Source organism: Vespa crabro, chromosome 23 (genome assembly GCF_910589235.1).
Source record: "Vespa crabro chromosome 23, iyVesCrab1.2, whole genome shotgun sequence".
NCBI lineage: Eukaryota > Metazoa > Arthropoda > Insecta > Hymenoptera > Vespidae > Vespa > Vespa crabro.
The window spans coordinates 1695001-1817500 of record NC_060977.1 but is presented as its reverse complement, the minus strand read 5'-3'; the positions used below and the strand labels follow the sequence as shown (position 1 = coordinate 1817500).

The following is a 122500-nucleotide window of genomic DNA, read 5'->3' as shown; positions in this document are numbered from 1 at the left end:
AAAAGATAGTCGATCAAAGCATCGAATAATAAATTATCATTGAACATATTACATACAATACATATGTATGTGTATATATATATATATATATCTCTGTATATGCGATCATATGTTTATAATTATTATTATTATTATTATTGTTATTATTATTATTGTTATTATTATTATTATTATTATTATTATTATTATTATTATTATTATTATTATTATATTATTATTATGATCGCGCGAACTTTGTGACCATAGAACGAAAATGTAGATCGAGTGATAAAATTAAGTATTTAAAATTAAGTTTGATAAGATATATTCGTCTTATTAGATCAAGTAAGTACAATCTCCTTATTTAATGAATCATTTTATTATTTAATATAATATAATACTATATACATATATATATATATATATATATATATATATATATATATATATAGTCTCTTTTATATTTTTTAATAAAAAAGTAAAACATATACTCAAAGCAAGAGAAAAATATTATTAATAAAAAAAAAAGATAGAAGCTCGATCTAATTTTCTTCCATAACCCGAGGCCGCCGTTCAATAAATAGAACGTTATATTATTATACATATCTCGTCGTTCATCTAATCAGGTTAATATTAAACGCTAATTATTTTTCATCTCTCTTTCTAATCAGTACAAATTATTCGACAAAGTCATCGAGACGATTTTTCTTAATATTATTTAATTTAAAATAGACAGAGACAGAGAAATAGAAAAAAAAGAGATATATATATAGACAGATAGATAGACAGGCAAAAAAAAGAAAGAGAGAGAGAGAGAGAGAGAGACAGAGAGAGATAAAGAGAGAGAAAAAAAGATAAAACAAATGTTCACGTCTCGATAAATCATCGTCCAACAGCTGCACATCATTTCGATACTCTATTACATACGACTATAGTTTTGTTGTGTATTCTTTTTTTTTGTTTTTTTTTTTTTTTTTTCATTATTTCTTTTTTGCATTTTTTTTTAGCTTATTTTTTTTGCTTTTTAATTTTTTTTTATTACTTTTTTATATCTTTTATTTCTTCATTCATCACGTAATCATCTTGTTTTTTTCTTCTTCTTCTTCTTTTTTTTTTTTTTTGTTTTTTTCTTTTTCTAATTTTTTTATTTTTCTTTATCCCTAAAGCAGTCTTACATAAAGCGGCAACTTTTGGAAATTATTCGTTTTATGCGACTCTAAAACGACTTCATCTTTTTTCCCCTCTTCCTCCTTCTCTACATACTTTCGTTTTAATTCGTTAAATCATCCTTCTCCTCCTCCTTCTCCTCCTCTTCCTCCTTTTTCTTCCTCCTCCTCCTCCTCCTCCTCCTCCTCCTTTTCTTAATGTCCGATCTTTACATGATACTTTTGAATTATCATCTTTCATTATTCGCATTCTGAGACAAACAACCACATGCAGGACGACGACGACTTGGATCCAAATTTTCAAAATTTTCCGCACAATTACATATACATCTCGATTATCATACGCACATACACATATATATATATATATATATATATATATATATATATATATATATATGGCGACGCTATAACTCTCGTTTAGTTTTTTTTTTTTTATTTATTTATTTATTTATTCATTTATTTCGGCCGAGAGAGAGAGAGAGAGAGAGAGAGAGAGAGAAAGAGAGAGAGAGAGACAGAGAGAGAAAGAGAAAGGAGACAGATAGATATGAAAAACGATTATTTTCTCGTAGTTCTCGATCAATGATCTTTTCCTTTTTTATTTTATTTTTTGATTATTCTTGTTTCCCCTTTTGTTTCGTCCTTTTTTCTTAATTCATATATGAAAATGATTTAAAATACTTTTAAGGTACAGAGAGTTCGGACCAACGATCTTTTTTTTTTTTTATTTTTATTTTATTATCTTTTTATTATTATTATTATTATTATTATTATTATTATTGTTATTATTATTATTTTTGCAAATATCTCGATACATTTTTTCCTGGGAGAAAAGGAAAAGGTGCGAAACATTATGTATCCATTACGTAACTATGAATAAAATTTCGAAGATTTAACGTTCTATTTAAAGATACATATATCAAACAAATCGATTAACATATTTATTACAATTTGAAAACTTGTAAATAGAAAATAAAGAAAGAAAAAATGAAAAAAAAAAAGAAGAATAAGAAAAAGTATTAAGTGTATAGATGATAATAATAGATAATAGCAACAAAGACTGTCTCGTTTTATTTAATCCTTTTGATATCAAAAGATTCATAAATATCGAAAAGCTCTTTGATCTAATATCGATCTTGAAATTTTTTTTCCTTTCTTTCTTTTTTGTTGTTTTCTTTATCGAATCAAAAGGATCGAAAATATCGAAAACTCTTTGATCGATTTGAATCATTTTGAGTTTTGTCGAATCAAAGGATCGAAAATAACGAAACTCTCTATTTAGATCGATTTTGAACTTGTAATTGGAAATAATTAAATAAATAAATAATGTAATAATAGCAACAGAGACTGTATCGCTTTATTTCAACGATGATCCTTTTGATATCAAAGGATATCGAAGCTCTTTGATCGATTTTTCTTTCAAAATTTACTTTCTCGACATTTAATATCAAAGGGAACCACGGAGTGTTCGGAGAAAATATATTGAAACCATTTGATCGACTTGAATAATTTGATTTTTGTTTCATTTTTTCTTTTCTTTTCTTATTTGTTTCTTTTTTTCTGGATCGAATCAAAAGCATCGAATATATCGTAACACTTCTTTTTCTTTTTTTCTTTTTTTTTCTTTTTTTTTTGATCGATTGGATTTTGCCTTTGAAAATTTATTTTCTGGATTATTCCATAACTTCTCTCTCTTCTTATCTCAGTTTATCGTTGCAAAATAATTCTATGCCTTATAGCTTACGGTATCACAGAGTTACACGCGGTATATCATTATATTTGATCGCTCCCAATATCTCTCTTTTTTTTCTTTTTTCTTTTTTTTATTTTTTTTTTATTTTTTTTTAAATTTAATTTAATACCCGCAAAAGATATATATAAAAAAAAAAGAACATGATATCTATTCATTTATTTATTTATACGTATATACATATATACATATTACATACATACATACATATATATATATATTAATATTTATTTATTTATTCATTTATTCATTTATATATATGTGTGTATATGTATGTATATATATATATGTATATATATATATATAGAGAGAGAGAGAGATTTTTTTTTAAACAATTATTTAGTCACTCTCTCGAAGAAAAGCGGATATGGACGCAGAAGACGTCGACCGTTCCCTCGACGGACAGTCCATCTCGTTTCACGTTCAACGACGTAACGTGCGTTTCTTATCGAATGATCTTAATACTGGAAAAAAAGGAAAATAAAAGTAATAATCACACAAGCAACGATATAATAAAACGGATTGACAATGTCAATCAATCGTAAAAGTAATAAATTCAACAATTGGAATACGATCGATAGTCACTTATGTGCGATAACTTTTTTTTTTTTTTTTTTTTTTTTTTAAAGAGAAGAAATTTAGAGAATAAGAAAATAAAAAAGATCATAAAAGATTGACAATGAAATAAGGGAAAAAAAAATAAAATAAAATAAACCATCTTCGTGATTTGATTTTCGAATTTAATTTTCAATTGCGCATATTATTCTTCTGTTTCTTTTTATACCGATCTTTCGAATGATTTGCATAATTTTTTTTTCTATTTTGTTTTGTTTTTCTTTTTTTTCTATCTTTCTTTCTTTTTTTTTCTCTTCTTTTTTTTCTTTTTTTTTTTTTTTTTTTTTAGATGAAAAGAAACATTCCTCCGAGGTCGTCGAAAAACGTCGTTCTGCATCCGAAATTTTTCAAAATTTTTTCTTTATCTTAAAAAATGAAAATATTAGCGTAATTATAATATAAGTAACAATTGTTAAATGATAAAATATTTCTATATATTTTCGCCGATCAATATATATATATATATATATATATATATATATACAGGATTGAGAGCCAAAGTATCTTAAATAATATTATCAAAAATCAATTACCTCTTTTCGAAACTTTCATAGGTTTTTATAATTAGGATTTATAATTTTGCAACTTGAAAATAAGAAAAAAATTAGCCTAAAATATCTTCAAAAAAGAATAATCGAATTTTAATATCATCTAAGAAAACTTTTGGTCTACCCTATATTATATATATACATACATATATACATATATATATATATATATATATATATATATATATATATTGTTTTTTTATAAAAACAAGAGAGAGAAACAAAAAAAGAAAGCGAATAATCTACAAAACGCGACACATTCACTTTTACTTTCTATTTACGAGTCTTTCAAAACTTTGGTGGTCGATGCTGCTATTCGTCTCAATTATTTATATCATTTTATTTTTTTCCCTTGAAAGAAAATCGAAAGCAACGAATTCAAGGGTGGTCCACTCTCGTTAGAGCAAAATGATGACGGGGAGTGGGGGAGGAAGGTGGGGATACGTCGAAGAAAAAACTTTCTTTTTTTTTTCCTTTTCCCTTTTTCTTTTAACACTTTGGATGTGTACGCATATATGAAAAATATCTCTCCGTTAATAAAAGCCATATTTTTCTTTCTTTTTTTTTTTTCTTTTTTCTTTTCTGTTAAAGCGATTATGCTCTGTACCAAAGCAACGCGTCGTTTCGTTGGTAATAATGATCCATTTATTTTCAAAGATATAATAATTATAAAAAAACAAAAGAACCGTGATAATATACACATGGGAACAATAAAAAGTTCTTAAGCGAGTAAAAATTTCCTAGCTTTGTAATTTTATAGTTTGCAAAAAAGAAAATTAACCTGATACAAGTGATTTATCGAGAAAAATAACAATTGACTTTTTTTTTTCGAATCACCTAAGAACTTTTGAAATCCCCATCCTATGTGTAATAATAATAATAATAATAATAATAATAATAATAATAATAATAATAATAATAATAATAATAATAATAATATTAATAATGATAATAATGATGATAATAATAAAATGTAACAATAATTTTAGACAAAAGAATTGTATTTTTTTTTTTATCTTATTCAATCTTCTCTTAAGCAACAAACATTATTGGATCGTTGATTAGAAACGAAAAAAAAACATTCTTAGAGAGAAAAAAATATACATATATAAAAAAAAAAAAAAAGAAAAAAAATAAGAAAGAGATCAACGACTTTAAGTAGATATTAAAAAACACGATCAAAGGTTTCGTAAAAGGAAAGAGAAAAAAAAACAAAAATATTGTGATCGATGATAAACGACATGATAATAAATGGATCATTTACTTAAACCTAATTCTGTGATTTCCATATACGCAGCAGGCACGCTTATGTCATTTTCGTAATTAGGCTCTAAAAATCGTCACAATCCATCTATATCTCTCTAATCCGAACTTATTATTAAGGTACGCAGCATATATATCATATCCTCGAGACGTTCTCCCGCTCCAACTACACTTCGCTATTTTTTTTTTTCTTTTTTTCCTTTTTTTTCCCCCTTCTGAAGTATAACCGTGATTTTCTACGAGACTTTTGTCGAGAAATTCAGAAAAACAGGTGAAAAAAAAATGAATTCGATTTTTTCGTAGCTCACATTTGACGATTCTTAAATCGATTTTCTAACGTTTTAAGTACAATAAGAAGGAACTTTAATAATTAATTGAATGAATTTGAAGGATGGAACGATTCTTTAAAAAAAAAAAAAAAAAGAAAAACCAGAAAAAAACAGAGAAAAAAAAAAACAGAGAAAAAAAAAACAGAAAAAAAATGTAGACATTTTTATCCTTTTCTTTTCCAATGATTTCCATAGAAAAGAAGGATCCTTTACTTTTGGTCTGTCAAGTAGAGAAGGGAGGTGAGGGTGGCGAGTGTAAAAAAATTCAAAGGGAAAGAAAAAAAAACAAACAGACAAACAAACAAACAAACATACAAAAAAAAAAAAAAGAAAAAGAAAAAAAGAAATGTTATATCGGTAAATTGGCGAAACGTCGTTCTGGATTGGCACTGACCTCGATCCTAGTCGTGTCTGGTGCACCAAAGTAGATGCACCGAAAACTGCACGCAACATCATCGGGCAGCTTCCGCATTTTCTCTTCTTCGTTCGTTAAACCTTCAAGAAGAAAGCTGCGACGACCGGCGACGATTCTAAACAGATTCTCTCATCGTTATCAAGCACAATATATACACATATACATATATATATATATATATCGATATCAGAAGCCTTCTTTCTTCGATGATAACGTTCGGGTGATCCTATTGGTTTTCTTCTCTTCGTAGATAAAATACGATTTCGTTGGGGAAAAAAAAAAAAAAAGAGAGAAAAGAAGGAACAAAAAAGAGCCACGAATCTTCCATCTTTTTCCTTTTCTTTGTTCTTTTTTTTCTTCTTCTTCTTCTTCTTCTTTTCTTCATGAATCTTCAAACGTAGCTTATTCCAATTGGAAGGAAAGAAAAATTGTTGGGGGAAGGAAGGGTGGGAACGCGAAAAAGAGAGATAGATAGATAGATAGATAGATAGATAGATAGAGATAGAAAGAGAGAGAAAAAGAGTAGATCGTACTCTATTTTCTATCTTCATTGATGATAGAATGCAAGAAAATGAATCATCATCGTCATCGTCATCGTCATCATCATCATCATCATCGTCATCGTGTTGTTAATATTTCAAGATCGTTCCTTCATCGAATTCTTTCGATTCTTTTTTTTTTTTCATCTTCTTCTTGTTTCTTCATTATCATTCCATCCGGCAGCTGACATAATATATCCCAACATGCCACACATACATATACATTTCTTTCCCCCTAATTTTCCTATTCCCGATCGTTTACTTTTTTACTTTTCCTTCTTCGTTTTATTTTTTACTTTTGTTTTTTCTTTTCTTTTTTCTTCTGTTTTTTTTTTCCTTCCCCTCTCTCCCCCGTCCTCTGATTTACCACGCCGAAGGCTGATCCGGACACGATCGCGCCACCACTTCGCTATTCGGCTCGAATGTCGCGACGGGCGCCGAAGTTCGACGGATCTCGATCGGTTTCGAAACGGACACCCGTGTCCGTCTCGAAACCCCAGGGCTGTTTCATGATAGATTCCTTTGATCTTCCTCATCGTCGTCGCCTTTCTTCAAACTTCTCTTGAGCTTATCGACGAGACAAATGTGAAACTTGTTGAGGGAATTCGAACTACCGGTCTTTGGGGGTGAGGAGCCGGTACTTTTGCTCGGGCTCTGTAGCGAGCTCTGAGACGCTCTCGAGGATGCTCTTGAAAAATGTCGAGAAGTCAAGGGTATTGAACGATGGGCTGGCGAAGTTAAAAAATCCGAACCCGGTGACGTAGACAATGACGGACCCGCAGACTTCGAACATTCCGATACCTGTAACACGTTAACGGTATGACCAAACACCTTTTCCTTTTTCTCATTCATCGCTCGATCCTTTTCATTTTTTTTTCTTTCTTTTTTCATTTTTTTTTCTTTCTTTTTTCTTTTTTTTTCTTTTTTTTTTCTTTTTTTTTCCCCTATTACTACTTCACACAAATTTACCATTCCTATTACATTTTTTTTTTTTTTTATTTTAAATTAACGACCGTTACAACGCATACATACGTATGTTACTCTTACTTTTTTTCTTTTTTTTTTATCAGATCGATAATCATAGATTATATATCGTTACAAAATATCTTTTCGAACGAAATAACTATTATCAATTGTGCAATATCACTTGAAATAAATTGCAATCGAATGGAACTTTTAATATAAATTTTCCGAAACTTTTTTTATAAACTTACTTTCTTACTTAACTGTTGTTTCCAAGATCGTTCCTTTCAATCGTATGTTACAATAAATTATCATTGCAACGATCGTTTAATTAATAATAATTTATTAATTATATAATTTACGAAGAGAAAGAGAGAGAGAGGGAGAGAGAGAGAGAGAGAGAGAGAGAGAGAAAGAAAAATAAAGAAGAAGTAGCGAAGAAAATGAAAATAGACAAAAGAAAAATAATTGATCCTTCAGGATAATCTACTACTATATTATTCGATTGAATTCAATTGTAACATTGCATTTAAAAGATTAAACTCTCGCGAATGAAACGTACCAGACCGGTTAATGATCCAGCTGAGGATACAACTTACTGAACTTGAATTTTCACACGAGTATTTAAATTGAATTTAAATTTAAATTAGAAAATGGGGTGATTAACCGAGCTGGTGTTAATTCAATCATTATGTTCCATTACGAACGAAATAAACGAGCGATAAAATAATGATATATAATAGAAATTATAATATTAAGTAACAATATTATTTTGGAGAGATAACAAAATTTTTAATCGAGCATATGGATAAGAGAGAGAAAGAGAGAGAGAGAGGGGGAGAAAAAGAGAGAGAGAGAGAGAGGGAGAAAGGGAGAAAAAGAGAGAGAAAGAGAGAGAAAGAGAGAGAAAGAGAGAGAGAAAACACATTGACGCCCATGACCACGCACTCGCAAGAGAGTGCAAGGTTACGCGAGACTATTAGGCTCGCCAGCCATGCGCAAGTAACACTTCCCTCCTTTTACCATACATTGCGTCTCGTGCGCAAGGCCATCGCCGGTCTCGATACCCACCACCACCATACCGTTGGTGTAAGTAACCATGTAACCTTTCTATGGGATATCTCGTATAAGAACATCTTCAGTGGTTCTCGATTTTCCATAAGGGATTTTAATTAATTTCGTCCTTTTTTTTTATCTTTATATTTTTTTTTCCTTTTTTTTTTTTTACTTCTATCACTCTATCATATCGTAAAGGATAATAATCGTGATACAATCGACGAGGAAATAGAAAAATATTACGAGATTATTAGACCTGGAATATTGCGTAATATCGCGTGAAAGCGTAGAGACTAATGTCTAGGTATATGTACGTAAGTACGTAAGTACGTAAGTGCGTGAATATGCAAATCCACGTAACTGCATTGTCTCAATATTCTCTCTTTTTCTTCCTGCATTTAAATAAAGAGAGAAAGAGAGATGTAATTAATGAGAAATGAAATTAGAGGAAAACTATCCGTGTTGTTTATTCGCGCCAACGAAATGCGCGCGATTTAAAATAAACTTGTGTCCCTAGGAAATCCGTGTGTGTATCTTATCTCTGTGAGAGATACTTGGTGCACATACACACACACAAACACAACACATATATATATATATATATATATATATATATATATATATATATATGTAATTGTGTCAACTCTCCCTTTCTCTTACTCTCCATTAAGAACGTATATATTACATATTATGATTTTGAAACTACCTGTACCTTTATTATTACATTCTTCTATTCTTTAACTTTATTTTCTTTCATTAATTCGAATTTTCTATTTGGATAAATTTAAATAATTCTTTTTCTATTTTTTTTTTTCTTCTTCTTCTTTTATTCGTTCGCGCTTTTTTTCGCTCTTTCTTTTTTCACTATAAGATATAAAAAAAAAAAAATATATATATATATAATATATATACATATATATATATCTACTCACCTTTCTACTGCGACAGGCACGAGGATTCGAACATTCGGAAGATCTACGGTTTCGATTGGTTTTATAAATGTCCCACTCATTTTTCATCACAGGCATCATAAACGCCATCTCTGTTGTTGTTGTTGTTGTTGTTGTTGTTGCAGTTACGACAATATACGTACAGAGTCCTTTTTAATTCTTCTTTTTTATATTTTATTATATTTTTCTCCCTTCTCTTTCCTTCTCGTTCTCGTTTTCTTCTTTTATCCTTTGCCTTCCTCTCCCTCTCTCTCTCTCTCTCTCTCTCTCTCTCCCTCCCACACTCTCTCTCTCTTTCTCTTTCTCTTTCTTTCCCTCACTCCCTCTCACTCTTTCAAACGAAACTCCACGCGCCTTTCGTCTCTAGAAAGTTCAAAACGACTCTGAGAACTTCGTGTCGGCGTAGCGGCGACGGCGACTTTGACGGTGTTAACGGTGTTGTTGATGGTGTTAACGTCGTCGTCGTCGTCGTTGTCGTCGTTGTTGTTGTTGTTGTTGTTGTTGTCGTTATTGTTGTTGTTGTTGGTGGTGTTGGTGGTGATGGTGTTGGTGGTGGTATTGGTTGCGAGGAGAGAGAAAAAAAATAAAATAAAGAAGAATAAGAGAAAAGAAAATGTTTGTTAAACTACGCTTATAATTATTTCGATTCTCGAAAAACAATTTCTTTAACGTACGAACACGAGGAAATAATATTCGTTTCCCGTATTATAGAACCGTCGGCCGTATTTCAAAAGTAAGTCGTTTTTCTTTTTTCTCGCTTTCCTTTTCGTGCTTCCTTAGAGCGTAAAAATAAAAAAGAAAACGAGGGGGAAAGCTTTTGTCGCGTTCGTTTCAACGTCGACGTCTCCTCTCGGTCGATCGGTATTACTACTCGTCGTCGAATCCAATTATCGTTGTTAACTCGAAAATCGGTGTTACAAATTCAACACCTTTCTACGAGTAGACTTTTTGCAAAGTAAAAAATATTTCTTTTAAAAACTCTTCCACCGTTTCTCTTCTTCTTCCTCTTCCTTTTCTTTGTCTTCCTTTATTCTTCTTTCCCGTCTTCTTTTATTATTTCGTCCTCCGTCTTCGTCTTCGTCCTCTTCTTCTAATCAAAAATTATACCGACTATTCTCGATGTTGACTTCGTTTGATCGACTGGAAAACTGCATGTATGTATATATACATATATATATATATATATATATATATACACATATATATATACGCGTGTGTCGTTATGTATTTCGCGCGTTTAGCCTTTTCAAGATCGTTCGACGTCAACAGTCCAATCGGTTCGACGGTCCGCTACAGAATGAGCACGCTGAGAGGGGGGCGACCGTGTTGGTAGGTGTTTGACGGCGCCTAAGAGTGGGGGGTAAGGTACGGAAGACGATTGGAGGATCGCGAGGCGGGACTGCTACTACGTCATGCCTTACCATTGATTTTCCAATGTTGATACACACTACGGCATGTGACGTCGTGGTGTTTCAGATTGATTTTTTTTTTTTTTGTTATTTTCTTTTTTTTTTCTTCTTTTTGTTCTACGTGAGATTCTTCTGGATCCTCAGGTAAGAATAGTAATTAAGTACTTATAGATATAGAATAAATATATATATATATATATATTTATACACGAAACTAAACGTGTCAAAAAGTGGAATTAGGATTGATCAGGTTAAAATAATCATTAAGTATACCTTAGGATCATTTTTCAATTTTGATACGATACGACACTTCGAAACTTGGACTTACCTTGATCGATGCGACCAGAATAAACGATTTCAAGGTCAAAATTTAATCTCGTCGCGACTTTAATAACTCCTAATAGGACGAAATAGATACAGATTGTATAAACAAACAATATCTATATATATTACAGGATTTATTTTTTTATTACTATATTAGTCGGAAGAAAAACAAAATATGAAGAAATCATTCAATTATCATCGAAACAGATTTCTTTTTAACAATGATCACGATAGATCAAGGTAATCTTACTTACATCTTACGTAATAACGTGAATAATAATTCAATGGCATCACTCTGTTAAAATGACATCCCTTGCAATCAATATTCTTATAGAAATTCGTATCTATTTGCGAGATTCTAACATTCGATAATATAACAATTGTAGGAAAGACGAGACGTTAATCGCGTACGCGAATTGCAGATTTCTACTATTACCTACTGAAATGTTGCGATGGTAAACTTGTCCCGAATCTTTATTGAATTAATATTTTATATTTAAAAAACATCGATAATAGATGTCTAACAATTTATTTTATCCGATCGTGCATTAAAAATCGTAAAATATCATAATTATTTAGTTGTAAATTATTGATAATTTATCGACTCAGTAAAATAATAGACATAATATTTTTTTAACGTGTTACCACCTATCGATAAAGTAGGTATCTCTAGTATATATATAAAATATAATTACAATTTTTTTTTTTTTTTTAACTTTTAACTTTTTCTCCCTTATAAATTATGTGACATAAATGAAGAACTAAAACCAAAAGAATATTGCTATCAGAAATAATAATTTAAATATATGAAATGAAAAAAACAACCCGTAATCATTTTATTATAATTAATTCTTTTTGTAAATATAACAAATATACACACATATCGGAAATTACAATGTCCTATACTCAAAATAGAATAAATATTTTAATCTGAAAATATATCCACTTTCGAACAACGAAAGATTTTTTAGATGTGTATAGCAAATATTTATTAAAAAAATATAACTTGAAATAGACTCCAAATATTACCTTTCGCTTTACTATGTATGTATGTATGTATTACAATGGCAATTGTGTATTTTGTACGCTTAATTGATAATTAAAACATTCAAGTCTTACCATAGTCCTGCTATAGTAAAACACGAGTATTCGGATATTATTCTAAGTAAATCAATTTGTTGCGTACATATAAACGTTAATATAAATACATGTATGTACCGTTTTGTATACACATATATGCCTGCATATAAATAACAATCAATAATATTTACAAGGAATGTATGATTGGAAATACTTTTGCGACATATTTTGTTAACACAAATTTGGACGTACTTAATAACAATTCTTTTTCTGTTTTCAATAGCATAAATAGCCCTAATAAAAATGATACGAATATATTATATAAAGTATTTGTAAAATGATTATATGCATTAATATAATAATCAAGATATAGACATGTAGAGTAAAATTGGCAGCTTATACAAATTAAGGATAAACCTACGCTATTATGTGCGATGTAATGGATGGATAATAGTTCCCAAGTTAATTTAATATCAAAGAAAATAAATATTTCATTAAGATGGTTTCTCAGTTGGTATTGGAATGCCAAAATAGACTCTGAGTTGTTCAAGAAAGAGAAAGGTGAGAACCGTTTGAGGAGCTAGTCGTATAAATGCTGGTATATAGCCCTGTAATAATTTTTAATCAATACATAATAACATTAAATATTAAATAAATATTATTATTACTTTTCTTCCGACATAAGTTTTATATTTGGACTTACCTTAAAGAAAGCCAGTGGTCCAAGCTTGGCAGTATATAAAAAGAGATCTGCAAAATTCTATAAAATAAAGAAAAAAACAACAAAATATAAAAAATATTAATCATTAATATTGATGCTAAAACCATATAAAATATTAATATAAATACCAACCTTGAATTCTCCAACCTTTGCATTCATTGCACGCGTTTTTAAAACATCCAATGGTTGTGTTAGTGTTGTAGCTACAGCACCCTTATATAACAAAAATAACTAATAAGTAAAAGTAGAAATAAATAATATATGGATAATAAAATGAAAGTAAAAATATTAGATCTTACTGCGCATACGCTTGAAATTATGTGGGTAGTAGGATTATCTTTAAAGTAACCACTTGTTAATAAAAGCATTTTAATTTGATCATAAAAGCTCAATTGTCCTATGGTCATTAATATTGCTCTTCCAGTTGCAGTAGAACAACCACTAAATAAACGTTGTACACCTTCTTCTTGAATTACTCGAATTAATCCATTTATAGCATGTTTGTAACTGTATAATAAAACAAGAAAAAAAATTGTTTAATTAAATTCTTATTTCTGCTGTTTGTGCTCCTCATGAATATTATTACTATTAAATAAAAGTTACATTTTTTTCATTACTTACTTTCTCCTAAGATTTGGTGTTAACTTAATGTCATTTTGCATACGCACATTAATCAAATCACCTGGAGTACCCACGATTCCACCAGCAGCACCTGCACATCCAGCCAAAAGCAGTTTTTGATAAAACGGCGTAGGATTCCCAGGTGTTTCTAATGCCTGCTTAGCTACCTATATATCAAAAATAAAATATATACATATATCATCTATAAATAATTATTTTTATATAGTCATGAATTTTTGCAAATAAATAGAAAAAAGAAAAAATAATATGTGTACCTCGTAAGCTCCAAATCTTGTTGTAGAATATGTAAGTTGACGAAGTAAAGATGCAGTAAGACCATTATATAAAGCCAAAATACCCTCCCTTTTTATTATTGCAATAGTAGAACGCATTACAGATATTTTACCTTCTTGTTGAGTTTGCATATGTACCTGCAGTTTTATCACTATTTTATTTTTATTTTCCTTCTTGTTGTATTTAAAATAATTTAAAATAATACCTTGAGCAAATCTAATGGATGTGTAACACAAGCAGCGCCAGCAGAAGCAAATCCTCCAAAATACCAACGAGATAATTTTTGTATCTCTGTCATCTTGTCCTTCTTTTGAATTGTAACTATGAATAAAAAAACAATAATCAATATAAAAATTAATATAAAGATAGGACTGAGCTAAATAATAAATATATAAAAAATTATATAAACAGACTTACGCTTTCTTTTATTATATATAACATTTATACATTTTCCAATAAATTCATGATGTTTAATTTAAATTAAATAATAATTTGAGATTTGCATATATATAAATGATGCTGAAAATATATAATACACGATTAATTAGAATAACAATTTGGTGATAAATATGATAAAAGAAATAAAAATAAATGCACATGATCGTCATGCAATATGGAAAACATGATTTTTGAAAATATTTCATCCTTCAATAATTAAATTATATATATACATATATATACATATATATGTGACACATGTATATATATATATGATAAAAAAATAGATTTTTGAGTAGAATATCACTAATAAATTTGATAAAAATTTACTTCTTTCATGTCACTCTTTCATATCACTCTTTTAAGCATATGTATAATGAGTAAGGTCATAAAAGTTATAGCATGTTTTTATAAAATAGAAAGATAAGAAAGATGATAAAAATAGATTATCACAAAACATGTGATATATACGCGCGCTAGAATAGTCATATACATATATATATATTATTATATATATATATATATGATCTATAGTGAACCAAGTATATAAAAAAAAATATAAATATAAAAAATATAAAATAACAATTTTATAAAATAATATGAACAAACACACACACACACACGTACACACAATAAATGTTTACTTAAGAGTATATATGTATATATATATATATATATATATATATATATATATATATATATATATATATATACATGTGTTTTTTATATGATATAAAATAAAGAGAAAATGAACACTATGCTTACAATTCGTTTTGATGATAAAGAAAATTACATGTCACTACGAGCGGATATCCCTGGAGGGGAAGTGAACTCCAACTGACGTAATCTATTCGCGGTATTCGGTACAGTTCATATGGTCAAACTCCAGAGCTGCGTGGCTTATATATTTATATATATACATATATATATATATAAATATGATATGTGGTATGTCATGATAAGAGAAGCGCACGCATCAGCTGATGGTCAACATGTGCGTAACACATATAATACATATATAGCAAGTGCGCGCGCTGGAACTTTATTTTGGCACATGTTACCCTGATTAAAAAATTATTTTTAAAATGTCTATATATTTGTCTACGCCAATAATAATATAATTTAATAATATTGCAAACTAACTTTATTTATTTTTACTTCGATGACAACGACTTAAATGTGAACCATAAAACGTTATTTATTTCTACGTTGTAATATTTCATTAAAATAAATATACATACGTCTAATGATAATATTTTGATAAGTCACAAATGTAATAACCTAATCGAATTAACGTTCGGTGATTCTTTTTTATTCTGGTGTTTTTTTAATTAATTAAAAAAAAAAAAAAAAAAAAGAAAAAAAAACAATTGATACTATACGTTCAACTGTTTCATATTATTTATTTATTAAAAAAGGATGCAAGGTAAAAAGTAATGGCGCGAAATTATATATTTGATTGCAATACGCTAATGGCGCCATCTGAGAGATGAAACAACTGGCATTGTTAACGTTACCGAGTTTCTTCGACAGAGCTATGGTTTTCAATCATCTGATCCAAGTTTATTTTTTATTAGTATTGTTCTCCGTATAAAAATAATAATTTACATGATAATTCATTGTTTATATTAAATTATGCAATTCAGATAAATTCATTTGCAAAAATGAGTAATGTTTATATTCAAGAACCTCCTACAACAGGAAAGGTTAGTTAATATTCTCTATTGTATGAATAAATTAATTGAATTGATCCTTTTTTATAAATATTTCTTTATTTTATAAGGTTCTAATGAAAACATCCGTTGGAGATATAGAAATAGAATTATGGGCAAAGGAAACTCCAAAAGCTTGTAGAAATTTTATTCAATTATGTATGGAAAATTATTATGACAACACAATATTTCACAGAGTTGTTAAAGGATTTATAGTTCAAGGTGGAGACCCAACAAGTACAGGAGAAGGTGGTGAAAGTATATATGGTTCTCCCTTTAAGGTACAAAATAAAGTTAATCTATGATAAAATGAGAATATCTATTAAACAAGTAAATTTTAGGATGAGTTTCATACAAGATTAAGATTTTGTCGCAGAGGCTTGCTTGCCATGGCTAATGCCGGCAAAGATGACAATGGCTCACAATTCTTTTTCACGCTGGCTGCTACGCCAGAATTACAAAACAAACATACTATTTTTGGCAAAGTTATCGGAGAAACTTTATACAACATGCTTAAACTTGAAGAAGCTCTTGTAGATGAGGTAATGTAATTATATATATTTAATTGAAAAAGTCATATAAAGATATTAAATGATAAATAAATATTTAATTATCATTTTATTTTTTAGAACGATAGACCTCTTTATCCACAAAAAATATTAAAGACAGAAATTCTGAACAATCCATTTGTGGATATTTTACCGCGAATAGAATCTAAAAAGAACAGCGATCTGAAAGAAAGTAAGAAAGAAAAAAAAGCTGGAGTAAAGTAAGCGCCATAAAAATTTTTTAATATTTCGCTTAAAATATATTAACATCGAATATTGTGCTATAAATAAGGTAAAAGCAAATATGCTTTTTTTTTTTTTATAATCAATATAATAATTATTTTCACAGAAATTTTAAGTTATTATCTTTTGGAGAGGAAGCAGAAGAAGATGAAGAAGAATCTGTAATTTTGAATAAGCAATTAAATAATAAATCAAAATCAGCACATGATTGTTTGTCAGATCCTAAATTAAGTTCACAACCTGTAACAGATTCCACTGAACCACCAAATAAAAGATTAAAGGAATGTGATGATGTTGATTCAGAAAGTGACAATGATACATCCCAATCTTCTGAGACAATGGCTGCCATAGCAAAAGAAAAGTCGTGAGTTGAAATAACATATTAAAAAAAAAACAAAAAAAAAAGATACTATTTAATAACATTTAACTTATTTCATTAATCTTATTTAATACTTATAGAGAAGTTACCGAAAGAATCAAAAATAAATTGAAAGGAGGTAAAAAGACAAGTGATTCCAAAGAGATTGAACCTACTAAAGTAACTGATAATGATAATGTAGAAGAAGAGGAGGAATATTATTTTGGAAAAGAACTACATGAAGAACGTAAAAGAAAAATGTACGTACATATAACACAATCGCAAGTATTATTTTATAATATTATATGTAAACTTACTATTCTATTTGTGATAACAGGAATGCAATTAAAAAAGAAATCCGTGATTTGAAGCGCACTGTTCAAAACGAAAAGAAAGAAAAAGAAGCAGATAAAAAACTTGAGGACGATAAAGAGGAACAGAAAAGAAAACAAAGTGAAATATTGAAGGATTATTTACAAACTCAAGAGGAATATAAAAAAGCTAAACAGAAATTACCTGCAAAGGGTAAAACGCGTGAGGATTTTACTTTAAACCTTCTAAATAAATTCAGAAATAAACTTCAGGGCACTAAAGAGTGTACAAAGGGTAACACAAGTACAACAAAGGAAGAAGAATCTAAGGACGATGGGGATGACGAATTGTGGATGGCACATATCTTGCGTTGCGAAGAAAAAGCCCCTGTACTTGCAAAAGATGCTAGTACGAAGAATGATGATTGGTTTGAAATTTATGATCCACGAAATCCACTTAATAAACGTCGAAGAGGAGAATCAACAAATAGCTCGAAGGATAGTAAAAAAGATAAAAGTCATTCACGGCGAAGATAAATATAAATATAAATATATACATATTTTTTTTATTTGTAAAATAACATTAACTATATATGTTATATTGTATATAATTATAGATTATATCTCCTTTTTTTTTATCCTTTTATTTATATTTGTTACAATTGTATTTTCACCAATTTGATCGGACATTAAATCGTCGCATTGCGTCCTTTAGAAAATAGCGCCACGTAGCGCTAAATTCACGAACTTAGAAAAACCCTGAATATTTTCTAATGTAGAGTTTTAATAGATCGACTAATTATTTCATTTTACTATAAAAGGATATCTTTAGTATCTTCTAGTATTTTTTAGTATGAAAGACACTTTCAGGATCTGACAAATTTTAGAAGAAAAAAAAAACTGGACTTACTATTAGGGAGAATTCATTGAACACATCTGACAGCACTGTTTTCTAGTTCTCTTAGTTTAGACGATGACAAGCCATCATGGCACGCGGTCGGAGGTGTGTTTTAAGTCATATAACAAATTTATCGTGATAATACAAACCATGCCTTCTTTATATTAATTCCTTTTTTTTAATTTAGTTTATACGTTTTTCTGCATAATTTTCTGTGTTTCATTGATTAAAACCAAAAAAATAAAAAAAATAAAATAAACTAAAGACAATGGTGAAATTAACAGAAGAAATGATTGTGGCACGTACACGAATGTCCGATTTTTCTGCCGTAAAGAAGCTCAATTGTTGGTATGCATTAAAAACAACATAATTTTTTCCCCCCTTAAATAAATCATCATTATAAATAATTGAATATAAATTAACTAAACAATTTGAAATTTTTTGTATGATTGTGATCACTGTAACGTAGTGATCTTATTTCCAACTGATTATCATATACTATAAATTTGAACTATTAGATATATATTATCGTAAATAATATAATAATATTTAAGAAATATTTAGAAAATCAAATAATTGAAAGTTATTTTATATTTATAATTTATATTAACAATATATATATATATATATTAACGTATATAATATATATATATATATATATATATATATATATATATATATATAAATATATATATATATTAACGTAGAAGTCACAAATTCTTAGACATTATAATAATACATCAATGATATTAATAGCATTCCAGGTCTGCTTCGTAAACTTATTTTGTATCATTTTATTTTAACATACTAACATTTCTATGAGAGAAAGACAGACAAATCAAGAAACTTATTATTTTATATAATTTGTTGATCAAAAATGTTTATTTATTAATAAGGCTATGATATAAATAAAATAATATTAGAGTTAATATTTTTATTGTAGGGGATCAGAATTAACAGATGTAAGCATTTTACGTGAAATGGAAAATGTGGAAGTATTATCATTAAGGTAAATTTTTTTATAAAATAATTTATATATGTGGGTGTGTACATATATATATATATATATATATGTGTACGTATGTATGTATGTATGTATGTATGTATGCATGCATGTATATTGTAACAATGCACATTGAATAATAATTTAAAATAATGAAATTAGAGAGATCACAAAATAACAACAAAATAAAATTTAATAAGAAATATAAAATGGTTGTGTCACATGAAAATATAAAAATTGTAAAATCGAATGTAGTATTTTAATCGTTGAATTTGAAATTTAAAAATTTCGATGCGAAGAGAAATTATTAGATTTATTTATATTTAAATATCTTATTATTTAAAAAATGTTAAATTCGGTATTAAACGGAAGAAACAAAAATAAGGTTAAATCGAAATTTCGAAGGGATATCTATATCGATTCGTAGAATTAGGTTAATTTTTCTAAATACCTACATACAAATTCAAGGAATGCGGTGCAACTATTGACACGCGATCGCGGGACTTCATAAGAAATCGACAAAGTCGAAGAGTGAGATAATCCATTTACCGCAATAAAAGCCAATTTAAAAGAATTCTGATGTGTTATTGCAAATCTTGCCCTTTTCTTTTTTTTTTTCTTTTTCTTTCCTATCAATCTTGAAATTTACAAACAATTAGAATTATTAGAATTCAGATTAGTCTAAGTGAAATGTTACAATATATACATATAACATAGTCTAACTAACCTTTTGTTTATATTATTTAGATTGTATTAATATAACATAAATGTATTAATATAAATAATTATTAATTTATATTTATATAAATTTATTAATATAAATAACTATTTAATTTTATTAATACAAATAACTATTAATACAATCATAAAAAATATTTCTATTTGAAACTAAACTTTTATATTATATGAAGCAACAATGATTGTCGTCCACTGCTACTATGGACATGTTTGGTATACATGTGTACAGTAATATATACCACCTACAACAATAAAACCTGTTCCACCCACATAACTAATTTTACATGTAACGTCATAATGTAAATGTTAATCATACGTATTTGTAGTTTCTTGTTTATTAAAATTAATATGAATGTATAATGCATGCAAATTTTAAGTTTTTTTTCTTTTTTCTTTTTTTTTTTTTTTTTCTTTTACTGATTATTCATATTATTTTGCTATAGAGCTACATATCAAACTTTATGTATTTTTATTTTCAGTGTGAACAATATTGACACGCTTGCTGATTTTCAATATTGCCACAATTTGCGAGATCTATTTATTAGAAAAAATAATATTAAAGATCTGAATGAAGTTTGTTATCTTCAAGAGTTACCCAATTTAAGGAATTTATGGCTTGGCGAAAATCCTTGTGCGGAAAAAGAAGGGTACATGTTTTGTAAAATTATTTATGCATGCACTTTCTTGATCAATCACTATTTTACAAGTATATTGTTATAATAATCTGATATGAATAATTTAATAGATATCGATTGACTGTTCTTCGAGCTTTACCAAATCTGGAAAAGCTAGATGATAAAGTAGTAGCCCCGGAAGAAGTGCAAACTGCATTGTCAAGAGGCCGAGTACTTGTACATCCGCTTGATATGGATGCATCTCCACCACAATCAGAAATGATTAGTCCAGAGGTAAAAATAAAAAAAAAAATCATATATACTTAGCATGATTAATTTTAATTATGAATTTTTTAACTACCTCATAAAAAGTCTTAACATATTAAATAAAGCATAAAAGGTGCACTTGTGTTAAAGCTAATTATGTATTTATTATAAATATAATGTTGAAAAATGTCACTAACAAATTTTATGATGTTTGTTAACTCATTACAAATAAGGAAGTACCTGTTGAGTATATTGAAGAAACACGTGTGGAAAAACATAGGAGATATAGTTCATCTAGCGACCAGGTAAAATTTTCCTAATTCATTAACATAATTTATATTTTTCTCTAAAACCTGCTTTTAACTTGTCAATATCATCTTTCTTAATTATTTTTATCTGAGAATTATAAAAAAATAAAACTAATATTTTTTTAGCTCAGTATTGTTTACCATATACAAATGTGATATAATCTTTTTTCAGAGAAGTTATGATGAAATGCATCACACACAAGAGGAGTATCATGATCCTGACAGAAGAAATGCTAATTGTAAAACATTACCTCATCATTATGCTCAAAGCAATCAGTATACATATGAGGTAAGTTTATAACTTATAAAAAATGTTGTTAATTTATGATTAAATTAGTTAGAAAGAAATTGAAATAACATGTAATTTATGTGTTCTGGCTATATCTTTTATTTTTACTATTTGAATAATGTTATACTAACAGCTCCATAATGGGCAATCAAAAAGTCAGAATAAAGATGAGAACATGTGTACAGAATCACGCAGTTACATTGAGACTGTGGCTACTAACACTATTGATATACCTAAGGTATTGTTATAGCAACTGCACATAATTTGCCGAATGCAATTATTCATCTAGACAAATTTGTAGTAGTACATAACAATGCCATAACAATTTGATTTAACACTATAGTCATGCAGAACATTAAAGTCATAACATAAAAATTAATCATTTTAGATTAATATCTGATTATCTGAGCATATATTGAAAAGGAGAAAAAAAATTGGAAACAATATCCGTTATTTAAGTGTTTATCAAAGCTCAAAATGTAAAATGTCCTGAATGATTTTGTTTCTCATTTAATTCAGATAATCAAATGTATTTACATAAAACATAAGATAAGATAATACATTTCATTAAATATATCATATGCTTTTTAGTCAGGACATTATCCTTAAATTAAAACTCTTAAGTTATATTTGCATGTTCATGATCTATCATGCTACCCTACAAAATTAATTTATTCTCTGTTATAAATTATAAACTAAATATTAATATTGCAGGATACTGATGATCAACCAGCAGTTTCAAGACATAATGGAGATTATGACGAGAGACGAGCTTATTCTGAATATGTTAATAATGATGCATCCCAACGTTCATACACATCGCCTTCACCACGTACTCAATATGGCGTTAAATACGAAACTCAAGATGATAATCGCTTTGACAGGAATAATTATGAGTATGACGATAAGAGGCAGATAGAATGCGATGAACCATTACCTCAACCATCATCTCAACATAGACGAATGCCTACTCATCATAATACTGAAAGGGTCAGAATTAAAAGCCAATATGTATATTAAAAAACAAAATAAAAAAGAAAAAAAAATAATGTTCTTTTAAAAATTTAATTTAATATATTGTAATAAAATCTGATTTAAAACAGGAAGATACAAGTCAAGTGCCTGGTTGGGTAAGACATTCCGATAAAGAGAAATGTAGACCACAGTTTCACTATCATAGGCGGCCAGTTACAAGGGTATGTAATGTGTAAAATTACAAATCTTTTAACTTATAATACTATTATTACAAATACAAACTGTAATTGTTTTCATCTTTTAGAACTCAAATATACTCTCTGCCGTATTATGCCTAGTCAAAGAATTGGACTATCCCAGTTTGGAAGTAGTAGAAATGGCAGTTAGAAATCGAATGGATGAATTAGAAGAATGATGTTTCTGACGCCGTCCCCAAAATCTTCAGGGGACGGTTGCCTTTTCTCGTGTTGGCAGTATTTCCTCTATTCCAAGTCCAGAATTTTCTGACTCACTTGACTCTAATCAGTGCATCGATAATGATATGAATTTTAACATCGAACATCGTATATGCAATCATTATGGGATAGATGAAACTAGTGAAAAATCACAAATGCAGAGAAATGAATCTACCGAAAACTGTAATTTAAATCGAAATCCAAAAACTTTCGTTACCGATTCAAATCTTAGGTATATTAAAAATAATCCACATACATACAAACTTCGGGACTCTGGATCAGATAATTTGACAACAACAATTAACAGTGAACCAAAAAGATCGAATGACGTTAGAAGAGTAGCAAGCAGTGACAGTATCCCCCGTAGTAACAATAGTGGTGTATATTTCAATCAAGGAAGTAAAGATCCAAATCAAGATTGTATAAGACGATCGAAAAGTCCTGACGTTAGAAACACGATAATGCCACTTCGTTACATTCAATCATCAAAAGGAACTTGGACGTACAACTTGTAAGTGAAATAATAGAGTAGATTGTTTCTTTCTGTCTATGATAACATAAAATGTTTTCAGAGACAGGTCATACAATTAATGAAGATAAGAATAAAAGGGTACTTAATTAACTATTACTTCTAAATTACAAAGTAAATCATTGTAATATGTGCATGATGGTGCATTATATGTTCCCTTTATAACTTAAGGAAACATTGTTCCAGAACAACAGTATTTATTGTACTTATCAAATGTTTATTATTAAAAATTATAAAATGGACAAATTCTTTCAATAATATCAATTAATCATATTTTAGATTAGAAGATTTTAGTATACACGTACAAAGTTTTTAAATAATTTTGTTATCATTATAGCAAGATCGATTAAATAGGTTTCATGTTAGTATTATATACTATCAAAAAAGAAAAAAAATGGCAATAGAATAGAATATCTTCATAAAATACAAATATCAATATTGATAGTAGAGTAAAGAAAAATTTTGTTCTGTAAATGATGTTTCCCTAGATCAAAAAGCATAAAAGGTGCAGCTTATATATGTGATAGTTAAAAAGTTAGCAAATGCAACAAATTCAAGACTTTGTATAAAATGTTAAGATTTTCCATGCATGTGTGCAGTATATATATATAATATATATATATATATATATATATAATATATATAAATAAATATATATATATATATATTTATATATATATATTTATATATATATATAAAAATCTGGTAAAGATAATTATTGGCAGAAAAATTAAATGTCTATATTTGCAATGCCTAACTGTAGAAAAGCTTCCATATATATATTCTCTATTTTAATATGTATAAAAATCAGTTAGTATAAAAAACTAATCATAGTAAAGATTATAAATATCAAAAATCGTAATATTATGAGCAGATGAGATTCAATGCTTATTAATAATTCGATAAAAATATAAAAAATAGATTTATGAATCCTGTAAAAAGAACTATTTAAGAATTATAGTAAAGTGATATATAAAATTCCAAGACAAAGAATATATTGGTGTTTAAAAAAAAAAAGACGCATTAGACATAATTAACTATAGACTGATATACAGAGGAGGTATAAATTTTAGGAAAACTAACTTATATTATATATTATTTAATCAAAAAATTAAAAATTAATCTTTCTATATAACCAAAAGAAACTTCAATACGTAACAAGAAATTAATTATTTATGATATACATAAATAGTCCTATAAGAAATTTTTTAAATGTAGTGCAATATTTTTCCTTACTCCCAGCCGTCCAGCTTATATCATTAAATAATTTAAATTCATCATTATTAATATTTACGAAATTACAATTATTATTGTTGTTGTTATCATAATTATAATTATAACAGATAATGTTGTTATTATATTATCATTATCATTTTAACTTCTGTTTCAAAATCTACATAATTGTTTCATAATTTTTGTATAATGTAATAATCAAAATAAGATTGTATTATATTACATAAATATTTCATGTAAATGAATTATTTAATCATGTTGCAAAATATTAATTTTGTTTCTACTTCAAATTGTAAATCCTATGAGACTTCATTTGTGTTACACAATAAGGAAGCTACTAAAAAAGAAAAAAAAAATACATTTTGACGATTAATAATATTTTCTTAATTAAGTTAACATTTTTAAGTATTATAAGATATATATATATATATATATTTAAAATTTCCAATTTTATATTACATCAAAGAAAAAAAATTATTATGACATATTACTGTAATAATTTATAAGATCAAATGTAAAATTATTTCAATTCATACATAAACTTATATTCATGTATGCTTTTAGGCATCTAAATTGCACAAGGGTGCAAATTGATGGCTTGGAGATAAAATGATTCAAGATATATAAATAAAAAGAATAAAAAAAAAAAATGTTTTAGACAAAACTTATATAATTTTTAAATCCATATAAAATTATACAAGTTTTAGTATTAATGTAAAAGTGATATTTACATGAATTACTGTTTTTTTATTAATCATTCAATAGTAAATTGATAATAACAAATACTTAAAAAAACATCAAATTATATAATCATAATATACAATACATTTATTCTTTCACTACTTATAAATTCATTAAGCCTAAAATCATTAGAAGACTAATACTTTTGTACATTATAATTAAGGAAAAGATTTTATATTAAAAGTTTCAGTTGGTTTTAATAAATATTCCGTGCGCAAACTTGCCTAGTTTAACTAACTTAACTATTATCCTTAACCTAAATGAATATGTAAGAACATTTTCAAATTTTATAATATTTATTCTTTATTCATGTACCATTGTTGTGTTGTTTAAAATGAGATAGACAGTTCATAGGATTTAAAAGATTTAATTGCATTTGTATACATAAGAAATAAAAATTATGTGTTTTTGTCTGAAACATTTTTCTGTAAGTGAAAAGTCTGTAAAATAATCCAAAACAAATATATATTCTATGTTTATATGTTTATATAATGTATGATATACTATGTTAATGTTATATAGAAATCACAATATCTTATTTATTCGAGAAGAATTAAACGAATTAATTTGTTGTTATAAAAATGCAAATTATTAACATTGTAAATGAAAAAGTATCATATTTAAGTTAATAAGATTTATATTTGAAATATAAAATAATATATACAAATTTCTTAAATTTTTAAAAAATATACTCTTATTCAAACATTTGCATTCTTTTAAAAAAACGTACTTTATTATCCATTCTTTTCTTTCAGCCCTAATATGTTATTACAAAATTATTTCAATATAACAAAATAAGAACAAAATTATAATTTTATACAAATAAAAACTTATATTAACATTAAATTTACCTGTTTCAAGGTATATATTACATAATTTCTTGTGGACACTCTAATCACAAAAAAGTAATGTAAAATTAACGTATATTAATTAACAACTGCACTTTTTCAAATACGAGTACGCCATTGCTGCGCACAATTCAAACGGTTTTAAAATGGCGTACATCTAATAACGTTTACTTTTTTATCTCTGTCGGGAGAATTGGCCGATCATAATATCTTTATAATGAAAAAAAAGAAATATTAAATTGTGTATAATGCATTTTTATTGTCACATATTTAATATCAAAGATATATAAACGTGTGATTTTTTAAATTTATTATTTATCTTTAACATTGATAATTGCAACGGATTTGATGAATTGGAATCTTATTTTCATAACCTCTTCGAAGAGAAGTTAACATTTATTATCAAATTTTATCAACTGTTTTAAATTGTCACAAATATTGTAAATATATATCAATACTCAAAATGACTACATCTTATACACTGGGAAGTGATATCGTACATTTAAATGTAGGAGGAACTAGGTATATGTTAAAATTACATGTTTTATTATATTAGATATGTATTTCAAATAATCTAATAAAAATGAAATATTACTTATTACAGGTTTTCTACGTCTCAACAAACTTTGACGTGGATACCTGATTCGTTTTTTACAGCTTTACTGAGTAATCGAATTGCCAGTCATCAAGATTTAGATGGTGCATTATTTATTGATAGAGATCCTCGAATGTTTTCTATAATTTTAAATTATTTACGTACAAAGGATATTAATTTAAAAAATATTGATATTCGTTCTTTAAGACACGAAGCAGAATATTATGGTATTACACCATTGGTTAAGCGATTAATGTTATGCGAAGATTTAACTCAGTCTTCTTGTGGTGATGTGCTTTTTTCTGGTTATTTACCACCACCTGGTTAATATTCTTAAACAATTTTGTTCTACAAATTGAACAAATATTATTCATTAGATTTATAATATTTCTTTCTCTAAGGTATTCCATTACAAGAGTCAGCAACAGTTCCTCCAAACGTCAGTGACGTCTCCGTTCATGGTAGAGCTGTAACAACAACTTTAACGCCTAGGACAGATACAGCTACTACTTCACAATCTGTAGTATCTTCTTCGTGTCCTTGTAATCAAAATACAAGTGGTAATTATATATAAATATATATATATACTATTGTTTATTTACTATTGTTTCAATTTAACTAGCATTAAATTAAATTATATATGTTTTAAGGACAACAAAATCATAAGAGACCAATAACTTCTCATGTACGCAATTCATCATTAGACTATAGACTTTCTCAACGTGGATTACCTCATTCACGAACTCCATCTTTAGATTTGAGACATATTCGAAATAATTCGGCAGATTTAAATAAATTGTACAAAAATGATGTTGGTGTAATATTTGGACCTCAACAGGGTAAGGATATGTCAATAAAAAATTATACTACATATATGTAATATTATATTACTGAATATATTAGTTTCAGCTTGGGTAGATCCTTTAAGAGTGCAAATTATAAAAGCACATCATAATTGGATTGTTGTTGCTTATGCACATTTTATAACATGTTATCGATTAAAAGATTCATCTGGATGGCAGCATGCATTTACAAGTCCACACATTGAATCTATAATCGAACGAGTAGCAATAAATGCAAAAATAGGTAGTGGAGTAGATGGTAAAATGGTAGCTATTTCTTATGGGAATCAAGTGAGATTATGGAGCGTTTCCGAATATGGAATTAAAACAAATATTGGTACTTTTAATTTGAATGTCCGTGTGGAATATTTATTTTTTATTGGTAGTCAATTGGTTGCTCTATCACCAACTGGAAAGATTGGTGTGTGGCATGCAATGACACATCATTGGCAAATTCAAGATGTAGAACCTATTTTGTCATTTGACACTGCCGGCACGTTTCTTCTTCTTGGTTGTAACAATGGCTCTATTTATTATATTGGTAAATAAAGAAGAAATATTTTAATCATTTTAATATTATAAATATTTCTTACAATAGTAACATGATCTTGTGTTTATATTACAGACATGCAAAAATTTCCTCTTAGAATGAAAGATAATGATCTTCTAGTAAGTGAATTATATCGCGATCCAAGTTATGATCCTATTACAGCCATATCTGTCTATCTAACACCAAAAACAAGTGAGTTAAAACATCTAAAATTTTTATATGTATTTATTAATAGTGATAGTTTAAGAGTGAATTAATTAGATATTAGATAATCATTAATACTTTGTTTACCACATACATCAAATGAAATTTTATTATATTTTAACATTAGAACTTTGGTGTGGTATTATTCATTATACGTATCTAATACAACATTTTTAATAGTCTTATGCCTTACAATATATATTATCAATCTTATAACTAACAATAAAGTTAATATGCATATATAAAGTTTTTATGTATGTGTATGCTTATGCTTATAATAAGAAAAGCAATAACTTTTCCTTCCACTTTTTACAATATTTATCAAGGCCCTTTTATCGAGCCACACAAACACACAAGTGGCTTTCAAATATTAATATGAGTTTATTATTACATGCTTTGCCTCATGATTTCGTACAACTGGATAATTAGCACAAGGCAAGTATGGGTCATTATAATCTAGTATTTGTTTTCAATTCCACATATAATCCAAATACCATTTTTTAACATTCATTATTTTATCACACATAAAAAATGTTTGTATAAGTGAAAAACATACTCTTCCTCTCCAGATTTAAAAAAAAAAAATTGCAATTACATTAAATAGAGAAATGCATAACTCTGTATTACTATGAAAACTACTACTTTATTACATTACTCTGTGGTTGTAATGAAAATTATTATTTAATAATTCTAATTAATGTTATTAATTGTGGCATAGGATCAATTTTAAATAAATAACTTTATCAAATATGTGTGCATGTTATACACACGTTCATATACATTATATCAATTTATATTTAATGTAGCAGCAGTATTTTTTTTTCTTTTTTTTTTTCTTTTTTTCCATATAAATATTTTATCTTCATATTAATCACCTATAACCCTGCTATCCTTATGCATCCAGTTGTACCAATGTTGTTACCAATTTTTATCTTAATCATTAAATTTTCTTCTTCAATCATTATTTACAAAAAAAATATATTCTATTTCATTTAAGATTCTTTCATTACATGTTTCATATTTGCTATCTGAGAGGAGGAGGGAAAATAATCAAATGCTTACTATCAACTGCATATTAATTTTATTACATATTGTATCTAACTCATTAATATTTAACATATATGTACCACTTTTATACTTATTTATTTGTAATTTTGTGCAGTGAATTTTTATTCTGTTCTAAAAACAAAATCATTTGAAAATTTTGTACTTCAAAATGATTAAACTATAGCATATATCTATATTATATTTTTTATTTGTCATAGGTCTCTGTGGAAATTGGATTGAAATTGCATATGGTACAGAATCTGGTAGTGTCAGAGTCATCGTCCAACATCCTGAAACTGTTGGGCATGGACCACAATTATTTCAAACATTCACTGTTCATCAAAGTAGCGTAACAAAAGTATGAAATTTTTCAAAGTATTAACTAATAGAAAATTTAAGCAAGTAAAAGAGAAGTTTAAAAGTTTAATAAAAAAAATTGTTAATTATTTTAGGTGACATTATCAGAGAAATATTTAGTTTCTGTTTGTTCTGAATACAATCATGTAAGAACTTGGACAGTGACAAGATTCCGTGGTATGATTTCCACACAACCTGGATCGACACCTGAAGCAAGTTTTAAAATAGTATCTCTAGAAGCGGTTGAACCCTGTGTTAGTTATTATGCTGGAAACGATTTTGGTATGTTATATTTATTATATCAAATTTACTTTATATAAAATATTTATTTTATTTCCTATTTATAGGTCCATTTGGTGAACAAGATGATGAACAAGTGTTTGTTCAAAAAGTTGTACCTGAAACCGATCAATTATTTGTACGTTTAGCATCGAATGGGAAAAGAGTTTGTGTAATACAATCAGTTGATTGTAGTATCATTAGTTCCTTCTATGTTCACGAATGCGAAGGATCTAGTCGAATGGGCTCCAGGCCTAGACGTTTTATATTTACTGGACATTCTAATGGCACTATTCAAATGTGGGATTTAACAACAGCTTTGGATCCATCTTTTCATCAAGATAAAGGTATTTATATTTACATATTTCTTCATAACGTATTAACAATATTAAATATTAAAATATGACATTAATGCTTTTATTATATAATAGTATCAGATGTATCTGGTGGACCAACGCCGGAAGAACTTTGGAAATTGTTAGATCAATGTGATTTAAGTAACAGTCATTGCTCTACACCATGTATTAGTCCATGTCCATCACTCGCAGGTGTAGGTGCAAGAATTAAAACAAGTAATGTTTTATTTCTTAATCAATCACATAACTCTGAGGCAGTAGCTGGATCTAGCCAACAACAATAGATTCTATAAAAAGAACATTTTTTATCATTATATTAAGTTACTTAATCTGTATGACTTTTTCTACTTTGCATATTTTAACAAATTAATGCGCATTTATATACACACACATATATATATATATATATATATGTATGTATTTATTATTTATAGTTGTGAAGATTAAGTAATTATAGCTATAGTTCCTATTTCAAAGCCATTGGCTGATAACTCTCTGTTTATTGTACAGTATATTAAAATAATAACGCGCAGAACTGATTATGTTTTAAGAAAAAAAAAATTGTTTTGCATTTTCATGGAATTTCAAAACTTACTCTATGACAAAGATAAGATTGTTGACAAATAACTCTAATACTCAATTATAGAAATAAAATAAGCATTGCCGTCTTTTTATTGTTAGCTCTGATTATAATATAATTCAACAATAAATGTGATAAAAATAAATATTAGAATTATATATTATATAAAAATACAAAGATATTTCGATTTGTAAAGTTTAAATATAAGAAGCTTAAATAAATGAGTTAATGTTTTTCTTTCAATGTAATTTTTATTATTATTATTTCATAAAAACTGATATATATTTATTATGCTTCGTGATTTTTTTATATGTTATAAGAAATAACACAATATTGTTCCAATTCTTATTTATACAAAATTTAACAAATGAAATATATATATATATATATATATATATATATATATATAATATAATATAATATATATATATATTATATATATATATATAAATGTATATAATAATTTTTTAGATATTCTCAAATAAGTAAAATTTCTTTGTATTTGCAATATTTATAAGAAAGACCACAAAGTAATTATGTTAAACTTCATATTTTTTTATTGTTGCAAATTTTACAATATGTATAAACATGATTTTTAAATCAAACATGTTTATTACAAATTAAAATATAATATTAATATAATATAGTTGTGTACCAAGATTGATCGTTTTTTAAATTTGATATAATCATTGTCAATTAAACTTAATACGATACATATTTTTGTAATAATAATTAGTTCTTCGTTAAAACATCAAATATAAAATCCAAATAATAATTAAAGAATAATATTGTTTACTAACGTATTATAAATCTCATTAAATTATATATTACAAGTTATGTTCTTAAAAGAACATTAGGTAAAATTATATTTTTTTTGTCTAATATTATTGGCACGTATAATTTACAGTAAAAGTTTTATTTTTTCAGGCACTACGGTGATATTTTATAGTTATTCTGACTGATATTATATTGAGTATAATCACATTATGCATATTATATGCATCATTAAACTTAATGTTAACACGTTTTATAATGTAATCTACAAGTATATCCTTATACATATGTCTTAAGTGTTAACATATGTCAGTGCCACATAACATGATTAATTATTATTTTGTTACAAATGAGATATCCGAAATAGAAATATTACAGTCTAACACCCGTAACAATTTTGCAAAATATGATTCATATAAATCTTTTGATATCAGAATAAATTATTATGATATATTGCTGGGTCAGTCATTGGTGTTAATAGAAAACACCATGCAAATAGACCAATGACAAATAAAGAAAATAGAGCTGCCCTTTTTAAAGGATCTTTATAAGCCACAACTTCGGATAATTCAGGAAATCCCATATGATTGCAAAATGAATGAGCTATGAAAGGAGCTATAAAATGCCCTAAGAAAAAAGAAAATTCAAAGGTTAGTATATAATATATATATATATATTATTATTATTAAAATAATACCATTTAATAATTAGGAATCAGCATAAGTGAATCTACCTGTTTTAACAAATAGAAAGGCTGCATAAGCTCCAAATAACGTAGTATATGTAAATTGGAAACCTGTGTGCCCCAATTTCTCATTAATTCAAATATTTTTATATATTTATATGATTTTAAATTCTATACATAAGAAATACTTACAAGATATGAATAAAGCAAGTTTTATTTCCATACCCATTTTTATTCTCTCTACTACATGATGAAAATGTGCTACTCCAAAGAATAACGGACATATAAAAATGGCAGTAGTTTGTGTAAAACATTGTAAAAGTAATGGTAACATGCAAGCTCTAAAAGTCCATTCCTCAGAGAGTGGTGCAACAATGTGATTCCTCCACCAAATTAATGTATGTACACTTCCTAACCAATACATAGGCTCTAACAAAATAAGAATAATTTTGTACATTATTAATGTACATTATTTTGTACATTATCGATATTACAAAATATATCATTTTAAATACAAACCAGCATATAATCTCCAAAAACCATTAAGAATTTGTACGCTCAGTGGGCCCAAAAATAATATCATTGTTAAAAGAAATGGTATTACACTTGCTTGGATTAGGCCAGACCATCGTAAACCCAATAATTCCCAAATGGTTGCCTATAATTTTATATATATATATATATATATATATATAAAATATAAAAATTTATTTGATATATAGACCCAAATGGTAGTATTTAAAATAATTACTTTTTGGAAAACTTCCTCATCCAAGCCAACATATAGAAATATTGGTGAAATTAGAGCAACAATAAAAACACTAAAGAATCTTCTTTTTATAGTAGAAGGATGTTCTCTGTAAATAGATATATAATAATGTAATGAATAATAACCGTTATATATATATATATATATATATATATATATATATATATATATATCAAAAGTATCTAAGTCTTTAATAAATAACTACAAAATATAAATCTTTCGAGTACGCCTATTAATATAAATTATATACTGATTAAATATTTATTTTAAAAGGTACTAATCAATTTCAAAATTCACAGTTTATAAAACCTGACTAATATAATACTTTGACTTTATACATGTTTTTACATTGATTTAATTAAACATGCACTATCCAATACATTAGTACACATTCTCGAAAGAAAATTAAAAAAAAGAAAAAAGAGAGCTGCTACATGAGAATTTATATTAAAAATAATGACATTTTAACAGAGATTATATTCATATAAAATAGAGATATATCTGGCCGAGGAATATTTTTAAATAATCCGCCAAAAACAAACAAGGAAAGTTTAAGGAGTCTCCACTGCGAGCGCTGCAAAGTTCATTCTTGTCCAGAAATACGAGCGTCTACGCGAGTGGGAGATCCGAATGAAGGGGGGAATTTGTGTTCTCTTTCTCTCTCACTCTCATTTTCTCTTTTTCGTTCGTAGTTGTCTGCCTGCTTGCCTGCGAGATACACTGTTAAAGAGCAAAGCGTGTTCGGAGCCACAAGAGAAATGGCAGTACGATTTGACGTTTGAAAGATCAAGGAAATTTTACATACCTATTGTGAGGAGAATTCCATACGTACAAGCTCGCGATATAAACGACCGATAATACAAAGCATGAAAAAATTCCGGAGATACAGGATAAATCGGTATTTCGACCCGTGGTCTCCATAACTCCATACTAATGTTGGTTGCTTGTGTGGTGGCGATTCACAGTATAGGAAGGGGGGATCGGTAAGGGGTTGAAGGAGTGTAGGGTGGCGACGGAAGAAGTGTGGGGGAAGGGAGAAAGAGAGGAAGAAAGAAGGACAGACAGACAGAGGGAGGGAGGGAGATAGATAGATAGATAGATAGATAGATAGAGAGAGAGAGAGAGAGAGAGAGAGAGAGAGAGAGTGCGCGAGTAGAACCAAGAGAGAAGAGGAGAGAAAGAGTGAGTGAGTAAGAGAGAGAGAGAGAGAGAGAAAGAGAGAGAGAGAGAGAGAGAAAGAACAGAAATTCATCCGATTGGCGCTCCAATACTACAGTCGACAGTCCTACCGTCGATGAGAAGATGGCCGCTGGGCTCGGTAGAAGTGTCGCCATTGTTTAGTGTTTAGTTATTTTAACAATTCTCGCATTATTTTCTTTCGGTCAGCACGGAAAAAATGCCAAGCGCATCGTTTACGTCATCGCGCAACTACGTGCGAAGATCAAGAAGAAAAGGAGCTAACAGAATCCCCCTACCTTCAAGAACCACCTCGGGTAAGGCATCCGAAGTTCGGTTCGCTGCTTACCTGTCTCAGCTCTTCTTCCTTTTACCTTCACCCCATTTTTTCTATGTTTTTCTATTTCTATTTCAATATACTATCAACGAACAAATGTACCCTATATCCTTTCATTTTGATATCTCTCTCAGTTTAACAACATAAGCTTAAAAAATGCCGACCGTAGTAAACGACAATCACCCTCCTGCTTATACACACGTCCATTGCAGACACCGATTTTATAGGTTGAAAGGTCCTATCGAATGCACCGATCGGAGTACTGGATGACGTTTTCAAGTATTAACGCGGCGTATACTTTCATCGTTCATCGATCGTCTCTCCTTTTCTCTTAATCATCGATTTCCTCTCCTGTCTTTTTTACCATCGTTGATTTTTATTCCGGTACGTCCGTCCTGTCTACCACCTCGCCTCACCCCACCCCCTCTTTTCTTTTCTCTTCTCTCCGTTTCTTTCTTTTTTTTACTCTTTCTTTCTCTCCCTCTCTCTCTCTCTCTCTCTCTCTCTTTCTCTTCTTTCTGTCTCTCTCTGTCTGTCTCTGTCTGTCTCTTTCTCTCTTTCTCTCTCTCTTTCTCTCTCTCTCTCTCTCGCTGTCTGTCTCTACCTTTTTTATCCTTTTTCTTTTCGTAATGTCGATTTACTACCCGCACAGCTGTATGAAACTGAACGCCTTCCTCATGCACAATCTAGAAAAATTCAATAATCACGAGTAAAAATATGCTTCAAGATAAAGGACACAGCTGTTTCAATGAACCACTATTGTCATACATATTTTACATTAAATCATTATGTCGCTCTACTTTCCCAAATGACTATTATGATTTTAATGTAATTGGTAACATTCATTAAACAGCAATCAAAAATGGATCTCCTTATTGGTTTCTATATTTTCATTTTTTGTAAATTCTCTGTGGATTATATGTGTGTTTTGAAATAAAATCTTTAAGTTTGATACCACCGTTTACGTTTTGTTTTTTTTTTTCTTTTTTTGAGTTGATTAGTGTTGAATTTTTTTTTTCTTTTTCTTTATATATATATTTCCATACTTCTCTCTCACTTCAAAAAACATGCTTTAACTTGTCAAATAATGCTTATTATTAATATATATAACTAACATAATATTTAGATCTATTGCATTATATTTTCCATATTTTCTTTTTTATTATACATATGTATATATACATATATATATATATGTATATATATATATTTAGATCAATATAAAATATAATAAAAAATTTAAGTTTTTTTCTTTAATGAGAACTAGACAATGAAATGAAATATTAAGAAAAAATTTCAAATTTTAACCTATATGATAAAACGTCATCAATTTCGAAATAGCTGTCAATTTTGACAGTTATTTCGAAACATAACCTTTTTAGTCTAGGCGCATTTTATATACAAGTAGCTTGTTACTATATATATATATATGTATGTAATAGTAATATACTGTTAGGGAAATCCCTAGTAGATCGATCATATTTACTAAATGTTTCTAAATTTTTTTTTCTTTTTTCTTTTTTTTTTTTTTTGAACAGTACAGTTTTAATTATAATATATTAATAAATTTTAAATATTACTTTTAAAGAAAACTACATTGACATATAAGATGAAGAAATGTATGTCATTCGTAATTATTAAATATACATAAAATATAATTAAAAAAAAAAGAAAAAGTTCTTTAATATATTTATTGTAAATATATTATAGTTGTAATATGAATTTGATTATATTATAGCCGAGCCATGCGAATTGCCATGTCCAGCGTCAAATCAGATTCCTCCTGGAGGTGGTGTTGGTGGAGGAGGAGGAGGAGGAGCAGGAGGTGGTGGTGGTAATGGTGGAAGAGGCTCGTCACCTAGTGTGTCAGGTGTAGCTGCACCTTCACCTTCTCCATCACATTCACATTCTTCGCCATATGATTTGAGGCGTAAAAGTCCACCTCATCCGGATCCAGCACCTGGCACAAGTTCTGCATTACCCCCCTCGGGCGGCAGTAGTATTGCTGCTACCCTTGGCAGTTTTACTCTTCCAGCAAGGAAACGACCACGGCGAACGTGTTCACTTTCTGCAGATGGTAAATTTCCAAATTTCTATTAATAGATATACATATTGTAAATAAATGTATATTCATTGTTATATTGTCAACTATTACATGTGATATAATTATGATGATAAATTTATTTTTTGTAATAGGTACAAATACAAATACAGCAGCACATTATCTACAATATGAATTACCAGACGAAGTGTTGCTTACTATATTCAATTATTTAATGGAACAAGATCTGTGCAGAGTTTCACAAGTTTGTAAACGTTTTCAAGCTATCGCAAATGACACAGAACTATGGAAATCCCTCTATCAACAAGTATATGAATATGATTTACCTTTGTTTAATCCAGCACCTTGTAAATTTGAATTTGTTTCTCCGGATGAGTCTGATTATCCAAATCCATGGAAAGAAAGCTTTAGACAATTATATAGGGGGGTACATGTCAGACCTGGCTTCCAGGATTTAAAATTCAAAGGACGAAATTTGCCGTATTTCAACACGGTTCAAGGGGCATTGGATTATGTAGACGAATACAGAAGCAGCAACAGTAATTCTTCAAGTAATGCAAATACAAGTGCTCAAGGAAATTGCTGCGGGAGTAATTCTCAAACAATAGAAGAAGCACCTCAACATTTAGTATTCTTACATGCTGGAACATATAGAGGTGAATTTCTTGTAATCGATAGTGATGTTGCACTAATTGGAGCAGCTCCTGGCAATGTGGCAGAATCGGTCATATTGGAACGAGAAAGTGAATCTACTGTAATGTTTGTAGAAGGTGCTAAGCGTGCATATGCTGGGCACCTTACTTTAAAGTTTACTCCAGATGTTACTAGTACAGTTCCACATCATAAACATTATTGTTTGGAAGTGGGTGAAAATTGTAGTCCTACAGTTGATCACTGCATTATTAGAAGCTCGAGTGTGGGTAAGTATATTTTCTACACATAATCTATATAATACGAAAAAAGAAACAAAAGATCCAATAAGAATTAATGATTTTGTTTATTATAGTGGGAGCAGCTGTTTGTGTATCTGGTGTTGGCGCTAATCCTGTAGTAAAGAACTGTGACATATCAGATTGTGAAAATGTTGGGCTTTATGTTACTGATTATGCACAAGGAACATATGAAGACAATGAAATCTCACGGAATGCATTAGCTGGTATTTGGGTTAAAAATTATGCAAATCCAATTATGAGAAGGAACCATATTCATCATGGTAGAGATGTTGGAATATTTACATTTGATAACGGTCTTGGATATTTTGAAGCCAATGATATTCATAATAACAGAATAGCAGGTTTTGAAGTAAAAGCTGGTGCAAATCCAACAGTTGTACATTGTGAAATACATCATGGTCAAACAGGAGGAATTTATGTTCACGAAAACGGTTTAGGACAATTTATTGATAACAAAATTCACTCCAATAATTTTGCTGGAGTATGGATTACTTCAAATTCAAATCCAACGATTCGAAGAAATGAAATTTATAATGGTCATCAAGGAGGAGTGTATATATTTGGAGAAGGAAGGGGTTTAATAGAACATAATAATATTTATGGTAATGCTTTGGCTGGAATACAAATCAGAACAAATTCAGATCCAATAGTTAGGCATAATAAAATACATCATGGTCAGCATGGAGGCATATATGTACATGAAAAAGGGCAAGGTTTAATAGAGGAAAACGAAGTCTATGCCAATACTTTAGCAGGAGTTTGGATCACTACAGGATCAACTCCAGTTTTAAGAAGAAATCGAATTCATAGTGGCAAACAAGTTGGAGTTTATTTCTATGATAATGGACACGGAAAGTTAGAGGATAATGATATTTTCAATCATTTGTATTCAGGAGTACAAATAAGGTATTAAAAAAAAACAAAGAAATTATTGTATAAAAAATTATTATAAATCTTAAACAATATTAAATCTACGATAAATAAATTATAATTCCATTTTTTGAAACAGAACTGGAAGTAATCCAGTGATACGTGGAAATAAAATATGGGGCGGACAAAACGGTGGCGTTCTTGTGTACAATAGTGGTTTAGGCTTACTTGAACAAAATGAAATTTTTGATAATGCCATGGCAGGTGTATGGATTAAAACTGATAGTAATCCTACATTAAAAAGGAACAAGATATTTGATGGGAGAGATGGAGGAATTTGTATATTTAATGGTGGTAAAGGTAAATGTCATATAATAATTATGATAATTTATTAATTTGTTATATTAAATGTTGCATGTAATATAGGTGTCTTAGAAGAAAATGATATATTTCGCAATGCGCAAGCTGGGGTGCTTATATCTACACAATCCCATCCAGTATTAAGGAGAAATCGAATTTTTGATGGATTAGCAGCAGGCGTTGAAATAACTAATAATGCTACTGCAACATTAGAATTTAATCAGATCTTTAATAATCGATTTGGTGGTTTATGCTTAGCAAGTGGTGTACAACCAACAACTAGAGGTAAGGATATGAGATATAGTAAAAATATGAATACCAACATATAATAACACTTTTTCTATTATTAACCGAATATCTTTTTTTTTTTCTTTCTTTTTTCTTTCTTTTTTCTTTCTTTTTTTTTCTTTTTTTTTTCTTTTTTCTTTTTTTTTTCTTTTTTTTTTTTAGGCAATAAAATATTCAACAACCAAGATGCTGTCGAAAAGGCAGTTGGAAATGGCCAATGTTTGTACAAAATATCATCATATACATCTTTTCCAATGCATGACTTTTATCGCTGTCAAACATGCAACACTACAGATCGCAATGCAATATGTGTAAACTGTATAAAAACTTGCCATGCAGGACACGACGTAGAATTTATCAGACATGATCGGTAAGATATAATTTTATATCTAATACTATAGATTATTTAAAAATAAAGAATTCTATAAGCAATACTTATATCAAGTATTTTTACATTTTTAAATTTCAGCAATTACATTATAGTAATTATAGTTATTATTTATAAGTAGGTTTCTTTACACGAGAAGGTTATAAGTAATCAGAAAGTGAAATTATTTTTATAGAATAGAAATGTAAAAAAATGAATTAATAATTACAGGTTCTTTTGTGACTGTGGTGCTGGTACATTAAGTAACCAGTGTCAACTTCAGGGTGAGCCTACACAAGACACTGATACATTGTACGATAGTGCTGCACCAATGGAGTCACATACACTTATGGTTAACTAGGAATTAACCTGAACTAATTTAAATAATCAAACAACATTGAACATGTAAGTTGAATTTATTGCACATATGCAGCGTGTTACGCTGCTGAGTTCTTTATTATGGTCTTAATTTTTTTTTTCCATGTTCCCATCATTTAATGACTGTTATTTCTAAAATTGTTAATATTATATCCAGTTTTATCATTCTCATTTTTCATTGTTATTATCATGTAAAATTTTTTCATATTATCAACAAATCATATAGTTTAAATTATTCGAGAAAGTAATATTTTCTATCAATATCTAATTTCAAATTTAATATTTAACATGTTAATAATATTTTTATTTGTTCTCTTTCTTTTCTTTTTTTTTTTCTTTTTTTCTTTTTTTGGAGAATAAAAGTCTAAACTTGTTTTATATATCGCGACTTGTGTAACAATGCAAAAATTTATATTATATATATATATATATATATATATATATATATATATATATATATGTATGTATATATGTATATGTATATATATATATGTATATGTATATGTATATGTATATGTATATCCCAGTTTTATTTTATTTATGGGAACACTGTTTCTTTCTTACATCGAAAGATAGTAGAGAACTCTGCAATAAAAAAGAACATAAATAGAAATACATCAAAGTGATAAGTGGAATAATGAAATTTAAAGTCGATGAACAGAATAATTGAGGACGCAAAATTCGCCAAAATAATTGCATTGTGTAATGATATAAAATTAATATTAATTTATAGTTAAATGGAAAAAGTACCGAACTTTCCATGTGTCCTTCGTTACGAGAGAAAGAGAAAGAGAGAGAGAGAGAGAGAGAGAGAGAGAGAGAGAGAGAGAGAGAGCGAGAGAGAGAAAGAGAGAGAGGTGTCTACTATCTAAATTTTATGTGAAAAGAGTGCAGTGATAACTGTGTAAAAGATAATTTGTGTGTATATGCCCTAATGAAGAAGACATTGAATAAAATTGTTACTGGGACGTTTTAATGAACTATGTTAAAAAATCCAGTACAGTGCAAAGGCATATTATGGTAAAATCTCTACGGTATATATATATTATAGTGCCGAATAAAATGTAAATTATGTACATCATAAGGAACTCGGTAGAATAGCGATATTGACTGGTCCTCTTGCTATTAAAAAACAGAAAGCATGAACATTATAACACGTGAAGTATATTAACAAAATTTGCACAACAGTTGACAAAATAATAGTAGTGTATACAGGAACGTATAAAAAAAAAAAAAAAAAAAAGAAAAAAAAAGAAAAAAAAAAGAAAAGAAAGAAAGAAAGAAGTGCACATATTATACTTAAAATTTGCGAAACTAAAAAAAAAAAAAGAGAAAAAAAATAAAAAAAACCATAGACTGTTCAAAGAAATCTCGATAAATACATTTACGAAGAAAATCAACTGTCAATATAATATGTGAAATGCGACTTTAGTTATGAATTTATTAAATAAGCAAGATATCACAATTTCACAAGGAAGAGAAAAAGACACAAGAAAAAAAAAAACAAAGAAAAGAAAATGAAGAATACCAAAATAGATATATCTAAAAATACAATATACAACTGGAATATAATCAAAATGGAGATAAACACCTATCTATACATTTTAATAATTTTTGAATGTAAAAAAATGTATTTCGTGATATATCGGCGCGTATGACATCCCTTTAATTCCACCACTTGCATCGTAAATTGTGATGGTCCTAAGTTGCCTAAGAGCAAAGTGCATAATAAGATAAAGAAAAAATATTTAAACTATAATTAATTAAAACACAGTGTATAATGGTGTTTGCCAGTTAACAAAAACGACAAGAAAAAATGAACTGTCTGAGAGGTGCAATTTTCAATCTACATATAATATCGTATCTTATACGAATAATCTGTTTTTTCTTTCTTTTTTTTTCTCTCTTCTTTTTTTTTTAAAAAAGAAAAAAAAGAAAACCTTATGTTAGTGACAACGTCTAATCGTATTATTGTAATTGCAAGTCAAGAGCCAACCTCTGCTTTGTATGAAACGAGCGCCTATTAGCAATAATTTTAGATGCAACCCTTCTCCGTTTATGCGAATTAATATTAATATAAGTAGAAGAAAACAAAAATATTATATATATTAAAATCATTAATGTAGAATATATATTGTGTTTGGCCAACCAAATTGTACAACATATATATTCATTATTGTATTTAGTGATTTTGTATATTGTTTAAGAAAAGCAAAAAAAAAAACAACACAAGTGGATAATGTCACGTCGAAATTGCCTTTGAATTTACTGACCTTTAAAGGGGTCTGTAGTATTACTGTACTAAGGTGTCATATTATGCATAGTATAACTATATGATATCGAACAAGTATATGCACTGAAAAAAAAAAAAAAAAAAATATAAGATAAAACAAAATATCAAAGGCATTTTTCGCTCGTGTATTAATAGGCCTTAAAAAGCTTCAAATTGAATGTTCTTGAGTGAGATATATTGTATGGTATGTTACATTTTGTTGGATAGCGTTCAATTGTGAATTTTTTCTTGAAACTTGAAGTGAAGAAACTACAGAGAAAAGGAAACAGAAACGAAAAAGAACACATGCATATTCTACGTGATAAAAAATCAAACAAATTAATATAATATATAAAAATATACTTGTCGTATTTAAGAACAATTTTTTTTATTATTATTACTTTTTTTAGTTGGATAAAATTCGTAATTTCATTAATATTATTTAGTTAATTTTTGTGTCAATATTTTGACAAAAAAAAAAAGAAATATATTATTATTATTATTATTATTATTATTATTATTATTATTATTAGATTTGTTATTTCTAATTTAATTAATATACAACATTTGCTCTTGAGTGTATGAAAAAGCAAAGCTAAAAAATAGAAACAAGATAATACATAAAAATTATTTTCATGGAAGATTTTTATTGTTTCTTTTTAATCTTTAGCACAAAAAAAAGTGATCGTGAATGAAAATTAATATAAATATATAAAAGAAAGTAAATTTAATTTTATTGTATTGACAATAGATACGTATACTTTTCTGTGATTTCTATTCTCTCACAGTTTCAATGATGTTAAGTAATTTTTACTCTAAATATTGTTTTTTTTTTACGCAGCAGCCGCGTATAGAGAAAACTCGAGAAGTAAAACGAATTCTAATTTTATATCTTCCAGTGGCTTCCACTCTGCATATTTACTGCGGTGTCCACATATGTGCGACTGTAAACACACACATACACACACACAACGTGCTTTAAAAGAGAGAAATGCATAGTTACGATTTATGATTAGTAGATTTGTACAAATAACAATTCCTTCACAGTAGAAGAAGAAAAAAGAAAAAGAAAAAATATTCGGCTGCAGCACAATTATAATGTTTCTGTTTTAGTTGTTGGATGTGTTTTAGAAGATAAGATTTAAATCAGCTATAGAATCTGTTGTGTTTTTATTTTTACACTTCGTATGGACTCTCAGCTGATATTAGATAAAGTTTTCATTCCTATCAAAATGTCAATTGGATATTTTGAAAATGTAAAGATCATCATCCCGAAATCGATCAATCATATGCGTACATATATCTATATATATAATCATCCAGAAGAGAAATTTTATTGTTACAAACCTCTTTCCCGTGTCATTTTTACTAGAATAATATAAATAATTTTCGTCTTTTTTCTTTCTGTTAAAAGTAAATCAAAACAAAATTTTAAAAAATAAATAAAAAATTAAAAAAAAAAAAAATTAAAAAAAAAAAAGAAAAAAAAATACAAACATACATGGAATTTCACTTCTGGAACGCATAATATATTATGATCGTCATATTATAAGACACGATTTCATTTCTTACTCCCCTTTTTTTCCTCTAACCATAACACACTCCTAGAATTTCAAAGTGTCTTCGAATTAATTGTGTATGCGAATCGCGTATAATAATGTTTTATTTTTAATAAGGATGTAAGTGCGTAAAGTGTTAAGTGTCTTGTATCAGCTGCATTTTACTTATCGATTTTAATTATTATTATTATTATTATTATTATTATTATTATTATTATTATTATTATTATTATTATTATTATTATTATATTATTATTATTATTATTATTATTATTATTATTATTATTATTTCTTTTTTTCTTTTGGTTTTATTTTTTTTTTTTTTTTTACTACTACTTTTTGTTAAAAACTTTGTATCATTTCATTTTAACATGTATAGTCCATCGAAATCGCATAGATATACTCTACGTTAGGACTCAACGTTTGCTGCTTTGTTTGGCTGTTACTTATTAAGCAGCAGAAGCAGGATCAAAAGATCCTTGAGAAGATTAAAAGGGGGATGAGATATTCAGCGTATTAAGGATATATATTTCTTCGATTCCCTTTTTTTGCTTTTCTCAACCCCATTCCCCCCGCCCCCTCATTCCGAGCCAGCGGCAGCGTGTAACATTAATAACACAAAAGCCAAGCGAAGAACCGAAAGTAGCAAACGCAGAGAAACGATATTCGCATCGCGAATTTCTTTTTTTTTTTCTTCTTTTTTTTTTGTTCTTTCTCTCAATAAATACTTGCCATTAATAACGTTAGTTGCCATAGTTTGCTGCTATTTGTTTTTGTTTTGCGGTAGAGGCCAGATAGACATAAGCGTACACGGCATTTTATGCAAAACACGAATCCGCGAATGCTGATACCACTACGTATTCTGTAAATATTAGTCTGTCCATTATATACATATATCTACATATATATAATATATGTGTATATATGTATATATATATATATATACATATATATATATACATATATGATTATATACATAATGCATTGATTATATGCTATTATACAAAAATATATGATCATGAATTATCATTTCTTTTTATTGTATATTCTTATTTTTTTGTGTACTTCAATTTTTCATAATATTCGTAGTAATATAGCTGTAATTATATATACAATAATTATATTGTAAGAAGAGAAGAAAAATATTTCTAAGGAAAGTTATATATATATATTTTACTCTTATTTTTTCTTGTTTTTTTTTGTTATTATTATTAATTTTTTTTTTTTTTTTTTTTTTTTTTAAGATGCTTTCGATGTAAATTACGTATTCTTTGATTATATACGATCGCTCGAGAACGAATAAATTATTATCAAAGTCATTTTTTCTTTTCTTGCGATCTCTCTCTCTTTTTAGAGATAAACGTCTATTTAAAGACTAATTTTTACTAAAAGTCTGATATATTATATATGCTTTCGAAATTATAGATCATATAATATATAATCGCTTACTTCTCATACTTGTAAACACTATCTCTTTCTCTTTTCATATATTAAAATTTACTCTTCCATTATATTTAAAAGTGTTTTTAATTTTTTTCCTATATATATCGTCAGTTATAATATATAATTCTAATTCTAATAATAATAATAATAATAATAATAATAATAATAATAATAATAATAATAATAATAATAATAATAATAATAATAATAATATTAATAATAATAATAATAATAATAATAATAATAATAATAATAATAATGATAATAATAATAATCAGTTAAAAAATATGTAATTCTTCTCTTGTTACATATATTTCGATTTTATTTTTGTAATCTAACTTTTATGCCCACGTCCTCACCCCCGTCCCAACCTGCATTTTGATCCATATTAATATATTAAATTGTTTAATTGGAAAACTACGCGTTGAAATATAATCCATGTATATGATTATACGATTAGAATTACTTTTGTGAAAATGAGTACAAAACGTACGATTTTTATATGTTATGAATGAATTCTTTATTTATCCGAGAGATTATGTCAAATGAAATTTGCGCTGTTATATTATTATTTTTGTATTATTATAAATTACAACATATAAATATGAAAATTTGTAATTCTCTTACTCTACACAAGATTCTTAAACGAACGAAACATTTAACAATGTATTCTAAATTCTCGTAATTTTATCTCGAAACAGTATTATGAGCAAGGTAATGACTTCGCATTAAGATTAAAAAAAAAAAAAAATAATAATAATAATACTATTAATACTACTACACTACTACTACTACTACTACTAATAATAATAATAATAATAAAGACAAACCATAGTAAACTCATTAATAATATACGAAACTTTATACTTCGATTATAGCTGTTTTTACTCTCAACCATATCTATCTGTGAATATTTAATTAGTAGAGAGATAATGCTGATTTTTTTGGTGAATGAATTTATTCCAAAAACCTCGCTAATGTTGCATATTGTCTAATTATACAAATTTAGTGAAAAGAAATCTTTGCTTTCTGACACAAATACACATAAATACACACACGCACACACACACACACACACACACACACACACATACATACACACATATATATATATATATATATTTCATGTGAAATTAAATTTAAATCGTTTTCATTAAATTAGCGATTACCAAAAAAAAAAAAAGAAAAAAATCAACTGGTATTAAAGGTAATTTCATTAAATATCTTCTAGGACTTATTTGTTATAAATAAGGAAGGATATTACGTTAAACGACAATACCATGTGGTACCATGCCTTAACACACACATGTACGATGTTAAATATATCTCTATATATAAGATATATACAATCTCTTTGCAAATATAATTGATGTTTTTTCAATCTGTGAACACATTATATATATATATATACACACATATATTACTAAAAAAATATATATATATATAATATTAAAACATACTTAATTTTTACAAAGAAAGTTATATGTGATGTCACAGTGTCACAAAGTCTCACTTATGGTGTGAAAATGATGATTAGCGTGTCAACGATTTTTTACAAGTGTGCATAAATAGAGAGAAAGAGAGAGAGAGAGAGAGAGAGAGAGAGAGAGAGAGAAAGAGAGAGACGAAAAGAAAGAGAAAACAGATTAATAGTTTTCAATTTACTCCTAATAATAATTAAAAAATACTCGATATATCTTTACATTAAATATATCTCATATGAATAAAGAATTTTAACGCTTTTGGATATTAATAACACACGTACTGGTTATTATATTATGTATAGAATCCATTTTTGGTGTATCGAGTTAAAAAAATATATATATATATATATATATATATATATATATATACTCTCTGCTAAGTTAGATTAATCGTGAGCAATGTGTACAGTAACTGTAAATATATGAAATAACATTGTTTAACAAGTGTATGGATATAATAATATACAGGGTGTTTCGAAACGAGATAGCTACTTCTCTCTGATTCTCAACATTGGAAATATTTATCGCAAAAGATTAAAATTAACAGAGACATGTTTTTTTTTATTTTATTTTATTTTATTTTTTTTTTTTATTTTTTTTTTTTACGTTAATTAGAGACTACAATTTTTGTATATACATCAATTTTACGATACTATCTGAAAATATAAAGATGACGAAGGATATTTTTAAGATTTATTCTTTTTCATGTAGATATTTAAATTATGCGATTAAAATAGACAGAATCATTTACAAAATGACTAGACTTACGTCGATTTCTTTGTTTTATTATTATTATTATTATTATTATTATTATTATTATTATTATTTTTCTATTTTAATTTTTTTTATTACTTACGAAAATTTTGCGACGAAGAAAAGAGAGTTGTAACGAAGCTAACGCAATGAAAATATTTTATTGGAGAATCGGAGAAAAAGTGGACGAAAAAAAAAGAGAAAGTGGAGATATTCGTTGCCTATATAAGAGAATGAATTGTAAAACATGAAATACTGATTAGAAATAAATAATGGACAACTTCAAAGAAATGGCCTATAGACAAGAAACATTAGAATTAAAAATGTTTTTGATATGATCGCATGAAAAAAAAAAAACAAAAACATAAAAAAAAACAAAAAAAAAACAAAAAAGAAAAAGAAACGAAAAAAAGAAAAAATGAAAAAAGAAACGAATAACAATCGAAAAAAACACGATACATTTTATGATTAACGTAATTAGATAAGCGATAGAAATGTATCTTGCATCAACGAGATATAATTTTAAATATTGCTCATTACAATCTCGAACGATCGATGATCTTTTAAAAGATTTCTAAAAAAAAGAAAAAGAAAAAGAGGGAAAGGGATGGAAGAAGAAAAGAAAAAAGGAACAAAACACACTTTGTCACCAAATATGTTTCTCGTAAGAAGTTAGATGTATTATTAAGATGTATAATAAATCGTTTAGATTGTATAAGTTAGACGTTAAGACAACTTATTATTATATGAAACGTTTCATTGGAGAATAGGCGATACAAGTAATATTATTTTTTACAGAGAATTTACAGCGGACGATAATCGAGTTATGCTCGACTAGAACAAAACCAAAAGAAAGAAAAAAGAAAGAAAGAACATACGAAAAAGCATTATTATCAATGAATAGAGACGACGAATAATATCGGGAGTCATACAATCTGCTCAATCGTGAACATTGATCAATGAGAAAAATAATGATCTAGAAGTTTAGACGACATCTTTCGATATTGACGAAAAAAAAAAAAGAAAGAAAAAAGAAAAGAAAAGAATGAAAAAGAAAAAAAAACAATGACGTAAGAACTTTATTGAAAACGAAATAATTCAAAAAGTCGTATTTCATAAAAAGATATCCATTCTTTACGCGAATCTTTTCTCGTGATAAGAAAAGAAACTGAGATAAGACTCGATATATAATATTACACCGCTACATAAACTATTTTATATTATTACTTTCGGCAACGTCATATAGAGTTCAGGGAAAGTATAGTTAATCGATTATAAACGAATTTTAAGGAATGTGAGATCGCGGTATTATAAAAAGAAGTTGCAATATATTATTATAATTACGTCGATAAAACATATTAAATTTCCTGTTGTTAAATTTATCCATGATATTTGTGGAATTCGTAATATTTGTTCGAATCGTATACAAAAATTCCGCTTCGACGAATAGCAACGCAGAGAATATTATTACATCCGTACAGGGCAAATGGCGTCCGAAGAAAATAAATCGATTGTATTATAGCGATATGCACGGACTAGAGCACATCTCCGTGTGCTATATATATATATATATATATATATATATATATATATATATATATATATATATATGGTACGTTTATATATATATATAAATGCAGTCACGTAACATTAATAACGACGATTGATACACTTTAATAAATAAGTACCTTAAATGTTTAAGTCTAATACACGATCGTAAACTTTTAGCTGCACCAAGTGCCATAGTCCAATAGGTATAATAATAATATAATTATAACAGTCTCCATATAAATAATAAATTGTGCCGAGGACGAAAGGACAAAAATCGTGTTTTTTTCGAATTTTTGCCTGATCGCAATCTGATATTACACCGATATTCGTGTCGTAAAAAAAAAAAAAAGTGAAAAAAGAAATGCAACACATGATAACAGACATCTTTAAAAAAAAAAAAGAAAAAGAAGAGAGAGAGAGAAAGAAAAAAAAGAAGATCGAATCGTTATCGAAAAGCCAGATATGACAATATAAAAAACAATACAATTCATTTTCATTCCTGATAATTCTTAATACAATATTTCTTCTTTTTTATATTTGAAAGATCAGTATATTTTATGTTAACACTGGAAACATAACAAAAGTCTCCTCGTTCGATCATTTTTTTTTTTGCGAGATATTAATGAAACCAAAAAAAAATAAAAAAGAAAGAAAGGAACACCTGTTCTAAATCATAATACAACAACAACAACAACAATAACAAAAAGTAAATAAAACAAAAAAAAACGTGTCACGCAATTGTATATTATAAATGCTACTGTTTAAAAATATATTGCTATTGTCAACGTAAGATAAAGCGTTGAGTTTCTCTATGCAATACCTTTACATAATTTACACAATGATTTTAATCTCAGATTAAATATGCGTAACATTTTGAATGGGGGGTAGTGTTAAGGTGGGGATAGGGATGAAGATGGGGCAAGGGGGAATCGATTATAAAGTGGAGAGTAGTAGTCTAGCATTACCATTAGTCGGACCGTCCTTACCTAATGTTGCTCGACTACTACGAGCAGCAACAAGCTGTTGCTCGAAAAAAAAAAAAATTCACCAAGTTCACGGTATGCAATAATTCTTTCCTTATCACATAACAGAGATATTATGCTCGAAAATATTGGACGATTGAAATTTGATTGAAAAAAAAAGTACAATATTTTCTACAACAGATGTCGTATAATATTCGTACACCCACTATATCAAAGAGCGACAACAGAGGGACCAGAAGTCGGCACTTTTATTCAGTCGACTAGGACTTCGCATAGCGAAACGAAGACGATTCTTCGAGTTAAATTTCCCAGGTGATACGAGACGTGATAGTATCTATTTTATTTTCTGCTAAATATATATATATATATATATATATATATATATATATATATATATATACGCATACACACATATATATATATATGTATTGTGTGTGTGTATATATGTATATATATATACCTGTGTATATATATATATATGCATATGTAATATAACAGGTAGTAATTATTTATTTATAATTATCGTCGTAATTCGTTCTAATTGTCAGACGATATAGAGTTAAGATAGAAGAGATAGAAAAGGATAAAGGTCGAGTGAGAGAGGATACGAGAGCTCCTTTGGCTAGCCGAAAATCGATCGGTGGCGGCGGCGGTGGTGCTGGTAGTAGTGGTGGTGGCGGCTCATCGATGTGTCGGGGTTAGCGACACCTGGAAAACGCGTGCATCGTGCGATTTCCTCGAAAGAAATCTTAGATTCTTTAGAATTCTTAAAGTGATCGTTGATTCCTCGGTGATATTTAAAGTGTGTGTTACGATATATTTATAAGTAACGTTGTTGAATAAGTATAAGGGTATAATAAGGAAGGGTGGTTCTCTTTATCATCGTTGCCCTGTCATCGTCCTGTCACCCGACGAACACTTTTTCACGATCGAACTTTAAAAGTGGGGTATTTTTATCGTGGCATTCAACGTGGCGTGTTTCTTCGTGACATTACTACCATTACAATTGGCGAACAAGGGTGGCTGGCGAGCGGGCGGGGAGAGTATAAGAGAGGAAGGGGTGCAGTTCCAAATAAGTAAACTCGAAACTCGAGCCTCAAGAAGGGTCAAGGAAATTTTGGGTGAAGGCAAATTTTTGCCGACCTTAAATAAATTCGGAATGCGTCGAAAAATGGCAGAAAGAAACAGGCCTCGTCTGGTTTCAACGTGAGAAGGGACGTGGATCCTCCTAGGATCCTTGAAAAGAAAAAAGAAAAAAGGAAAAAAGAAATTAAAAGAAGCGGAAGATACTGAAAAAAATAACGAAGGTCCTTAGACCTGATTAGAGAGGAGGAGGAGGAGGAGGAGGAGGAGGACGAGAAGCAGAAAGAGGAGGAAGGAGAAAAGGAGGAGGAGGTTCCTCTCAACGTGGAATGACAATAAAGGGGTGCCGTACCAACGTCCGGCGTGTCCTCCTATTATGCACGCGCTGGATTTGAGTCTACGAAACACCTCGAAACTTTTATTCCCCATTGGGATGGCAGTTGGCATACTGACGGATATCGCTACGAGATTGGTGATCGCCGGTTATATACTTGCGGTCGTCCTCGTGTGCGTTCACGCCAGTAACAACTGGGACAAGGACGACGATTTAGGTAAATAAGACAAATTTTTTTTTATTACGGTTAAACGTAACCCTTTTTAACTCTATACCGAGAAATACCTTTCATGTTACATGAATTCTATGTATAGAATATAATAATCCATGTATAATAACTTCTGCTATATATGCCATACGACTTTTATATCAATGTACATATTTCCTCACTTCGAACAATGCAACTTCATTATGTGATATATTTTTATGTCATCAATAACAATGAAGATCTTTCATCGAGTTAAATGGGACACCTGTATATCTTCTTATTGTACGAAGTCCTTTTTTTTAAAATCATATTATAAGAACATAAGTCACCATTTTTGCATCGGTGTTAACTTGATGCATTAAAATTTGATGAATCTGTTTTATAAAAAAACAGATGATGATTATTTATGTGTCTTATTATATGATATATATATATATATATATATATATATAATCTTATTATATATATACACGGAACAAAATGATATATCTATTATATTATATTCTAATTTTATTTCGAACAATCGTTCGCCATTTAAAATTTGGAGAAATATCTACAGAACAGTAAAATACACACGAATTACGTATAACCATAGTAGCATTTTTTCACTTAACTATCTCATATTGCTCTACTTTTTCTACTTCAAAATTATCTTTTGAAACAAAAAAACGTTTAAATATTTCTGCCTAAATTTTTAAATATTCGTTGTTTATATTTTTTATTTAATTTTTGTAATTGCATTTTTCAAGAAAAACGAAATATTCAAAGCTTATGGCCGATCATAAAAGTAGTTTCCACTAGACCTGGTCTTACATTGTTACTTCAACTTAATTGTCTTCCATTGCTCTTTTCTTTCTACTTCAGAATTACATTTCAAATTAAAAACATTTAAATTTAATTCCACATAAATTATTTAATTTTTTTAATTATAATTTTCAACATGATATTCACAAATTATGGCCGATCATAAAAATGTTCCTCCACTTAAGTGGCAGAAATTGCTCTCTTTTTGTACTTTAGGATTACATTTCAACTAAAAAATAATTTAAATTTTGTCCGCATAAACTACTCAATATTTGTTATTTACATTTTTTCTTTTTTTTTTTTTTTATACTTGCAGCTTTCAAGAAAAACAAGATATATTTACAAATTTATGCCCGACCATAAAAGTGTTGCTTCCACTTGAACATCTTGTGAATTGCTCTTTTTTTTTTCTACTTGAAAATTATATTTTATATCTGAAAACGTATAAAAATTTCTCTACGTAAATTATACGATAAATTGTTAATTATTGTTTTATTTAAATTTTCTAGTTGCAACCTTCGAAGTGAGCGCCGTTCTTGGGCGTACCGCCAGCTTGCCTTGTGACATTGAACCGTCCACGCGAGAAGATCGCGTTTATATGGTGCTATGGTTCCGAGATTATGCAGTGAAGCCGATATACAGGTAACTATATCTAAACTTGTAAAAATCGATAAATTCATATTTAAAAAATTATTCACTCTTGTAGCTTTGACGTACGAGGAAGAGCTTTCAACAAAGCTCTAAATTGGTCAGATAGCAATGCAGTAGGACCCAGAGCTTATTTTGTGACAGTCACAAAACCAGCTGCTCTATCTTTAGAAGCTGTTCAATTGGACGACGAAGGAATATATAGGTGTCGAGTCGATTTCAAAAAATCACCGACGAGAAACTTTCAAGTGAATCTAACAGTTATTGGTAAGACATACATAATTAAAAAAAAAAAAATACATATATATATATATTAAAAAATTCATATAAACAGAAGATATGTGAAATAAACTCGTGTTAATATTTTCTTTTTAACATTATTTTGGAAGATATTCATTAACAAAAGATATGTAATATTTTCTTGTGCAAAGAAGAAGATCATTGAAATATTTTTTTCTGGCACAATTTTAAAAGATATTCATAAAAAGAAGATATGAAATAATATTTTATGTAAAGAAAATCACGAAGAATATTTTTTTTCCTTTTTTTTTTTTTTTTTTTTTTTTTTACAGTTCCACCACATCAACTTCTTATTTACGACAGTTCTGGAGTGGAAGTAGATAAGACTGCTGGTCCTTTTCAAGTTGGTATGGAATTTGGTCTCTCCTGTGAAGTAAGAGGAGGTACTCCATTGTTATTTTTTATATTATTAAACGATAACAATATATCTTTACAAGGAACCCTAGATCGACCATAATCCCTCTTTTAAAGGAAAACCAACTCCAATCGTAAGCTGGTTAGTAAACGAGAAGGAAGTAGATGGAAAATTAGAAGAAATAGGACAAAATATTGTTGTTAGCAAATTGACTGTACCTCAATTACGAAGGGAACATCGTAACACCATGTACAAATGTCGAGCTGCCAACACAAATCTGATACCTCCTTTGGAAAAGAGCGTCCTTTTAGATATTTACTGTAAGTCTTTCAATATCCACAAATAATACTGAGTTGACCGAAAAATTCATGACGGAATTGTTTTCTATCTTCGATAAGAGACATAAAATTAAAATGAATGACTAATTTAAAAAAAAAAAAATATCTCCTTTTTAATAAATACACTAATTCCAATAATTTCTAATATCGTTATATATGTATATACTAATACATATGTAAGAAACAACACTGGAATTTTTTGAACAACTCAATAAATATAATTCATACGAAAATAATAAACGATAATTATATTTATTTTTTTTTTTTTTTTCCAGTAAAGCCTCTGTCTGTAAAAATATTGTCAAAACTATCAGTCCTAGAAACAGACAAGAATTACTCTATAGGCTGTGAAACTGCGGGATCACATCCTCGAGCAAGAGTTACATGGTTGAAAGGAAACATTCCCTTTCGGAAAGCCAAGGTCAATAATTCTTTTTTATTTATTTTTTTTTTTTTTTTATTATATATAATACTTCTTATTACATTTATCCAATATTATAAATAATATCTATTAATTTATTAAAATGTAAATTGAATAGATATTGGACGATGGTAACTCTTCGGTAGTGTTAAGTACGTTAATATTCAGTCCCATACCAGATGACAATTCTCAAATTCTCAAATGTCGAGGTGAAAATCCTGAATTACCTAGTGCATATTTAGAAGATTTTTTCCAATTAAATGTTGTTTGTAAGTATATTTAAACAAGCCTCATTATATGGATTTCCCTTTATATAATTAATATCAATAACAATTATTTACAGTTCCACCAAAAGTTCAGTTACATCTGGGAAGTACATTGAAAGCAGAAAATATAAAAGAAGGTGATGACGTTTACTTTGAATGCAAAGTTCGAGCCAATCCAGAACATCATAAAATAACATGGAGACATAATGTAAAAAAATAATGGAATATTTATAAATGCTAAAATGATTTGGAAAAAAAAAATCTAAATTTTGTTTGCCAATTAATGTTTTTGAGAATACTTATTTTGATTATAATTCTTATTAGGGTGCAGTATTAACTCAAAATTATTCGGCTGGAATAATAATGAGTACACAGAGTCTAGTACTTCAAAGTATAGGACGTGATAATGCAGGGAATTATACGTGCCTTGCCAGTAATGATCGTGGAGAAACTACAAGCCCTGTTGTTCCTTTACGAATACAATGTAAGTAAACAAATATCAAAGTTTCAATCTAAAAACTTTTGCATTTAATTCATATACATGTATAATTTTTTTTTGGGGGGGTTGGATTTTACAGTCGCACCTGTTTGTAAAACAAATCCTACAGTTATTGGAGCATCATTGGAAGAATCAGTAAAGGTTCGATGCGAAGTAGATGCGGATCCTAACGAAGTAGATTTTGTTTGGGAATTTAATAATAGCGGTGAAAATTTTGAAGTAGCCCCTGCAAAATTAGATAGCAACAATGGTACCATGAGCGAACTGATTTATACACCAGTTTCTGAAAGAGATTATGGAGCTTTAACATGTTGGGGTAGGAATGCGATTGGTAAACAAGAAACACCATGCACGTATCATGTCATTCCTGCAGGTAATACGGATAATGTGATATTCTAAAAGATTGATTTTTATGAATATCGTTGATCGTTATGTTATAGCGAAGCCAAGTCCTTTAAACAATTGTACTATAAAAGCATCGTTAAATCAAAGTTCAGAGATATTAGAAGTCGAATGTGTACCAGGATATAATGGTGGACTTCCTCAAGAATTTCGTTTGGAGGCTTACGAAGTACCATCTGGTTACTTACGCCTCAATGTGTCTAGCATATCTATCGACCTTCCAATATTTCGAATAGCAGTTGCAGATCTATTACCTGCGACACACTTTTATTTAGTTGCATATGCTGTAAATGCTAAAGGTCGAAGTGAAGTGTTTTTATTGGAAGATATTATGTTAAGAGATTCGGAAAAACATACAGGTATATTTAATATAGAAAATAAAATAAAAAAATTTGTATAATTCGAATCTTTCATCGAAATGAATTTATTCATTTTTGGGTAACGAATTCTTTTTTAGATAGTGGAGTTAGTATGATTCCATTAATTTTAGTACTTATCGGATGTCTAATGGCTTGTCTAATAGCAGTACTTTTTGTAATGGTGATGGTATACCGACGTCGAGGTAGCACATCACCAGCACACATTGAGCCATACATGAAACAACCGATTATAACTCCCCCAGATTCGAGAAATAACTCAATGCTTGATGTTACTCATGGGGACCATACCTATTTTGTTGAATACACTTTAAAACAGGTTACTGATTATGCACTTAATAAACAACCTGATATTATACAATCACCACAAGGTAAAATCATTGTAAATTGACATTTTCTTGTCAAAGATAATATTCTATTTGTATTGTTCATAATTAAGACAAATTTTTTATATAGATCAAGAAAAAATGAAACGTGAACCACAATTATTTTTACCAGTAAGACCAGACACATTGTTTGCGCCATACGATATTCACAAACAAGGCCTTCAAACAAACAGATGTAACGTAAGTATTAGTAGACGAATATTTGTTTGAATTGTGTATAACTTATACTTAAACAAAAATTGAAACTTTAGATATATTGTTTTATAAAGATTTTTATATACTTCATTTTATTATTGTTGTCGATCATGTCAAAGCTTTTCAATTTTTTTATTACAGTTAAATCCATTTTCCACAAGACCCTGGGAACCGATCAGTTTTAAAGCAGATCGTAACTTGATGAAAGAAATTATTATTGCAAATTCTATACCTGGTCCAGAAAGTTGTGTGTAAAATCTTTCAGATAGATGGGACAAACATATCAAGATGGCCAATTTCATAGCCTAAAGAATCATTCAAACATATTGACGAGGAATCACATGTCATCGAATCGCGAAAAAGATATCTTCTAATGAAATGAATTACAAAGCGATTTGTGGATATTGAAATAATTAATGAAGAACATCAAAATGACTAATCGCATAATTTAACTAAACGCTACACGTGATGTATTATTCCAAGTCTAATATATTTTGTGTCAAGTCTTGCAAGTCTTTTATTATTTTAGTATTCAATGATTATTTGAATTTTTTATATTATTTGGAATGCACAACGAATATTTAAAACGAACTTTAAGTTACAACGAAAATCTTCTTGACTCTTATTTCATTGTTAAAATTGATAATAATAATATCTTTTGTACATATTGTGATAATACGATTTATACGATATGATACCTATTATAATACGAAGACAAAGTGACGTAATAATATTGGATAAAAAAGATGTAAAAGATTGGTATTGTCATTAGAATACTATAATCTTTATATCCAGATCAAAAAAAAAAATAAAAAAAAATAAAAAAAATAAAAAAAAAATAAAAAAAAATTAAAAAAAGAATTTTTAAAAAATTCAAAAAAAAAAATAAAAAAGAAATAATAAAAAATTACAAAGAAACATACATATACAAAGAAAAAGATAATAGATCTGAGATTTTTTGGATGTTTTATAAAACACATATGTGATAATATAAATTAGTCTTGTCTTTAAAGATCTGCTGCGATGTTAACTCTGAATTGGCAAAAACATTCAATACGTTCAAAATACTGTACGTTTAGTATAAAAATATCTACATAATGTTAAATAGAATCGATTGTTGCCGCAAAGAAATGCTTTAAGAAAACTGCTGCAGATTATAAGCAACAACAAGGTACCAATAAACAATGTTGCTAAAATAAATCTGCTAGATAAACGAGAACAAATGTATTCCATCCAGGTTTGAGATGAAATCAATGTTTGGGAAATCGTATGACATAAGGACACAGGCATTTTTTCCGTTCGATTGAATTCTTCGCTAAATGATTGATCTTCCATTCTACACCGAATCATTTTTTCTTGCGTGATATTTACAATCGGTAAAATCTGTTGAATATACAATATATGGCACTTGATTCGTAAGTAATATTAACATATTACTTATATATAATAGTATTATATTATTTATCATTAGTACGAAAAAATGTAATTATCTTATAGCATTTATATTTGTATTAGCTCAAAGCATCAATCGAATATCTTTTTTTTTTCTTTTCTTTTTTTTTATATCGAAATTAATTTCGTCAAAGGTTATGAGAGAATATAATTTTGAAATTATTTCAAATATTTACCCTTCCTTATTTTTTGTTAATTAATCGATGTATATAGATAGTATAGATACAAAAAAAAAAACAAATCATACTTGCGTATCCTCGAACTTATGCATTTGTCTTCGTACAAGTTGTATCACTTTACACTTTTTATGTTGCAAATCCGTGATAAATTCAGTTTCTAAACAATCATCGCACACGTTATCGTCGCACATCCTTCGCTCTATTATACCAAAAACTATTTCTAATAATTTAAAATAATATATTGGACTAATACATTTCTATGTGAGATCTATCAAAAACGTAAATACATTTTTTATATTATAAATTAATTCCTACGCATGCGCGCAATTATCTAATGACGAAATAATATTAACACAGTGCCGTATGAAATTAAATGTAAAATGAGCCATTGCGTAAGGGCCCCTATGGTATTTATTTCTCGTATTTTTTTTTTTTTTTTTTTTTTTTTTTTTAATACCATGACAAAACGCGACAATTTAAATAAAGACTGAAAATATTAACAAAAACTTTTTTTACACAGTTCCATTAAAATTATATAATGGCACATTTTTAATATCAATTACAAAAATACATTAAATTATTTTACCCTACATTTAAATATGTATTTATACAATTAAATGTAAATCTCTTTTTATTCTTATTCTGTCATACATTTATACATATTTGTATGACAATTATTCCTTATAAAATTATTTTCTTTCACTTATGAGTATAAATTATCATTATATATATTCATATTTAAAAAAAAAAAAACTACTTACATAATTTTTACATATCACATAATGGTATAAATATCTTTTAGATTTACAAAAAAATATTCTCTTTAATTTACTCTTGGTTTCTTTTCTGGTGGTGGTTTCATATCTTTTTTTTCAACCTTCACTTCTTGTTTAATATCGGTAGCTACAAAATGGTAAATAATAAGGAATTATAAAATTGTAAATTGTTTTTTTACAGATCATTATCTGAATAATGCTTCGATTAATTAATCCTTACTAGTTTCTGTTGCCTGATGTGCTGGTTTTGGTACAGGTAAAGGAAATTTACGTGTAAGTTCTCCAAGTAACATATCTACTCTTTGACGTTGAAATAAGGAACTTGGTTCTTCACGTACCGGTGTTTCTTTCTTAGCAGTAATAGATTTTCCGTTTTTAAAATCCCAATAATATCCTTTACTAGGATGATAACGGGAACATGAACTAGCTTCCTCAAATGCAGATTGTAAATGATGAACTGTGGAAAGCTGTATCGAAGCAACCGCAATATATTAAAGAAAAGAATATTATATAGAAAAAATATTTTCTATTTTTTTCCTACCAATGCCTACCAATTTAGAACTAACGATTGATGCTAAATCTGGAGCTTGATAAACAACACCTGCAATGATATAATAATCTGCAAGTGGTGCAGCCAAAGTAGGAGAATGACGATGCTGTTTTCTAATTACATACAAAATAGGTTCTTGAACGTGTAGAAGAATATATTCCAAGCCTGTCATATTCCTGAAAAAATTATTAATAATTTCTTTCATATAGTTAATTTATTAACCTTATATATATATATATATATATTATGCTATATATATTATGCTATAAATGAAATCTAATTTAAATTACATTCTTACGTTAATTGATCAGGACTTAGACGTTGCATTTTTACAATTTCGTTATTACATGTCCTATCATAAAATGGATTACTTCGTTCAGAAAAATAATCCATTATATTACTTGGATTAAGTACAGGGATCCAGGCACTATCATGCCAAGAAAATCCCAAAGGATTTTCTATAAAAGAAATTTTTATTGAAACATTATAAATACTTTGTAATAATTTACGAATTCGTATGTACATTTGATTTATTTAAATAAATAAAAAGAATCACATATATTCAACATCTATATAGGTTTATAGGTTATAACCAATAAGTTTAATACAAATTAAAGGAAATGATATATTAGAAAGAAATATTAATATATTTATATAAATAAATAAATACCTGTGACCGCAGATCTTCCAGATATCATATTTAACTTATAAAATACTCTTAAAATGTTTCACAATTTCATCCAATTTCGTTGTTACGATTAAGACCATAACCTTAGTTAACTAAAAACTAAATAAACCTTTCATATGCCACATCAGCGACAGATACGGACAAAATATGAACTGCAAATGTCTTGCAGTGATCGAAAGATTACGTTATTGTTGCGTAAAAATCGATTATGAATCGAACCATTCGACGATACATTGGATTATTCCGAACGCAGATGAATCTATTCCTCGAATCAAACTGGAGAAGAAGAAGAGGAGAAAATAAAAAAAAGAGAAGATAGATGAAACGTGCGCGCACGAAAGAATTCGAAACGATTCAAGGTGGACATATTGAATATCGCTCGATGATCCCTTGATGATCCCCGAAAAAGAAGAGAGAAAAAGGAGAAATATGAGAAATATGAAAACTAACTTGGCAATCGATAATGTTAAGAAAAAGGGCCTTTATATAGCGTATTTATATTTCATAAGGCCAACAATCCTGAGATAAAAATTTTATAAGTATTTCAATTTTAAATCAAGATTATTATAAGTTTCTCACGTGTGATCTTCTTTTCTTTTTTGCCACAAATTTTAAGGGGCGCCACAGTACAAAACTTTTTTTTCGCATAAAATGTTGAAAACAACATTTACGCCAACAATGAGAATAGGCGTAATTCTTAACCAATTTTTATAAACAAGGTTTCAATTTAAAGACTAAGGTTTAATCTAAAATTTTGCTTTTTCGAATTTTTAAAAAAGCTTTTTATTTGTGCATTTTCGAAAAGTACAATTTTTTATTACGATTTTTTTCAAAGAAAATAAAGCTTTTTCTAAAATTAAAAAAAGCAGAGTTTTAGATTAAACCATTGTCTTTAAAATGTGATCTTGTTCATCAAAATCGGTCAAGAATTACGCTTGTTCTCATTCTTCGCGTAAACCATTATAGAAGAAGGGATGAATAAACCGCTTTAAGTACTTTCCTTCCAGTTGCTTCAGATCTGTGATGCGTAGAGGTTAAATGTCACATTTGTCATTCTTTATCTTTAATCATTCCTAGATATTAAATATATAAAGGAAACTATTAAAAGAAAATATTTTATTTGAACGTATCAATTGAAAAGGTACATACATATAGACAATTAAATACGTTTGTTAATTATATGAAGAAAAGTGAAAAATTAATGATAGAAACATTTTTCATTTGAGAAGAAATAAAAGAAAACGATTATAATAATTTTAAATATGAATTACTCTTTTTACATCATCCGATAATCACTACAAATTTTTATAGTGATGTATACATAATTATAACCGCAGTATCAATTGTTTATTAAGACATAATTCAATATAAATTAATAAGATTTAAAAGGGTTAATAAGGGTTAACTTTTTCATAGATGGATTTGCCTACACTAATTGCATTTGATTTCGATCATACAATTGTTGATGATAATACTGATTTTGTGGTTCGTGACTTATTACCAAAAGATCAATTAACTGATGAGGTACAAAATTTATATCGTACAGATGGATGGACTTTATATATGAACAAAATATTTGAATTACTTCATCAGAATTCAATTGGATTACAAGAAATAGAAGCATCTATTATCAATATATCACCAAGTCCAGGATTCGATGTTCTTTTAAAATTATTACATTCTCTTGGATATGAAATAATTATTATCAGTGATTCCAATTCATTATTAATAGATATGTGGTTGAAGAGTAGAAAATTGGATAATTTAATTACTAAAGTATTTACAAATCCTGCGCACATTTCTGACGATGGTATGATAAAGATAAAGATGTATCATGTTCAAGATTTTTGTAAACTAAGCATGATCAATTTATGTAAAGGTCATATATTAGAAAATTACATTAAGGAAAGATTAGAGGCAGGAATTCATTTTAAGAGAATTGCATATGTCGGAGATGGAAAGAATGATCTCTGTCCGGTATTGCGTTTATCAGAAAATGATTTAGCATTTCCCAGAATGAATTATCCGCTTTTAAAAAAATTAAATGAATATAAAAATAATGAGAGCTGTAAAGTAAAAGCAACAATTATTCCTTGGTCCAAAGGATCTGACATTTTAAATAATTTACAAGAATAAATTAAAATATAGTATAATAAAATCTACGTAAACTGAACATTTATTATTACTTTTTATGCCCTATTCTCTTATAATCCTCTTATAATAAAAATCATCAACTCCCAAAACGTTTTTTATCTTAATTTAATTTCTAACTATATTTTATTATTTAATTTTATCATTTAATGTTAATTACGAATTATGGATTAAATTTTAGATGATTAAAAAATTATTATAAATTAATATTAATATTTACAACGAAAAAGAAAAAAAAATGTTTGAACTGTCTAATCTGCAGCGTTTTGATAGGCTATTAGTATCCACCAATAGGATAACGAAAATTATTGGACTGAAGTTATACTTCTAGAGATCATATATTCCATGAAAATAAGTAATATGCTGGTTACTTAGTAGTTGCATTAGGAGGAATTGAATCTTCAATCGAAATATTCTTTCAACGATTCATCATGGGTTTTGGAGATTATCCCGCTGAATATGATCGAGCAAAACATGGTCCCTATGATCCAGCACGTTACTATGGGAAACGTATATATCATTTTTATATATTAAGTCTAATATACCCTTCATGTATATTCTATTTTATTATATATTTCACACACATACATACACACACACACACACACATATATATATATCTTATTACATTTTTCCAGCTGATACTCCTTTGGGTGACGTTAAAATAGGTGAATTTGGAGCTTGGATTCGTAGAAGAAATTTCCATCCTCAAGCTATAGTATCAGCGTGCTCTCGAGGTAAATCTTTTTTTCTTTTATTAGATAATCCTGATTTTAATTCTTATTATATAACTTTCTGTGTAAGATTTTATGTACTAAAAGTAAAATATGCTAATTATCAATGAATGTTCCTCCTTTTACAGCATTTTGGCGTTGGCAACATAAATATGTATTTCCTGAACGTGCTGGTGGAGCTCATTTTTTCCAAATGGCAGTAGGATTATCAATACTTTTCTATATAATAAATTATCAGAGAATTAGTAAGTTGATGATTAATGATATTTATTTGAATCTTTGAAAAAAAAAATTAGATAATATGTGGGATTTAATTTCTTTTTTTTTTTCAGAGACACACAAGAATTACAAGTACCACTAAATCAATAATTATCATATGAAGTTCAGCCAAAATAGTCAATTTGGCATAAAACAATTACATATATATTTATCTGTCTGTATGAAAAAGTCCAAATCTAGAATGTATATTAAATAAAAATAAAAATTCTTTAAATATATTTCATATAATTTTCAATAATAATTTCTTATCGGATAATAAAAATCTGATATGAAATTATGTAAGATTTTTTCGTGTGTGTGATCTTGTCAGAAATAAATTAAGGTTATACGATATACAATTGGTAAGATATAATCACGTGACGACATTGTGCGATTTTATTGGTAATGAACTTTCGCCGTTTTCGATTGGTTCATGAACCTAGAAGGCCAATACGCATATACCCAATGTTCGCTATTTTGATCTCCCTCTACTGGCGTTATGTGGTAATCAAAATAAAAAACGATATGAGTATATACATAGAATGATCTATATCATTTATAACTTTGTTCTAGTTAAATAACGTGTAAATGACGTGTCTCGTTGTCTGTGACTTTATAAAATTCTTGACATCTGTAAAATTATTGTAATTATATTATAATTAACAAAATGTTAACCAAATTTGAAACAAAATCAGCTCGAGTAAAGGGCTTATCTTTCCATCCAAAACGTCCGTGGGTTCTTGCCAGGTAATAATTTATTTTGTCAATTATTTATCTAGAAATTTTTTGATGGTGGGTATATATATATATATATATATATATATATATATATATATATATATATATAAATAAAAAAACTTACATGCCTATAATAATTCAGTTTACACAATGGTGTTATACAATTGTGGGATTATCGGATGTGTACTCTCTTGGACAAATTTGATGAACACGATGGTCCTGTAAGAGGAATATGTTTCCATAGTCAACAACCTCTGTTTGTATCTGGTGGCGATGATTATAAAATCAAAGTATGGAATTATAAGCAACGTAGATGTATTTTTACATTATTAGGCCATTTGGATTATATCAGAACTACAATGTTTCATCAAGAATATCCATGGATTCTCAGTGCTTCTGATGACCAAACTATACGTATCTGGAATTGGCAGAGTCGTACTTGTATCTGTGTTTTAACCGGTCATAATCACTATGTAATGTGTGCTCAATTTCATCCAACCGAAGATGTTATCGTATCAACTTCATTGGATCAATCTGTTAGAGTTTGGGATATATCTGGATTACGTAAAAAAAATGTAGCACCTGGACCAGGTGGTTTAGAAGATCATTTAAAAAATCCTGGAGCTACGGATCTATTTGGACAAGCTGATGCTGTAGTTAAACATGTTTTGGAAGGTCATGATAGAGGCGTTAATTGGGCTTCTTTCCATCCAACATTACCATTAATTGTCTCTGGAGCAGATGATCGTCAAATTAAGATGTGGCGCATGAATGATACTAAAGCTTGGGAAGTAGATATTTGCAGGGGTCATTATGACAATGTTTCATGTGTTCTATTTCATCCAAGACAGGATTTAATTCTATCTAATTCTGAAGATAAAAGCATAAGAGTATGGGATATGACGAAGCGTACATGTTTACATACATTTAGAAGAGAACATGAAAGATTTTGGGTACTTGCTGCACATCCTACTTTAAATTTGTTTGCAGCAGGTCATGACTCTGGTATGATAATCTTTAAATTAGAAAGAGAACGACCAGCTTATGCAATCCATGGAAATCTTCTTTATTACGTGAAGGAACGTTTCCTACGTAAATTAGATTTTACTACTTCAAAAGATACTTCTGTTATGCAAATTCGTGGTGGAGGAAAAACACCTGCATATAGTATGTCATATAATCAAGCTGAAAATGCTGTTCTCATATGTACAAGATCGGCGTCAAATATAGAGAATAGTACTTATGATCTTTATGTGATACCACGTGAAGGTGATACAAGTACAGATGCCGATACGAAACGTGCTTCTGGTGTTACAGCCATTTGGGTTGCTAGGAATCGTTTTGCAGTTTTGGATAGAGCATATTCTGTATGACAATTTTTTATTTATAATTTATAGATCGTTTGTAAATTAAGCGATAATAACAATCATTTCTTTTTTAGTTGGTCATAAAAAATCTAAAAAATGAAGTAACAAAGAAAGTACAAATTCCAAATTGCGATGAAATATTTTATGCTGGTACAGGTATGCTACTTTTACGAGATGCAGATCAAGTTACGCTGTTTGATGTCCAACAAAAAAGAACTTTAGCTGAAGTAAAGATTTCAAAATGTAGATATGTTGTTTGGTCTAATGACATGTCTCATGTTGCTCTATTGGCTAAACACACTGTTAATATTTGCAATCGCAGATTAGAATCTCTATGCTCCATTCATGAAAATACAAGAGTAAAATCAGGAGCTTGGGATGATTCTGGAGTATTTATATATACTACTAGCAATCATATCAAATATGCTATTAATAATGGTGATCATGGTATTATTCGTACATTGGATTTACCAATTTATGTGACGAGAGTGAAAGGAAATCAAGTATATTGTCTTGACAGAGAATGTAGACCAAGAATATTGCGTATAGATCCAACAGAATATAAATTCAAATTAGCTCTTATTAATAGAAAATATGAAGAAGTATTACATATGGTTCGTACAGCAAATCTCGTTGGTCAATCCATAATAGCATATTTACAACAAAAAGGATATCCAGAAGTTGCATTACATTTCGTTAAAGATGAAAAAACAAGATTTGGGCTTGCACTTGAATGTGGTAATATTGAAGTAGCTTTGGAGGCAGCAAGATCTTTAGATCAAAAAACGTGTTGGGAAAGTTTAGCACAAGCTGCTTTAATGCAAGGCAATCATCAAGTTGTTGAAATGTGTTATCAAAGAACTAAGAACTTTGAGAAATTGTCATTTCTTTATCTGATTACTGGCAATTTGGAAAAATTGCGTAAAATGATAAAGATCGCCGAAATTCGAAAAGATGTATCTGGACAATATCAAGGAAGTTTATTACTTGGTGATATTTATGAACGAGCAAAGATCTTAAAGGTATAATTATAAACTAATCCCTTTCTATCATATATCTGTAAAATATTGCGATTTGTTTGTGGTTTTTCTTTCTTTTCTTTTTTTTTCTTTTTTTTTTTTTTTTTTTTCTTTTTTTTCTTTCTTTTTTGTAGAACTCGGGGCAAGCATCGTTGGCTTATGTCACAGAGAAAATTCATGGAATTTCAAACGAGGATGATGACATTCAATATAGTTCCATGCAAGATGAACTTTCAGCTCTTGAAAAAGGAGCTGTATATCTCCATCCGCCAGTACCTATTCAACAAGCTGAAAATAATTGGCCACTCTTGACTGTTTCAAAAGGATTCTTCGAGGGTGCCATGATGTCTCGTGGCAAGAGTCAAGTGGCTGCAGCTTTGGCTCCAGAAGATGATACTGTCGTAGTTGCGGACGGTTGGGGCAATGACGAGGAGTTAGGAATTGACGATGAAGAAGGTGTTGAAGGTGTTGAGCCTATTGTAGAAGGTGAAGAAACTGCAGGCTGGGATGTTGAAGATGTAGATCTTCCTCCTGAAATTGAAAATGCAATGCCAATATCTGAGGATGGTTATTATTCTATTCCAACAAAAGGAGTCCCAACAACACAACACTGGATCAATAATTCACAATTGACTGTAGATCATATATTGGCTGGATCTTTTGAAACAGCTTTCAGATTATTGAACAATCAAGTCGGTGTAGTTGAATTTGCCCCATATCAATCCCTCTTCTTAAATACATATGCTCGTGCTAAAACATCATTTGCATCTTTACCAAATATATTATCTTTATATGGATATCCTCAAAGAAATTGGAAAGATGCTACAACAAAAAATAATTTACCTGCTGTTGGATTACATCTTACAAATTTGGTTCAACGGCTTCAAATTTGTTATCAGTTGACAACAGGAGGGAAGTTTGCAGAAGCTATAGAAAAACTCCAAGCAATATTACTTAGCATTCCATTATTAGTTGTAGATACTAGACAAGATATTGCTGAAGCTCAACAATTAATTCAAATATGTCGAGAATATATTTTAGGTTTAAAAATGGAAACCGAAAGGAAAAATTTGCCGAAAAATACATTAGCAGAGCAAAAACGAATTTGTGAAATGGCAGCATATTTTACTCATTGTAATCTACAACCAGTTCATCAAATTTTAACATTAAGAATAGCGGCTAATATGTTTTTCAAGTTAAAGAATTATAAAACTGCTGGTTCTTTTGCTAGAAGATTGCTTGAACTTGGTCCAAAACCTGAATTAGCACAGCAAGTTCGGAAACTTTTACAGGTAAACTTTTTATTTATTATTGCATGTATACACGTATAAAATTTGGAAGAAATTTAATTGTTATATTATTTTCTCTCAGGCATGTGATAAAAATCCGACAGATGAGCATCAATTAGCATATGATGAACATAATCCATTCTCTTTATGTGCAAGTACATTCACACCAATTTACAGAGGAAAACAAGAAGTGAAATGTCCACTTTGTGGAGCAAGTTATCAACCTCAGTATAAAGATTCATTATGCAGAATTTGTGAAGTTGCAGCAATTGGCAAAGAATGCATTGGATTAAAAATACATATGTAATATATTATATTACTTGAAGAACTATAAGATAACATTTTTTATATTATTCAGATATCTCAATCTTTACAATTTGTGTAATTTACTTCAATTTAATATGTTATGGAAGATATTTCCTACAAGCATTTCTTCCTAAAGCTAAATTTTTTCCAATTTTTGAAAATATATAAATGGTCAGTATATACTTGTTGAAATAATTCATATCAACCATTATACATATATTGACAAATGAAGAAATATATTTTAGCTACATTACATTGCATATAAGTTTTTCTTGGACTGTAAATTAATAATAAAAATATTTAAGCAATCACGTTGTAAGGAAGAAAGTTATACAAATATATTATTAATATTAAATTTGGATTATGGATATATTTCATATAACTTGAGAGAATACTTCGTTAAATAACTATATTAATTTGATATATTCAAATTTGCTTTGAAATACCGCGTTTTAAGCCTGATTTTCAATTTAGTAATTTTTTACTAGTTTTTTAGAGTTTAGATATAACATAGAATAGATCAGAAAGATCAGTGGAAAGTGCTCGTCGGTAAAGATAAACAAATAGAATTGTCGAAGATAAAGAGATTAATAGAATATATTCTATGAATTCAATTCTGATAATATTCAAATTACAACGGCATAAAAGTTTGCTACAAGTACAATCAATTGTAAAATTAATTCTGACATCTAAAAAATTACGATGTAAAACAGTATAGGATTTATATTTATTAATCCTATCTCTGTAGGATTTATATTTCATAAGTTTACTATGGAAAAATTATTATATGTAAAAAAATATTATGGAGATAAAAAAAATAGCTTAATTAAATATTCATTGAGGTATATCTTCGTCGGATGATTTTATGATATTTTTTTTTTTTTTTCTTTTTCAAAAGGTAATACTCACTTAGCATACTATAAATTGTTCATAATCGTTTTATGTACGAAGAAATCTAAAGTCCCTATGCATTTATTTCAGTTGGTAGGACAAATAGTAATTTTATCAATGCAAGTCCTGTGCAATGATGGACGAAGAACACGGAGGCCGCTTGTGCATGCCGTCAGATCGTTGATTAGAATAAATTTATTCGATCATATCTATTAACGGTGAACCCCTCCGTGTTTTGATTGTTGTCTTATTGGTATTCGCGGGTGGTTTTAGTGACAATTCTCTTATAGTGAAAATTTTGGCGCGCCGCTTTTCGTCAATTTGACGGGAGTTTCCGAAGAAATCTTAATGGTATAAGTCGACAATATGAAGGTTCATTGAATCAAGAAATCATTGTAGAATAAGGATCTATCAATTGTTATTACTGTTAGCTCGTAGTAAGATGATTGTGCAACGTGAAAAGTATATACACGCCCGAGCCATTGGCGTTCGCTAAGCGGGCACACTAGAATACGCGAGACCAGTGCCGTAAACATCGTGCGAGTAAATACGCGCTCTGCGTCCTCCGTGTATACGTGTTAACGTTACGCACAATTTCTCGGTCTTCCGAGTTTTCATTCGACGTAACGTTATTCTTATAAGACGTTCAAACTATTCATTTCGTTAACAATAATTAAGTGAAGTAATATAAATATAAAATACATCTGAAATCACGAAGTAAGGGAGGTTAGAGTCTCGAAGAGATACGGTATCGAGACGGTGTTGGGAATATCGAAAGCGGCAAGTTTTTTTTTTTTCTTTTCGTGGGTGCGAAGAAATTTTCGAATTTTTCGTCGGCAGATAAGAAACTGATAAGAAGTCTAGGGGAGAAAACAAAAAAATAACAAAAAAAGAAAAGAAAAAGAAGTTTTTTTTTTTCTATCTATCTCTCTTTCTCTCTTTTCTCTCTCTCTCTCTCTCTCTCACTCTTTTACTCTTACTCTATCTATCTATCTATCTATCTCTCTCTTTCTCTCTCTTTAACATAAAAGAAAGATAAAACGATTTTGGTGCCATCGGGGGACGTTCGGTTGGCTCTGGGGGAAACAGTGTGTATAGTCGCGCGGCATGAGAAAATGATGTGATCGACGGTCATCATGGCGGCACCCATGTTAAAGTGGAAGCGGATCACAAATCCGACCGGGCCTCAGCCAAGACCCAGACATGGGCATAGGGCGGTAGCCATTAAGGATCTTATGGTCGTTTTTGGCGGTGGAAACGAGGGTATAGTAGACGAACTTCATGTCTATAACACAGGTGAGTCAATTTCGCGCTGCTATGCGTCCTTGCGCGCCTGATCCTAACGATTCCCGCGATCCAAGATGGCGGCATTCGTTGACAAGACGGTCACCGGCCGGAACCGATCGGAATCAAGAAAATCTCTGGCTTAGCAACCCTTAATGCGTTGCTCGTTAATGAATCTGAAAATTTTTTCCAAACGGATCCTCTTTCTTTTTTTTTTCATCGAAGTACGTGATAGTATCAACGTTAGCTTAGAATCCTACTGTCATTTTTCGTGTTTATACGCGCGGGAGCAGCCATTGCTGTCTCGCCCGCCCCACCACGCGCAACGCAACGCAACGCTGCGCTGCGCTATGCTGCGTTTCGTTGCGTTGCGTTGTGCTGCGCTGTTTCCCATCATTCCACGTTCATGCTTCGTCTTTCCTTCTCTTTTCCTTTTCTACATATGTATGCACTCGCACTGCTACATATCCCCTCTCTTCTTCTTCTAGTTTTCATTTTTATATTACTACTCCTATTTCGAACATAAACGATATCACTGTTGCCGCCTGGTTGCCGCGCTTATTGTACTGGCGCGCAATTTTTTCTTTCTTTTTTTTTTTCTGTTTCGTTTACTACTTCTCTTTTTTCCTCTTGTTTTTTCTTTTTTTTTTTTTCTTAATTCCTTTCGAAGAATATATTATAAATATTTTCTCCCATCGATATATTTTATATTAAATAATTTTTTTCTTAGATTAAATAAATAATACTCCTCCGAAAGATGTAGTTAAATTGAATAAAAATGTTTTTTTTTTTTTTTTATTTTTTTTTTTTATTTTTTTTTTTTTTTACAGCAACTAATCAATGGTTCGTACCATTAACCAAAGGCGATATTCCACCTGGCTGTGCGGCCTATGGATTTGTTGTCGATGGTACACGCATATTGGTTTTTGGTGGAATGGTAGAATATGGCAAGTACTCTAATGAACTCTATGAGCTTCAAGCGAGTAGGTGGGAATGGAAAAGATTAAAACCAAAACCACCAAAACATGATCCTCCACCTTGTCCACGATTAGGCCATAGTTTTACTCTTATTGGAAATAGAGTCTTTTTATTCGGAGGTTTGGCCAATGATAGCGAAGATCCAAAAAATAATATACCGAGATATTTAAATGATCTCTATACATTGGAACTTCTTCCAAATGGAGCAACAGCATGGGATGTTCCACAAACCCACGGTCATGCACCTCCACCTCGAGAGTCGCACACAGGTGTTGCTTATACAGATCGTACAACAGGTAAATCTTGCTTGGTGATCTATGGTGGTATGAGTGGTTGTCGTTTGGGTGACCTATGGTTTCTCGATGTCGATTCAATGACATGGAACAAGCCAGTAGTACATGGACCTACGCCGCTACCACGTTCTCTCCATACTGCTACTTTAATCGGTCACAGAATGTACGTTTTCGGGGGATGGGTGCCCCTTGTGGTGGATGATGTAAAAGTAGCAACACACGAAAAAGAATGGAAATGTACAAGTACATTAGCATGTTTAAATTTAGGTGAGTTAACATTTATATGTCATTCAAGTTAAGCTTTCTTTTTTACTTATTTATTTTTATGTATATATATATATTTCTTTTTTTCAGTAAACTCATACGCAATAATATTTTCTTTATTTTAGAAACATTAACGTGGGAGCAACTGACGGTAGATTCTCTTGAGGAAAATGTACCGCGTGCACGTGCCGGACATTGCGCTGTTGGTGTGCACAGTAGATTATATGTTTGGTCTGGGCGCGATGGTTATCGTAAAGCTTGGAACAACCAGGTTAGGGTTAGTTGTTCTTTTGCGAATATTATCAGAAGAAATGGTATTTTATTGACAATTTTGAAACCCATTCGCAGGTTTGTTGTAAAGATCTTTGGTATCTTGAAGTGAACAAACCACCTGCACCTTCTCGCGTTCAACTGGTCAGGGCTTCCACTCAAACGTTGGAAGTTAGTTGGGCTGCTACTCCATCTGCACAATATTATATTCTACAAATTCAGAAATATGATATGCCACCTGCTTCAACTGGAACATTTCCAACAGTTAGCGCTCCTACTAGTGTACCAATTACTACATCTGCAGTTGCAACACCTGCAACTATACCTGTAACAACTCCTCCCATTACGACCGTTGCATCTCTTCCATCGACTCCAACTTCTGCTAGATCGTCATTACCTCAAGCTCCAGTAAGAGTGCAGTCGACTGTACAAAGCCCTGCCCAAAAAGTACCGCAAGTTACGCCAAAGGTAACGAATCCTATGACTCCAAGAGTAGCTGGAAATCTCATCAGAATTCGATCACCTATGGCAACTTCGGTAGCTAGTACAACTACCGAACAAACAACTCCTATCACAACTGTAACTGGTCAAACACCAACTGCTATGTCAGGAATTGCAGCATTAGCAGCTGCTGCTGCTGCAACTCCAAAAATAAGTATGAATAATGTACCCGTAATACCGCAAACTACCGCTAATACTATTAGGATGAAGAATGTTCAACCGGGTCAGCAAATACGTTTTGCTGCGCCTGGAGCAACGGTACTACGTACTGCGTCGCCACAACAGAGTAAACAAATAATACTTCAGAAACCAGGTCAAAATATATCTGGTCAACCCCAAATTGTACATCTTCTTAAAACTGGCCAAGGTATGGTAGCCACAGTGCCTAAAGTAAGTCTCATCCCTGGGAAAACAGTTCAAGCGACTGGAGCAAAACCACTTAATCAAGGTCCTACAATATTGAGATTAGTTAATCCTAATACCGTGGCAGGATCGAAAATATTAACGACTATGAAAACATCCAGTATAGTAGCAATGAGTAAAGGACAAAATATAAGCGGGAAACAAACAATAATGATTACGAAACCTGGTGGTAACGGTGGTTTAGTTGGAAGGACAAACCAAATTATTGTTGTTACGACAGGATCTAGTTTAAGAGCTGTACAAGCTGTGACTACTTCACAGGCTGGTGCTGGTCAGACTGGTAGTTTATCGACTCCTGTGAATGTATTACCTTTATCAGCTACAAATCATGTAACAAATCAACAAGGAGTCAAAATGATTGTTGTGTCTTCTGGAGCAATGGGCGGGGCTACAGCCGGAAAACCAATAACAATAACAGTACCGGGACAGGGTGGTGTACCAAAGACCGTAACTATTGCTACTAAAGGAAATCCTCAAGCAATATTCAATCCTGGAAAAAGTCAGATAGTTACAGTGCCACAAATTCAAAAGGCGTCTGTAAGTATATCTCAAAATTTATATATTAATAATATTTAATAAATGTATATTTTATCATTTTGCGTTGCTAATTGTTTGATATATTTCAGGAGACTGTTGCAGTATCTGGAAAGCCTGTAACACTACAGATGTCAGGGGGTATAGGTGCAAAAACTGTTACTTTAATGCCCACAAGTAGTTCAATAGTTACTACGTCTAGTGCATCCGAAACAATAGACGCTAGTAAAATGCTTTTCGTTCCATCGCAAAAGCAACCATCGGCTTCATTAGGTAAGTATCATATGGAAAAAAAAAATATATAAATATAACAATTGGATCAATTTATGAAACAATTCTATGGTATTTAATTGAAAATTTTGTAGCATCTACTTCCGATGGCCCAGCCACCACTGATGCAGCTTTAGCTGCTCTTGCAGCAGAAGCAGGTTTAATAGATCCTGTTCAGGAACCGTCTGGTGGTTTATCTTTCATGGTAACCACGGATGATGTTACAGAAAGTGATGGAAAAACAGAAGATAGTTGTAATGGTAACGAAGCAACAACAGCAGCAGCTTTAGTTTCTCAAATGACTGGTGGGGAATCTATGCAAGTTGACGGTGAAGGAAATTTCGTTATTCCGCAAGTCGATGGTCCGTCAGATATTGTTTTATCCGAGGACGAAAATAATAAAGCCGATTTAGAGGAAGAACCTACGCCTGAAAGTCAGGACGAACAACCTGCTGCAGATCCTCAAGAAATGGAGCAAGATGTTGGTTCTGCTGTTACAGAAAATATTTCAATGGAAATGTCTCCTGTTAAAGAAACAGAACCTTCCGCAGAAACAGCATGTGAAACATCTACTTCTGCTATGGTTGACGAAGAATTACCGATAGATTCGAAAGAAAAAATAACTGAGGTACAAATGGAATCTACGGAAAGTACTAATGAAACGGATATACCTAATGAAAGTGATATACAAATTAATGCACCATCCGAAGAAATGCAAATAAAGCACGATATCGCTGCGGAACAACAACCTGTTAGAGAAATTACACCAGAAGAAAGTGTAACTGCGACATTAGTAGAACCAGTGGATAACAATAAAAGTGAACAAGATACAAACAATGAATTAAAAAGTATGACTTTCGATTCGTATTCATCTGAGGAAAAGCCTTTATCGTCTGAGCACATATCAGCTGAAGATAATATTTTACATCAATCACATATCTCTCCAGACGAAAATCAAGAAATAGAAAATGTTAAAAGTGATATAAATGAATCAGAAGGTGGAGAAATTTTAAAAAAGACTTCTCCAATAGAGAATACGCCCGACGAAGATGAACCTATGCTTACAGATAATTCTTTACAAGAGACACATGTAAATGTTCATGTTGTAACACCTGTTATTCCAACAGAATTACAAGTGAAATTAGAGGAGTCTGATGAATCTATGGAACGTGATAAGACTCCTGATGTATCTGTATCGAATATCAATGGTATAACTACCGTATTGAAAGAATCAGACGTTTCTCAGAAGCCAATGACGCCAGTAAAAGTGGAAGTTAAAGATGAGCATATTACAAAAAGGGATAATATAAAACAAGAAAAAGTACATAGTAACAGATCAGAGAGTGGAGATGATTCAACAGCATTGACTACTCTAGCTACTGCTGCTTTGGGATCGGCAGAACCACCTGTGAAAATGAAAAACGAACAAGTGAGAGCTTGTTTTTCCATTTTTTCTTGTGTATATATATATATATATATATATATATATATATATATATATATATTTTGTTTCTTTTTTTTTTCTATATTAAATATATTAAGTATATTCTTACCTTTGATATTAATACTTATGTACATGCTATTTACAGAACGAAGAAGAAAAGAAAGAGGTAGAATGGTATGACGTAGGAGTGATAAAGGGAACAAGTTTTACAGTACAGCATTATTATCTTCCTGGAGATGAGCCACTAGATATAACACAACCATTAACAATGGACGTTTTTAAAGGAAGAACGAAAATACCTCTTGAACCTGGAACTGCTTACAAGTTTAGAGTTGCTGCTGTGAATAGCTGTGGACAAAGTGCCTGGAGCGAGGTAATTTATATACTTTTTTTTTATTTTTTTTTTATTAGCTATTATATTATATAATAGGTTAATTATTATATATATATATATATATATACTCTTTCATTATTAAAGGTGTCTGCATTCAAAACGTGTCTTCCGGGATTTCCTGGTGCTCCAAGCGCCATCAAAATTTCAAAATCTGCAGAGGGTGCTCAAATATCTTGGGAGCCACCACCTAGCAATGTGGGACCCATTTTAGAATATTCTGTTTATCTGGCAGTTAGAAGTGCTAGTACAGCATTAAATAATGAAGGAGAACCAAGAACGATCGTGTCAACACCAAATCAATTAGCTTTCATTAGAGTATATTGTGGTTCAAACAATTCCTGTTCTGTGAATAATAGTTCTCTAAGTGCTGCTCATGTGGATACTACTACAAAACCGGCCATAATATTTAGAATAGCGGCAAGAAATGACAAAGGATATGGACCAGCGACACAAGTTAGGTGGTTGCAAGGTTAGTAAAGAAAATCTTTTTTTTTTCTTTTCTTTTTTTTTTTTTTTTTTTTTTCAAACTGATTTAGATAATAGCTAATGATTTCTTTTTTTCTTTTCTTCTTTTATTTTTTTTAATGAAAAATTATCTTGATTACTAATCACAAAAATAAATTTATATTATTTTATTAGCAGATCCAACTACCGCCGTGAAAAGTAATCCGCAGGTAAAACGACCTGGTCCTGATATACGTTCACAAGCAAGTTCACCACAAAAGAAAGTGAAATCAGACACAGCAGGCGATAATTTTTCGTGAGCCTGTCGTATTTGACTTTTTATAACTCAAACGAGATGCTATTCATTATTTCAATTTCCGCTGATACACACACGCCTAACAACGATAATGAAACGGTGTATTGTTTGAGCGAACAACGTGATATATGCGAATAAATACAAGAATTGAATCTACGATAAGGGGCAATGAAAAAAAAGAAGAATAATAAAAAGAAAAAGAAGAAGAAGAAGAAGAAGAAGAAAAAGATGAAGAAGAAGAAGAAGAAGAAGGTGTCCATAAGTAGAATGATTGAGGTATAACATAAGAATTCAAAAAGTATTTTAAATGTTCTATATAAATACAAGGTCTTTCTGTACCACGATTTTCACTCACCGTTTTCCTCCTATTATTTCGCAAATAAGCGAAAATATTCTGTAAAGACAGTATGAGTACCATTAATAAATGACAAGAGGTAATTATTTTGAAGTTAAGCAAGTTTTTCCATGTTTATAGTATTTCTATAAATGGTAAGACATATAGAGGATATTCACACTTGCATCAAAAAACAACACATTTTTCAACGATTATAAACTACTTTTATCTAAACATCATTATATCATTTTAATTCATTCTTAAACTATATAATCTTTCATTTTAAATCAAATATTTACTAATCATTTAACGCGAGTCATTTTAAAGTTTTAACAAACAAACAAACAAACAAACAAGAAATGATAATAAAAAAAACAATATCGTAGGAATTACAAAAAAGGCTGATGCAAGTGTTAAAAAAAAAAGAAGAAAAAAAAAAGAAAAAAGAAAAAGAAAAAAGAATACAAAAGTTTTGAGATTATAACAAAAATACAATTTCACGTAAGATATCGGTGCTATGCATTGTCTTGGATACTTTTGTTACTGCCAAATAATGAGAAAAGAATAGATTATTCAGAATGAAAATGCAACACGTACTGAATTATCTCTCTCTCTAAAAAGTGTCTAATTGTACATTACTTATATGATTTATTAGTCTCCAGAACATTTGAGAGACAAATATATTTTGTAAAAATAGAAAGTAAAGAAAAAAATGTGTGTAATATCCACGTATGTCTTAAGAATTCGATTTAAAGATATTAATATTTTAGTAAAACAGACAGTGTAGTCGCGGTAAAAACAAAAAAAAAAGTTACGGATATTCTCCATAAATAAAAAAGAATATTTGTTTTTATAAAATAATATGTTATAATATTAGTATTATTAATATATAGGGACAATCTGTTACAGACGAAATTGGATATAATTATGGAAGCACATGATAAATAATTAAAAATAAACAAATTAAAAATGTAATATCCCTAACTTTTCTCTTGTGCATAATATAATATATTTTAATCAAAATATTCAATATAAGCTTTTAAAAAAACAGAAAATTTGAAAGAATTAATTATATAAAAAATATATTATCCTCCGTCTAGTTTTTTCTGGGTGGCTTTTTTCTTGGGGCTATGTTAAAACTCTACAATAATAATTTAAATGCGCACATTTTATGTTGAATTGCGAATATATGTTTTTTGTTATCCATCTTTAAGTAAAAAAGAAAAAAAAAAGAAAAAAGAGAAAATACTTTTCCACTAATAAAGCATTGTAAATGCTCAGACATACTTGTATTACATACATATGTCATTTTAGTGGACTTATTATAGATGGATTATTTAAAATATATATGTTACAAATGATATAAAATGAGTGTTTTAGTATAATTTTGCATTATCTGAGCGTACAGATTTCAATTATAGTTTTGTATTTCAAACGAATATCTATCGAATAATCTATTTTTGCACATAGTCATTATTCTCGTTATTTCAATATATTTTATTTTATGCTGTACCCAATAATGTACAAATTAATTGTTTCTTTTTAAATAAATTTTTGCATAAATTTCAATTTATATATTAAAAATATTATTTGATATAGCATAAAGTAAAAAGTGAAAATGTTTTTTTTTATTTCTTTTTTTTTTTTTTTTTTTTTTTTTTTTTGGACAAACAAAATTGATGATAAAATCTTGTGCATTGTGTAATTGATATTAATCTTATACATAAAAAAGAAATATATATATATATATATAAAAAGATTAAATAATCTTGATTTTAAATTATCAGACATGTATTTCAATTTTGTGTTCTGAATTAATTCGCTTAAATGATAAACATTTGTGTGCAACTTATTAATAGGTTATTAATAAATTTCCCCATCGTTTTGTTTTATAAATTCTATATGCAGAAGATGATGCTAGTTTTTAGAAACTATTTGCAGATATAAAATATTTTCATAAATATATGTATCATAGAGCATTTTGTTTTCTCTCTGTAAATCATCTCACTGCATTTATATTAATAACAGTACGCTCTCCAATATGTTGTAAGATCTGTTAATAAATGTAGATCAATTTCATAAAAAGAAACTAGACTTCATTTGATCATAGTATTGTAATATAATTACAGAATGTACTTATACTATTGTATATACTATAGCATATTAGAAGAATCATTGTAATGAACATTATGGTATTTTATTTTATGTATTTAAGTGAACATGTACCAACAGAAAAATCATAATAAGGTACAAGGCACTTAAAAATTTTATATGACATACAATGCATTGTGTTCTTTGATGGACATCATTCAAGGACATATGTATATGATTTATTTTCAATCATTGTTTATTCTTAATTCTATAATATCTACTATATAATTCTTTTCTTTTCAAGGACAATATGTTGATTTAATCTAACATAAATAAGCTTGAAATAACGAAGAAAATGTTGTAAATTAGTATTAACATTGTAGATAAGAGTGGATGAATAGTGGAGTAAACAAATTCATCCATTTTTACAATACATCAGAATTCTTTAGTGTTGCCTTTCCACTGATATCTAGCCCTTTCTTGGCAGTAACGAAAGCAAGTATATTGATGTATCCTACAAGTTTGATTGACATTTTTAATGCACTAGATTCTGTTATAAAATGAAAAATGGTGATAGGAAAACAGCTCTACTTTTTTCTAATAGTTTTATCCACAACGCGAATGTAACATGTTGGTAGAGAAGTATAGAATAATAACGGGACAACGATTTTACTTAAAAAAAAAAAAAAAAAAAAAAGAAAAAAAAGAAAAAAAAAGGAAAAAAAATTCTTTTCTACATAATCGTACAGTGAGTGTATAGCAAGAGACTATAATTTTTGGTAAGATAATTAAATTGAAAGTAATTCTACATTACTGAATATTTACTTATGAGATATAACCAAGTCAACTATATTATTGGACAGACTTTTGATTGGCTGTAAATAATAAAATGCTAATATGAGTTGTAATGATAATTTAGAAGAAAAGGTAAAGAATTTAGTGAAGAAATATTTACACAATAATACATAACGTGTTATCGCTAAGTGGATGGATATTGCTAGATATTGCACTGCATACAACTTGCAATTAAATAGCATACATTTATACATATTTTTCCATATGAAACTTCAAATAGATTTTTCGACGTGTTTCATATTTCAAATTTCTGAGAACAACTAGAAAATTATAGATAATGTAGAATGTATTTAATAAGATCACAGGATGCTAAGACTTCTTATAGGCGTATTTGGAACATCTGGAAAAGGTTCGTGCTATTGAAATACTTATTATTTATGATACTGTTTTATAATAAGATAAATAGCTTGTAAACCGAGATAGCAGTTGCGGGAAGTATGATTAAGGAAAAAGGATGGCGTTTCAAAATTCTAAAAATTTCTTATAATAAATGAAAAATCTATAAAAAAAGAATATACTTTCCCATAGACAGCTATCTTCCCTGGCTATATATTAATGAAGAGTGAATAAAAAATCTGGACATTCAAAAGAAAAAAAAAATTATGCAATTTTATGGATATATAAAAATGTCTTAATTAAAATTCAATTTTAAAAGGTCAGCAAAGTGAAAATTGTTTCAATTAGAGGAGAATTTTCTAAAAAAAATATTCATGAAGTTTCATAATTTTTTGTATCACTAAATTTGCAATAATTTCTTGCAAGCTATTGTAAATATACCTTGTGAACTGTGTTAGATTTTACAAATTTTTAACAGCATTTTAAAAATCCGTGTGCCTAATTGCAGACCCGATTACGATAAAAAAGAAAAAAAAAACATTAAATCCTTGATCGCTTAATTGTTCTCAATATTTGCGTTAATAAAAGAAAGTTGTATATAAAATGAATCTTATACGAAAAATAATTTTAATCACATATAATTTTTAATTTTCTCTATGATATAATTTCAAATAATTATTTTCATAGATTTCCGTTGAAAATATACGTTGCTATTGAATTTGTGTATACGACTATAAATTAAAAAAAGAAAAAAGAAAAAAAGTGGTAAAATTCTAAAAATAATTTAAATAAGATGTACTAACCTTACAAAATTAATTTTTATAAGAAAAGAAGTTTCGGGCCAATGGCAATACTATCGAAACTGCGCAATATATTAAAATTTAAAAATGATCAAAATATGTGTATAAATCATTCACACACACACACACACACACATACATACATGCACGCTACACACGTATACATATATATAAGGAAATTACAATTAGATCGAACACAACAAGCCTCCTTTGACATTCTATTCAATAATGAATAATCTATGATGGTAGAATGTTAAGTCAAAACATATTATGTATAATGAAGAAAAAATAAAGTAAATGTGACTTTCGTATATATATATGTAAATAAATACATACATACATATAAATAACTTTCTTTTCATTTATATAAAATAATTATGTTCTAAACTTTAAACTAAACTTTTTTATATAATCAAATAATAATAATAATAATAATAATAATAATAATAATAATAATAATAATAATAATAAAAAAATCAATAATTTATAAAGCCAATATTAATCTTTTTCTCACAAAATATCGGTTACGTACATATGTACGATCTACTTCTACAAATGTTAATGATATGTAATAATCTCTAACCAAATATTCAAATTTTTTTGTAATTAATTCATTGGCATAGAAAGATGTCACGTAAAAAAAATAAGCACAAATTATAATTTATTTTAAAGTAATATTCACGATCATTCACAATTATCAGCTGGTTAATTGGAATAAATATTAATGAACGATACGTGTAACGATTTTTGTATGCACATTGATAAGAAGTAGCACAAATGGTAACCATATGTACTATAGTATATATACTAAACGTCCATGTCATAAGATAACAGAGAGTGAAGCAGTTGTTATATTATATTTCCCATTTAAATCGTAGATATGTATACGTGTCGGTGACAATACTAATAATTAATATTACAAAAAATAACAACGAAACACGTACGAATTAATTCTAAGATGTTTCGATCGCAAATGTCATTATAAAAATTTCGTACTTGGTTTAAAGGTTAGAGTGTATGAGCACTTAATGTATACGTATGCCGGGAAGTATAAAATAAATTGAAATTTAATTTTATCAAAAGTTTCTTTACAAAGTATTTGCAAAGACTTAATCTATCTAAAAGTATTTAGAGATATTGACTTTATTTCTTTGTTTTATAAGCTTATTATTAATATCAAAGCTTGTGCATATTAGGTGGGAAGCTAAGAATAAAAGTATAATGGGAATCGACAGCATGAGAGTTGGAACAGGCAGATGTTCACCTCTTTTAGTTGGAGGACTCTTTATTGCATGTTTAATGCTTATTTGCAACTGGTGGACTTTATCTTCTGAAAATTTAGATTTAGTGCACCAAATAGATGAACTTAATGAGCAGCTTAAAATAAGGTAAAGATACTTTATTATATGGCATATTGTATATATTAGAAAATATATTTTTTAGAAATAATTAGTATTATGCTACTGATATTGTATCAAATTATAATCCTTTCCTTCAAAAGAGTTAATTAACAACTAATCAAATATATGCACAAAATCTTACATGTTAATTTCGATTATTATAAAGTGTTTTAATATTTAGTTATTAAATATGTTATAAAAAAAAACAAAATTATATCTTTTATAGCGCAGAAGATAGAGATCAGTGTGTAACATTACGCAGTAAATTAGAGCAAAGATATAAACAAATGGAAGATGACATAGCTTATTTACATGTAAGATTAGAAAAGCAAAATGATTTAGAGAAAAAAAATGATGAACTTAAAGATTCTATAGTAATCTGTAAAAGTGAATTAGACTCATTGAATAAATTAGATGCTAAACGAAAAGAAAATAAAAAACTTCAAGAAGAATTGGACAGAGTATGTTACTTTGTTTTTTTTTTTTATATATAAAATATATCATATATAGCTATTAAGTTATTAATAAAATAATTTCCATAGGTCAAAGATGAAATGGAAAAATTAAAACTTGCTTATAATGCACCAGCTAATAATATTAAATCTGATCTTACATTAACACGTAAGTTGTTATTTACATATTATTATTATTATTACAGTATTACTTGAATAGCATAGCATTTTATTTTATATTTCAATTTTTAATAATATATTTACACATTTTAAACTGTCCATATATTTTAATTATATGAACGTTTTCCATTATTTTTTTCTTTATTATGCTTTAATTCTATTAACATTTTTTTTATTAAATATACTTTATACTGAATTATTATCGCAAGGTTCTCTATATATTGGGCAATTTAAATGTTACTTCAAATAGAAATTCTTATTTATTCAAACCGAATCAAGTTAAGTCATTTATAAAAAAAAAAAAAAAAAAGTAAACAAAAAAGTATCGCCTTTTAATTTCTGACTTAGTATCATAAGATATTCTCGGACTCTGCTGATTTAGCTACAAGAAAGGTCATTGATGCTAGTCAGTTACATCTTGTTCGGGACTCCGCTATAAGAATATCTGTAGCTGGTCAGCGTGGTTTGAAGTACCATCAAATCCCAATTCTACCAACAGATCCACCTGGTGCTGTGCGCCTAGCTCCTCGTCTTTCAGTAACAATGTTAAAAGGTAGTGATACTTTCCTCAAAATTCAGGGAAAGAAAAGAACTGCCATGAAAATCTATTAGCTCTATTTTTTCAATTTTTCCATTTCCAAAAAACAAGAAACATTACATTCCAATAAATAATCTTTTTTTATCGATATAATTTTCCATGTTGAAATTATTTTTTAAAATTGATTGGATATATTAAAAATAATATATAATTAAATCCTAGGAGATTTTTGATCAAAGAAATACATAGAACATATATACATTTATTTGTTGTTAAAATATATATATATATATATATATATATGATGAATTTAAAATCGTAATAAATATTCATATATCAGTTGAAATTTTATTATTATTTTATATATATATATAATAATAATAATATTTTATATATATATATATATATATATATATATATATATATATATATATATATATATAATAAACATACATGTAGGGATTTGACAAAATAATGGAAATGATTCTTCGGACGATGAAATAATTCTTTTTGAGTTGATATCAGGGAACCATCATTTATTACAACAGTTTGTGGATAATTGAAAGTATGGAATATAATTATCAAGGTATTGCAATCTTAATAACGAATATATTTTATATTAAGAGATATAATGAAGAATCGCGTAATACATTCAACCTTTATGATGATTCAAGAAAAACAAAAATAATCGCTATTGTCACCATAATCAATAACCTTCTCCGTCGTTTGTAACGTTTGTTTGTTTTTATCAGACTATTGTCTTTTCATTCTTGGAATCGTTTAGAACATATTTGTTTATTCTATGTAATAATTTCTACGTAATAGGTCAGTGTATCATTTATTCTCGTGCGCGATGGATTTAAAAATATGTAAGTGCTTTAACATGGGAAAATTATCGGATTTTTAAAAAGAATTGGATTTTTGATTTTTGTACATTTACATAATTAAAAACATCAGCAACATAAACTGCTATTTTATTTCATTTTGATTTATCGAGAGTAAGAATTTTTAAGGTTATGTCGGTATAGACAATAAATAATCATCGAAGGACGTTATCAGTTAAGAGAACGGAATAGTGGACGGAAATTAATCTCAAAGAACTTTAAAACTATTGCACGAAAGGTGACAAAAGAATTGAATGAACATTTGAAAGATCCTGTCTCAATTAAAACAGTTTAATGAATGTTTTATGAACATCAACATCAATGGATAGGATTACAATTTCTAAATCTTTGATTATTGAAGCCAATGTTGTAGAAAAGAGATAGTGTAATTATCATAAAATAGGAATCTCTGTAGAAAAAAAAAAATAATATGATCTGATTAACCATCTTTTTCATTGTTTCCAACAACATAATGCCTTTATGTACAGAAAATACTCAAAGAGGTTTATTTTCCTAAATGTATATCTTCTTCAAATGTTTCCATTATTTTGTTTTTAATCCCAGTAAATATATTTCTTGTTAAAATATGACAACTTAAGAATTATTGTAATGTATTATGATTTTATTTTTATTTTATATATCTTTATATATACTTGTATTATATATATATATATATATATATATATATAAAAATGCTATGTCATTTTTTTACAGGAAAATTAATACATACATATATATATATATACATAATTTTTCAGCTAAAAGAAATGTAGAAATAGAAAATGGCACGACTCAAGGAATAGAAAATGACGAAGTAGAAAAAAATGGTAATAGAAAATTTTATATATATATATATATATATATATATTATATTGTTAAATAAATATATATTTAAGCAAATGTTTATTTTCAATCAGATGTAAATAATCAAGGAAATGAGGCAGTAGAAACTGTTTCATATGTAGAAAAGAGAAACCATCAATTATCTAATCAATCGATGCATTAAATATCTCTGTGATATAAATACTTATTTACTGGATGCCTTGTCAATTAAAGTAAATTAAATAATTTGTATAGTATTTCTAAGATAATGACAGATTAGTTTTGGAAATAATGTTCGAAAGCTTTTAATGTTTGGTTACAGTTATGCAATATAAGAATATTAAGTATTATTACACTTATTTTTTTTTTTTTCAAGAAAATATATTCATATCTTATTTCATGTAAAATTATGTAATAAAAAGATTAAGTACAACGTTATAATTATACAATGTATTTTCTCTTAGTTTTCATTTTTCTATACACTTCTGAAGAAATATAATTATCTACAAATAACAAAGGATTTATTAATATGACAAATCAATAAATCAATTATGTTTAAGTATGGTGATACATAGCATGATATAAGCTATAATGTACAAGTGTCATGTTATAAATTATATATTTGCAAAACGATACATAGTGATAGTAATTGTTAATGCTGCCAATCTATTTGCAGAGTTTTTTGTTAAAAATAATATATTATCTTTTTCTTTATTATATAACTAATTAATAAATTACTTAAATTTCAATTCACATTTAATAAAGGGACATTATGATTTACATATAATTATATTGCTTATGAGTACATTGTGCGTATTATAAAACGCATTATAAGGCCGATTTTATTTTAATATACACATTGTACATAAATAATATTCAAGCTGCTTGATTTAACACTATATTGATATCCATATAACAAAATGTAGAATTTTTTTTTTTTGACTAGGACATTATTAAGTAACGACTAGATATTTATTCTGTAAATTCATGTTCTTTTTTTCTTTTTCTTATGTGGTAACTTAAAATAAAAATGTCTTTAACATTAAAGACATCTCTTTTACAATCGTATATACCACAAGCCAGCTAGTAAATTAAGGGATAGCCTACAACTGTTACATATTTACATATTATGGTCTTTGGATTACTAAATGTTATATACTAATGTAAATATGTGTCATGATTGAAGACTGCCCCTTCCAAAAGTTCGTACTTTTTTTGTGCGACTTTTAAGTCTAAATTATAATTTTTTTAAAATATAAATTTTATACACAATTCTGATCGTTATATAATACCTAGTATAATTTGTATTAAATTTAGTATAAAAAATTATTCTCAATATTTATGTTGCCTTCTCATATAGGCCTTTTCATTTAAAGGAAGATGAATAGAATTTTTACACTTTTCATAAAAGTCAAACAATATATATTAAATATTTATTTTATAAAATTTTCATTTAACGTCTTATATTCATTTATTTATATGCTATAAAAATTTAGATTTCCCATTTATGCATTCTGCAAATATACCAATAATATTCATTTCTTTGGTTAGATAAAAATGTTAAATGAAATTATTATATCTTTTTCATCTGCAGTATTTTTTCATCAAAGGAAAAAAAAAATAAATAAATAAATAAATAAGAAAAAAAAAAAAACAAAGATAAAATAAAATAAAACAAAAAAAAAATGATCTCCTTCTGGAAATGTATATTAGGTATTTACTTCCTTTTTCATATAATCAGCTCTTATAAATAATAAGAGCTTATATATTTATCAACAGCCTTCGAGATGAGTAATATTTAAGAACAATGTGCTACATGTACGAAATAATGTCATGTAGAATGTATTGCTGTAATACCTGAAACTTTTAATTTATAGTGAAAGTGAATCTTTTATTACATTCTAAGTTCAACATTGTTCTATTGGGCATGTCAGTTTGGACTGATGTAACACAAATCTAATATACAAACATGCCATCTCAATATACGATTCACTTTCTCATTTCAAAATTACCTATGATTTAGGTTTGATGATAAGGCAGTGTGATGTTAGTAAATTATTAATTCCTAGGAAAGTACTCTAAAAATATAAAAGTCATTCAAATCTTTTTCTTCGTTGTAATTTAGCCCAAAAGTTAGTTACTTTTTTTTTCTTTCTATATCTCTCACTAATGTAAAATATCTAATAAATTCCTTTAAAATTGGTTATTATTATGGAGAGTAATGATGGTGGTGATGATGTCTTCGTTTTCTTCTGTATATAAAAGCAAAAATTGAACGAAGACGCCACCAACGACTATGTTTTCGAACTGAATTACGTGATCTTTCCTTTGCACGTATCTGTCGAACTAATGAATAAAAAGCATCATCTATGAATTGTCGAAGCGCAGCAGATGTTTCATAAAATGGACACCCTAATTGTTCTGCAAGCGCTTTACCTTCTTCTGTTGATACCTAGTAAATGTCGCATTGAAAATATTATGTTTTTATTGTATATCATATATATTATACTTTACCTCTCGCTGATGCTGTAAATCAAATTTATTACCAACCAATACAAGTGGAATATGCTCGTTAGGCCGTACACGTGATATTGATTTACGATATTCTAAAGCTTCTTGGAAACTATGTTTATCTGTTACAGAATAACATATCATGAATCCTTCGCCACACCTCATATACTGATCACGCATTGCAGTAAATTCTACCTGGATTCAAAAACATATTATACATATATATATATATATATACATATATATTATATAAAATTATTAAGGAAATTAAATTTATTCAGTTTAATGATAAAATATATCAGACCTGTCCAGCAGTATCTAAAATATCTAAAAGTGCTGCTTCTCCATCTATTACAGTCTGTTGTTGATACGAATCCTCTGTTAAAAGCAACAATATATTAAATAGAAAATAAAACGAAATATAATTAAGTTAAAGTTAAAACAAGTTAAATAAGAATATATCTCACCTATTGTTGGATCATGACATTCGAGGAAACTATGACTTACGAATTGCAAAGTTACAGCTGAAAAAAAAATCTATATTAATGTACATTATAAGATATATTAGATTCTTCTATTTCATTTTATTATATGTATGTATATGTTATATATATATATATATATATATATATATATATTTTAAGTTGATACTTGAATCAATACCTGATTTTCCAACACCACCATCACCCAAGACAACTATCTTGTAAACTCTAAGCCCACCTCTTGTAGTAGGCTGTGATACTACCGACATATTGCCCTTGCCGTTTATTGTTGCATTTTTTTCTTGTAGAATGTCAAGTGACATTGTAAAAAATTTGTACGTATCGAAAATGTTACCTTTTTGCCACATCTATTCACCATTGAATTTTTTTAATACGACCGACATATTTGATCGAATAATAATTTACTTTTCAATAAACACCCCAACTCCATTTTATTAAAGCAAATGAGATTCATGTTTAATCTCGTCTGCGAGATGTTACATTGCAACGTTTCTTTCTAGGCTTTTTCAAGGGCTAATATTTAAATGAATCATTTAAGCGTATCCTCTTTTACAGTTAAGCAAGGCATGGCTGAAAAGCACGGCCCTGACAGAACGTTCACGATGATCCACGATACGACTCCGACAAAAATATATATTGACACATATTAATATATATAAATAGTAGCGACATCTTAAGATATTTTGATGAACTTATCTACCAATCAGTTTGATTATTATTAAGGTTGTTCACCATCTATCGCTTATCCGACTTTAGCGACAGCTATTGGACAAAATATGAACTACAAGTGCAATAGGTAAACACTGTCTTCACTATGAGTTTATTATTTTTAATTTAATACGTATTACGAGTCGTGCAATGTTTAAACGAATGCACATTATTTTAAAAAGATAATAGTTTATTGTATTCCGTATACACCGTTCAAATAATTATGAAATTTATTCTTAAGATCCCTATTAACAACAACGAAATATCCATTCCAAAATGTTTATTGACAATGCTAAAGCATATATATTAAGGATACAGTAAGACTCATATTATGTTTTTATACTTACTGAGTATAACATTTAATTAACAACTAATCTTTTACCTTACATCTTTTTTAATGAGGATCTTTTTTTTCTAGCTTTTTTTCTGGATATTGCTTGAAATACCATTCTATGTATTCTTTCTTACGTTGCTCGCGCCGTGCAAAATATTTAGGATACATTGCTTTTTCAATTGGATCCCAAGAATCTAATACGCTATCTGGTATTAGGGGGTCTCTTTTATAGGCAACACCTCCTGGTGATTCTGGGAATGCATACGGTTGAAAATGTTGTTTTTTAAATAATTCTTCTTCGCCCTCTTGTAAGAGATGTTTTGCTAATCTTAAATCTGTTATATTCGCATTTTGTTCAAAGCGTTGACGAAGTTTTACAGCCTCGTATCTAAACAAGAATAAAAAAGAAATTGAAAACATACAATAATCTTATGATTAATTTAATATTTTTCTTTTTATGATTATTATATTTTTTACAATACTGTCATTATACATATATATATATATATATATTACGTTCATATTATACATTACTAATTACCTGTATGCTAATCGATCGAAATACCAATATTTAAGACATAGCAAAGCTCGTTTGTATAAACTGCAAACTTTTTGAGAATGAGTTACAATTCCAGATGGTAATTGTGCCATCTTTTAATTTTTCAATAAAACTTTTTCGTAAATTATAAGATTACATGATCAGAATGATCTATATCTATATAGTCTTTAACGTAAAAATCTAAGAATATTTCTTATGTTCATATTTAGATAATCAATGCGACGACATCTGCTAGATTTCTCTCGAAGTTTTACTTAATGGCGGTATATTTAAATTTTCCTTTCGAGTACTTTTATTTCTAAATACATATAATTACTTTTTTGCAAATTCATAAACATTTTTCACAATAGAATAACTTCAAATATAAAACTGTTTATTTTTATATTATAATATGTATGTATGTATATATATATATATATATATATATATATATATATATATATATATATATATATATGTATATATCAAGTAAAATTAATGCAACATATAAAATTTATCGATTGTATTTTGTTATGAAATTATTGAAAAATACTAAGGAAATAAAATTTTTAAGAAATGGGGATTAATCAAATTCAATATTATCGTCGAATATATGACGGAAATTACGTTGGTAAATAAAGTAATACGATTGGTCAATCGATTGTAATTTTTCCAAATATATAACAGGATATAATTTGTATAAGAACTTGCACGTGATTGGTCGATGACAAACGAGAGGCATTTGTTCTCTTCCTATAAGACTTTGTAATAACTTTTATTAGTTAATTATTAATTATAAACAAAATATTTAAACGATTGATAAAAAATAGAATACTTAGTTGTTTTTAAGGAATAAAATTTTTTTAATTTTACATCTTTTTAATCGAAGCAACGAATTTAGTATAAAACATATTTAAAATTGGAATCTTATTTGTCGTATTTCCGGTTAGAAACTGCGACGGAACTACAGTAAGCGTTAAGCGATGGCGTTACCCAAATGATATTGTCGTGTGCAGTTGTCGTTTCATTAACGGACCCTTTACATTTCTAGCGGCAGAGCAATTTCTGTGGATTTGAGGTACTTGACAAACTGTTCACGACCGATTCTTACCGAGCGACTGTATGCTCAAGCGCACGATACGTTATTCGAATATAGAATCCCATTAAAATCATATACGGTAGAAATGATGCGATGTAGAAAAGTCGATCAGAATTATCATTTTTGTCGCGTTATGTGGATAAGAATGAAAGATTGTTTGGAAAATCTATCTAAAATTTGTACATCGTGTACATCAAACGTGAAATGATATGGACCGGTTATTTCATATATACATTATATATGTCTATATAGATTTTTAATAAATTTTATATATTTATTTATTTTTTCTTCCTTTCTTTTTTTTCCTTCTTCTTTTCATGTTTTTTTTCTTCTTTTTTTTTCTTTTCTTTTTTTTTTTTTTTTTTCCCCAGATAATAACAAACCGCGTGTGAAAGGTCCACTTAAAGTCAGGATACAAGATGATGCCAACAATGCCACCAGATTCTCATAAAATTTCTTTAAAAATAATTGAAGCAATCAAGCAACATCCTGTTCTCTATAGTTCTGAAGTTAAGGGATCTTCCATTAAGCTTCAAGAATTTAAACAGAAAGTTTGGAAACGTATTTCGGATGAGCTTGGTCTTGATCGTAAGATTTCATTATATAGAAATTCTTTTTCATTGAACAACATCATTATATATGTGATATAATAAAACTTATATTATATTCTAGCAACTTGGGTTAGATTAAGGTGGAAAAATCTACGGGATACCTATTGCCGCATCTTAAAGTACAAAAATAAGACTGAGAAAGGTGTTAGAAGAAAGAAATGGATTTTTGAAGATCATTTGAGTTTCTTAAAATTTCCGTAAGTTTTTAAACGATATAACAATAACATTGACATATATATATATATATACCATATGTAAATAATCAAATATATTTGGTTAGGTACGAATCAGATTATCAACCACAAAGTATAGAATTGTCAGAAGAATACATACAAGATATAAATGCAGGTGGAATAAGTTCGGAAGGTCTTCTTGAACAATTGGAAGATCGCAATGATGAAGATTATAGCGAATACTTAGAGGTACTAGAAGAGACAACGGCTGATCCAGTTTTAGTGGATACTGAACCTTTGGAAATGTTAAATACCAGTGATCAACATTTAGCTGAGAATATACAAATAGAAAATGACCAAATACAACAACATCATCAAGATGTGGATACTTATGTTCAACAAATACAATCAAAATATAGAAAGATAAGACCGAAGAGGTTAAAGGTGGAACATCCGTCTAGTACAGAGGTGCCTAACACGTATAGTATTTTAAAGACTCCTTCGAAAACTAAAAACATGGTCTCTATTGATAACAATCCTATAACTACACCTATTTTCATAACCAGTTCATCTACTACAACTACACCTACGACGCCTATAAAAGGATTAAATAATGTACAAGAAGATGGAGAAAGGAATCTAGAACAAGTTTATCTAGCGCCGGAAGGCAAAAGCAGTATAGAACTGTTTTTTGACAGTATGGCACAAACAGTCAAGAGATTACCACCAAAAGCACAAGCTGACATAAAAATGAATATTTGTAAAATTGTTACAGAGGCAGAGGTACGATTTTCGGGACAAAATACGGCACAAAGTACGCAACAATTTATAACACCGCCAGGCATGATTCCAAAACTGGTATTGATTCCTTGTAATATGATAGACCAGCAGAATAATAAAGGTTGACAGTTTCTAAATTGTAGATACTATCACTGGGAGAACTTATTCTTCAAAATGTTTCTTCATTTTTATGCAATATTAATATAAAATTTTTTTTGTCGTTCGAAGATTTTTATATTTTAACAAAGCATTTTGTGTCGAGGCTGTGTAGAATATAAAGAATCTTCTTATTAATATTTGTATGCTTTTTGTACAAATCTATAATCTCGCTCTATCGGAATTGTTATTTTTTCTTTTTTTCTGTGCTATTTTTAGTAGAAGTATTAAAAATATTTTATATTTTTAATCATATATATTTATGGTGCTGTGTCTTTCCTCGGCTATTTTAATTTGTTAATCAGGAAAAATTTCAATCATGACTATAGAAACTTATTTCAATGAAAAATAAAATATTGAGGGATGCAGTGAGAGAGAGAGAGAGAGGGGGGGGGGTGAGAAAGCTTTGGATAAATTAATGAATTTGTAAATCGGAAAATTGGAAATGTAATGAATTAACTCATTTTCGCTGTTAACAGATTAATACGACTTAGTAAGGGAAACAATTTAAATTGTATATATATATATAACAAATCTGTTGTAAATATCGAAAAACACATTCATCTATTGTGTATTAAACAATTTTTAATAAAATGAAAGAATTAAATTTATATATATATAATAATAATAATAATAATAATAATAATAATGTTTAAATAATCGATAATTGGTTTAAATAATAGAACATGTTCATTATACACAATGACAGACATTTATCATAATTCATAATGAAAAATATTAACAATAATGGAGAGAAATTTATTACAAAAAGTAATATAAATATATATGGAAAATAATGATAGATATTTATTAAAAATAATATATATTATTTACTTCTTCCATTATTTATTTAATTTGGCAAATTATTAGAAAGATAATGGAGAAGAAAAAGGAAAATAATTCAAATTTTTAAATAATAATAAAAAAAAAAAAGAAACGATATATTATACATATTAAAAGTATATTATTTATCAAGTTAGAAAATTATTTGCAATATCTCTTTTCTTTTTTTAATTTTTCGTTCCAACACATATATATATATATATATATATATATATATATATATATATATATATATATATATATATATTTATAAATCTTTACTGTACTATGACAAGATTTCCGCTTTGTTGGAAATAGGAGAGTATATGGACGATAGGAAAACTGATCGTGTGTCCCACTTTAGTCCTTGCGAGAAAAGCTTGGATTACACATCATGGGGGCGAAGTAGTTCTTAATGGAAGCTCGACCTCCAACCCGGTGGTATCGCATAGTCCGTGCAAAACCTAATTGGATAGAAATGCAGCGAAACCGTTTTGCGTACTTTGCGGGATACCGGGACTAATTCGATTACTTTCGTGTCAGTCCTTCGCACCCACTTGTCATTTTCATAAATATTCATTACCATCCCTTCATAAAATGCAATTCAAACAAAATCGATCATTTCTTTCACGCACATCTACATTATTAATTAATAAGAACTATAACAGAAAAATGTTATTCTTTATATACATATATACATATATACATGTATATATATATATATATATATATATATATATATATATATATATATACATATATATATATATATATAGCCTTGGGATCAAGTACACATGCTTTCTATCAGCACGAAAGTTTAAAAGTAAAAGGCCACTGTTATCGATAAAAATACATTCTCAATGTTAACTGTTATATCGGTGATAGTATCATTCAGAAATTACCATGTTTTATTCAAACTCTTGAATTGTTCAAAAGTACTATTTTAGTTAGGTCATTTCCGTTAAAGAATATTTTTTTTTCTCTATCCTATCACTAATGCGATGACCTTTTCTTTCTTCTTTTTTTTTTTTTGGTTTTTTGTTCGTTTGATAATCAAAGAATAATTAATTTGCTAGGATAATTCATTAAATATTAGTAAAAAGACGTAAATTTTCTTTCTTTTAAACACGAGTCTTATTAATAAATCGAGTAATTATATTTAAATAATTTTTTTTCTTTTTTCTTTTTTACACCATACAATAATATCTTTCGAATTATTATAGGTTTTATTCGAAACGTTGAATTGTTCGAATATGATTATTTTAATTAGGTCGTTTCGTTAGGACGTATCTTTCTTTTTTATTTTTTATTTATTCTTTTTTTTCTATATATATATATATATATATATATATAGAAATATATATATATAATACGAGCATTTACTTTTTCCTTCTTTGTTTCATTTTTTTTTTGTTCACCATAAAAAATTATCCGATTAAATAATCGTCAATCCCTTCGTGATAATAAACATTATTAAATATTAATATAAAGATATTATTAATTATATATCTTTCATAAAGACAATCTTTTTCATTAGACCATACTATTCTTTGCCATGATATTAATCACTCAAAGTAATTATATTAAAACGTTTTGTTATTGCATTGATCGATGTTATGTACATATACATATATATATATGTATATATATATATATACATATATGTATATATATATATATATATATATATATATATATATATATATATTGCATCGAATGTATATACATATATAAGTAAAAGCTATCGCTGTCTTCTACTTTGCCGAGTTATCGATTGCGATAGACTCTAGAGTCGGTCTGACTAGATGCAGAGTCGACTACTAGAGAGGAGAGCAGAATAATCAGATTGCTAAATACATACTTACCATACATATATATTATACATACATATAATTTTCTATAGATTCCTACACGATCTCATTATGTTATATACATAAAATCGATCTTATTATATTATATGATCGTTGAAATTTTATAATTGTTATCATTGTTATGATTGTTACTATGTTATATATACATAAATAGAATACATACGTAAATACATATGATTTTATCGTATATATATATATATATATATATATATTTATAATCTCATCATTTTATATATTAGATCGATCTTATTATATTATTATTGTAAACGTTTTTATCATTTTTATACTTGTCATTATATTGTACTAACATAAATTACATAGATACATATATCCATATTTTATTATTTGATAATTTTTATGATTTTTATGATTATATATCGTACATATGTAAATCATACATATGATTTTTCTATAGATTAAGTGGCGTTAAAAGTACAAAGTAAAGTATATTATATATCGTTACAATCAAAATTTACATACAACATCGTACATACATAAATACATAGAATCAAATACTTTTGTTCAAGATAAAGAAATAAATAAGCGAATAAATACGATAATCTATGTATTTAAAGAGGAAGGACACAGTCTATAAATTTGTAATAATAATAATCTATAATAATTTTAATTTATTTATAATAATAGCAAGCAAAGAGAAAGGAAAAAAGAAAGAAAGAAAGAAAGAAAGAAAGAAAGAAAAAAAGAGCACAGAGGAAAGAAGCTTACAAAGGGTGTTCTCTTAAAGGGTGTACTCTCGAAGGGTATACTCTCGAAGGGTGTACTCTCGAATATTAACGAATTAATGAATTTCTGAATTAATGATATACGAAATGTGAAGTGTTAGATCATTTAGTAAGTCGTTTTAAGTTTTCGTCTGGTTTGTCGTCAAGAAGAAAAAGAAGAAGAAGAAAAAGAAGAAGAAGTAGAAGAAGAAGAAGAAGAAGAAGAAGAAGGAGGACAAGAATAAGAAGAATAAGAATAAGAATAAGAAGAAGAAGAAGAAGAAGAAGAAGGAGAAGGAAGAGGAGGAGACGATATCGGCGTCGTCACGGCGAAGTGCTTAGCATCACGAGGAAACACTCGAAATAGAGGTGGTTAAGTAGAAGATCGAGGAAAAGCTCACACTGCGGATTACACACAGTTACGATATATGTATGTACATATAGTTCTTTCGTATATAAGGCGGGACCTCCGCATTCGAATTCGCCAGGGTAAACAGGTTTCTAGGTCATCTTCGAACAGATTTTTGGCATGTGAACGTTAACGGAGATCTCTCTCTCTCCTTCTCTCTCTCTTTTTTTCTCTCTCTCTCTTTTTCTTTCTCTCTCTCTCTCTCTCTCTCTCTCTCTCCTTGGATTGGTTAGTTTGTGAAATTTCGAGAAGCCAACGGCCCAGCTCTGCGTATAACGCGAATATTCTTGATTATCGAGAGTCAGCTAAGTTCTTTTAGGGTTTCATTTTCTATAATGGGTCACACGCTACCCTGATCGCTCTTTACTCTCTTTCTTTTAATTTCTTTATTTGTTTATTTTTTTTCTTTCTTTTTTCCCTCCCCCTTCCCCTCCACCCCCCACCCCCGACCACCTTTTTCTTTTGGCCTTTGTTTTCTCTTTTTCTTTAAGTACATCCTCGTCACGCACGGATATATTTTACTAGCTTGGCCCTTTTATTAGGTTTCGTTCCATTGTGATTTCGGCCAACAGTGCAATGGCCTCTTATTTGTAACGTGTATGTATGTATATATATATATATTTCTCTCTCTCTCTCTCTCTCTCTCTCTCTCTTTCTCTATCAAATCTTCATCAAAAGTTATACTGGGTGGGCCAAAAGATGTTAAGATGGGTTAGCTCAAAGGATCTTAGGTCGGTCAAAAGATTCGAATAGGGTCAAAAGTTTTTAGACCATCTTGGAGATCAATCTGTTATTTAGGCTAATTTCTTTTTTTTTTTTTTTTTTTCTTTTTCTCTTTGCTCTCGTTTGTCCTTTCTTCGCTTATTTTTTATTCTTTTCTTTTTTCCTACTTTTTTCTTTTTTTTTTTTTGGTCAGATCGTAAAACTACAAAACCAACTTGCAAAATTCTTATAAGATCGAGACTCTAAAGAGAGCCCGTAGAAAATGTGTTAATTGATATTGAAAAATGACCTTAGGGAAACGCTTTTGGCCCACCCAGTATATACATATAGCGAACTAATTTAGCCGGCCAAATTTATCGGCTTTTCTTAAACATTCTTGCTGGTTCTCTTGCTCATTCTTGCTCTCATCAACAGTTTCTTCTTCGTCATTTATAGACTACCAAGGTTTAGTAGAGTTTGCTCGTAAAGCTTTCTCACAGGTCTTTGACAAAAGGTTTAACGTTGTCTTGGAGTAATTTATCTCGTAGAGACTGAGATACCCGTGGCGAAAGGTCACACTGATGATTGTGTTAGATGATAATGATCGAAAACCGAACAAGTTTTAAACCTCTTTATATATCTATTTAACTGTCTATTTATATATATATATATATATATATATATATATATATATATATATATATATGTATGTACGTAGGTACGTATATATGTATGCATTTATGCGCGTGTGGTGTGCCGTGCCGTGCAGTGTTAACGTTATCGACGACGAGGGCAAAAGAGCAAGCTTATCGGGAAAAGTCTACTGACCCATATTATCGAACTACCAGCTTTAAAATCAATGTTGGATTCGTTAGGAATGCGAATGACGTTCAAAACATATTCTCTACTCCGTTAAACGTATTCTCGTAAAATGTCAAACTAACGACAATGAGGTAATTCCCGTAAAACGTTCAGAATTGTGCTTGCTTAGAGAATTTAAAAAGAAAAAAAAAAGAAAAAAAGAATTTTATTTCTTCCTTCCTTCCTTTCTCTCTCTCTCTCTCTCTCTCTCTCTCTCTCTCTCAATTTTTTTTCTTTTCAACATTTTTTTAGGATTATATTTACGAACCGATATTACAGTCGAGATTATTACGGAAAGGATGTTTTTTTTTTACCAGTACTAGAAAATATTCTTTTCATGAAAAAATGCTAAATATGGATAACAAGTACATGGGAGAATTATTCCATGGGGGAAATAATTGAATCCTTTGAATTCCTATGTCGAGCTTCATTCGACGTTATTCGGGTCATCTAAATATAATTTTATCGTCAATTTTGTATTATAATAAATTATGTGGAATAATATAAATGTGGAAGTAGTAAAAAAAAAAAAAAAAATACTAAAAAACAAAAAAAAAGAAGGAAAGAAAGAAAAAATCATAAGAGAATTTTGAAATGAACGTTAATTCGTCAGAAGGATCAGATACGGGACGTAATTGGATTCTTTTGGATTATCCCGTTGACATTTTTTAGGACGACGTGTTCTAATAAAATATACTTTTTTTTTCCTTTTTTTTTTTTTTTTCTTTTCTTTCCAATTGAAAAACAGTTTTAGCAGACGTATAATAGCCATGTGAAATAAAGCGAAATATTTTTTTCTAGTAAAAAAAGGGGGGAAAACAAAAAGAAAGAAGAAAAAAAATATAACGCAAAAGAGAATTAAATCCTCAGAAAAATTTAAACCTTTTGCATCATAATTATTTTTCTGAGCTTTTTCTCGCTAAACTCCAAGTCAGATTTAATTTAATTCTTTTTGCTTTTGATATATCTTATATATATATATATATATCTCTCTCTATATCTTTTCTTTTTCATTCATATATAACATTTAGAAAGAAATATTTGTAATAAAACTATTCTTTACTGATTTGTTAATCATATTATTCTATTAACTAAATAGAGTGTCATACGTCAGAGATGACTCAAGAGTTCTACAGAAAAATACTGTTGTCACGTCAGCGGTGACCTCATAGTGCTAAAGGTTAAGATTCCATTCATTTTTTTTTTTTTTTTCTTTTTTCTTCTTCTACTTCTTCTTTCATTTTTTTTTCTTTTTATTCTTCTTTCACAAATGATCAACATTAAAAATTATCTCTCATTATTTCATTATCAAGTCTATCAAATATTTCAATATCAGCGTAGATACTGCATCATAAACATCATCACGAGCGTAATAAACCATCGTTGAATTAGATTAAAACTTTGTCATTAGATTATCAATGACATTACTTGACAGACTCGTTGTTTCGAACCAAAGGATTATGATTTAATAAATCAACAAAAAATCGATCCCATATTCGACGACCGCACGTTTGCCGAATGATTTCATTCAGTGATTATATCCCGTATGAATACGATTACTGTACTACAAATCTCATGACGCGATTATATCTCGTCATTCTATAAGATTAGACTTTGACGTTAGATTACCGCGATTTAGAGTCAGACCTTTTCATTTCATTTCATTTCATTTCATTTCATTTCATTTCTAGGCCAAGGGGTTAAGATTAAAAAAAAAAAAAATGAAGGTAGGAAAAGAAAAAGAATATCAAATAAAATAATAATAATAATAATAATAATAATAATAAAAAGAACAAAAAACAAGAAAAGAAAAGAAAACGAAAAAAAAGGAGGAACAAGGAGACCATAAAAAAAAAGGATTCTAACGTTACGTCCATAATTACTCGACGTATAATCAAAAATATTCTTATTTTCTAAAGAAATAGTAGAAGAAGAAGAAGAAGAAGAAGAAAAAATGAAAAAGAAAGAAAGACAGTGAGAGAGAGAGAGAGAGAGAGAGAGAGAGAGAGAGAGAGAGAGAGAGAGAGAGAGAGAGAGAGAGAGAAAGGTCGACATGCGAGGCATCAATTAGTTGGTATATCGATTAACGAGTTTCCTTTAGCATCGAAAATCGAAGATTGAGGAATAAAGAAGGTAAAGGGAAAGATAGACAGAGCTGACATACAAGGTGAAGGGAATCTATCGGATCAAGGATCATCTATAAGATAAATCTTTGAAGGATGATGGGAGAGGGAATGAAGGAAGGCAGGCAGGAAGGAAGGAAGGAAGGAAGGAAGGAAGGAAGAAGGAAGGAAGGAAGGAAGGAAGGAAAGAGGAACGAGGCCGAGGGTCTGACGCGCACGTGGCAAATCTTTCTCTCTCTTTCTCTCTAACACGCTCACTCGCTCAATCTTACCTACTCACTCACACTCACAGAATGATTCCTCAAAAGCAGATATATATATATAGAAAGAGAGAGAGAGAGAGAGAGAGAGAGAGAGAGAGACGCAGAGAGATGCGAAGCGCGAGTGTCCTTCGACGAGAGTACGATCGATGCTGCTTTTATCGCGAGACCCGTCGCGCTCCAAAGCTAACGAGCGAGCGAGCTAGCAAGCTAGATGCCTAACTTCTCTCTCTCTCTCTCTCTCTCTCTTGTACACATATAGACACGCGCGCGCAAGCTAAATGCTTTTATTTTCCTCTTAAAGATATTCCACCCTTGAATATCGAGACGTTCTCCTGGCGTCGAAGGTAAACTTCGATGGAGATGCCAAAAAGACACGCACGCTAGGATTCGTGGGCGGCAGGTGAGCTACGATAAAGTAAGAGTAAAAAAAGAAAAAAGGAAGAGAAAGAGAGATAGATAGATAAATAGATAGATAGATAGATAGATAGATAGATAGATAGAGAGGGACAGAGGGAGGGAGGGAGGAAAGAAGAGGGGGATGATGACGAAGAGAAAGAGATAGAGAGAGAGGATTGACGCGCGTGGGCGGCTGGCCATGGAACGATACGTCGAGCATAGTTTGCTTCTAGTAGGAAAAGTGGGAAAAGCTACCAAGAGAGAAAGAGATAGAGATAGAGAGGAAGAGAAAGAGAGAAAAAGACAGAGATAGAGATATATGAGGATGATAAAGGGGTAGGTGGGTGTCGGGAAGGAAAAGCCGAAGGTGGGATAACGAGTCGAGCCGAACCGGCGCGGTTCTGGCACATGCGCGTCTTTTCCGGATTACCCGTACGGCTTTTAGACACGGCAGTCCAATTGAGACCGCTCTAACGTACGCACCGTTCACTGATTCGCACCTAATTCGGACACACGCATACATACACATATACACACACACACATAACACACAGATCAAGGTTCCCAGCGGTCCCTCTCCTTTTCGTAGATTAGTTTATCTCAGTGTCTGTCTCTTTCTTTTTCTACTTCTATCTTTCCACTCTTTATCTTTCTCTATCACTATCTTTCTATCACTCTTTATCTCTCTCTCTCTCTCTCTCTCTCTCTCTCTCTTTCTCTCTCTCTTTCTCACTCTCTCTGTTTATTCATTCTTTTCTATTCATTCATTCTCTCTTTCTTATCCGTTCATTATCTATCTTACATTCAACTTATTCGTTCATCCCTCTACTACATATTATTATTATTATTATTATTATTATTATTATTATTATTATTATTATTATTATTATTATTATTATTATTATTATTATTGTTATTATTATAGTTATTATTTGACTGGTTCGTTCGTCTCTCATCATCATAGACGATGAAAAGTCTAGGAGGAGGAGGAGGAGTTGTTTCAGAGTGCACTCGCACGATAACTCGAATCTATGCTTTCGGTGCTAATTGCTGTTGCTCGAATTATTATTGTTGTTGCTGCTGTTGCTTTTACCTCTGCTGATATTGCCGTTCCTTTTATTCAGGCGTAGGGGGGAGGAGGGAAGAGGGGAGAGGAGGAGGATGGGTTATCGATGAGTATTATTATACGTCGTTGTTGTTAGTCGTTCAACAACAATCGTCGTCGTCGTCGTCGTCGTCGTCGTCGTCGATGTTAACAATGACGATGTATTTGGGGGTGCGCCTGTTATGATTCTTGGTTTATATTAAAAAAAAAAGAGAGATCAGGGAGAAAACGGCGTGTCGTGTTAAAAAAAAAAAAGAAAAAAAGGAAAAAAAGAGAAAAAAAAGAGAACGCAAGAAGTAGAAAAATAAGAAATAAGCGCAGATTATTCTTATCGTTTTTATTATTATTAACATTATTATTATTATTAGTAGATATTATTATTAGCGATAATCGGTATAATAATATTAAAAAAATGTTAAAGAAATTATCTGTTTATCGCGAACGTCTCGTTGCGTTTGACGTCTCATGTGCGTTTCTCTTCGATCGTCTCGTTCGAGAGACGCAGGAAGACAGGGAGCTGTCGCGACAGCGGCGGCTCGAGTAGAAGGAGAAGGGGGTAGAAGGAGGAGATAGAAGGGGAAGGCAAAACGATAAGAGGAGGAGGAGGAGGTGGTGGTAGTAGTGGTGGTGGTAATGGTGGTGGTGGTAGTGGTGGTAATGGTGGGGTGGTGGTGGTGGTGATGTTGGTGGTGGTAGTGTTGGTGGTAGCGGAGGTGGTGGAAGAGTGGACGTAGTAGGTGTAACGTCGCCGTCGTCGTCGTAACGCGACGAGCGAGTAGTAGTAGTGACACGACGAAACTAAGTGGCCACGAACGTGAGTCGGGTTCGATACGTAACCGCGAATCTCGTGAACGAGGAAGTGCGTGCGTGCGAGTAGTAATTACTTTAAGGGAGGAAGAGGAAGAGGAAGAAGAAGAAGAAGAAGAGGAAGAGGAAGTAAAATTAAAAGAAAAAGAAGGATAGGAGAAAGAAGATAAAGAATAAAAAGAAAAGAAAAAAGATAAAGTAAAAGAAGAGAAGAGAAAGAAAAAGAGGAGGAGAAGAAGTGGAAGTAGAAAGAAGGGGGAAAAGGAGGAAGCGGAAGAAGAAGTTAGTAGTAGAAGAAGAAGAAGAAGATAAGATAAAGAGGAGGAGGAAGAAGAAAGAAGGAGGGGAAGGAGGAGGTGAAAGGAGAATAGAAAAGGATTCCTGCTGCTCCTCCGTCGTCTGCCCTCCCCTATTTTCTTCCTATCTCCCTCCCCGACGCGTCGCGGTCGCCGTCGCCGTCGCCGTCGTCGCCGTCGCCGTCGCCGTCGTCGCCGTCGCCGTCGCCGTCGCCGTCGCCGTCCTCGTCATCCTCGTCGATTTCGTCTCGTCGCAGCTCTTCATCCGGTTGGCTGTCGTGCGACGACGCGTCGTACGCGCACGGTCTTTCTCTACTTTCTAGCTCGGCTAGTCGAGCTCGAGTCGAGTCGAGTCGAGTCGAATCCGAGTCGAGTCGAGTCGAGTCGAGTCGAGTCGAGTGGAGCGAAGAGTTCGGTCTACGACGTCGTCGTCGTCGTCGTCGTCGTCGTCGTCTGGGTTGGTGGTAGTCCAGTCCAGTTCTCTTCGTCCGTCGTCGTCGTCGTCGTCGTCGTCTTCGTCTTCGTCGTCGTCGTCGTCGTCGTCGTTGTCGTCGTCGTAGTCGTCGTCGGGGCAGCAGCGGCGACAAGCGGCGGCGGCCGACAACATCACGCGTCGTCGTCGTCGTCGTCGTCGTCGTCGTCGTTCTCCTCGTCGTCGTCGTCGTCGTCGTCGTCGTCATCGTCGTCGTCGTCGTCGTTCTCCCTGTCCTCGCGTCCACGTCGTCTTTAACGTGACGGTGAGGTGCGCGCGCGATCCCGTTTTTTTTTTTCTCGTCTAGGGAATCGAACGTGCCGATTCGTTGGCGGCAAGCACGACGGCGGTGTGCTTCGAAATCGCGAATAAATGTGTCGGTCACGGTACAAGACGTGAGAAGAAGCGGGGGCCACCGGCAAGCCGAGGTTTATTTTTAGTGGCAAGCGCCAAGCAGTAAGGCGGAGTGGTATAAACGGCGCGCACAGTGGCCCGATGAAGCGGCGTATGTGACATCAAATTTCTCCTCTCTTGCCACCTCGAGAACGGACACCCCGAGACATCTCGCCGTCGGACCATCCACGGTGAGTATTCGATTGATTCGCTATTCCGACTCGCGAGTAGCCGCCCCCTTCCGAACGTCCAGGGTAACCTCCACCCATCCCTCGCTCTCTCTCCTCTCTCTTGAGAGAGCACACCTACGCTCTCTTTCTCTATATCTCTCTTTCTCTCTCTCTCTCTTTCTATCTCTATCTCTATCTCTATCTTTCTTTCTCTCTCTCTCTCTCTCTCTCTCTCTCTCTTTTGCCCCTTTCTCTCTCTCCTCGTCATTTCGACGTTCGCTCGACCAACCAACCATCCACCACCACCCCCACCAGGGTTGCTCTGACTCGGCCAAGGAGAAGCGGAACAAGAAGAAGAAGTAGATGAGGATGAAGAAGAAGAGGAAGAAGAGAGAGAGAGAGAGAGAGAGAGAGAGAGAGTGTGTGTTCCACGATCGCAGGTGGAATCGTGAAAATTATGTAACGACCGCCGGCTCCGGGTCCGGCCAGGGCCACCGAAAGACGCTTCTCCTCTTTCCTCTTGCGCATTTCTCTCTCTCTCTCTCTCTCTCTCTCTTTCTCTCTCACTCGCTCGCACGCACACTTCCTCCTCCTCCTCCTGCTCTACCTCCTTCATCTTTCCTCCTCTTAACCTTCTCTCTCGCTGCCTCTCTCTCTCTCTCTCTTTCTCTCTCTCTCTCTCTCTCTCTCTCTCTCTTTCTCCCTCTCGGCCGCCACCCCTTCTCGACGAACATTATTTCGGGAGTGCCAGGCCAGGCAGAGCTCGAGGTTGCTCGTATGCTTTCTGCTTCTAACTGCTATTGCTGATGTTGCTGCTGCTGGTGCTGCTGTTACTTCTACTCCTCTAGAACACGTACGAGAGAGCGTTCTAGTCCCCGTGTGTCCCGGGATCGAGCAAGCGCATTATTCCCCAGAACCCTGAGCGCGGTTTTGCTCGACGAATGTTCCTGAACCCGCCGCCTCGTGGCTCCGTTATCGAAATATTCTATTCCAAGGGAAATATACGTTAGACCTTATTACAAATACTTCATTTCGTCTTTCTCCTCCTCCTCCTCCTCCTCCTCCTCCTCCTCCTCCTTTCTTTTCTTTTCTTTCTTTCTTCATTTACATATCTCTTTTTCTTTTTCTCGCTATCTATCCATTTCTCTTCCTCTCTCCTTATCGTAAGAAACGACCCGTCCCGTTGTAAGAGTGAAAGAATAAGCACGATAAGCCGAGGGGGTTATACTCCCGAGGCCTCACTCCACCCTTTCCCCACCCAAGCCTTCCTCTTCCCCCCACCCACCCACACCCACACCCCCGACCCCACCCCCTTTTGTTCTTTTTCCGTTCGATGCGTTCCTCGATGGCAAGATACGAGCGAGACCCGCCTTTGTCCTGCTTTCATGGTATCGACCCTACACGGCTGACCTAGACTCACTTACATTTTCCAAGCTGTGGGGCCTACTCACCGATCTAATCCTCCTCCTCCTCCCCTCTCTCTCTCTCTCTCTCTCTCTCCTTTTCTCCAACATGTTCCTCTTTACATCTCTCTCTCTCTCTCTCTCTCGCACTCTCTCTATTGCTAAATTTCTAATGAAATTCCAAACTTTTCGTTGAAATACAAACGACGACGACGACGACGACGACGATGACGAAGACGACGACGACGATGAAAACGATAAAGACGACGAAGTATAAAGTAGGAGTGTGCGCGCAAGAATGTGGGATACAGAGTAGGTACAAACTGTGTCGATATTTATGACGCGGTTCTCTCTTGCACTTCTAACACATTCGCGGACTCGGGAAGAAATTGATAAAATCTCGGCAATATCGGGCGGGGATTCTTGGAAACGCGTTAACGCGTCTTGGCACGTTTTCTTGGTACCGAACGAAGATGAGAGACGGAGACAGATACAGAGAAAGATATATATATATATATATATATATAAGATATATATATATATATATATATATATATATATAGAGAGAGAGAGAGAGAGAGAGAGAGAGATGCCATAAGGCATCTCTCTAACACTTGAGTTTCTTCACCCGGATTATATATCTTCTTTTCTATTTTTCATTCTATTCGAATTCTTTCCTAGATACATACATACATACATACATACATACATACATACATACATACATACATATATACATACATATATACATATATACATACATATATACATATATACATATATACATACATATATACATATATACATATATATATATACATAGATATACATAGATATAGATATATATCTCAATGATGTCTTATACGTATATACCTATATATACTTACATATCTATGGATCGTAGAAAAATTATGTAGACATACCGGTAGTATCGGCTGAAAAGGAGTTGGAGGAGAATTGTAGGTGGAAAGAATCTTTACGGTGGATGCACAGTTTCAAGGATTCTATCGGAAATTCTTTACAGCTTCTCTATTTCTCTCCCTCTCTCTCTCTTTCTCTCTCTCTCTCTCTATATATATATATATCTCTCTATATATCTCTTTCTCTTTTTTCATCATCTTTTCTCTTCCTTTTTCTCATATAAACTGTGAACATTTGGTTTACATATGAACAAAAATTCCTCTATTATAATTCATTTTGCCTTTGCAATTAAAAAAAAAAAAAAAAAAGAACAGTGATGACGACGACGATTATGATGATGGTGATGATACGATCTATATATATAGAAATTCTACGAGTAAATTGTGGAATTCTAGTTTCTAAGAGACAGAGAGAGAGATAGAGAGAGAGAGAGAAAGAGAGAGAGAGATAGAGAGATAGAATCATTCCTTCCTAATATCCTGCCAACGTAAATTGGTATCCTCGCTCAGAGGAAATTGAAAGTTGCTACCTTGAACGATACTACAGCTTCGGCCAAAAAAAATTTTTCACTCTAGTCTTCTAGTTTAAAAATTTTGCAAAATACATAAATTGAATTAATAAAAAGGTCACGGATAAGAGTTAAGCGATTTTCTCTCTCTCTCTCTCTCTCTCTCTCCCTTTTTTTTTAATCTAGAAGCTCGTTGGTTTTTTACGATCTGCAGAAAGATAACGAAAGGAAAAAAGAAAGAAAAAAAAAAAGAAAAAAACGAAGAAGAAGAAGAAGAAGAAGAAGAAGAAGGAAAAAGCTAAGAAAAGAAAAAAGAAATAAGCCTAGAAAAAGTAAGTCTTGGATAAGAGCGATCGATTTTTTTTTTTTTTTTTTAAATCATCCAAGAGAGATCATCCCCAGTACTATCCACAGATCCTTCTACGAGATCAAAAATCCCTCTTATTATTTTTTTTTTTTCTATTTCTATTTCTCTCACTCACTTTTTTTTTTTTATCTAAACAATTATTTCAACCTCTCCTTAAGAAGAGAATATTTTGCAAATATATTTACTATCTCTCTCTCTCTCTCTCTCTCTTACGTATTATAACATTTTGTTTGTTTTTATATTTTCTATTTTGTTTTCTTTATCGTATTATAAACGAACGATTTAACTGTTGAAAACAAAGTCGGTCAATCGGTAAGGCTTACTACATCAAACAGTTTCATTCCGTTTCCGGTAAGAACGATACTAAGAGCCCAGAGCTCTTTCTCATCGTGTGATCGTTCTTTATCTCTTTTCATCTTCCATACTTGGGCGTACCTGTATATATACATATACATATTACATGTATGTATGTATATATGTATCTGTATATGTATGTATGCATGTATGTATGTATGTAGGTCGATCGACCCACGTACCGGTTCGAGACTTATCCAAACGTGTCGTTTCGATGTCTTATACTAAGAGCAGCTCACATATCGTTTTGCATTCGTTTGCAATTTAAAGATTTTCTGTATCTTCCTTTTGATCCCTCTTCTTATTTTTCCCCCCTTTTTTTTTCTTGTTTTTCTTTTCTTTTCTTTTCTTTTCTTTTCTTTTCTTTTCTTCTTCTTCTTCTCGTCATTCTTTTCTATACGATTAAATACGTACAAGATATTTTCCCATTAGTTTTGCCGTCTGATGGGATTGAAAAGATTAGAAATTAGAATTTTTATAGATACTCTTAAAACGTGGATAAATGTTTCTTTTCAAAAATTTAATTTTTTTCATATTCATGTAAATGTATAACTACATAACAGGTACAAAATATATAGAGAATAAAAATGACATAAACATATATATGTATATATAAATAATTAATGTATACATACGTAGTAGATTTTTTGAAACGTAAACGAAAAAAAGAAAAGGAAAAAAGGAAAAAAGACAAGCGAAAGAAAGAAAAAGAAAAGAAATTCCGTAAAACTTCTATAGATAGATCAGTGTTTCTATCCATTATCTTTTTTTCTTTCTCTTTTTTATCATTTCGTAATCTTCAATGATAATACGTTTATTTTTTTTTTTTCCCCCGATGTAGATACCGTCAAACTCTTGATATTTATTGAAAGTAAGCTGCCACTGGTGGAAGTTCAGAAGGGTCACGGGTGTTCGAGGGGGTTGCGTGGGGTGGTTGAGGCCATGTCTTGTTCGAGTACTTTGGCACACCGTTATAATTCAACGTTTTATCACGCGACCTACTACTTTGAGATATTACCACTGTCTTATTGATCCGTCCGACCGTGCGCTTGGCCTTTAAAATTGTCCAACTATCAATATTATAGACATATCGATGCGTCCGAACTTGATATCTTTTCTGTGCCTTAGAGGTTTTATCCTTTACTTTGCCATGTCTTTTTATACCTACTTTTTTTTTATGTTACCAACGTATAAGGGTTTGATAAAAGTTCTTAAAAGGCCAATCGAAACGTTTACGAAACGTTTGTAGTTTTACGATTTTATTAGAATAAAATAAATAATAATAGAAGAAAAAAATATATATATATAATAATATATAAATAATATATATAATAATAATAAAGATATATATATATATATATATATATATTATATACATATGTGTATTAAAAGTCTCGGGAAAGAAAGAAAAAAGAAAGGAAAAAAATTTTTGTTTCCTAGGAACATTTTTTGAATCAGCTAGTAACATTTAGAGCAGACCAGGCTGTATTTGTATACATACATATACATACATATACTGTATCTGTATATATACATATATATATACATATATATACATATATATATACATATATATATATATATATATATATATATATATATATATATATATATATATAAATATATGTAAGGTAAGAAAATACAAATGAGTTAACCAGTTAACGTTAAAACGACTAAGATTTATACGATCGTAACCAGGGCTATTGTAATCGATGACTTTGTTCTTGGAAAAGCATTGGAGCCTAGGAGGTGTTTATAGGTCGAGCTAAATGTTTTTCGTTCCTGCGTGTTCACGGTTTACTTCTTTTACTTCCTTCATTGTAGTTCCAACTAGAAGACCCTGGTCTGTCTACTTACGTCTTTATCTACTTTCTTTTTTCTTCTTTTTCTTCTTTCTTCTCTTTCTCTCTCTCTCTCTCTCTCTCTCTCTTTTTCTTTCACCTCGGTCAAGTTGTACTTTATTTTTATTTTTATTTTTATTTTTATTTTTGTTTTTATTTTCTTTCTTCTTCTTGTTTTTTTTTCTTTTTTTTTTTACAAACTTTTTTGTACACAATTTTCAAATACAATTATAAATTTTTGAAATGTTTCGTTTTGAAAAAGTTTGTTAAAGGAAGGACTAATCAATCGCGAACGCGTACTTGAAGTTTGAATGTCAGGGTAATCAGAAAATAAGTCTTGTTAACATTAGGAATTTATATGGTTGAGAAGAAAAAAGAAAAAAATGTTGAGACCTCTTCTACTAGCTTTATTTCATTCCATATCGTAGTTTCAATCGAAAAATAATCCTGATCTGCGTCTACATATACTGCAGTTCTAATCTACTTTTTTTTTCTCTCTCTCTCTCTCTCTCTCTCTCTCTCCTTTCACCCTCGCTCGAGGTTGTATCCCATTTTCTTTTCTTTTCTCCCTTTTTTACTAACTTTTTTTCGTACACGTTTCAAATAAATACAATTATAAATTTTTGAAGCGTTCGTTTGTAAAGTTCGCTCTAAGAAAAAAAAAGAAAAAAAAAAAAGAAAAAAAAAGAAAAAGAAAAAGAAAAAAGAAAAGATTAATCAAACGTGTACGCGTACTTGATGGTTGTTGAACATTAAATTAACCAAAAAAGTTTTGTTAAATCAGGAAGGCTAACTAATAACTGTTAAACTCTTAGATAACGGTAATTCTTTCTTTTCTTCTTCTTTTTTTTTAATCTTTTTTTTTTTTTTATTTTTTTTTTTCCCTCTTCTCCGGTGTCTTCGGTTAAATACTTGTTACAACGAATTATCGCTTCTTCGTAATTTTTTTTTTCCCCTCCTTTTTCTTTTCCTTTACTTTCTTACCTAAAGTTTCACAGAGAAATTTCAACAGACCAGTTCTTAAATAGAGCAACTTCTTTTTTTATTTACTTTTTTCTTTCTTCAAAATTATCTGTAAAATTCTGAACATTTAACCGAACATATCCTCGTAAATTCCGCCATACCGGTCCTAGTGATAAAATTTTCTAACCGTAATGTGGATACGGTGATTGGATAAAAAAAAGAAAAAAAAAAAAGAAAAAAGAAGATAAAAGAAAAAAAAAAAACAAATGGAAGCTAAATCATATATCGAAAACAAATCTACATTCGTATTACGTCTTACGCTAATGAAAACAAAATTAATACCCACTTAATTGTGCTTATTTCAATTTCCAGATGTACATATGTAGATTAAAAGTAGTCGAACGGTGAGATGGGATGGAGTGGGGTGGCGATTGAGGAGTGGGAAGGATAAGTTCACGCGTTTTTTCAATCTTTTTTCTTTCTTCTTTTTTGTTTTTTTTTTTTTTTTTTTATGGATGATTCGAAAAGTAGGACGAGGTGAAATGTTACCTTGTTATTATCAATCAACGGAGGAACTTCGTTTATATCGATGATACATCTTTGACGTAATAAATCGATTACATCGGAAGGTGCGTTGTCGGATTAAGGAATTTAACGATCGATGAAAGTAAGATAGAGAAAGATAGAAAAAGATAGAAAGATAGATAGAAATAAAGAGGGAGAGATAGAGAGAGAGAGAGAGAGAGAGAGAGAGAGAGAGAGAGAGAGAAAGATGAAAAAGAAAAACGAAATGTCTCGCGCGAGTTTGAATGATCGATCTACGATCGATCGACTGACGTATTTCGATTTATTTACTCGATAAGATCGGTGTAAAGTAAGTGGTTTTTAATTAAAAACCCACTTTCGTTCGATAAATTTGAAAAGTTATTTTTCCTGTTTGAAGGGGGCAAAAAAGAAAAAAGAATGAAGGAGAAAAAGAGAGAGAGTGAGAGAGAGAGAAAGAGAGAGAAGAGAAAGAACGAAAGAAAGAAAGAGAGAAAGAAATAACAAGCTATCGATTTTCATTCTCTCTCTCTCTCTCTCTCTCTCTCTCTTATTCATTCTTTAGATATCGCAGGATCCTATGAATGCAAAAATATGTTGTCTGTTGGTGGGTACAAACTCCATTGTTGATAATCACGAAGCGTGGCACGATAGATAATTGCAATTGGTCACGCGATACTCTTTCTACGCATAATACCGCGCCGACATTTGCACCCTCGAATTATAATAACAATACCGTCGAGAGAGGTAGGTAGAAAAAGAAAAGGAAAGGAAGGAAAAAAAAAAGTGGCAAAAAGAGAGGAAAAAAAAAATGTTTTTCCTATACTACCGTTCTCCTACTTCCTCGACGGCTCACTCAACGCCGAAATTTTCGTTTTCGGGCTCGTGACTCTTCGCGGATCCTCTTGACGTTAAGCATTACGTTTTTATTTTTAAATCGGGCATGTCGAACTCGTGACCCACGACAGAATTCCTTCTGCTCCAATAAAATGCGAACCCTCTCCTCCTCCTCCTCCTCCTCCTCCACCTCTTCTTCCTCCACTTCCTCCTCCTCCTCCTCCCTCTTTCCCTCCTCGTCCCCCTTTCCCCTTCTACTCTTGCCACCTCTCACCACCTTTACTCCTCTTCCTCTCATCCTCCTTCTCCTTCTATTTCTCCTTCTTCTCCTACTCTTAACTCCTACTTTTACTTCTACTCCTACTACTTCTTCAACGTCTCTACTTCTTCTACTTTTTCTTCTTTTTCTACTGGGTGGGCCAAAAATTTTCTAGCCGATTTTAAACAATTATTTTATTCTTTTTTCTTTCTTTTTCTTTTTCCGAGACTTTTATTACATTATTTTTCTTTCTTTTTTTTTTTTTTTTTTTTTTAACGCTATCCAATAAAATATAATTTTCATGTCGAACAAACGTTTCGGTTGGTACTTCGATGTCGTTGCGGAAACATTTGTTTTGGTCATATTGAGTGATATATATATATATATATATATATATATATATATATATATATTAATTTTGTTTAATCTCGTTTTTTTTTTTTTGAGGGAAAGGATTTTCGACCGAAGAGAATCGATTAGTTTCGATTGGCACTTTGATTGTCAGATTAGAGATCGATATTATTTAATTTAATTTGATTGGTATTCGATTGTTACCATCATTTTAAAATAAAATCACTAGGATTTTTAACGTTTCATGGGGATTAATTTAATATTATCTAATTAAAATACAATTTCGTTTGATATTATTTAAAGAAAGAAAGAAAGAAAGAAAGAAAGAAAGAAAGAAAAAGAATTGTTTCTTTTCTCTTTTTTTTTTTTTCGTTTTATTTTGTTCTTGTCATACCTAAGTAGAGAGAATCGATTCATTTCGGTTGGTACTTCATTATAAGAATAAAATCAGTAGCGTTTTCAGCGCTATACTTACGACCGAGACCTATAATTTTATTAATAGAATTTACGTTCGTCTTACGAGCCAGTTCTAACTTGTTCTATACTCTTTTCATTTCTTTTTTATTTTTTTTTTGTTTTTTCTTCTTTTACTTTTCTTCCTTTCTTCGAAATTCTTTTTTCTTCTTCTTCTTCTTCTTCTTCTTCTTCTAAAGAAAACATTTCAGTTATGTTTCTAGAAGTAAATATTCTACTATTTGATAAAGAACCGTAAAGGAGATAAGTTATCAACTATATATACATATATAAATACATACATATATATATATATATATATATATATACATTCTTAAATACAGATTTATATATATATATATATATATATGAATGTACTAAATATATGTTCTTAAATACAAGTTTAACACTTGCAAAGTTAAATAGCTGTGATTCAAAATTGGATTTTATAGCGAGGTTAAGAGGATAGAATTTATATACGTCTTCTCTCTCTCTCTCTCTCTCTCTCTTTCTTTCTCTATCTATCTATCTATCTATCTATCTCTTTCTCGAGAAAGAGAGAACCTCACAACCGAAAACTAGATTATCCGTTTCTCACAAACCTATGTACGATTCTATGAGTCTTGGGCTAGGCTGGTCGTTAAATAATGTGTTACGTCGGCAAATTGCCAAATTATGTCCCGTCAATGAAACACGTCCGTTCTCCTCGACATTCGATTAATCCTCGTGATATTAAAAATTTATCAACAACAAAAAAAAAAAAAAAAAAAAGAGAAAAAAAAAGAGAAGAAAAATCAGGAAAAAGGAAAGAAAAAAAAAGGGGGATAAATCTTTGTAGCATTACTTAATTCCTTTTTCTCTTTTTTTTTTTCTATTTGTTCTTTTTTTTTTTTTTTTTTTGTTACACGAATGCAAAAAATTATTATGTTGTGCCAAGTCATTTTATTAATTTTATTAATCGAACTTACACTTCGAGAGGAAAAAAAAAAAAAAGAAAAATGAAAAAAGAAATAAACGATTATCCCTATGACTGATGATTGTTCACGTCGCAAGTAATTGTATATTTTACAGATAAAGAAGAAAAAGGAGAAAGGAGAGAGAGAGAGAGAGAGAGAGAGACGAGGAAAAAAAAAGATAGAAAGAAAGAACGAAGGAAAGGGAGAAAAAAACAAGAATCATACACATAATTATCTTATATTCTTTAAACGCGAACATAAATTATTTTCAAGTCCATTCTATTAATTCTATATCGGACCATAAACTTTGAGGAATATTAGTAATAATATTAATAATAATAAAACAAAAACAAAAAAAAAAAAAAAAAAGAAGAAAAAAAAGAAAAAGAAAAAAAAAAGAACAAACAAATAAAGCAAACGAAACAATCATTCTGCCAATTGCTTACGTCATAGATAATATTTATTTTTTTTTTTCTCTTTCTTTCTTCTTCTTTTTTTTTTTTTTTTCTTTTTTTTTTTGTATTCCGGTCAGAGCTTCGATCGAAACAGTCCGTAACTTTATTTCGCTGACCTTTACTATTATACGCCGTCACTTCCGATGTCCAATGTTGTTCGAAGAAACTCAGTCATTTATTACACCTTTCTCTCTCTCTCTTTATCTCTATCTCTCTCTCTCTTTTACTCTCTCTCTCTCTTACTCTCTCTGATAAGTTTGTATATCTAAGAGAGAAAGAGAGAGTGTGTATAGTCCACGTGATCATTTATATGTATGTATTATGCTCGTTTATTGTCGACATCATGGACGATGAGATACACTTTTAAAGTTTCACGAGCTTTAAAAGAAGCCTCGACTGTGCGACATAAAAAAATTGTTCTCCGGTTAAACGCATAAAAACTGTTAAAACCTTCGATCGATTTTTTTTCTTTTTCTTTTCTTTTATTTTCCCTCTCTTTTTCTCTCTCTCTCTCTCTCTCTCTCTCTCTCTCTCGAAGGAGTGTGCGTGACCTTGTGATTTCTTCACGATGAGGGGAGGGTATGATTTAATGGCGTGAATACGGTGTTCCAAGTTTCATTTAAAATTCACCGTGTTTACGTGGTGTCCTCCTACCGAAGTAGAATAGGAGAAGGAAGACAAAAGAAGGAGAAAAAAAAAGGAAAAAGAAAAAAGAAAAAAAGAAAGAAAAAGAAAAGAAAAAGAGATATCTCCGTTAATTGAGTGATAATCAAGATGGCGTGACATTACGGAGTCTACGATTATCATGTTACTCGTCTTGTTATTCTTTTTTTTTTTTTTTGTTTTTTTTTTTCCCCCGAGCAAAATATTAACATCGACGTATTGTGTCAGACTAATTAAGAGGTTTCATTGGATATATTTATATATATTTATATATATATACACACATAAGTAGTACGCGCATGAAGTCATAAAACGGATGTATGACTTCAGAGAGCATTAATTAATGACGCACCATGTTTTATATGTTTCCATTTTTTTTGATCTCTCCTTTTTTCTTCTTCTTCTTCTTCTTCTTCTTCTTCTTCTTCTTTCTCTTCTTTTTTTTCTTTCTTATTTTTTTTTTTTTTTTTTATTTTTTTATTTTTATACAAGTCAGACACGACAAATAGATAGTCTAAATAACGTGGGCGTTCGATGTGATCAAGCTTGGCCAACATTCACGTGTGGATAATTCTTTTGCCAGTGTCTGTTAGATTGTTTATTATTTAATCAAAATGATATCGATGATAATCGAATAATACGGATTATCGACGATTCGATAATTTTCATTAATTATTTCGGATTTAAATTCGTAATAAAATTTTTTTCCACGGTAATCCGTTTATAAGTTTTGACAATTAATGCGAGCCAAATAATTATTCAAATTCACGATCCAATAATTTTATTATTCGTTTCGAATAATATTTACAATAATTCCTTTTTCGTTTTTTTTTTTTTTTGTTGTTTTTTTCTTTTTTTTTTCTTTTTTCATTCAATTCGTTTAATTCTGACGATTAATATACGTCAAATATTATTTAATATTCGACGATGCAATAATTTCGCAATGGTAATTTGTTTAGTTTTAACGATTAGTAATTAATCGAATATATTAAAATGGACCGACGTTATGGTACGATGATAATAATTCATAAATGATATCATTGGTGAAACTCGACGAAACTTTCTCTTCTTTTAATTATTAACTTTTTAATCGTTTTTAGATATATTTATATATAAATACAAATGATAAAGATTTTGTAATTTATAAATGATTACGATCGAACATTTACAAATTATCTATTTCTAAATGATTTACATTTATAATTTTGATATTAAAATTTTGATATTATCATTATAAATAACGATAAATGATTATTATATAAATCATTGTTGGTAAATAATAACAATGGGAATAGGAGATATACATGAAAATTTTATTATTACATTTATTATTATTTATTAAACGATATAACTCACCGTGTGTAAATTAGTACAAGTCGATTATTTAAAATGGCAAACGATGTAACAATTCATAAAAGATCTCTAAGCCAAGAAAATTCTTAAAGTGGGTCATGAGCCTAGGCAACTAGATACACTCTTGGAAATCTCTATACGTATGTCTGCCAAATTTTACGAAGAAAACAGGACATCTTTAGTTATCTCGATGCGATCAGACGAAAAACTGGACCATCTTCTATCTCTATATAATATAGAACTAGGACGAGATATCTCTCTCTTTCTCTCTCTCTTTTTTTTCTTAATCAAAACTAAAGAAATTTTATCATTATCTTAACAACTTCAGACATACTTCGATGGACATTTGCACACGCGTCTCGTTCCAAGTTATTTATCTCAATCATTTTATATTAAAAATATCAAAGTATGCGTGATATCAATAAAAAAAAAAAAGAAAAAAAAGAAAAAAAAGAAAGAAAGAGATAAAAAAAAAAAATTAAAGCGATTTGAAATGTTCTTTCACTCCCTCTTTTTCTCTCTCTTTCTATCCTTCTCTTAATGTAACAATAAGAGTATCGAAGTGTTGTGCGTGCGTAATCGATAAAAAGAAAACAAAGAAAAAAAGAAGAAGAAGAAGAAAAAAGAAAAAAAGACAAGAAAAAAACAGGACAAAAAAAAAGAAGAAATGAAAGTGATCTAAATTAAGTTCTTTTACTCTCTTTCTCTCACCACCCACTCGCCCCCTCCCTCTCCACCCTCTCTCTCTCTCTCTCTCTCTCTCTCTATTTTCTTTCTTTTTCTTTTTTTTTCTCAGATGCGTAGAACAAACAGAGATAAGTGTGAAACGCGATAAGCCATCCCTGGCTGGTTTTTAAGAATCGATCGCGTAAAAGGGTACGAGCCGGAGAAAAGTATGCGCATGCGCACTTCTTCTCTTACCTCTTTTCTCTCCCTCTCTCTCTCTCTCTCTCTCTCTCCCTCTCTTTTGCTCTCTTTTTTACATTCTCTCCCCTCCCTTCTTTTCTCTTTTTTTTTCCTTTCCTCTCTCTTTATTCACTCCTTTACTCTCTTTAGCTGTCGTGTAACTTCGATAAGTGGACTTGTTAACTCGCAGAAAATTAACTAGCATAATATTGTCACACTCGAAATATATAATATAATCGGTATTGATAATAATAATAATAATAATAATATATATATATATATATATATATATATATATATAGATGGAGACACCTACTCTACGACAACTATCGATATTCTAAATCCATTTAATTTCTATTCTGTCTATGATAATCAGTTCCCAGTTATCGAAAATGATAGTTCCAATCAATAGACAAATAACATAAATCAATAGGATTAATAGAAAATTATCATTTCTCTCTCTTTCTCTCTCTCTCTCTCTCTCTCTCTCTCTCTCTCTCTCTCTCTCTTTCTACGTGTATATTTATATAAAAAAAAATATATATATATATATTTATACGATAATTATAATTGTTATAACTGTTGAAACGAAAGGGATTTTGTAATTAGAAGAATATTAATTAGTCCGATCTTTTTTTCTTACGTTTCTATGAGACCTGTATTAACACAATAAAATAAAAGAGAGAGAGAGAGAGAGAGGGTAAGGAGAGAAAAGGATCGTGTTTTCGTGTTTATTGAGTATCCAAGATCGTTATTAACTTTTCTCGTGGCCGATTCAATGGCAGTCACAGCAGTACAACGTGTAAGGGTAACTGTGCCGTTATTGATATCCGATGACACTCGCCTATATCGGTTATTCCTGTACGGATTTTGTGGCACGTTCTCTACGTTCGAGAGATATCGTTATTCCGTACAACACCAGCTCTATGACCTGTTTAGGTTACGTTCCAGTAACTTACTTTTGTATAAGAACTGGGATCGATTGTCCCAGCTACATTAATTCCTATTACAATGAATCATATTTTATATATATATATATATATATATATATATATTTATTTATTTATTATATTTATAGGCTAGTACTCTTAATGTAAGACATTCATTTTGCAAAGTAAAAGAAATTTTATATATATATATATATATGTGTGTGTGTGTGATCATATCATTAGATGATATTATTATTGGATTGTCTTTGAAGATGGTAGAAAATTCTATGAAATTTTTTTAATGATTTCCAATCCTTTATTATTAATTAATATGAAATATTTACATGAAATATTTCAGAGAGAGAGAGAGAGAGAGAGAGAGAGAGAGAGAGGGAGGGAGGGAGGAGAAGCGTGTTCTCATTTAAAATAAAAAAAATAAAAAAATAAATGAAAAATTAAAAGATATTCAGTGACAATTAGGAATGACCTGATTCGTCAGGTTATTATTAAAATTTATTCATTGAAAATTATTCATCCTAAAATTTGGATAAAATATTTTTTGGGAAGAAAGAGAGTGAGAGAGAGAGAAGGAGAGAGAGAGAGAGAGAGAGAGAGAGAGAAGGGGCTGAGAAAGGATTAGAAATGTTTTCTTGTGGAATGAATTTCTAAGAAACTAAAAAACTCGGTGACAATTTTTAATGACCCATTTTTCAAGCCCCGGATCTTTCTAAAGTTTTTATAACGAGAAAGAGAGGAAGAGGAAAAGAGAAAGGGAGAGGGAGAGAGAGAGAGAGAGAGATGAAAATTTTATTCGTCCTTCAACATGAAGTACTTCGGCCCTGGACTTTATATAATCCAGCTCAAATATGGTATAATAAAAAGAAAACTACAACAAAAAAAAAAGAAAAAAAAAAAAGAAACGAAAAAAGAAAAAAAAAAATATATATATATAAAAATCTGTATGAAACATTTCAAATCATAATTTTCGCTTAAGCTTTTCCTCGTGAATATAGCAAATTCCTCATTTCCCAATCCTTGTCTTTCTTGTCGTTCCTACCTAATAATATAATCCATTCAAAAATGTTAAAACAAAAAGAAAAAAAAAAAAAAAGAGAAAAAAAAGAAGAAAGAAGGGAAAAGAAACGAGAGGAAAAATTGGAATAAAAATAAAAATCTGTAGGTAATTTGACATCGTAATTTTCGTGAAAGCTTGTGCCCTTGTAAGGGTATTAATTTCTCCTTCTCCTTCTTTCTCTCGAATGCGTAATAAAAAAGATTAAAAAAGAAAAAAAAAGAAAACAAAAAAGAAAAAAAGAGAAAAAAAAGTTAAATACAAATTATATAAAAGTGAAAAAAGAAATTAAAAAAGAGAAAGAAAAAAAGAAAAGAGAAAAAGAAAAAAGAAAATAAGAGGAAAAATCTGTACATGAAACAGTTGATATCATAATTTTCACAAGGAAGCTTGTCCTCGTATAAGCATATTAATTTCTCCTTTCCTTTTTATCTTTTTTATCTTTCGAATATGTAATAAAAAAGAAAAAGAAAAAAGAAAAAAAGAAAAAAAGAAAGAGAGAAAAGAGAAAAAAAATAGATAAACAAATAAAAGATAAAAAATAAAATAGAGAAAAAAATAAAAAAAAAAAAAAAAAACCAAACGAAACAAGAATAAAAATAAAAATTTTTTTTTTTTCGAACGAAACATTTGATATTATATATTACATAATAATCGCTAAAAAATCTCGTCGTAAGTCTTTTCAATAGTATAATAACATTTAATTCGTCGTTTTCGTCTTATTTTTTTAACTTTGTCTTTCTTCCCTTTTTCCGTTCAACGACACGACAAAAAAAGTTTCTTAATCGATCAAATTGTTTCTCGTGGAAACGTGAAAGGAGAATATATAGAGTATATACGAAACGTGCGAATGGATGTCATTAACGTGTCGAAGACTGGCTAGTTATGTTCTTGCCGTAGAAACTTCCGCTTTGAAACATCAGTAAGCAAACTTAGAAACTTATGTTATCTTTTGCAACGCCATAGAGTTTTCTCTCTCTCTCTCTCTCTCTTTTTTATTATTATTATTTCTTTTTTTTTTTTATACAAATTTAAGAGACATGGAATGACGTCGTGCATTATCGATCGAGAAACTTTTATCAACGAACTTATTTAATTTATATATATGCATGCGTATGTATGTATATATGTATATATAAATTATATATAAATACTTTTGTAAGTATATATATATATATATATATATATATATATATATATGTTGAAAGAATGTTTTCACTTAGGCAATGATAATTCAATTGAAGTTAACTATGTTTTATATTTGATATTTTTATTAGCAAAGGAAAGGATTTTTTTTTCATTTTTGATTATGATATATATATGTGTGTGTGTGTGTGTGTGTGTGTGTGTGGATGCAACAACAAAATATTAAGATTGATTAATAAATAACATTTAATTTAAATATAAACAGTATTGGTATTTTAACTAGTATAGTATAGTAGTATAACAGTTTATTCTATAGTTAAGTAGTTCATTAGTATGAGTTTACTATAGCTTACTAAATATACCCTAGTTTACTAGTTTACTACGATAACATTATTATACTCGGAGTATGAGTTTACTATTGTACTATATTATTTTTTGTTTTTTCTTTCTTTAGCTTTTTACTTTTTTTGTTTTTTTTTTTCTTGTTTTTTTTTTTTTTTCAAACGGAAAAAAATATTATATCACATATCGTTTATTGTTTTCGGATAATACATAAAATATTAAATAAATAAATATTTATTTGCTTGGATATATGAAGGAGAAAAACATTTTTTCAACGCGTTATATACTTTTTAGCCAATTTAATATTTGTACATAAGTTGTACTATATACATACATACATACATACATATATATGTAAATATATAATAATAATCTTATTTCAACTACTCATACGTATGTATTGAAACAACACATTGGCTAACCTTACGGATAATCCAATTTTTAGTTATAGTGGAATTTAACTCTACGGGTCGATTTTATTTGTAAAAAAAAAAAAAAAAAAAAAAAAAAAATAGAAAAAAAGAATAAAGACAAGGAAAAATAAAGAAAGAAAAATTTTTTTTTCAATTTTAACGATTAGAAAATTGCAACGTAATCGTAGTTGTAATTGAAAAAATTATTATGGTAAATTACAGTATTCCTATCAGTTAGAAGAGATCGAATAGGTCCACTATATGTCGCGAAAAGAATTTCTAATTGGTATATTTAAAAACCATGACGAGGAATATCTTGTCGTATGCTTTTTCCATGTCGATTATTTCATTTTTATCTTTTTCCTTCCTTTTATCGAATTCTTTCTCTCTCTCTCTCTCTCTCTCTCTCTCTCTCTCTCTCTCTTTTTTATTTTTTTCTTACGTCGGATAAAAATCGCGTAAACGAGATGTTTATTTTCTTCCTTCTTCAACTCTTGTCACGAAAAAAAAAGAAAAGAAAAAAGAAGAAAAGAAAAGAAAAGAAAAGAAAAGAAAAGAAAAGAAAAGAAAATACTATGAAAAAAGGGGTAGTATTATAAAGTTATAAAGAAATATTTATTCCGTATAGATAGGTGTATAAAAAAGAGAAAAAAAAAAAAAAAAGAAAGAAAAAAGTAGAAATAAAAATAACATAAGGAGATATATAAAATTCTATGGAAATCAAAATAAATTTTTTTTACTCCTAGATTAATTTTTTACTTCTACTTTTATTTATTCGAATGTTATTTATAATCCTTTCCGTATTCTTTTTTCATATTACGATCTTCTTCGAAGCGATCAACCCTTCTTCTTTTTTTTCCTCTTTTTTCTTTTTGTACTTTCTTTCTTTTTAATTCGTTCCAAATTCACATGTTCGTATTTGAAATTACGTAAGAAATCGAAGTCACTTAATTAAACTTTTGGCATCAATACTACGATAATTAATAATTATTTAATAACAAGACTGCAATGATCATTAATAAAATAAAGATACTACGATAAATAGTAAATAATCGATGGATTTTCCATTTTATAAGAATATGTATGCATCCTGTATTATTTGTTTATCGCGT

At 29.6% G+C, this 122500-nt stretch overlaps 18 protein-coding genes across 57 annotated transcripts in view; 12 read left to right on the top strand and 6 right to left on the bottom strand.

Moving 5' to 3' along the window:
* Window positions 1-6736: 6736 nt before the first annotated feature.
* Window positions 6737-10863, bottom strand: LOC124432081. The gene is made up of 2 exons (XM_046980632.1): window positions 9559-10863; window positions 6737-7408 (listed from the first exon to the last, which is right to left on the bottom strand). Exons 1-2 carry the CDS (start codon window positions 9664-9666, stop codon window positions 7115-7117), a joined length of 402 nt encoding a protein of 133 aa, XP_046836588.1. The 5' UTR covers window positions 9667-10863; the 3' UTR covers window positions 6737-7114.
* A 1409-nt stretch (window positions 10864-12272) lies between these two features.
* Window positions 12273-15520, bottom strand: LOC124432079 (mitochondrial dicarboxylate carrier). Of its 2 annotated transcripts, none has more exons than XM_046980628.1 (8): window positions 15229-15520; window positions 14231-14346; window positions 14007-14162; window positions 13732-13898; window positions 13410-13617; window positions 13243-13323; window positions 13093-13149; window positions 12273-12997 (listed from the first exon to the last, which is right to left on the bottom strand). In XM_046980628.1, the coding sequence occupies exons 2-8, from the start codon at window positions 14321-14323 to the stop codon at window positions 12884-12886; spliced, it is 876 nt and encodes a 291-aa protein (XP_046836584.1). In that variant the 5' UTR covers window positions 14324-14346; window positions 15229-15520; the 3' UTR covers window positions 12273-12883. The 2 variants fall into 2 exon arrangements, with proteins under 2 accessions (XP_046836584.1, XP_046836585.1); XM_046980629.1 differs by lacking the exon at window positions 15229-15520 and adding an exon at window positions 14443-14496.
* Window positions 15521-15839: 319 nt separating this feature from the next.
* Window positions 15840-18348, top strand: LOC124432077 (spliceosome-associated protein CWC27 homolog). Its single transcript, XM_046980622.1, has 7 exons — window positions 15840-16169; window positions 16247-16456; window positions 16517-16717; window positions 16805-16944; window positions 17073-17330; window positions 17426-17584; window positions 17662-18348. The coding sequence occupies exons 1-7, from the start codon at window positions 16128-16130 to the stop codon at window positions 18170-18172; spliced, it is 1521 nt and encodes a 506-aa protein (XP_046836578.1). The 5' UTR covers window positions 15840-16127; the 3' UTR covers window positions 18173-18348.
* Window positions 18349-18498: 150 nt separating this feature from the next.
* Window positions 18499-26103, top strand: LOC124432078 (dynein axonemal assembly factor 11). 6 transcript variants are annotated; one of them, XR_006944174.1, is made up of 11 exons: window positions 18499-18881; window positions 19477-19542; window positions 20754-20921; window positions 21020-21182; window positions 21389-21460; window positions 21636-21752; window positions 21886-21990; window positions 22467-22742; window positions 22856-22948; window positions 23032-23693; window positions 25509-26103. XR_006944174.1 is itself a non-coding variant. In XM_046980623.1 (11 exons), exons 2-11 carry the CDS (start codon window positions 18802-18804, stop codon window positions 23140-23142), a joined length of 1251 nt encoding a protein of 416 aa, XP_046836579.1. In that variant the 5' UTR covers window positions 18499-18638; window positions 18721-18801; the 3' UTR covers window positions 23143-26103. The 6 variants fall into 6 exon arrangements, 4 of the variants coding, with proteins under 4 accessions (XP_046836579.1, XP_046836581.1, XP_046836582.1 ...); XR_006944173.1 differs by having other exon boundaries at window positions 23755-26103; XM_046980623.1 differs by having other exon boundaries at window positions 18499-18638; window positions 18721-18881; window positions 23032-26103.
* Window positions 26104-26662: 559 nt separating this feature from the next.
* LOC124432062 (BTB/POZ domain-containing protein KCTD3) lies at window positions 26663-31586 on the top strand. Of its 4 annotated transcripts, none has more exons than XM_046980583.1 (11): window positions 26663-27055; window positions 27138-27451; window positions 27530-27688; window positions 27779-27967; window positions 28038-28511; window positions 28596-28712; window positions 29154-29159; window positions 29990-30129; window positions 30224-30410; window positions 30476-30754; window positions 30839-31586. In XM_046980583.1, the coding sequence occupies exons 1-11, from the start codon at window positions 26997-26999 to the stop codon at window positions 31045-31047; spliced, it is 2133 nt and encodes a 710-aa protein (XP_046836539.1). In that variant the 5' UTR covers window positions 26663-26996; the 3' UTR covers window positions 31048-31586. The 4 variants fall into 4 exon arrangements, with proteins under 4 accessions (XP_046836539.1, XP_046836537.1, XP_046836538.1 ...); XM_046980581.1 differs by having other exon boundaries at window positions 28032-28511; XM_046980584.1 differs by having other exon boundaries at window positions 26664-27055; window positions 27191-27451; window positions 28032-28511.
* Window positions 31587-31986: 400 nt separating this feature from the next.
* Window positions 31987-34630, bottom strand: LOC124432132 (CAAX prenyl protease 2). Its single transcript, XM_046980751.1, has 6 exons — window positions 34377-34630; window positions 33554-33659; window positions 33322-33460; window positions 32995-33231; window positions 32851-32913; window positions 31987-32744 (listed from the first exon to the last, which is right to left on the bottom strand). The coding sequence occupies exons 1-6, from the start codon at window positions 34490-34492 to the stop codon at window positions 32548-32550; spliced, it is 858 nt and encodes a 285-aa protein (XP_046836707.1). The 5' UTR covers window positions 34493-34630; the 3' UTR covers window positions 31987-32547.
* A 69-nt stretch (window positions 34631-34699) lies between these two features.
* Window positions 34700-51706, top strand: LOC124432129 (F-box only protein 11). 7 transcript variants are annotated; one of them, XR_006944191.1, is made up of 11 exons: window positions 34700-35064; window positions 36823-37161; window positions 37281-38066; window positions 38153-39005; window positions 39109-39329; window positions 39396-39614; window positions 39780-39987; window positions 40216-40389; window positions 48672-50482; window positions 50588-50719; window positions 50956-51706. XR_006944191.1 is itself a non-coding variant. In XM_046980749.1 (9 exons), the coding sequence occupies exons 1-8, from the start codon at window positions 34968-34970 to the stop codon at window positions 40343-40345; spliced, it is 2853 nt and encodes a 950-aa protein (XP_046836705.1). In that variant the 5' UTR covers window positions 34700-34967; the 3' UTR covers window positions 40346-40389; window positions 41096-43789. The 7 variants fall into 7 exon arrangements, 2 of the variants coding, with proteins under 2 accessions (XP_046836705.1, XP_046836704.1); XR_006944192.1 differs by having other exon boundaries at window positions 48672-50719; window positions 50965-51706; XR_006944190.1 differs by having other exon boundaries at window positions 48672-50719.
* A 41-nt stretch (window positions 51707-51747) lies between these two features.
* Window positions 51748-57535, top strand: LOC124432131 (hemicentin-2-like). The gene is made up of 14 exons (XM_046980750.1): window positions 51748-52041; window positions 53346-53478; window positions 53543-53751; window positions 54057-54167; window positions 54256-54459; window positions 54753-54898; window positions 55017-55167; window positions 55242-55372; window positions 55489-55648; window positions 55743-56036; window positions 56104-56424; window positions 56523-56813; window positions 56899-57008; window positions 57165-57535. Exons 1-14 carry the CDS (start codon window positions 51867-51869, stop codon window positions 57276-57278), a joined length of 2550 nt encoding a protein of 849 aa, XP_046836706.1. The 5' UTR covers window positions 51748-51866; the 3' UTR covers window positions 57279-57535.
* Window positions 57536-59355: 1820 nt separating this feature from the next.
* Window positions 59356-61318, bottom strand: LOC124432134 (mediator of RNA polymerase II transcription subunit 6). Its single transcript, XM_046980754.1, has 6 exons — window positions 61119-61318; window positions 60651-60944; window positions 60279-60438; window positions 59982-60156; window positions 59651-59897; window positions 59356-59557 (listed from the first exon to the last, which is right to left on the bottom strand). The coding sequence occupies exons 2-6, from the start codon at window positions 60676-60678 to the stop codon at window positions 59478-59480; spliced, it is 690 nt and encodes a 229-aa protein (XP_046836710.1). The 5' UTR covers window positions 60679-60944; window positions 61119-61318; the 3' UTR covers window positions 59356-59477.
* A 169-nt stretch (window positions 61319-61487) lies between these two features.
* On the top strand, window positions 61488-62841 carry LOC124432133 (probable phosphatase phospho2). The gene is made up of 2 exons (XM_046980752.1): window positions 61488-61809; window positions 62085-62841. Exon 2 carries the CDS (start codon window positions 62085-62087, stop codon window positions 62802-62804), a length of 720 nt encoding a protein of 239 aa, XP_046836708.1. The 5' UTR covers window positions 61488-61809; the 3' UTR covers window positions 62805-62841.
* A 327-nt stretch (window positions 62842-63168) lies between these two features.
* Window positions 63169-64050, top strand: LOC124432004 (putative ATP synthase subunit f, mitochondrial). Its single transcript, XM_046980473.1, has 4 exons — window positions 63169-63329; window positions 63458-63556; window positions 63682-63798; window positions 63886-64050. Exons 1-4 carry the CDS (start codon window positions 63251-63253, stop codon window positions 63912-63914), a joined length of 324 nt encoding a protein of 107 aa, XP_046836429.1. The 5' UTR covers window positions 63169-63250; the 3' UTR covers window positions 63915-64050.
* A 318-nt stretch (window positions 64051-64368) lies between these two features.
* Window positions 64369-68885, top strand: LOC124432036 (coatomer subunit alpha). The gene is made up of 5 exons (XM_046980534.1): window positions 64369-64558; window positions 64692-65916; window positions 65991-66938; window positions 67070-68227; window positions 68307-68885. The coding sequence occupies exons 1-5, from the start codon at window positions 64479-64481 to the stop codon at window positions 68529-68531; spliced, it is 3636 nt and encodes a 1211-aa protein (XP_046836490.1). The 5' UTR covers window positions 64369-64478; the 3' UTR covers window positions 68532-68885.
* A 667-nt stretch (window positions 68886-69552) lies between these two features.
* Window positions 69553-77289, top strand: LOC124432020 (host cell factor). 5 transcript variants are annotated; one of them, XM_046980504.1, is made up of 10 exons: window positions 69553-69772; window positions 70453-70717; window positions 71536-72243; window positions 72366-72517; window positions 72589-73971; window positions 74061-74241; window positions 74334-75667; window positions 75828-76055; window positions 76161-76545; window positions 76716-77289. In XM_046980504.1, the coding sequence occupies exons 2-10, from the start codon at window positions 70558-70560 to the stop codon at window positions 76838-76840; spliced, it is 4656 nt and encodes a 1551-aa protein (XP_046836460.1). In that variant the 5' UTR covers window positions 69553-69772; window positions 70453-70557; the 3' UTR covers window positions 76841-77289. The 5 variants fall into 5 exon arrangements, with proteins under 5 accessions (XP_046836460.1, XP_046836463.1, XP_046836462.1 ...); XM_046980507.1 differs by having other exon boundaries at window positions 69553-70717; window positions 72366-72511; window positions 76719-77289; XM_046980506.1 differs by having other exon boundaries at window positions 69553-70717; window positions 72366-72511.
* Window positions 77290-81763: 4474 nt separating this feature from the next.
* On the top strand, window positions 81764-85972 carry LOC124432022. Of its 5 annotated transcripts, none has more exons than XM_046980513.1 (7): window positions 81764-82032; window positions 82449-82640; window positions 82879-83113; window positions 83195-83273; window positions 83667-83837; window positions 85465-85533; window positions 85624-85972. In XM_046980513.1, exons 2-7 carry the CDS (start codon window positions 82474-82476, stop codon window positions 85710-85712), a joined length of 810 nt encoding a protein of 269 aa, XP_046836469.1. In that variant the 5' UTR covers window positions 81764-82032; window positions 82449-82473; the 3' UTR covers window positions 85713-85972. The 5 variants fall into 5 exon arrangements, with proteins under 5 accessions (XP_046836469.1, XP_046836468.1, XP_046836466.1 ...); XM_046980512.1 differs by lacking the exon at window positions 81764-82032 and adding an exon at window positions 82042-82296; XM_046980510.1 differs by lacking the exon at window positions 81764-82032 and adding an exon at window positions 82042-82376.
* Window positions 85973-86130: 158 nt separating this feature from the next.
* LOC124432023 (GTP-binding protein Rit2-like) lies at window positions 86131-89375 on the bottom strand. 2 transcript variants are annotated; one of them, XM_046980515.1, is made up of 5 exons: window positions 88703-89375; window positions 88507-88563; window positions 88344-88417; window positions 88043-88234; window positions 86131-87980 (listed from the first exon to the last, which is right to left on the bottom strand). In XM_046980515.1, the coding sequence occupies exons 1-5, from the start codon at window positions 88887-88889 to the stop codon at window positions 87738-87740; spliced, it is 753 nt and encodes a 250-aa protein (XP_046836471.1). In that variant the 5' UTR covers window positions 88890-89375; the 3' UTR covers window positions 86131-87737. The 2 variants fall into 2 exon arrangements, with proteins under 2 accessions (XP_046836471.1, XP_046836472.1); XM_046980516.1 differs by having other exon boundaries at window positions 88079-88234.
* Window positions 89376-89515: 140 nt separating this feature from the next.
* LOC124432025 (NADH dehydrogenase [ubiquinone] 1 beta subcomplex subunit 9) lies at window positions 89516-90320 on the bottom strand. Its single transcript, XM_046980517.1, has 2 exons — window positions 90126-90320; window positions 89516-89972 (listed from the first exon to the last, which is right to left on the bottom strand). The coding sequence occupies exons 1-2, from the start codon at window positions 90233-90235 to the stop codon at window positions 89645-89647; spliced, it is 438 nt and encodes a 145-aa protein (XP_046836473.1). The 5' UTR covers window positions 90236-90320; the 3' UTR covers window positions 89516-89644.
* Window positions 90321-91078: 758 nt separating this feature from the next.
* LOC124431982 lies at window positions 91079-93548 on the top strand. 2 transcript variants are annotated; one of them, XM_046980425.1, is made up of 5 exons: window positions 91079-91200; window positions 91593-91809; window positions 91894-92029; window positions 92113-92702; window positions 92781-93548. In XM_046980425.1, exons 2-5 carry the CDS (start codon window positions 91641-91643, stop codon window positions 92909-92911), a joined length of 1026 nt encoding a protein of 341 aa, XP_046836381.1. In that variant the 5' UTR covers window positions 91079-91200; window positions 91593-91640; the 3' UTR covers window positions 92912-93548. The 2 variants fall into 2 exon arrangements, with proteins under 2 accessions (XP_046836381.1, XP_046836380.1); XM_046980424.1 differs by having other exon boundaries at window positions 92113-93548.
* A 9698-nt stretch (window positions 93549-103246) lies between these two features.
* LOC124432069 (plasma membrane calcium-transporting ATPase 3) overlaps window positions 103247-122500 on the top strand; it is a 100347-nt gene continuing 81093 nt past the window's right edge. For 13 of the 15 annotated variants that reach the window (XR_006944171.1, XR_006944168.1, XR_006944172.1 and 10 more), the window contains exon 1: window positions 103263-104374. The gene's annotated coding sequence lies outside the window, so the exon portion shown is untranslated. Of the gene's footprint in view, window positions 104375-122500 lie in introns of all 15 variants that reach the window. The other 2 variants (XM_046980598.1, XM_046980597.1) reach the window with 2 other exon arrangements.

Excerpts from the sequence above, each read along its gene's own strand:
- LOC124432079 (XM_046980628.1), bottom strand. The coding sequence starts at position 14,323 with ATGACAGAGATACAAAAATTATCTCGTTGGTATTTTGGAGGATTTGCT. Across the intron at positions 13,899-14,006 it reads CAAGATTTGGAGCTTACGAG|GTAGCTAAGCAGGCATTAGA; the intron begins GTACACATATTA and ends TTTGATATATAG. Across the intron at positions 13,150-13,242 it reads CAAAGGTTGGAGAATTCAAG|AATTTTGCAGATCTCTTTTT; the intron begins GTTGGTATTTAT and ends TTTATTTTATAG.
- LOC124432023 (XM_046980515.1), bottom strand. The coding sequence starts at position 88,889 with ATGTGGCAAAAAGGTAACATTTTCGATACGTACAAATTTTTTACAATG. Across the intron at positions 88,418-88,506 it reads ATGTCATGATCCAACAATAG|AGGATTCGTATCAACAACAG; the intron begins GTGAGATATATT and ends TGCTTTTAACAG. Across the intron at positions 88,235-88,343 it reads TTTTAGATACTGCTGGACAG|GTAGAATTTACTGCAATGCG; the intron begins GTCTGATATATT and ends TTTTGAATCCAG.
- LOC124432129 (XM_046980749.1), top strand. The coding sequence starts at position 34,968 with ATGCCAAGCGCATCGTTTACGTCATCGCGCAACTACGTGCGAAGATCA. Across the intron at positions 35,065-36,822 it reads ACCTTCAAGAACCACCTCGG|CCGAGCCATGCGAATTGCCA; the intron begins GTAAGGCATCCG and ends ATTATATTATAG. Across the intron at positions 37,162-37,280 it reads GTGTTCACTTTCTGCAGATG|GTACAAATACAAATACAGCA; the intron begins GTAAATTTCCAA and ends TTTTTGTAATAG.
- LOC124432025 (XM_046980517.1), bottom strand. The coding sequence starts at position 90,235 with ATGGCACAATTACCATCTGGAATTGTAACTCATTCTCAAAAAGTTTGC. Across the intron at positions 89,973-90,125 it reads TTCGATCGATTAGCATACAG|ATACGAGGCTGTAAAACTTC; the intron begins GTAATTAGTAAT and ends ATTCTTGTTTAG.
- LOC124432022 (XM_046980513.1), top strand. The coding sequence starts at position 82,474 with ATGGGAATCGACAGCATGAGAGTTGGAACAGGCAGATGTTCACCTCTT. Across the intron at positions 83,114-83,194 it reads TTCAAGAAGAATTGGACAGA|GTCAAAGATGAAATGGAAAA; the intron begins GTATGTTACTTT and ends TAATTTCCATAG. Across the intron at positions 85,534-85,623 it reads TGACGAAGTAGAAAAAAATG|ATGTAAATAATCAAGGAAAT; the intron begins GTAATAGAAAAT and ends ATTTTCAATCAG.
- LOC124431982 (XM_046980424.1), top strand. The coding sequence starts at position 91,641 with ATGATGCCAACAATGCCACCAGATTCTCATAAAATTTCTTTAAAAATA. Across the intron at positions 91,810-91,893 it reads GGATGAGCTTGGTCTTGATC|CAACTTGGGTTAGATTAAGG; the intron begins GTAAGATTTCAT and ends ATTATATTCTAG. Across the intron at positions 92,030-92,112 it reads TTGAGTTTCTTAAAATTTCC|GTACGAATCAGATTATCAAC; the intron begins GTAAGTTTTTAA and ends ATATTTGGTTAG.
- LOC124432081 (XM_046980632.1), bottom strand. The coding sequence starts at position 9,666 with ATGGCGTTTATGATGCCTGTGATGAAAAATGAGTGGGACATTTATAAA. Across the intron at positions 7,409-9,558 it reads GTGCCTGTCGCAGTAGAAAG|GTATCGGAATGTTCGAAGTC; the intron begins GTGAGTAGATAT and ends AACGTGTTACAG.
- LOC124432036 (XM_046980534.1), top strand. The coding sequence starts at position 64,479 with ATGTTAACCAAATTTGAAACAAAATCAGCTCGAGTAAAGGGCTTATCT. Across the intron at positions 65,917-65,990 it reads TTTTGGATAGAGCATATTCT|TTGGTCATAAAAAATCTAAA; the intron begins GTATGACAATTT and ends TTTCTTTTTTAG. Across the intron at positions 68,228-68,306 it reads AAGTTCGGAAACTTTTACAG|GCATGTGATAAAAATCCGAC; the intron begins GTAAACTTTTTA and ends ATTTTCTCTCAG.
- LOC124432134 (XM_046980754.1), bottom strand. The coding sequence starts at position 60,678 with ATGATATCTGGAAGATCTGCGGTCACAG. Across the intron at positions 59,898-59,981 it reads CAATCGTTAGTTCTAAATTG|CTTTCCACAGTTCATCATTT; the intron begins GTAGGCATTGGT and ends GCTTCGATACAG. Across the intron at positions 59,558-59,650 it reads ACATCAGGCAACAGAAACTA|CTACCGATATTAAACAAGAA; the intron begins GTAAGGATTAAT and ends ACCATTTTGTAG.
- LOC124432133 (XM_046980752.1), top strand. The coding sequence starts at position 62,085 with ATGGATTTGCCTACACTAATTGCATTTGATTTCGATCATACAATTGTT.
- LOC124432078 (XM_046980623.1), top strand. The coding sequence starts at position 18,802 with ATGGTGAAATTAACAGAAGAAATGATTGTGGCACGTACACGAATGTCC. Across the intron at positions 18,882-19,476 it reads GTAAAGAAGCTCAATTGTTG|GGGATCAGAATTAACAGATG; the intron begins GTATGCATTAAA and ends TTTTTATTGTAG. Across the intron at positions 21,183-21,388 it reads CAGAAATGATTAGTCCAGAG|GAAGTACCTGTTGAGTATAT; the intron begins GTAAAAATAAAA and ends ATTACAAATAAG.
- LOC124432020 (XM_046980504.1), top strand. The coding sequence starts at position 70,558 with ATGGCGGCACCCATGTTAAAGTGGAAGCGGATCACAAATCCGACCGGG. Across the intron at positions 70,718-71,535 it reads ACTTCATGTCTATAACACAG|CAACTAATCAATGGTTCGTA; the intron begins GTGAGTCAATTT and ends TTTTTTTTACAG. Across the intron at positions 74,242-74,333 it reads GCAACCATCGGCTTCATTAG|CATCTACTTCCGATGGCCCA; the intron begins GTAAGTATCATA and ends AAAATTTTGTAG.
- LOC124432077 (XM_046980622.1), top strand. The coding sequence starts at position 16,128 with ATGAGTAATGTTTATATTCAAGAACCTCCTACAACAGGAAAG. Across the intron at positions 16,718-16,804 it reads AAGAAGCTCTTGTAGATGAG|AACGATAGACCTCTTTATCC; the intron begins GTAATGTAATTA and ends TTTATTTTTTAG. Across the intron at positions 16,945-17,072 it reads GAAAAAAAAGCTGGAGTAAA|AAATTTTAAGTTATTATCTT; the intron begins GTAAGCGCCATA and ends TTATTTTCACAG.
- LOC124432132 (XM_046980751.1), bottom strand. The coding sequence starts at position 34,492 with ATGGAGACCACGGGTCGAAATACCGATTTATCCTGTATCTCCGGAATT. Across the intron at positions 33,232-33,321 it reads TTTTTGGAGATTATATGCTG|AGCCTATGTATTGGTTAGGA; the intron begins GTTTGTATTTAA and ends TTATTTTGTTAG. Across the intron at positions 32,914-32,994 it reads ACTTGCTTTATTCATATCTT|GTTTCCAATTTACATATACT; the intron begins GTAAGTATTTCT and ends TGGGGCACACAG.
- LOC124432004 (XM_046980473.1), top strand. The coding sequence starts at position 63,251 with ATGGGTTTTGGAGATTATCCCGCTGAATATGATCGAGCAAAACATGGT. Across the intron at positions 63,557-63,681 it reads AGTATCAGCGTGCTCTCGAG|CATTTTGGCGTTGGCAACAT; the intron begins GTAAATCTTTTT and ends CTCCTTTTACAG. Across the intron at positions 63,799-63,885 it reads AATAAATTATCAGAGAATTA|AGACACACAAGAATTACAAG; the intron begins GTAAGTTGATGA and ends TTTTTTTTTCAG.
- LOC124432062 (XM_046980581.1), top strand. The coding sequence starts at position 26,997 with ATGACTACATCTTATACACTGGGAAGTGATATCGTACATTTAAATGTA. Across the intron at positions 30,130-30,223 it reads ATCAAAGTAGCGTAACAAAA|GTGACATTATCAGAGAAATA; the intron begins GTATGAAATTTT and ends TAATTATTTTAG. Across the intron at positions 30,755-30,838 it reads ATCTTTTCATCAAGATAAAG|TATCAGATGTATCTGGTGGA; the intron begins GTATTTATATTT and ends ATTATATAATAG.
- LOC124432131 (XM_046980750.1), top strand. The coding sequence starts at position 51,867 with ATGCACGCGCTGGATTTGAGTCTACGAAACACCTCGAAACTTTTATTC. Across the intron at positions 53,479-53,542 it reads GCAGTGAAGCCGATATACAG|CTTTGACGTACGAGGAAGAG; the intron begins GTAACTATATCT and ends TCACTCTTGTAG. Across the intron at positions 55,373-55,488 it reads AAATAACATGGAGACATAAT|GGTGCAGTATTAACTCAAAA; the intron begins GTAAAAAAATAA and ends AATTCTTATTAG.